At 39.9% G+C, this 136075-nt stretch overlaps 4 protein-coding genes and 1 pseudogene across 4 annotated transcripts; 3 read left to right on the plus strand and 2 right to left on the minus strand.

Moving 5' to 3' along the window:
• The first annotated feature begins 360 nt into the window (after positions 1 to 360).
• On the plus strand, positions 361 to 10649 carry LOC117392896 (synaptotagmin-14-like; annotated as a pseudogene).
• Positions 10650 to 20891: 10242 nt separating this feature from the next.
• extl3 (exostosin-like glycosyltransferase 3) lies at positions 20892 to 67874 on the minus strand. The gene is made up of 7 exons (XM_033991052.2): positions 67797 to 67874; positions 31799 to 33985; positions 30648 to 30990; positions 29360 to 29487; positions 24637 to 24781; positions 23736 to 23864; positions 20892 to 21427 (listed from the first exon to the last, which is right to left on the minus strand). Exons 2-7 carry the CDS (start codon positions 33589 to 33591, stop codon positions 21218 to 21220), a joined length of 2748 nt encoding a protein of 915 aa, XP_033846943.1. The 5' UTR covers positions 33592 to 33985; positions 67797 to 67874; the 3' UTR covers positions 20892 to 21217.
• On the plus strand, positions 67681 to 81523 carry riox1 (ribosomal oxygenase 1). Its single transcript, XM_033990741.2, has 16 exons — positions 67681 to 68050; positions 69662 to 69783; positions 69930 to 70079; positions 71883 to 72019; positions 73728 to 73827; positions 74115 to 74228; positions 75563 to 75669; positions 76395 to 76502; positions 76727 to 76761; positions 77462 to 77640; positions 78284 to 78388; positions 78601 to 78742; positions 79584 to 79704; positions 81080 to 81179; positions 81257 to 81343; positions 81423 to 81523. The coding sequence occupies exons 2-16, from the start codon at positions 69697 to 69699 to the stop codon at positions 81480 to 81482; spliced, it is 1632 nt and encodes a 543-aa protein (XP_033846632.1). The 5' UTR covers positions 67681 to 68050; positions 69662 to 69696; the 3' UTR covers positions 81483 to 81523.
• A 370-nt stretch (positions 81524 to 81893) lies between these two features.
• Positions 81894 to 83485, minus strand: LOC117392631 (NADH dehydrogenase [ubiquinone] 1 beta subcomplex subunit 1-like). The gene is made up of 3 exons (XM_033990742.2): positions 83411 to 83485; positions 82594 to 82738; positions 81894 to 82029 (listed from the first exon to the last, which is right to left on the minus strand). The coding sequence occupies exons 2-3, from the start codon at positions 82731 to 82733 to the stop codon at positions 81993 to 81995; spliced, it is 177 nt and encodes a 58-aa protein (XP_033846633.1). The 5' UTR covers positions 82734 to 82738; positions 83411 to 83485; the 3' UTR covers positions 81894 to 81992.
• A 212-nt stretch (positions 83486 to 83697) lies between these two features.
• cpsf2 (cleavage and polyadenylation specific factor 2) lies at positions 83698 to 103097 on the plus strand. Its single transcript, XM_033990740.2, has 15 exons — positions 83698 to 83840; positions 84558 to 84723; positions 84793 to 84952; positions 85355 to 85460; positions 85541 to 85670; positions 87773 to 87888; positions 88405 to 88592; positions 89146 to 89436; positions 91186 to 91286; positions 94266 to 94469; positions 95850 to 96005; positions 96765 to 96987; positions 97702 to 98025; positions 99570 to 99704; positions 102752 to 103097. Exons 2-15 carry the CDS (start codon positions 84575 to 84577, stop codon positions 102842 to 102844), a joined length of 2376 nt encoding a protein of 791 aa, XP_033846631.1. The 5' UTR covers positions 83698 to 83840; positions 84558 to 84574; the 3' UTR covers positions 102845 to 103097.
• Positions 103098 to 136075: the final 32978 nt, after the last annotated feature.

A 136075-nucleotide genomic window follows, 5' to 3' on the forward strand; every position in this document is an offset into this window, starting at 1 on the left:
TAATGTGAAGCTCTTTCTGCTTTCTGATTGGATAATCATCTTGACAAACAAAACTCCAAATTATAACAAATACTTTGGCCATAATGCCCAATGTGTTTTTGCAATTATGAATAAATCAACATAGGAAGTAAAAACAAATTTGATCTAAACATGGTTACTTCATATCTGGGGACACAGGTCATGTTTATGGAATTTGAAATTAAAATGCTACAGTTTATCTTTATTTTTCAACAAGAACACTAACTTCTACCCATTAACCACCTCATCTACACACAGTTTACCACATGCCAGAGTTGTGATGACAGAATCTAACTTACATCCCTGAGAAAGAGTTCGAGAGAGAGAGAAAGAGGGAGAGCCATGGCCTTCTTCAAGACCTTCCAAAACAACCTCCCAACCGTCAACATCTCCTCCATCTTGGACTCTGTCAGCAGCCGTGTGGACGACCTAGCTAACAGTGTTAGCGACGCCACCTACGCCGTCAGCGACCAACTAACCGAGGGCGTGACCACCATCGTGAAAAAGGTTCAGGATGTCGAAGAGGGAGATGCCAACGGGGGCAGCACAGGGCAGGAGGGCTGTGCTGAAGGGAAACCTCGAAGCAAAAGCATCTGGCAAATCACTGGGAATACCGAACCAGAGAGCCAAGCCAGCGAGGGCGCGGAAAATACCTACGCCCCAAGTCAACTAGAATGGGAGTGGAGGGACGGATGTTGGAGGGTGAAACTGACGGAAGCTGAGTTAGCCGAGGAAGAGAGGAAGAAAAAAGAGAAGCAAGAGATGGAGGAGAAGAGGGAGCAGAAAAGGAAGGAACGCCAAGCAAAACGTATGGAAGCGCAAAAGCAAAAGATACAAGAAGAGGAGGAAAAGAGGGAGGGAGAGGCGGAGGAGACGGAGAGCGTGCAACAAGATGATAAAGTGTCTGAAAGTCAACCACAAGAGAGCGAGAAGGAAGAAGAGGAGGAGTGCATGGAGGAGAGCGAGAGGAAGATGTCCAAAGGAGAGGAGGATGAGGCAAAGGATGAAGAGGATGAAGAGGAGGTAGAGGTGTCCAAAACAAAGAAAAAGAAGAAAAAGGCAGATAAGAAGAAGAAGGGAGAAAAAGAGGGAAAGAAAGAGAAGGATAAAGAGGCGGAGCGAGAGAAGAGCAAGAAGAGAAAGAAAAGTAAAAAGAAGAAAAGCAAAGGTTAGAGGAGTGTGGGGTGTCATCTCCAAACGTCTGTTCTTCTCACTGATCTGAGGCTGTCCTCTGGGTCACTCTGTAGTGCCGTGTGCAGATTTGTGAATGGTGGTGTGCAGAGTGGTGGAGTGGTTAGCTCTGGGGAAGAAAATGATGAGTTTGAGACTGCAGTTCCCAACGTGTGGAATTATGATATCTTCAGTGTCTGCATTTAATTACTTTAATGGACTTACTGAATTGGCAGAAAATTTGGGTCAAAACCAACAAGTTTGAAATGTCTATGATGTAGCAAATAATCTATTATTATTATTACTATTATTACAGTTATTATATACATTTTTAGTCTGCTAGTCTCCACTGAGATGTTCTTGTTTTGCCTTTTAATATTCTGTGGTTTGGCTTTAGATTACGGATTAGAAACAGAAAAAGGTATTTCACCTCTGGCTGGGGTTGCTTATTTGCCCACCAACCAAAGGGTAGTGGGTTCAAATCTCACCTGTGCATACAATTGTGTCCCTTGGTAAGACACTCCACCGCATTGCCCATTCCAGTCTTCAGTCAGTAGACCATGGTTGGCCTTTTCTTCTTCTGTTCTATCCTCTGTGTGGTGCTGTGTTCAGGTTTTGACTATAAATGTTGTTGTGTTTCATTGAGTTGTACTTGTGCGTCCCATCCAGAAGGGGCAGTGTCGGACAGCGAGGGGGAGGAGGGGGAAGAAAGGACTCCAGAGCCCATGGCCCAGCAGAGGGCATCAGCCTGGGGGAGCAAACAAGACCAGGAGGGCTACAGCAGCGAGGCCTCCAGCGAGCGCGGTGAGACACTGTTACTGTCAAGATTCAGACTGTATTATAATAATAGTAATTTGGTAGTATGTTGGCCGACCTAAAAGAGCAAAGGATCATGTTTTTTTAGTTTCTTTCATTTTATTATGTTCTCTCAGAAGCTAACATTATAAAAAGTCATGAAAGTCCATGCAACTATTTTGAGATAAACATACAATAAAAAACATGCTTTTCCTTAGGGCAGTGGTTCTTAACCTTGTTGGAGGTACTGAACCCCACCGGTTTCATATGCACATTCACCGAACCCTTGTTTATTGAAAAAAATAAATAAATAAATAAATAAATAAATAAATAAAATATATATATATATATATATATATATATATATATATATATATATATATATATATATATATATATATATATTTAAAATTCAAGACATATGTATGTTTTACTGGTGCACAAAATGAACCGTGCATTAACATCACTGTGTTCAAAGAATAAAACCAATAAAATGCATGAACTCACAACAAATGACATACATACCTTTTTACAAAGACATGACCTTTTTTAATACTACCACACTGAAATTATTTAGATTTTGAACCTTATGTATTTCAATAATTAACTTATTGTATTTATGCTATTTATTATTTTTAACATTTTAACACACACCCATCACCTAATTTCCATCACGCTACAGGGTCGGCAACCTTTAACACGCAAAGACCCATTTGGACCCAGTTTCCACGGAAAATAAAACACTGGGAGCCGCAAATACTTTTTGACATCTAAAATGAAGATAACATAGTATATAATTATAACAATAATGCAACGGAATAATGTAGGTTTTATTTTCACGGACAAGCCTTCTACACGTGGCAGATAAATATGGCAAAAATAAGTTAAGTGCATAAAAAATACAACTCACCAAACCGCTGCATCAGAGGGAGCCCTGCACTTGTGTCTTTGGGATGAGGTGGACCCATCGAGGAGTGATGAGAGACAATGACACCTGCAGTGTGATTATGTCTAGTCTGCTCCACAGTTTCTTTCAAAAAACTCTAAAGGCTTATCTTTTAATCCCAGGTACTTAGTCTCCATGTGCCAAAGCAGTTTTGAAGGTTTCAGTGCCTCATTTGCTTTTTCCACATATTACGCAGAGCGGACTCTGCACGTGAGAATCACTTGTGGCGACAAACCCATATTTAAGTAGGGCTCCTGGTGTTGTCTCTTAAATTTATCTTCCTTTTTCTTGGAGGTCGTAGTCTCCTCTTCTGGTTCCTCAGTTGGCCTTTTCTCCTTTGTTAAAAATCTCTCCAAAGACTTTTGTTTTGGCTCATTTTCACTCGCTTGTGGCTCTACTTTTGGGCGACATGTCTGATGTGTTATACGTGATACGTCATCACGGAGACAAGAGCAGATCTATCACAGATATAATAAACTTGTTACTACATCAAATAGATTTCTGTGGCGATTTCCTATCAGGATTTTCATTATACATCTACGGGCAAGCTTTTTAGCGCGTCATGAGGGACGGGCGAAAGTTACGTCCTCCTGATCCTCCTGCTCCTGCGCACAGCGTCTGAAAATCAGGGCTGTGTCTTTACGCAGGACTGTGAGTTGGGTCTGTGATGTGTGAGCAGTGTTCAAACGGCTCATTTAAGTTGGGCAGGTACTTCGATAGACACATCAAAGGGTGCATTTGTTGAATTGGGCCAACGTCTGGAGACGCTCGCAGTCCGCTAATCATATGAGTCAGGTGTATGTCTTGACCTCCGCCGAACCCCTGAGACTGACTCACCGAACCCCTAGGGTTCGATCGAACCCAGGTTAAGAACCACTGCCTTATGGCTAGGTGATAAAAAGCTAATCATGAGTTAGAATTAAAGCTATTTTTGGAGTGATTTGTGCATGTTTGAGTATTTTTGTTTTACCCTCCTGTATTCAAGACATCTTTGCTCTGATTTACCCGTTTTCACCACCACCAATTAGTTGTTTAGATTGAAGGCAGATTGACGGCAGTGCGTGTGACAGGCGTAACTAGCATCTCGTGTCTGCGGTAACCCAACACTGTCCATCTCACCTGTCTGTCTGCTCGTGTTTCTGTCCCATCTCGAGAGCAGCCACCATCCAGAGAATCCACAAGGACGCCTCCCTGAACGAGCTGCAGCCTCCGCCCTATCCCGAGCAAAGAAAGACGTCCTGCACCTCCTCGCGCTCCAACAGGGGGCGCAGCAGAGCCTCACACGCCCAGCACGGCTCCAGTCAGGCCAGCGAGGAAGAAGAGGAGGAGGAGCCAGACACGGAGAGCTACCTCAACAAGGGCTGTGATGAGGACATACCCAGTGACAGCACCGCCGTCCTGGGGCAAGAGGTGAGAGAGAAGGTGTCACAAACAGTTTGCATGTTCTGCCTGTGTTTAGATGGATTTTTGTTGCTTATGTTGAGCCCCACCAACCCAAAACATTTTAGAGTTGGCAGTTCCCCATTGCTCCTAAAATGTTGCGCTATATAAATATTCAAATACACTTTACAAATAACTATATGCCAAATGGTATGAGAACTAATGTCAAAACCTTCCAGTGGCTTAAACTAGAATTTGGAACATAGTAATTCACAACTGATTCACATTATATTATACTGTCTGTAAGTGCAGGTATTATGGTCATCATCAGTAACAGTTTTTGAATGGATAGATATAATAACAAAAAACATCTTGTGTTGCAGTTTTTTTTTTATGCAAGTATTTTATATGGTCATAAACACATAAGCAAATAGTAACTGTGGAAGTAATCGCCCTGATGAATCTAGATGTAGAGAACCTAATGCATGGATATATTGTTTCTATTTCAAACAACACTAATACCAATAAAATTTATTTATATTAATATTAATGAATGAACTATACAAATTCTACTAACATTTCAGAATTAATTTTTATAATTTGGAAAAGGCTTGATACTGGATACTAATTTTGATACCCCATTTATTAAAAAAAACAAAACACTATTTTTTTTTACAATACATAGAACACAATTTTCAACACAAAATAATAGTTCTTTATAGGATTTCAGTTCAGTTCAAGTTTATTTATATAGCACATTTTTAAAAAACTTCAGCTGACCAATTGCTTCGCATAAAAAGTCAACAACAAAAAAGCAAACAAACAAGTACATAAATAATACAATACATAAGCAAAGAACAATAAAACACCAAGATATCCTGTCTAGCTAGTGTTAAATGCCAGGGAGAAGAGGTGGGTTTTCAGTCTAGTCTTAAACTGTGTTAAAGACTGCGAGGATCTGACAAGTAGAGGGCGCTGTTCCATAGTCTGGGTGCTACCACAGAAAAGGCTCTCACCAAGGATATTACCATGGCCTTAAACAAGTTCACATAGATCAAGACCATTCAGAAACTATTCAGTATATCACATTTTGTCCAGTTAATGTGATTTTTTTCTGGACTGAAACATGTTCAAAGGAATATTTAGTTTTGAAACTAGTTGTAGTAGTGATGAGTGTCAGAGTATCGATACTTTTGACAACCCTCCCAGAGTCAGTAAACAGTAAAGGATGTGACTAAATAATATCATAAAACTTTGTTGTAATGGTAAACAACCACAGTGGCCTAGTTTTGTTAATAAGTGAGCTGTGTGCATTTGAGCTCGAGCTGACAGAAGTTTACTGTAAAAACACAGCTAAAGTTACAGGGTCTGTTTCAGTGTCATGTCAGGTATAAGTAATGGTGCTGCTAGAGTGACGGCTGATGAGGGAACAGGAGAGAGACAATACGCTTTTAAAGATGTATTTTAACTAGGAGAGGTAAACAAACTAACAAACAATCGTCATTTGGGTTGTATTATTTTGCATGGGGCTGCAGCTTGACAGTAAATAAATTCCATCAGGACTACAGAGCTGTTTTAAAGCCTCCAGATCCTCCGATCGATGCAGTGTTGGCTTGTTGGTCACATGAACATTTACACAACTCAAAACTACTTTAAATCATTTTAGCGGCAACATTTTTCTCAAATTGAAATGTATGGGATTCCTGCTTAACCAGAAGTGCCACCACAAAGAAAATGCAGTTTAGCAGTTTAGTAGCATTTAGGTTTCAAAAGTGGGTGGGGCAGAATGGCCTACGTTTTGGTCTTCAGACACTTGTAATAAATTTTCTAACCACGTCCTGTTTAGGAGATGTAAAGATATTTTCAGCCACTGTAATATTGAGATCATAGCATCGCAAAACTTCATATTGGTCCTCACCTTAATCAATGGGCACATTTACATGGTCAGCAAAAATCAGATGACGTAACGTAATGTAAAGAAACATAATCAAAAACATGTGCCATTTAATTAGGGCTGCAACAATTAATTAGAATAATTATTACTTACATACATTTCAGACTGTAAGCCACTACTTTTTCCCAGGCTTTGAACCCTACAGTCTATACAGTGTGGCTAATTTATAGATTTTTACTGGCTAACAGCCACCAGGGGGCACTCTCTAGCAGTAAACACAAAAGTGTGACAAATGGGCAAGATTATTCACTGAAGAATGCACTAGTTTAGATTTTGAACTATCATTTTGCGCATGATGCACACATCCTCATCATGGAAAACACATGAAGAAATGCAGATGATGCAGCTTTTAAGTTAGAGGCAATGGATCTGGCATCAAAGAAGGAAATAGAGCCGCTGCACGTAAGTTTGGCATTAAGGAACCGATGGTGCGATGTTGGAGGCGGCAGTGGGAAGAACTTAGTCAATGTAAAAAGATGACAAAAGCTTTCAGAGGAAATAAAAGCAGCTGGCCCCTGTTTGTACTGTTTTATTTTCTAAACATGCAGGTATGTTCATCCCGTGTTGATGGCGTGTTGGTGCCATACTGCCACTTTTCAGACACAGTTAAAAAAGGCAGTAAAAAAACCTCTTAAAAAAAACCTCTGTGTTCTGTCTTTCTGTGTAAATATCTCACGCTACAACATATTTGTAACATGTGGTTTATATACGTACAAAATAAATTTTCTTTGCAAATGTATCTGGTGCGACTTATATTCAGGTGCGATCAATAGTGCCAAGTTTACGGTAGTCAACTATTAAAATAATTCTAATCATATATTTAGAATCCTAATTGTTATCTGGACTATTCAGATTGCTCACATCAGATGGAACAGTATCAGGTGTTCTGGTGTTATCAGTAACCTGATAACACCAGTAATCAGATTAATGATCTGATTCTGCTGCACTTGTTGCCCCAGGATGGCTCTGTGCCCCCCCTGCCCGCTGCCTACGAGCCAGAGCCCATGGCCAAATACGGCACTCTGGACGTGGCCTTTGAGTACGACTCCGGCGAGCAGTGGCTGGCCGTTACTGTCACCGCGGCAACTGACATCCCTGCCCTCAAACAGACTGGCAACATCGCCTGGCAGGTAATGTGATGGTTATGTACTGTCATCTTTTTATTTACAGTATCGATGGTTCTCAGATTCAAGAATGTGATGATATCAGACTCCCAGATGGGGGCAAGAGGCAAATTTCCTCATTGACGACATTTGCCAGGAAATATCCAAAAGGAAAATTCACAAATATTTAACCTGATCATTTCTGCTAGTGACTGGAACATAGATCTAACTGTATTACAACATAAATTGACCAGATTTTGGTATACATTTTCTTTGCACTACTTGTAAATGTTTTTTTTTTGGTGAGATTTAAGGTCCTAAGGATTGAATTAATAACTTCTATGACTCAATACAGATGCAAACTTAGCACTAAAGTGTTTCATTTTGCTGTTTATTTATTGCAGCTCATATTTTTTTAACAATATTGTAGCTTTTGAATTGTTTTTGTGGTTTGTATTTGCTCTTGGGTTATCATGTCAGTCATCGTCTATATTTACTTCAGCAATATGTCAAACTTGAAAATATGCTATTGTGATGGGCCTAACTGTAAAAATGCCATCCTTCTGGCAGGTTCATCTGGTCCTGCTGCCCACCAAAAAGCAGCGCGCCAAGACTGGGGTACAGAAAGGTCCTTGCCCGGTCTTCACCGAGACGTTTAAATTCTCGCGGGTGGAGCAGGATGCGCTAGGGGACTACGCCGTCAGGTTCAGGCTCTACAGCATCAGGAGGATGAAGAAGGAGAAGGTCCTGGGCGAGAAGGTCTTCCATCTGACCAAACTCAACCTGCAGGGCAAGATGGCTCTGCCTGTCACTCTGGAGCCAGGATCTGAGGCTACGGTCAGTTTGGTGTTATTATATAAAAGCGACATTTAATAGCTGTTAATCATGTTTTCCTTTCTCATTTACCCACTCAAAGCTGTATATTATAAAATTGGCAGGTACAAAATGCCATTGAGATATTATTGACGCCATTTCACACATGCACCAGTCCCAGAACATTGCTGGGTGTGCTCTGTTCACACATAACCTGCATTTAGCTCTCAGCAGTCTCTCACACAAATGCACTGCTGCATCATTTCAACTGAATGAGAATGGAAATTAATGCTAAGAAAGATAAAACATTTGTCGTTCCCCTCTTTGTACCCCCACTGTATCCTACCTCCTCTGCCCCCCCCCCCCCCCCCGTGTCCTCCCTCTCCTCTGCCCCCCCTCTGTGTCCTCCCTCTCCTCTGTCCCCCCTCAGGGCTGTGGCTCAGTGGTGAGTGTGTCCCGCAGCGGTGGAGCTCTGTCGTACCGCTCCACAGAGGACACGTGCCTCCCTGAGATCCTCCTGGGCCTCCTCTATAACTCCACCACAGGACGGCTCTCTGCGGAGGTCATCCAGGGCAGCCATTTCAAGACCTCCGCCACAGACAAGCCCATCGGTCAGGACTCAACTGTAGATAAACTTACTTTGTGTGTGATGTGGGTGGTACAGGTTGGGTCAGTTATTGTTCAGAATGGTATGGACTCTTTAAATGCTCTGCCATCTGAATGTTCACAAACTCAATCCTGATGCACTTAAATATTTTTAAAGGTGCACCGTGTAATGTTTTTTTAAATCCCGATAATGATGTCACTCCAGGATCACTAGTAGTGGTCAGTATACACCAAAGTCCTCTATTATGTTGCATGAGGGTTAATGCACATCACTTAGAGAGGCTTCAACAGGCCTATAAAGCAGTTACAAGTGACATTATTATCATGTCACTGATCAACAAATCGAGCCTACTTATTGAAAGAATTCCTATAAAAGCATCAAACCTCGTTTATCTGTAAGCCTGTGAGTACAGTGTGCATGTGTGTGTGGGTGCGTGCTCATCTCAGTTCATTCAGAATCTTAAGAGTCTTTTTACAAACGTTTAAAGAGTCTATACCTACTGAAAGCATTTGCAGTTCTATCAGTTACTAATCCAGCCCGTTACCACTCCGTAATCTCACCTTCTGTGTCTGGCCCTGTTTTGACGAGCAATTGTTTTTATGACATGTTCAAACTCTCCAAAAACAATTGCCAGTGACAGTTTGATTTTCAGATTCGTTTTTATATTATGATATTATTTGTTTTTAGTGAGTTGTCGCCTCTAAACCTCTTCCTTCTTCTTCTCCTGTGTGTGTGTGCTGTGTGCTGTGTTGCAGACGGTCTGTTTTGTTGTGTCAAACATTTTGTGGGTGGACAGCTGTATATCATGAGAGGTAAGGCCTTAAGGTTATGGTTATGGAATGATCATAATTATCATACCCTGGGACAGATAACATCAACTTTAATACTCTTATAAATCATGTTGACTAAGGTTACCTATGTTGCCAGTGATTCCAAATCACACAACAGGCACATGTTATTCATACAGTTATATGGTTGGTAGAGACAAAGCATTATTCCTATATATATGTTAGCTACTATAGTTTAGACCTCTACGAACATGTTCCAAAATACATGGGATTCATATATTAATTTAGCTGTTTGTATCAGTTTTCCAGCCTTCTCTCAAATACTGATTTATCAATATTGCAATATGTAGATGTCAAAAGGGTTGCATTTTGATATAATTTGTTCATCTTTATCTGAAATATATAAAACTTTATAGTTAATAGATTTACAAAAGTAACAAAGTTATTAAAAACTCACAATTTTTAATTTAATTTATTTAATATTTTAACTTTCAAACACTGCTTTTTGGAACTCGGCTTCTCAAGAGGTGTAACTCACAATTGGCAAAACCACTTTTTTCCCAAACCAAGATGTAAACACCTGTGCACTGTCCTGTGTTATACCTACAAATCTGTCACTCACAATTAAAAATAATTTCAAGTGGATATTTTCTTGTAGTTAACCCAAACATCTCAAGATTTCTTCTTTATACAACGCTGCAGTTCTGATTCTAACCACTTGATGTCACTGTCCCCTGTCGTCTCCCTCACAGACACATATGTGAAGCTGGTCATGCTGGACTCTAAAGGCAAAGAGATGTCCAAGTGTAAGACCGGAGTGTGCCGAGGCCAGCCCAACCCCACCTACAAGGAGAGCTTCGTCTTCCAGGTGGCCCTGTTTCAGCTGTCCGAGGTCTCCCTGGTGCTGTCTGTGTTCTGCCGGAGGAGCACCCTAAGGCCCCGCGAGAGGCTGGGATGGGTGTCACTGGGACTCAACAGCACCAGCGACGAACAGCTCAGCCACTGGACCGAGATGAGGGAGGCCGAGGGGCAGCAGGTGTGTCACTGGCATACGCTCACAGACACATAGGGAGGAGGGAGAGAAGATGCCATCTGGTGGACGTGAGGAGAGAGGACACCACAATTTGTGAAATGACACTGATTTTACAAGTGACATATGAAGGTCATTGGACAAATATAAAGAATGAGGCATGTTCACCAACAGATACATAGGAAGGAGGGAGACAGAGTGAGAGAGGACGCCATCTGGTGGAGACGTGAGGGGAGATTACTACAAGAAGTTATCAATATTTGAAAAGAGGCACTTTGCTAGTGAAATATGAAGGTAATTGGATTTATTTTATTGTCACTGGGTCACAGATACATAGGGAGTATTGGAGAGAGAGTCGGCACCATCTGGTGAAGAAGTGGGGGAGAGAATACTATAAGGCATCAATTTGTGAAGAGACATTGGTTTTTACTAAAACAGAACGATAACTGGATGAGGAAGAATGAGGAATGTTTGAATTAGGGCTGGGCGATACGGACAAAAAATAAAACCACAATTTTTTTCTTTTACTGGATGATTATTCATGAAATTATAAACTGCCTTTGATTTTTTGCAAGTCAATAGTTCAACTCCACAATAACCCTTCTTTGCAAATAACAAAGTCTGGAGTAAACGTATGTCATAATAATCCTCGATTTCAAGATTTTTCAAAAACTCAGTTATTAAAAACACAAATTTATCGAATGAATTTGATGAATTATCCAGCCCTAGTTGAATGTGTGTGATGATCCAGTGATGATGATGATGAGGTTAAAGAATACAACAGTATTTGTAAAACTGTAGGTATTAACTGTCACAAACTAGAGATAAGGAAAAGCAATAGCGCTATGAACAATAATGGACTTTACAACTGGAAATGGAAGCAAATGTATTAAAAACCAAACTGACAGTAATGTTGAATGCACAAAATGGTTTAAGGACATAAGCTAATACATGCAAAGTAGGACAATCCTCCAGCTAGGCACTCCTGACTGAAACTATCCCTCAAGATCTGGAGTCCTTGGGCGCTACTTTGTGGTCACCCCAGCTGCATTGAAGGGTGGGTCAAATGCAGAGGACAAATGCACCCTACCTTAACTCTATCTACGTTGAAGATAGACCTACGCAACTGCATTATAAGCAAATTAATTGTCAAATACTGTTTTTGTTGCATGAATGGAGCTCCCTTTAACATGTGAACCTGCCACTGACAATGACGCAACAATGTACAAGAACTTTTCATTTCGAATTTGGATGCTTCATTTTTTACCGTGATGTAGCAGATTTTTAAGCCCTTCCTGTTCTTGCCTCAACTATTCATTCAAAACTGTTTGGACTGGTCTTGCTGAAGGGTTGCATGGAAAATATCGCAGCTAACCACTCTGCCAGTAGCATTGTATAAGAACAGTGACCATTCCAAAGACCTGGAGTAACACTGCGCTCTCTAGTGGTCAAGATGAGACATGGAGAAACTGAAGGGAAAAAAATCCAAATGGACACATCATTTTAATTTGGATATTTCGTTTTATTTTGGGGGGGAAATTTTACATATTAACATAATATAAAAATAGATGTAGCTGTATTTCCAAACCATTGCCTACTGAGCTAAAAACGCATGGACTCAAAAAGTTTACAAATTTTTTCAACTGTGGATCAAAATTTCGATCAATTTTTCCAGAATTTTCCGCAGCTTCCAACCACCAGCACTCCGGACTCGTGTCTCGATGTCATTTTTCCATTGACAAAGACGATACACTGAGCAGACTGTTAAGAAGAAGCCCACTGCGACATGCTGCAATGCTATCTATGCTTGTACACTGTGTTTACATGCACATGACTAACAATGCAATATCTGTGTTTTAATATGGGACCAATCCGCTGTGAGCAAAATGTTCTACACATCAAATATAGAATTATACGTTTGGCAGCCTGGCTTATTTTGTTGTGTTTGGATTCGTTCATTTTAGAATTTACGAATGTTTAACTGGTTGGTGGTAGATTAAGTTTATAAGAAACGTGTTACATGAAATAGATGAGAATAATTCCTCACTATTGTTATTTTAAATGCTCTTAGGTCTACTACTATGGCTTTATCATCAAATATTTAAAAAAAAAAAGCTCATTATAAAGGTGATTTGAATGTTTCTAATTAATATTTAAAGAAGGGGTGTTAAACAAAATGTACACGCTGGAGCTTTCTACCAAGTTATAATGTTCCCTCACCAAAAACATGTCTGAAGAGGTTTTAGATGTCATCCATACGTGTTTGAGTAATCTAGCGATCTCTCCTGAGTCTAATCGCACCCTCCTTATGGTTAGCAGTATGACATATCAAACCTCAGCCCACAAGCCTACGTCACCCACACAGCCATTTTCCATAAATATACAAGAGCAGGATATAAAAATACACTACAACTTCACAAACCTGATGCGATGTGCAGTAGTTTCATTAGCGAGATGCACGCTGCTGGTGTGATAGCGCTCTGAAGGAGGAGTGATCTGGTGCAGAGAGCAAGGGGAGTTGTTTTCAGCGATCTAAATATGTGTTAACAATTAATACCTCATAGAAATGTAACACCTCCTCTTTAAAACCGTAAAATACAGGGCCACAGTGTCTCAGTGATTAGAGCAGTGGCCCCCTAACCCAATGTCAGAGGATCTAGATCGATTCCTTCTCTCCCCGGTGTCTGTGTACATTTGTGTATGAATGTGTGAGTGTTTCCTTGAGGTAAAGTGCTTTGAGTGCCTTGAAAGTGGAAATGTGCTATATAAAAATGCGATCATTTATCATGACCATTTACAGTTTACCATCAGCAGCCTCGCATCTGTCGGTCTGTCTACTGAGTGTGGAGGGAATGAATAATGCAAAAAATTGTAAAGCACTTTGGGTGTCTTGAAAGGCACTATATAAACCCAATGTGTTATTATTAAACATTGTGTTATAGTTTAGTACCAGGATTTTGCCTCACACAGTTTGTATTATGTGCCTGGCGCCCTCTGCTGGCAACAGTGAGGTTTGACGCATTATATCACTATCATTTTTTCATCATTTGGTCCACAAACACTAGCACCATTTGATTGACTCCAGTGAAGATGTATAGACAAACATTTTCAGGAAACATCATGCACCATTCTTACCTTTCACAGGTTTAAAAGAGCAGATTTGTGGTCCTCCTGAGACAGCTGAGCCCGGTGAATTCATGTAGAAACACGGAGCTTCTGCTGAGGCTCCTATAAAACTCACACTGCCTCAGGAGCTGTGCACACTGTAGCCAGGGTTAAAGGAGAGAGCTTACACCTAAAGACTCACAATCAGAGGTGGAAAGTCACTTATTACAAATTGATACTTTGCAGCTGATCATCAACGTTCCCTGGGGGTGTGATGCTAACTGTAGGCTCTGCTCTGTCTGAACCTTTGTTACTCAAGTTAGACTTTAATCTGACCTTATTTTAACACAGTCTGTCTGAAGAACTGACTTAGCTGGAACTACAACGGGTGAACTGATTTGACCTGTCAAAAATCATTCCAGTGATGGTGTAGATTTTGAACTTTTTGAGCATTTTTTAAACCTGTATCTGTACTTGTAATTGAGTATAACATGTAATAGTAATTAGTTACATTTTAAATCATAGAGGTTACTGAGTACTGTTCAAGTTTCAAGTGTCTCCACTCCTTTCTACATCGACAAACACATAACTGCTCTGCATCACCTGCTCTGATTGGCCAGAGCTTAGATAATATGCAGACTACTGTTTAAAATGTAGTAACCAATAGTGGAATGTAATGAAGTACTAATAGTAAAGTACCGCACTTAAGTAGAGTGTTTAGTCATTTGCACTTCACTTAATTAGATTTTACATTGGATACTTGTTACTTTCAGTTCACTACATTTGAGAGCAGGCATCTGTACTTTCTACTCCACTACATACAGGACTGAAAAGTAAAAAGTACTTTTCATATGATTTGATATCTTCATATGAGTTATTTTTGCCATGTTCATGGTAACATCCAAGCTTCGGCTTTGAGCAAAACAAAAATAAATACACAAAATTCATGAGAAACATTAAGAAACTGATGACTTTTACTGTGACCAAAATATGTCAAATTTTTGAATCAGCATCACTAAATTTAAAACATTTACAAATTAACAATATTTGTGTGAAATACTTTTACTTTTTTGCTCTTAAAGAAATTGTTTACATTTGTTTTTACCTCTGTGGCTGTACTTAATTGTACTTAAGTAATAAAATTGAGTACTTCTTCCATCATTGGTTGCAACTAGTACACTGAGTAGACAGCAGTACTTGTACTTGTACACACTTTCAGGACTCTTTCCATAGTGGCAACAATCTATTCTGACGTTAATGTGATGAGACATATTATCTGTCAGTGTAGTTAGAAATTGGAAAATAAGATCAATTTCCATACCACACTAACTAAAGTATTTTCATCTCAAACTTAAAGCGGCGAACCCCTACTACTGCCCTGTTTAATATTATAATATCCTATAAAGCATTTGTTATAACCACATGTTTTACAGTTAAGGATCAGCCGACTCTACACATTCTAGTCTCTGTGTCTCTGATGTCAGAACAGCTGGAACTACTGACAAGAATCCAAGTTTGGTTAAATTGGCCATGTTTTGCAAAATCAGCTTTTAATCACCTTATAATTGTGTCCCAACATGGTCATTTTACTCAAAGTTGTACTATGATTGATTTCTGTATGTTTGAGTAATAAAAGCCAAAGTTAAATCAACTGCACAAACATCTTCACTCCTACAACTTTTGTCCAGTTGACAGATTTAACTTTGGCTTTTACTATGGATCAGACCTGGGCGCCTGAGGGATTACACAGACATGTTTTAGTAATCTTTATTCTCCTGAATTTGTTTGCGTTCACCTACCCCGTATCTCCACCATTTTCAGGAGACATCCAGCACCATTCTTACCTTTCGTTGGTTTAAAAGAGCAGATTTGTGGTCCTCTTCTTATTTGCAGTTATTTTTAAACGTCAGACTCCATATTATAGGTGTTACATGTGCAGGCAGGGTGTGCTGGGACCCCTATTTCAACCCGGGAAATGTATAATCTGGACTGGCCCACTTTCCACTTACAGATAGATGTTCTCTGTATTTCTGTATTAAAGCAGACTTATTCTACAAAATCGACTTTTCAGAGCGTCTTAACCATGTTATACTCGAAGTTGCATTTGGAGTGATTTGTGCATGTTTGAGTAATCTTTAATTATTTTCATAACACCATTTTGTCAATCAACTCCTGTTTTCACCGCTGCTGGCACACACCCACTGCTCTGTACTTACTTCGTTCTCCAATTTGATTTTCTTAATTGGTGATACAAATTGGATTTGGCAGTATCATGTAGTCATTTTGGTACAAGTGAAAGAAAATCTGCTACACGGCTCTTATTGTGATGACATTTATGGCGACGTCAGCTCCCATTGGACATCGTGTCAAGTCAGCGAACTTGTTTCTTTTATTAAGTCGTTTTAGATGAACATTGTGATTTAAAATGTCCAAATTATGTCATAACAATCTATGTGTGTCATGGATTATAACTACAGAGCAAACACAAGCACAATAGATCTTCTTTAACTTACAACTTCTATTTATTTCATTATTTTTTTCTGCAAATGCTCATAACTCTCCAGACGAAAAGAAAAACTATGGCTGTGTTGTTTGCAAAGGATCAAAGTGGAACAAAACTCCTGTTGAAAGCAAGGGATCAGTTTGGTTCCCTCCAGAAAATTATAAACAGAACTTATATTATCTGGTATATTTTAGAGGCTGAATACAGGACATCATTGTTTTAACCCCTGATCTACAACGTCAATGCTAAATAGCCTGTAATTTGTAATCCAAGCAAAAGATGCAGCTGGGCCTGGTGTTTACCACATGACCCCTCCCTCCTTCACAGTTTCACTCACTGTGGACTCCAGTAAAAAGTAAAAGCCAGTCTTACCTTTAGCACACGCCCAGAGAGAACGCTCCTGTTTGTCCTGTAGCTTTAGCCGTTTTACTTTAGCTCTTGTGATGCATAAACTTCTACACTGCCAACCACAAAACACAGCACTTTAATTCACAACTGTCTGGTTTTACTTCATCGTTTGGACGTTTAGATGCTGCTGTTGTTATGCTGTCCTCACTTGTACTCGCTTCGTTTTGCAGCACAAATACCTCTTTGTTCCAGTCCATCTGACACATGTGCCCAGAACTCATAAAACATTGCATACATTATGTAGAAAATGCTTTTATTAGATCATGGTTAGCTTGTGGTTTCCTCTTTGGCCTGACTCTGCGTGTGATTCTACTGTCTACTGTAAACAAGAAGTCAGAGGAGCTGAGTTAGATCAGTATTACAGCTCAGAATTAACCAAATTTTAGGTCGTGATGTATGAGTTTTAGTTAAATACTTTGAGCATATGTCAGTATTGGGGTTGTCAAAACTCGAAAATCAGATACTAATCAATACTAAAGCTAGTATTGAAACATTTGAGCAGGTATTGATACTAAAAAGTCACATTCACTGGACAGAAATGAACCTTTTCTGAATATCTTTAGGATGATCAGACTTGTACATAACCATGGAGCACTATGGGACCTACCTAGACCACTGAGGGATTACACATATATAAGACTGCATGAGAATATACAAGAAAGTACGTACTACAATTTCATGTTCAAAATAACATTCTACATTAGTCCGTACTCTATCAACTGATCAAACTGACAGTAAAATGTGTCTGATATGTGTGATACTGAACATAAACAAGGCAAACATTTGTAGTTGAACAACTGTAACATTTATTTCCATTCTTTTGGCCTTCACTCTGTCGTTGTCAGTGTGTGTATGGTACATAGCACTGCGGATGGTGGACCAGACCCATGTTTTACAATACTGGACATTTTACACAGTTTTTGAGCTGTGGAAAACCAGCTGTGCCACTGAGGAGGAGCAGTGACCTATGACCTGTGACGCCCCAGGGAGGACGTTATTAGGACTGCGGATTTATGGAGGAGACAAATTACAGCAAAATATTGTTATAGAGTAGTGCTTCTGTTACTGTGGTAGTTTAGTTAGTTAGTAAGTCTGTGGTTTGGGTAATTTAGAGATCATTTTATCCACTTTTTTGTCCTTCAGAACTACAGTGGAAATGATATAGTCCACTTTTAGACCCGTTTTAGTACTAGATTAGACCTGGAATAGTCCTTTTATAGACTTGATTTAGTTCTGGTCGTATTTGGAAAACCACATCTTTTATTTGGTGGTACTCGGTGTGGAAAGTTTGAGAGCGATTGGGGAACATTAGATTATTCACATTTCATATACTCTGAAATAGAAACTAAAAAGCTTGACAAAAATACTCAGCTTAGGTGTTACTTATTATTTTGTAACATAAGTTTGGTAACAATTTGGCACAAAATAAATGTTCTATGCGGCATTTGTTTTCAAAATTCAGTTTGAACTGTTAGCTCCGCCCACTTAGTCCCATCTCTCAGTCAAATGTCGCACCATGACAGAGAAACAACAGTTCGTCTGTGCAGTACAACATTAACCGCCCACAATTTGGCTCCAAAAGTACTTTTCTCATTCATATTTCCCCTTGATTTCCAGAGAAAAAAGTTAAGTTTCAAAGATTGCTAATAACAAGATCTATAATTTTATTTAAAGTGAACTAAACACTAAAATTATGTTAACATTTTTTGCAGCTTAACTCTGTACATGGTGTTTGAATTGCGTTGTCTGCTGTTCCTAGTCCAGTTTTGTCATTTTTTTGTGCTTAAATTCTTGATATTTGAATGTTTGGAAGTCTATAAGGAAAGTTATTGGGAAATGTAGTCCCGGAAACGACAGCGGGCTTTGATGTTTGCGGACAGATGCTTCCATATGGTTCTCTTGCCTAATTGATCAAAATGATATGTCGGACACAGGGAACTTTAAGTTTTATGTTACTTATAGGCTGACAATGTACGATTTTACACTTGTCAAATCAATTATGCCTCATTAATTTGAAGTGTAATCAACTGTAAGATAAAATGTATTTGGTGACATTTCCCTGTCAGTGGTACAGCTGGTTTCCAAGGCTCTGCGCTGATGTGCGATCATAAACTACCCTTCTGTTATTGCATGATTTTATATAAAAAACCCTTTTAATAATATTTTCAATAAATATACAGGGACTGCAACATCGCTCTAAATAAAAATTACACCTAGAACCTCATTCAAAACCAGCCTTTTAGAATCTTTTAAAGGGACTTAAAGCTTCATCAAAACACAAACGATCTGACCAAATGAAAGGAAGGAATAGTGAATTTACATCTCGGTGGACAAATTGATTTCGGGTCAAGTACCGTGCAGCTCCCTCTAAGACATCGTACCATTTGGAGAGGAAAACATTCATGAAGTTTGTAAAAGAACTAAAAAAAACTAAACAAAATGGCATCTACGCAAAGCAGCTTTCCTATGTGAGGTGCTTACAGTAAAAGACATGATCCATCTCATCATATTGTGCTTTTCAGTTCTGAATTCCTCTTATAATCATGATTGCAAATGTGTAACATCAATGGTCCATTTTCAAAACTGTTCTTGTTTATGCAGTGAACAATCTGTTCATTTGGCAGCTCATGATTTGAGAACATTTAGAGATATTTCACCAGTTCTACAGCTCAGGGGTCTCAACGTTAACATATTACTGGATATTAATTCATATTTAAAATCTAAATATAATTCTGATGATTTTAGTGCAGCTTCATTTCTTTCTCTTCATTTAAAAAAAAATTTATTTATTTATTTTTTCACTAGTTCAAATGTGTTTACTTAAATAACATAATTTCACCCTAAACATTTTGTGCAGCGCAGCAAAGAAAATGTATTGAAGTATATTGCTACAGTTTGGCGTTTTTACTTCAAATTTTTTACATGTCATCGAGACTACATTTTGGACCGCAAACTTAAAGAATTGGTCCGCAAATTGCCCGTGTGCCACGCATTTGAGACCCCTGAAACTGCAGTGACAAGATGGCCGCCAGTTGTGTGTCAGTTATGAGGCATTGTGGTGATGTAGTGAATTCCTTTCATACGAGCACATTTTAACAGGTGAAGGTTCGCTGTAGGCTTGTCTACTTGTAGGACTGTGCGTAGTAGGATCTCCCAGTAGGCACACCAAAAGTACACATTTACACAGCGTCATAATTAATAATAATAATAATAATAATAATAAAAATAAAAATAAAAAAACAAGATTGTTCAATAAAATTCTTCACGTCAGTGCTTTTCCTGTACACGATTTTGAGTTTGTAAAATGTCTGCGCAGAAGTTAACCCTTTAAACAGGCTTCGGTGCTGGTGGGAGCCTGATGTCAGTCCATGTTATTTCAGCTCCATTATCCAAACAGGAGTTCATTCCAGGTAATGTTTCTGTACACGCTTGTTTGCTTCTTTTCGTCTTCAGGTGCAAATGTGATTTCTGTAGTGGTTCTGAAGAGGTTGCGTTCTTGTATTTATAACATTCTGAATTGGGACATTTAAATGGAGGGCAGGTGAACTTCTATGGGAGAACTTAGGTCAAAATTCAGATATTTTAAACCGTTTTACGCTTAATTTATTACTGTGTATATTTACGGAAAAACAGCCACGAGTTTTAAAGGCCCTGTACCAGATTTGTTCCCATGTTTTTGAGCAAAATGTGTCTCGCCCTTGTACAGATATGTGGTATAAGCAGCTCTGGAGGTCAAAATAAGTCTGCTGTGTACTGTCTGCATCTAAATATAAAGCGTTTTACTATCCATGAATCAGGAAATGAGTGTTAGCATGCTAGTTTTTGTTGGCTATACCGTCACGGCAAAAGTCCGCTCTGGAAAGTTGCGATAAGGGCTTATAAACTCATCATGGTGAATAATTAGGGTGGTCTGAATGCATAAGGTAAGTGAGGGATAACGTTGGGCCACACAAAGCTTTTTAAAATGAACTAGTTCTGTTTTTGACGCTTTTAAGAGAGTAAAAATCAGGTACAGTGTCTTTCTGCAGATATAATTGCTGATATAACTGCTTTGCCAGAAATGTCCAGCAGTATGGCATTACATTTATCCATCTATGCCACCAGGCTAAGTTACAATTCAGATCTGTGAAGAGGGAAGCCTGTTCACAGTAAGAATGCATTTATGTTTGCCAATAAGAAACCTATAATTGAAAAGTTTAATGCTACACTGTGAATACACTCCAGGCAAAGCAAGAACATCACCATGGATACAAGCAGGTGGCGTGGCATGGCATACCGCCCGACAAAAAAGTAGCGCACCTTTAATAAAATTTGCAAGTTAAACATAAGTGGATTTTATGTGGATATTTCTTTAAAACTATGCATTTCTTATAATACTGCTACACTACTATATTTGTCCCTGCCTTCCATTTAACACGTCAGCATCTTTCTAGTGTCAGAACGCAACCCAATTTAACATGATTTGGACCAGTAAAACTCCATCTGATGAGCAAAATGTCAACGCACTCCTTTCCCACTTACGAGCAAGTTCAGATTGACGCTAGCTAGCCTCTCAGTTTCACTTTTGGCTCAGCTTTTGGCAAGTCTTTCCCGGGTGCTAGATGAACTTGAAGCACTTGGTCTTGTCGTGCGGTAGGCGCGTCTTGAACAGTACAGAGTCCACCCTGAACTGCGTGTAGAGGAGGGGCATGTAGCCGTACACTTTGACGAAGAAGTTGATGCACTTGTGTCTCTCGTGGAAGTGCGAGTCGTCGTGGGACAGGGCCTGGGGGCAGCCGGGGCAACGGAATGTCCAGCGGGAGGTCACCTGAAAAAAGAAGAGAGGATAGAGTCAATGCTTCAATATATTTAATTTGCGCTAGATAAAAAAAAAAAAAAAAAGATTTACACAAGTTTAAAGGTGCACTAAATGACTTTTTCCCAGTGTGTAGGGTCCGCTATCTAAAATAATCCACAGTACGGTATTAAATGTATCTGCAGTTATGTAATTACAGGTGGTTTTATTGGTTAAAGGTTATACATTTTGGAAAATTGACTCTTGTGAGCTTTAAGTCATACTATAATGCTAAACTTACTTCAGTAGAAATTGATAATTCCAGGACTGAAATCATCCAAACGATTCTAGTGAAGGTGTATGGAGTTTAAAAACACAGTGAAACACTTCCTGTATTACCACATGACATCACAAGGTGGAACCATGTGTTTTCTGTTTGAGAAAATAAATCATGCAGGGTTTGTGTGTTAAACATATGTGACTGAAACAAAACTCCAGGTATGTTTTTGATGAGGAAACAACATTATAACAGATCAGAAAACAGCCTAATATGGGCCCTTTAAAATGACCTTGAAGAACATGCATTCTTACTAGGATTGGGCTCACCTCTCCACAGATCTGGTCTGTATCTTGGCCTGTTAGTGCTTGTCTCTTTGGAGATAGAATGCCATAATGTGGAGGCAAAGCAAGCAGTTGGCAGACCTCCACCAGAAAAGTTGCACATAAATATTGCGCCTTTAAGAAATCTGTATGACATTGAACATCTCTCCATCTCTTTCCGGCAATAGTTTAAGACCATACTGTGAAATATTTCAGGCAAAAAGAATAAGTCTTTACCTTATTAAATACTGAGATAAGATTTATGAAAAAAAGATTGTTTTCAAACCCGACTTCATCACTTTCTCTGGAACTTAAAGTGCGAAAAACACCCACACTCACAATGTGTCAGAATCTTCAGCAGGCACATTTTAATAACCTCCTCACAGCTGGTAACGCTACACCAAATTCACTTAGATCTAGTCATTACAAACTGAATCGAATTAGCCTAATGGACAGATATGCTACGCTATGTTCATGTACGCTCCTGATGGAAGTATTGTCCACAAACTAAACTCAACACAGTCAAAGATGCATTCTTCAGTCACATTTAAAAAACACATATTATGCTTTCTTCTGGCGTTTCACATTGTCTAACTTAAAATAATATCTACATTTGAAAAACACATTCTATAAATTGCACATTAGTTTCCAGTGAGTGTAGTTTTTAGTTTTTAGGCTTTGGAGCTCCCACTGTTGTCAGCAATGGGAATAAACATTTAGAAAGTAAAAGAATCAGCACATATTCCCTGTGAAAGCTATGCTAATAGACACAATTTAACCGTAGAACAAGAGAGCAATGATTTATGGATATTAAAACTGCGCAGAATAAGTCCAAAGGCAACAATCTGGGCAAAATTTGAATAGAGCGTTTTTTGAGTGTTCAAAGAAGACAACTTTGGGTTAATGTGTTAGTGAAACAAGCGTGAATGTGACAAAGCATAATGTGTCCTTTAAAAACACACATCTGTCCTAGATTCATAAATCAAAAAGCATAACATCCCAGAGTAATTGCCACGCTGCGTTAGGTCTGTCCTTACCTCACCTCCACAACAGACCTATTAAATCAAAAATAACTGGAGCCGGACGTTTGACATTTTTGTCTCGGTCGTGATTGGAATCATTTTGTAGGTCTGTAAAAATGCACTCCGCCAATGAGTGCACTTTCACTGAAATACAGGGGACAAAAGTCGGCCATTTTGTAGTGGGTAAGCTGCAATACTACTGCTACTACTACTACTACTACTACTACTATTCCTACAATTCCAACTATTGCTGATACTACTACTCCTATTTCTACCGCTGATAAACCCTCAAGACAATACAAGAAAACAATAGATAGGCCCACTATTACCCACATTTCCACAATTTCCATTTATTCAAAGGTACAGTATGCAGGTTTAAGAGTGCACTCTCAATTTTTTAAAAGAAGGAAGTACACAATCACAACAGAACCTGAGCTGCCAGAGCCTTAACCGGCAGACAGAGACACATACAAGTTTGTCTCATTCTCAGTTTATGGACAGGCCTCATGTGGAAGCTCAGAACCTCCAGAATTCACTCACTATCATTTAAAATTAACTTGTTCTTTTTTTAAATGTTTTACAGTAAAAATGAACAACACTTTTAATGTATAGCTTGACATTGATATAGTGGCCTATGCTTTGATGGGCTGAAATAGAAATGTGTCCTTCTGGAGAGTACACTGGGTGCTCTTGGGTGTGGTGGGTGCTCTGTCACTGACCTTGATGGGCGGTTTTCGGGTGATGTGCGACACCAGGAAGTTCATAGCGATGTCCTCACAGTTGATGTACTCGTCCACCATGTCCCTGATGGCCTGGGGCATCACGTACGAGTACAGGTAGGCATAGTACTAAAGAGGACAAGAGGACAAGGCTCTTTAGAATACAGCCATTACCACAGGAAGGAAGAATAGACTAATTTTATTCAATGGTGATTAGGATTAGGGTTATTGTTACTACACCATCAAATACAATCATTTTGAATTAGACTCTGCTTTTTATTTCAACTTAGATAATTATTGGAATGATATACCACTCTGACTTATTTAAAGGTGCACAAAGTAACATTTCTGGTGGGGGTATATGCCAGCTGTTTTTCTATTTGGAGATGCCATTGCTTTGCCAGGAATGATCCACAGTGTGGCATTAAACAGACCAAGCAAAACCACATTTTAAATCCAAAGTGCAGTCATGAGTCTGCACAAAACCTGCAAAATTAAATTTGAATTTAATAGAATTTTGAATATCTATTGCTAACGTGTATGAAGCTATTGCTAGAAAATAAGCATTCATACTTATTCATCTTGACAGAGAAGACACTGAACTTTGTGCCAGTGTTTATAATTACTGGACCTATCCACATGAAACAGAGATTAACCATAAACCAGGTCGACAAATCTGTATTCTGACAGCAAATTTCACCATAGAAATCTGACCTGTCTCCAGTTCAGTTTAAACTATAGAGATTATACAATGCTGTGACGTCACATGCCTGGAACCTTTTGGATTTGTGGACAGAATCATCAAAAAGGTACTTTTTGACATGGTAGATGTCAAAGTGTCACAGAAGTGTTTCACAGAATATGCCATAAGGCAGGTGTACTGAGGGTGTGTGTTGTTTACCTTGTGGAAAAAGGCGGCTCCGGTCAGCACCATGGACAGCTCACAGGAGTAGTTGGAGTTGTAGAGCCAGGACTGGTGGTTGACGTCCCAGGCGTGGTAGCGTCCTGGGAAGCCCACGATTCGGTCCCTGGCCTCCCTCCACACTCTGGAACACACAAGGGTTAATAACATTAGCTCAAAGCTCCTCTAGGCACATTACCACTCTCACAGCACACAGAATAGGCTGAAGCCATATTGAAGAGGGTCTATTCAGGGTTATAAATCCTATTACTGTTTATTCCATTAGAGACAAAACCACAAAACAAAGCTAAACAAAACAACAGATAGAAAGCCATGAGCTGCATTAATTTTTAGACCAGTACTGCCATTATAATTAGACTAGTGATTAAAGGTGCAATGTGTTCACCTGGCTCACACCAGGCTCATGTGCTGCGCTCTGAGTTTCATTATCAGTCTGGAAAGACTTTCACTGAAAGTGATCAGGACCCATCAGGATGCCCAGAAATCAAACTGTTTTGTTAAATCAAGTAAAGCGAAAAGCATCTTTCCCATCGGATGCACAAAGTTATTTCTTTTGCATGTTTTTATAAACAAAATATTATTTGAGCTAAAATAGGTTAAGTATGTTTGACAGTGTCGCTGCCATGTTTGTTTTGGTTTGGAACCTGTGGTTTGCTACCTGCTCATCTCAGGGAGATGTTCAATTACAGAGGTTTTTAATATTCAGATCATTTGAAAATGGGTATTCTTATAGTAACAGAACAAGTGTAGATATACACATTGTAAATATCTTCAAAACATAAGAATGAGTTGTGTTGGCATTAAATCCATGCTAGTGCGGTCACAGTATACGTATCTCTCTTCTTTACAGTGCATAGTGTTAGAGACTTCCATCTGTTTAAAGAAGACTCAGTCTGTCAAGTGTCTTTTCCCTCTGGGCTAATTAACATCACAATCTGTCACACTTAGACGACATATAGTCTGCAGATCCTTACTGTGACACTGTGGTATGGTTTCTGTACATGGTTCCACGCTCTACGGTTTGATAAAGTTGGACCCAATTTGACTCTTCTAGCGCTGCACAATGTGATATTCAATAATCAAGTAATAGTATGATAGGAATCACAGTATTTATAATACAATATAATAGGAGTGTGTTTACTTAAATTTGCGTATACCGGTAACTTTATTTACTTGTCAAACGGTGTTACAAAATGAAACTTTGAATTATCTGCATTATTTCTTTTCATGTGATAGTTGTGGTTATTACCATACACAATTTTGATACTTAGGAATAAACACAAAATCTGAATACTGATTTCAATACAGTGATAGTAAGAAAAAAAGTATTTTTAATAATAGAATGTAATTATAGTCCTTTTGGTAAACCAATAACCAGCACTGCATTATTGCCATATACAGTGCTGTCTTTTTTAAACCTACAGAAAAAGACCGAAAAACAAAAAAAACATCAAATATCAGGATGAGTTCACACGAGTCCACATCACAGGGGTTGGGCTGCACACTGCTACATTCCTGACACATTCTGGGAGAAATCATGACAACTGCCCTGTGCACAACATGAGGTTAAATGTGTGGAGACGTGTGAGCTAGTCTGGACATGCTGCACTGGTACAACAGCACACAGGGGAGGGCATCCAAACTACTGCAGTTAGCTTACTTGACACCTCAAGTCAAGCAAATGAATACAAGATGTCACGTTCAGAGTGGTCAGAGATGGGTTTAAAATGTTACGAATGTGTATGCAAACTGTAATATAAATATGTATATATGTAAGTTTTATAAAACATGATAATTTGTTGTTTTCGATGAATATAGCATTTTCAAATCAATAAAAGGTAACATGGTGATTTAAATATGTTATGTGTTGGCAGTTAATACCCCTTAGAAATAAAATACCACCTCTTTAAGTTCCCATATGGTTCTATACTGGTGTTGATAAAGTTCAAGATTACTCTAAAACTGTTCAAGAAAGGTCCAATTGTGTCTTGTTTATGGGATTTTTTCATTATCAGTGCTTGTTAACGTCAGTATCTATTTTCGATACTGGTTTTAGTATCAAATAGTATCTGATTTTTTATACTTTTGACAACCCTAATCATAATTAAAACAGACTTACGACTGTCAGGCTTGTCATTTAGGCCTTAAAAAATTTTCATATTAACCCGCTCTACAAGATCCTGGTGTTTATGTTTGGCTACTGTGTCACTATACAAAGATATGAACATTAATAAGAGACAAATCAGCTGCCTTCTTTCCCTGAGGTCACACCCACTAGTGTTAGCAACAGGTTTGATTGACAGCATTGCCAAGTGCCCACCAACCCTGTGGGCAGGAAGGGGTGTTACCTTCCACAGCTTTGCTCCAGATTGGCTCTATGATACTCACTGTCGGAATTCCAAATATAGAGCCAGGCTCCAAATTCGCTCCGTAAGCGCTCACTAAGCTTCATTTTACTGCATGTTATGGGTGACGTCACACTCACTTAGTCCACTTCTTTACGTGAGTGTGACTGGCAGGATTGGTTGTAAACCTCTCCATTAAAAAGACCCAAGATCATAACTGACCAATACAGATGACTGAATCTCAAAATTTGATTAAAGAAGACATTGTGCCTGTGTCTGCTATACAGAAACCTACAACACCAGTGGATCATCATGTTACAACTTGCACATTTAAAATCACAATATTGATCTAAAACAACTTAATGAAACAAATCATCAGTGTGCTGACGTCCACTTTGAAAAACGGCGGTGCCCAATGGGAGCTGACGTCGCTATAAACATCATCACAACAAAGAGCCGTGGAGCTGTGGGCACCTCCGATGGGTAGCTGCACATCACACATGCCAAGCAGTGTGATCTGATTTCATTTGTACTAAAATGACTATGTGATGCTGCTGAATCCTATGCGTATCGCCGATTAATAAAATTAGACAATGAAGTTAGTACAGAGCAGTGTGTATGTACAGTTGGTGGTGAAATGGGAAAGCTGATCAGCAAAATGGTGTCTTGGAAATAAGACATTAAAGATGGCTCAAACATGCACGAATCCCTCCAAATACAACTATAACTTAGTAAAAAAAATTAAAAATATATAATGTTTGAAATGATCACAAATGATATCATTAGGTCATAAAATATTATTGGTCATAAAATATCTTCCGCTGTCACATTTAGTTCTTCTTGCCATAGGGCAGCTTTAGTGACAGAAGCAGTTTAACAGACTGAGTGAGGAGTGGATGAATCACTGCTACTGTCACAGTGCTCTGAAAAATGTGTCAGCTTCGTACAGCACAATTCTAACCTGAGACATAATTGTCATGAGCTGCGTCATCTCTCAAAAGGTGTCTACTCGGGGAACATGGATAGACTACTCATTTCACTAAAACACAGTTAAAGTCATTATATTTAACATTTGACTAAATGTTGCCCCATATTTTTTGCATTTTTAAATTTTAATGAAATGAAAAGGACTCATGTTAAGCTATTTTCTGATCTATGTTATACTGTTTGTTGTTTTTTCATCAAAAAATACCTGGAGTTTTGTTTTGTTTCATTCACACATGTTTAACACACAAGCCCAGCATATATTCATGACATCACAAGGTGGAACTCAGCATTTTGAGCTTTGGAGATGTAGACAGACTAATATGTTACTCAAATATGTGTGAATGAAAACATAAATCCAGGTATGTTTTTGACGAAGTCAAGTAGGACCTTTAACAAATTTACTTAATTGTTGAACATGGGCAGCAGATTTGACATAAATAGAAATGATTGACAGCAAAGGAGCAAAATATATCTAAAATACACAATAACTATGATGAAAAAACAGGTTTATTTCGTTAAATGATGGTTTAATCAGTCAGAAAATTACTTCCGTAAATTATCTCGCTATGCAAGTCCTGTTTGTCTCCATACAGACGTTTTACTATGCGTGGAATGTTCCGCGCTGTGTCATTAAACTATATGCATACAGCCAAGCAGGTGACGCCAGCCCAAGTTATGAGTCAGATCAGTAGAGAAGCAAGCCTGCTCACAGTAAGAATGCATGTTTTTCAAGGTATTAGCAATATATAGCAATAAAAACACTTATAGCTGAATGCAAGATGGACAAGTTTAATGCAAAACTGAAAAACAGTCTAGGTAAGACGGACAAGAAAGTGACAGGGATGTTATTTCCTCATCACCCCTCAGACCTGGAGTTATGTTTTGCTTCATTTAAACTTGTTTAACACACAAACCTTGCATATTTAGGCTTTGCTCTTCTCTCAAACATAAAACACTCATTGTGATGTCATGGGGTAATACAGGAAGTGCTCTACTGTTGTGTTTTTAAACTCCATCTTCACTAGAATCATTTGGATGATTTCAGCCCTGGAATTGCCAATCTCTACTGAACTAAAGTAAAAGGTGGCTGTAACTATCACTACATGACATGACAAGTGCACAAGCTTTGCAGATGTTTACAGACTAATAATAAAGGATTATTGAAACATGTGAATGAAACAAAACTCAAGATATGTTTTTGAGGAGGTAACAACATTATAACATGGCTTAAAGCTCACAAGAATCAATTCTGTGGAATATAGAACTTTCAAAAAATATTTACAAATTGTTAAGTTCAGACAATTTACTGACTATGGACATTCTCTGTATAAAATCTAATAAATCCACTTAATTTTGTGGGAGAGACTGACCTGAATCCAAACATGATCTCGTCATGCCGGAGGTGAGCGTCATCGTCTATGGACAGGATAGCCTCAGTCTCCACGGCGTCCCAGGGCAGGAAGCGGTTGTTCAAGCTGTTCTTCTCCGTGTGGACCACCTGAGGACCACAGAAAGAACTCAAATCAGCAAGAGGAGTTTACAAAGTGCAGCTAGAGATGATTCATAAGGACTAGCGCACAGACTAATGAGAAGTATGACAACCGATACTGTAATAACTGCCAATAACATGATCGTTTTGGTCAAGTTTTAATGTATTAGGCCAATAATGACCAGATCTTAAACCAGGTCTATTATAGGTCTAATCTAATCTAGGACTATAACCAACATATGTAGTAGATTTGTATAGTGGAGGAGGACAATAGCTATTGTGGTAGGGATGCCAGTTGACTAATCCAAGTACTTTGTTAGATTACCACACCTGTCGCTGTTTGTTTAAGATGCAAATGAGTGTTAGCACAGTCGTTGTTTCTGAAGGATAAAGAACAGGTTTCTGTCGGCCGTCTCCTGGGCAGCTCTGGCTACACAGTTATATAATATTTATTAGAGACGGGCCGGTAAAAAATGATATTGTTCATATTAATTTATGGGAAAATAAATCAGGTTTACAGTGGTGGATTTAGAATAACTGCTATAAAAATCTCATGCGTCAATAGGAAAAACTGGCTCTGCCACTCCATCTGTTAGAGTGACATCTTGCCAGTTCTAAAGTCTGAAAGCCACTATAGGCCACATAGTAAACTAAACAGTATGTGACTCTACAAACACATTACTAATTACATCTGACAAATGCTGATATTTCAAATGAATGGAAGATGGGAAGAAGCACAGTCCTGACTGAATGTACTTTAACCAGAGGTGGGTAGTTTCAATAATAGTGATTTGAACATGAGTGTTTCTCGCAGTTCTCCTTCAGACATGAATTAGTTTCTAATTATTGTGTCTATCCTTTGAAAATACCACATTTTATGCATTATTTAATGTTTTGTCCTTCAAATTACATTACCTGTCGATAAGTAAAGTCTCATTTATAATTTTAAGTTACTGTTAAAGTTACTCTTACTTATGTGGTACTTTTCCCAAATACTTTTTCACTCTTACTTAATTCCATGGGGCACCACTTCGTACTTCTACTTGAGTACATTTTATATTACTATATATTAATATAGTAATTTCATTTTATGTTACTCTTACTTCAGTACAGTTTTTGGCTACTCTACCCCGCTACCCACTGATTTTAACTGTATGTTTTTCTCTCACCACTATGGGCAGGCCAATGTCAGGCCACAGGAGGTCTTCTGAGGGGGGCTTGGGAGAGTTCCACACCACCACCACTTTGTTGAGATAGGGCAGTCCATTGAGCCTCTCCAGAGAGTTCATGAGAACCTCCTCCCTCTCATAGGTCAGCATCACCACAGTGAACTGTTCTCGGGGCATGTTCCCACCCAGAGCTGCCTGAAACTCCTTCCCCGACCCTCCCGTCCCACCTCCGATAGGCCTGAACCCGGTGCCCGAGCCCAGGAACTTGGCTTCAGAGGGCAGGACGGGGTCTAGAGGGGTGTGGGGGAACAAGTGGAAGGGTCCTGGGGCACGGTTCCACGTCCTGTAGAAAAATTTGAAAAGTTATTAAATCTGATTGACTGTAAGAATTTGAGTAATGTATGTGTAATGTAAAAAACTAATTTGATCACACATGTATGTAATTTATGTAAATGTCTGTATAAATTGTGTGATACCTTGGTTTCTATATAACCTAAATTATCTCTTGATCTTGATCTTAATCTTGATCAATAACTAGGGGCGGGAATCAAGAAAAAAAACAAAAGTAATTCATTGCAGATCTGGAAAAAAGCAATTAAAAACAATCCAATTAATTGCAGTTAATCACTATTAATCACATACATACTTAATTATTGTGCTCCAAGTTGTCAATTTAGACATATTACACACTGTAAAGCATTGAATAAGAGGTGAACAAAACATAACCATGTATTTAATGACAAATTTGTTTATAATGGCCTAGTATTTTGTTTATTCAGCTTGATGAAGACCTGTGAATGATACAATACAATACAGAAGGTTTAATAAGGCTTACACATATGGTGCTGAAATAAACTCTAGTCCATTTAGCAATTAGTTCTGTTTAGTCTGTTCCTTCTGTCCAATGTGTCCATAGAATTGGGAAGATTGACACAATGAGTTAACACACTGATTTTTCCAGTCCTATTAGACCATATAAACTAAAAATAAACAAATTTACAAACAAGACATGGATGTCCACGTCCCAGGAGTTTTGATATTGAAAATGAACTAGCCTGGAACTAACTTGCCTGGTCTCAACAATGGTAATCCAATAAAGTTTCATCTCAGCAATAATCATGACACAAAAATCTAACATTTGACATTCTCACCTGTATATGTCTGATGCTGTGTAGGTGAAGTTTCGGAGGAACCGTGGCGATGCGTAAGGGGGCTCGGTCTCCACTGGCCCCAAATCTAGATCTGCGTTGTCGGCTAGGTTAGCATCTGTCCCGGCTATTTTACCAGCCTTGTGCGGGATCTCTTGCACGGGTTCCTCTTTGATTGGAGCTGCCGGTATTTGTATGCTAGTTCTGATGCTAGCTAGAATTGTGTTTAGAACATTTTCAGACGTTGAAAAATAAGCTTCCCATAAGAATCTTCCTTGCCGTCGCATTGCTAGCAGGTCATTGTCTGATAAGCTACGCAACAGAAAATGTAACTCGGTGACTCTGGGTTTGGGGACAATAATTGTTGCTTCACTCCAACGGATTAAATGGTGGTAAGGAAGTCTTAAATGATCCCCCAAAATTACCGGGATTGCGCCGACTTCTAGCGCTTCGAATAGCCTCATGCCACATCCAGCTGAAGCTACCACTTGTCCATCTCCTGGAGCAATGACCAAAGCAAAGGTCGAAACTTTAAGGACTTCCAAGCGGTCTTCCCTGGTCCCGCAAAGAGACCACTCAGTAGGTAAGCTTGGTTGAGGACTCTTGCAGGTAAACTCCACCAAAACCTGATCCAAGTGGCTATCTTGAACCGCTTTTAAGGTGCCGATGATGCGGTCGTCATAGTCCGCAGGTGGGTCCCCTTCGATCTCCTCTTCAAACGACTGTGGAGGTGCTTCCTGCAAACTGGTCCTTAGCGACTCCACCCGCTCCCCCTGGAAAGTGAACAAGTACTTCCTCTTGACAGGAACCTGCGCAGGGATTTCTAAAAAGTTTGGTTCTGAAAGGGCATGGACTAGCGGCGAAACAACAAGGTCAAAACCCTCGCGGTACTGCTGCTCCAAGAAGGTAGACTGTGCCACCGCTGCCCTTCCTGTGCTCACATTGTACAAGAAATTCTGTATTGTGGATGTCCTGGAGAAGTGCACCAAGACGTGGTTGTGTCCGTCGTTCCTCCAGTACGGAAGGGCTTTGAGCTGCTTCTCCAGATCAGAAGAAGGAGGTATCTTGGAGGATTCCTGGAGCTCACCTACAAGTACCAAGTAAAGACAGGCAATGCTGGGGTTGTCAGTTATGTAGATGTTGCTTTTTGCTGCTGCCAAAACAGCCTGTTTCACTAGCGGATCAATAAGCTCTCCCCACGGGTAAGACGCAGGGTCGTAGACATATACAGGAAAGCCGGAGGTGATGGGGCAGCGGGCGTAGTCGAAGCAGGAGTGCAGGCGACAAGAGCGGGACGATTTGGGCGGAGGCATTCCTGGATCCTCCTTATCTGGGAATAATCTAACCGGTAGAGACAATTTAGGCTGATTTTGCGCCATCAGTTCTTTGTATGAATGCTCCGTCTGGCTGATGACGTTTTTAAGCTGGAGAAGGTCCTGTTTCGCGCTGTCGATGCTCCTCTTGCAAGCTTCAATTCGCAAGTTCAACCGTGCAATCTCTCCATTCAGCTCCTGCCTCTTGGCCTCCAGTTGCAGCAGCTCCTCACTGACTGACTCGCGGATTCGGCATAGGTCTTGCACGTGCTTGGCCTCGCACAGCTCCCCTCCGGGTCGTGGGCCAAAGATGCGCTTGTCTGGTCCCCCGGCTTCGTCGATGGTGGTCAGGTAGTAGTGGGCGATGAGTGGGAAGAAGACCAGGATGAAGAAGAGCATGAAGCTGAGCCAGGTGAGACGGACGCGGCGCAGCACCCATGGCTGGCCCCCCGTGGAGCCGCCCCCTCCGCCAGTACGCAGCATGTTTCAGTCCGCTCCTCGCCCCGGCAGACTCGGGTGGGCGTCAGCAGCAGCCATGATACGACCTTGTCAGGAGCAGCGGACCGACGCTAATCTGAAGCAAAAAGCAGTGCTCTCCTGCTGCAGTGTCTCCGCTGAGCTCTTCAAAGGGTGAAAGGGCAAGTCTCACCTCACATTACTCTCCACGGGCTTGGACTGAATCAGCAATGAAGCCATTTCTGTGGAGACAAAATGTCTTTCAGGCCTATGTGGAGAGAGAGGGCTGCATGAGGGCAGCTGTGCCCCTTACAGGGTGAAGCAGGACAGGCATGTTGCTCAGTGACAAAAAGGGCGGTGTGGGGGTCTGTCCCAGCGGAGCATGGTTGGATCAGTGTTGGCTGCTCCTCACACCAGGGCCCTGTAAGAAAAAAAGGATAGGATTAGTCATGTAAGAACACACTCTGCATGAGTAATGAGACAAATATTTGATGTAGTCTGAGTTTCAGAGGCGATAAACAACTTTTTATTCCAATTCCACATGAAAAGAGACACCAACTACTCTGCTAACCACTCTGCTAACCCCGCTACAGCCATCTACTTTAATATAATATTTTAAAATAGTTCTACAACCTCACACATCATGTAGGTATGTATCTTGTTCAGATGGGACAAGATGCAATTTCTACAAGACGAGACACGAGATTAGGTTCATGGCAACGAGACAATTCCCAATATAAAAATTGTACGACTCATATTCCCGTTTAGGCCTCACAATTTTTATTTTATTTTATTAAATATTTCTGTTGCCATTCACAAGATCATTTCCCTCATGTGTGCACAACCTTGTGAATAGTTTGTCTTGCAAGATCTTGTGGTACCAAATTTTGTCCCATCCCTATCATCGTGTTATTGTTGTTAATAATAATGGTAGAAATGAGTGGATGGATTTTCTACCCCCAAAACTGTGCTACAATGTGCCTATTTGTGCAATTTTTTTTCATTTTCTCATTTTTCATGTTGCTTAGAGAGGTGAAATCCAGTCTTTACACCAGACACAGCTCCAGCAAATCTCCTTTTAGCGTCTACATCATCCAGCCGTCATCACGATCTCAGATTACCCACAGCATCACAGAGCAGCTCTATCAAACCAGGGACATCCAATCATCCGCATCAGACCAGCGCAGCACCGGGCTCGCATTTCACACTCAACTGACTCATGTTTGATTTCTCTTCAGTCTCAACAAATCACCTGGAGGTTGTTTACATTCTAAAAGCTTCAGGAAATTCATCCATCATTCATGTCTGACTTTGTAAAAAGTTAAGAAGATTCATGGCGAGCTTGTGAATTATAAAGAAAAAAGCAGGTACAAGAATAGTGCTATGGGATATCAGCATCGATAGTGAATAGTGAATTGGATATACAAACATCGATTCAACCGATATCCCGTTTGGAGATACAAATTGATGTTATAAGACTATTTGCTGATCGTAGTTGGCCTAGAAAGTCTCAGAATGTTTGAATTTTTGTTTATACCGTGTTGTTCTGTAGTTATTGAGGGATAAATAACAGCACACACATCACAACATCACACATTTGGATCATTTTTGTTGGATTTTATTTTTGTTTAAAGGAAATAAACACCATTTTCAGTCTCTGAGCTAGTATGGATTGACAAAGGGTATTGGCAGATACTTAAAGCTATATTATCGAAATCGGTATCAGAATTGAAAAAGCCGGATCGATGCATTCCTAATAAAGAATGAACTGTCAACAAAAACTAAAACAGTCCAATAATGATGGTATATACAAGTATTTTTTTGTCTTTGGTGTAAAAGATACTGTGCCCGATTTGTCTTAAAACATGAAAAACAGTAGTTCATTTTAAACAGTTTGCAATTGTCCAAAGTTATTCCTCACTTAAATTATGCATTCTGAGCATCCTAATTACTCACCATGATGAGTTTGTAAGCGCTTTTCACAACTTTCAGAGGTCAGAGCAGAGCATCACAACTCGCATGCTAACAGTTCACTTACTGATTATCAAACAATAAAACACTTTATAATTTACAGACAGATACAAACAGTACACAGCAGACGTATTTTTGCTCAAATACGTGCAAGATATGAACATCTAAGTGCTGTAAGTGATTTTTTTCCAAGTGACCCCGACAGGGACAAAAAAACAGCATAGCAATTTAAACAAGTCCCTAAGGTGTTATAAAATCGTAGCCGAATTCAACTGGCCATATCAAAACACATTACCCGCATAGCACCAAAGCCAGTTCCTCTAGTCTACACTGTCAGACTTTACAAATGCAGGTACAGTTTACCTTTTCGCTGACATACCTGCTCCTCTTGTTATATCTTAGATAGACTTTGATAAGCATACGCTCCCCCAGGCCTACTGCTGAATTTAAGAAGCATTTCATTACAGTAGAAACGCTGCACTGGAGACAGATAACATCTTGCAAAACAAACAGAAGAGTACAGCCATGTTTTATTCCATCTCCTCCATGGGACCAGCGTTTTAGATGCAGGGAGATTAGATTACGGCAGCTGGAGTCCACGGGGAGGAGGACATCTTGGAGTGGGAAGATAGGAGTAAAGGATAAGCTGTAGAAAGGAAGGCATAGCACCGTCAAGGAACAAAGATGACATTTATAATCTATTCATACTCCTCCATGAATTTGCAGTTGTTCAAGAGGAGAGCGCAAGAGCTGACTAATATGGTGAAAAATACTGGATATGATTAGTATTAAATAGGGGGTATTAAACTTTTATGGGGTATTAAGTGCACATGAAATATTTTTGATCACCATGTTGGCTTTTGTTGTTTTAAGATGTTACATTCACTGAAAACAACAAATTTGACATGTTTCATAAATTTCATGCTCTCTCCCTTCAGATCACATCACTCCACTAATGATACTATTTACACAATGTATCAGGTTTGTGAAGTTGTAGTATATTGTTTTGTATCATGGCTTTGCATATAGAAATTGCTGTGCAGCTGCATGGGTGACGTAGGCTTGTGGGCTGAGCTTTGGATATGAAGCTAACCGTAAGGAGGGTTCGAATAGGGCCCGGGAGAGATTGCTAGAGGGGGTGGGGGCTGCCTGGAATGTGCAGGTGTTTTTATTGCAATGAACTACTTTGGAAAAAATGCATTTTTACTGTGACTGGGCTCGTCATTCCACAATCCAAACCTAAACTAGTTCTAGTGTGATTATCTCAGTGCTTATTTTTGAAATACAGATCTTCCAGTTAGCCTTAATTTCAAATAAAATCTGAAGATGCTAAACCAGGACTAAACACAGGGATACATTTGGGATTAAATTAGTACTACTTTAAAGGGTCAGGACCTTATTTTTTCATGTAATAAATAAATAGTTTCCAAATGAGACCGCTTATGCTGCATCTAATCATAAAACATTTTTCTCTGTCCACAAACCAAGTATAGCGCTGATCCTCTGTTAGCATGCTAGTTGTTGTTACCATTACCATAAAGAGTGCTTATAAACTCATCACTGTGTATATTGGATGCTAGGAGTCTGTCAGCAAAGTGAGGAATAACTTTAGACAACTGCAAGCTGTTTAAAATCAACTAGTTCTGCTTTTCATATGTTTAGGACAGTAAAAATCAAATACAGCGACTTTGCCTGTCACAATTTGCCATTTTCAGAAAAAATATTGCAAATTCATTTTTTTGTATTTTTAAATCAGCACATTTTATGACACCCGGGAGCATTAACATTTGAGAGAAGACTGAAATATGAACCGATAAACTATTTCGAGAACCAGATGCATTTCAGAAATAGTTTGAAGCGGTCTAAACTTGCATGGCTACAGACAAGATATGTTGACAGACTTGTTGAGGACTTGACTTTACCCCGCTGCAGACTCCAACTTCAACATGCAATTTCCGTATAATTTCAATTCAAAATCAATAAGAACCTGCTAATGATATGACCTGGCATGACTATACAATATAACAGCCTACTTTACCTGCCTTGAGCTGCTGCCGTCTCCAGCTAATAGCCCTCTACGTACCCCCCATGAGGCTGACCGCATGACTTCCTCCTCGACCTGCCCGCCTTGATTACAGCGATCAGGCTAACATTATGTCTGCCCACTCTCCCGTCCACTGCAATTAAAAGTCTGGCCCGGTGCGGAGCTACCTGTTTCAACCTAAGACTGGAGGTGTCATGAGGAAAAAGGTGAAATTCCGGCCTCCTCCCCGCAGCGTTTATCTTGTCTGGGGTGCGGAATGATTGAAGACATTAGGAAATAAATGGCTGCCAGTTGCGGTGAGAAGTCAAATCGAGACAGGAATTTCCAGAAAGCAATTACTGAATACCTCGGTGACAATTTGTTACGGGTCATTAATTTATGTGGGAAAATAACAACTAATAACAAAGTGGATAGACTGGTTTTGACTTTTACATTGTAATAATGAAATTGTGAAGAGAGCTCGTTAAAAATATTGTTATGCGTTCGGTTTATTCAGGAGGTATTCACATATCTTTGACCACTTTCTTGTGAGTCAGTGCCGCTGAGTACATGCTTTTGCGATTGTTATTTTCAAGCACATTTTTCTGTATTTTGGCTAAAAGAATACAATTTATTTCCCTCTTTACTGTTGGCACACATCAAATTGGTCAAAAATAGGGATGCCTGGGATATTTGTTGTATAAAACTGGGACAAATATACAATGGTTTGGGATAAATATACAGTGAAATCCTTTTTTATGAAGATTCCACACATTTTCAGAAAGTCAGACAAAGTCATTTCATTTTGGCTATGGAAATTTACATAATTATGCAATGAGAAAATTATTCAAGAAACATGGTGTAGAAATCTTGTGGGATGCTAAAGTATTTAAGGGGAAAGGGGGTCTGTGGGTCTTTTAATATTTTACTGTACTAGACTTCAGACAGTCCTGATTTAGTCGAGGGTTTAACCTGGTTTAATTCCAGTTTAATCAATTTTTTTCATGATTTATTTATTTTTTTAACATAATTACCAAATCATAAGTGGAATTATTTTGATTATGTCGATTGCCCACTATACACAAAAAAAATACTACTAACAGACCTATAACAACATCTTGGATCTCAGCCTTCAAACGTTAACGCTTCTGAACATGTTTGAATTAGCTAGTCTAATCGCAAATTGCATAACTTGCCTGAAAATAAATAAATAAATATCACAATTAGACGATTTCCAAAACGGTGCAGCCCCATAGTTAAAGTAGTGAAGCAACCAAAAAAATAAAATCCCCAAACTGCTGATCTCCACTAGCGTCCATGCTAATAGCAGACAGATGTTACTCCCGCTCTTAGTCCTAATCTCCTCCCAAAATATGGTGCTCATAATCTGTGTGTAGGAAAAGGAAAGTCAAAATCTGTACGGGGATTTTAATCCACAGTGAGTCTTGTGTTCGTCATCAGGGAAATAGCGTGTTATGCTAACTCGACTTTGAGCAGTTAGCCACAGTAGTGTGCAGTTTTATTCTTGTTGGGGGAAAACCTTTTTGAAATCTAGTTTGGTAGTGAAACAGAAATAAACTCTACTACATAAGCAATTAAAAACAAATTGCTTCTCTGTATTTTTAAAGCGCACACATTCTTGATTAATTTAAAGGCCCCATTTTGGATTTTTCTCCCATGTATTTCAGCAAAATGTGTCTTGCCGCAATACAGATATATTATATAATCAGCTCCTGATCTGTGTGTCTTCTGCATCTTATTAGCCAACATTTTATTGTCCATTAATCAGGAAGTGCATATAAGCATGCCAGTAGTTGTTAGCATCGTCGTTACTGCCTCTGAAAATTGTGAAAAGTGCTTATGAACTCATCATGGTGAATAATTAGGTAGGTACATATAAGGTAAGTCCATAATGTAAGTGAACTAGTTTGGTTTTTCACGTTTTTAAGACTGTAAAAATCACCAAAGCGTCTATCCGTTAGCATCAAGACTATAACCATGCTAGGATTTTTTATTTAGCTTTTTTTATCAGGCCTACTCAAATTAAACAGGTTATACATAAATGATTTTAAATGATAAAAAAGGCAAAGGTGTCCAAAATGATTACATAAAAGATCAATTAAAAGGCACAATGTGTTTTATTTTGAATGGTGCTGGCTCTAAAACTCCCCCGTAGTTCTGGATGGACTGGCCCTGTACTCAGAGAATCAGTGGTAATGTCCTCATCACCTACGGCTGAGGGGAAAACAGCTAGTGCCAAAAAGGTTAGCATCCACGCTATTAGCACATTTTACAAGGCTTCATCTTAGAAAACCAAATAGAGGAGTTATGTAACACAGTAACAGTAGGTTCATATTAGAGTATAGTGACAAATGAATAAAGTTTAATGGTTGAAATCAAACCTCAATGTAAACAGACACGGACAGTTTGGCACAAAGGCTGCAATTAAAGAGACAGCACAGCCTCAAGTCCTCTGCAAATAATAATAAACTACATTTTATTGCTATTGATAACCGATTTGTAGCCTAGACCGCTACAAACTGGTTCTGATATACATGGGATTCTTGTATTAGTTTAGCAGTTCATAGTTCAGTCTTAGCTAGCATATAGCATATACTCATTCACAATCATCATTTTTGGCTATGCTAGTTCTATAAAGAAAAACAGCTAGGGATATTGATCAAGATTATTTGTTTAATCCATAATCATGATAATTCAGATCACAACATGTAGGAACTAGTAAAATCATTATCGCCGCAATTTTAAAAGCAAAATTATTATTTGTCTGTCTTGAAATGCGTGAAGCGTCTTTGAGTGTTGAGTATTAGTATTATTAAAACATATTTTTAAATGAATCCAATATATTCCATGAAGTACATCTAAATCTGAAGTGTTTATCTGGCTGTTTATGTCACATTAAGTTGATTTCCTCATTCAGAATGTTTAATTTGATAAAACTGTGCACAGAGGGATATTATTAGACAATGAATATAAGTGAATATGAGAAAATTGAGGATTTCATTTGATCATGGTCTCAATAATTGTGAATAGCTGTTAAATTGTGAGAATACTTATAATTCCCAATAATTGTAACTTGATATACTGACATGCTTACTTTACTTAAAAAAACATCTACAGCATCTCTCTCTCTTAAGCCAACGAAATCTGTTTAATTGTAACCTAAACAGCCTTATAAGTAACTACTCTCTGCTGTTACGAATCATGACATTTTCGGGGCGTCCGCTGAAGTGCTTTTAATCACGAGGTCCGCAGTGTTCACGGGGGGGGGCAGAGTGCTAAAGCGATGCCAACCTGATGACCCAGATAAAAAATAAACTCCAGTCCACATGGGAAACTCCAACCACACCATCAGCAGTTTACAATTCTATAACAGGTCAGCTCAGGCCTACAGCAGCTGGTGTGAAAGATGAGGTACTGCTTTAAGTTTTTTATTTATTCACTTTTTTGGTACAGAAGTGGAGTTCTAATCGTCTTTGTTGGGGAGTGGAGGAGATAAATCAACACAATTAATTTACTAATTTAAAAACATTTGGTCCCTAAACATGACAGAAGCCATAACACGGCCATGTTGGGATTAGCTAATAGCAAAACGTAGCTGAACTTGGAAGAATCTGTTGTTTGTTTTGGCTCATTTGGCAGACATGAATCCCACAGGTTTGGACAAAAAGGTCTGGATGGGACAGAGCCAAACGAGCCCAGGACAGCAGCAGGTGTGAAGAGAGGAAGAGGGGAAAAGAGGAGAGGAGAGGGAGGAGAGGAGGGGTAGGCATTCTGGACCCAGCCGTGTCAATGTTTGAACAGCCTGTGCATACTGGCAGTGGCTCCCAGGGCCAGGAGCGCTGTTGACAGAGGAACCATGTACTGCAATGATTCACAAAGTGCTCACACCAAATACCTGCTAGGAAAATATTTGAGATCTAGAGTATTACAAATGAGCAAAGTCAAACTAGGTAGAAACTGGGACTAACCTGAGGACATCTGGAACCAAAACTGCAACTGAATGCTGGCAAAATCACAAACGCTGCTTCTTTTAGTTATTGGCAAACAACAAAATATTCAAACTTATCATTTAAAAATACTAACTAGTTCAGACCTCTACAGACATGTTATATATGGGAGTCTTGGATTATATCAGTTGTCAGTCTCCTCTCAAATGTTAACGCTTCTGGACATGTTTCAAATGTGCACTTTGAACATAATCAAATATTAAAACCTAAATCACCAATCATAATGTAATGTCTGTCAGAAAAATCAGTCATATACTTTGCCAAAGTCATTTAGCTCCATCTTGAAAACTAAAACTGAAAATTAATCTACTACAGTAACAAATCGTACGAGTCTCCCAGCTCTGAAGCTCGTAGACGTTTCTGGAGGAGGGCAGAATTTGTTATAGCCTTCTTAAGACATTCTGCCACTCTGTTCTCAAAAACTTTAAGTGTTCTTGAGTAAACGAAGCCGTACAATGGTCCTGGAGCTTTCCTAATGTATGCTGACAGCAGTTCTTCTCATATGTTTATTACTATTTATTTGGTTGGTATTCAAGATGCTATCGAATCATCAGGCCTTTGGCAGATTTTTGCAGGTGGGTTCTGTTTAGTGCAGAAGTCGTCATTTCCCAAAAGGCTTTGTTTGCACCTGTTACGCCTCAAGCTTCTGCATGGATGTCGCCTATTGGTTTGAAGCTTGTGCCTTGTGTGACACATTACTGACTGGAATCAGCTGACTGTTGTCATGACAAATGGTGCAAACTAGGGCAGCACAATATGGCCTAAAAATTATAATTCATTAATTCATTATTATAATTCATTTCTTTTTTTGCAAGGCAACCTGTACTCCTGTGCCCACTTGTAAATTATCAAATACATACAAACACATATATAATTTTTTTTTAAAGCACACACTGCTCCCACAGTGTAGACTACACTATTTACACAATATAGAGTCAATAATCAATCACTGAAGCAACTGCAGAGACTTTGATTCCGATGCCAAAGACGATGTAAAAAAAAAGACACTGAGAGTAGAAGAGCATATGGTTATGTTGCATAATAAAAACAAAGACCATACGTTCGCTCTGCTCCATAGTTAAGGCTTAAGAGAGCTTTGTCAGCCAGACAGACTACAGTGCTCACTTTAGTCAAAGTTCAGCTTTCACTCCACTAACCCAGCATCTGTCATTATTAGTGTTTTTAGCATCTGCAGAGCCAAGCGTTTAAGATGCTCCAGGCGTTAGCTGTAGCATTTAGCTGCATTCTTTCATCGGAAATGAAAACAGGCTGCAGTGCACATGCAAATATGATAAAAGATTCATATGACCTACCACTCTTACACCGGTATCTCCAGAACAGATATGATATGGTCCATGCAAGCCAATACTACAAGTATGCATCCCTTACAACCCTAAGATAAGAATTTGGCGACAAAAGTTTAATAATCTTATTTACAGACTACAAAAAACAGGAGAAGGGGAGTGTGCAGAGAGAGTGCAGCAGTAGACCACATTATTAACACCAGAACAGAACTGTGGTGAGGTGTGACTTCCAGTGTTACCCACTGTGACAGATGAGACAGCATTTCAGGACAGAGCAGGACCAGAGCTGGACTTGGGTTTTAATAAGGCCCTCGGCACCTCTGCTTCACAGGCACATTATGAAAGATTGATGTTTTAAAAGAATATGTTAGAAAAATTAGAATGCAGCTTTTGATGCAGAGCAATTTAAAATGTCTAAAGTAATTCCACATAATTTTGAAAAATAGTCATAGCCTGTTTCTAAGGGTGCAAAATTCTCTGCAAATTTTGAATGACCAATTTTGTTATTTTTACTGTCTGTAGGGCTCAGTTCATCTTGAAGGCCATTTTCCCAGTCTGATATCAGCATGTTGTCATTGTGTCCATAGGCAAGGCACTATGAGTTTTGCTGTAACACTGTTTATCTGGTTATTTTGCTGGTCCATTTTTCCAGTTGTTGCCAGAGCTAACCAGTTCCTGTCACCAGATCATATTAGTATCACTGGAGAGAGGAACAGGTATGAACACAGACAAAAGCGAGTATCAAACCAGCTCCACCACCTTCTGATCTGAGGGTTAATGCCTTACCAATAGCTCTACTATTATTATATAAAACGAAGAAGGGATACACTGAAACAGCTTTTTACTACTATACGTTCAGGAACTTTAAATAGCATTTATATCTTTAAAACACAACTCATTACAAAAGCTACCTACAGAAATGTTCATATAAAAACTAAAACTGGGATTATAAATGTGATTCTTGTATTAGTCTGGCAGTTCGTCTAGACGCGTTGACAATATGAACTTTGAACAGAATCCTATAATTACACATCAAGTCTCAATGCTCATCAGAAAAAGCTTAAAAATGCCCAAAAAAGCTCAAAATTGGCAGAGCTGATCGGCTTTCAGTTGCTCTGTCTTCTAAACAATATGGTATCGGCATCGTCTATGGAAAAACCCATATTGGTTGATCTCTTCCACAGATATTCCACTATGTTGGGGCCATATTTGTATAGTTACACTTAATACTTGAAGTTCCACAGAGCACATCCAGATCAATACAACATCACTATAGCACCATAAATAATTGTCCTGCACCTGTTGTACATTAGACACGGTGGTTACAGCATTGACTTATTTTCCTTCTCTGCTCGCTTCATATAGATTTACAAGCTTGTACTGTGCAGAGGGGATTTTTCACAGTCCAGACTCATTAATCTTTGTTTTGCATCTGCCATGGTGAGAAATATACAAGCGTGGTTTGCATGTTCTCCCTGTGTCTGGTTCATTGTCTTTTTGGTACTGCGATTTCTCCCATCAATCTAAAACTCCTCGACATGACCTTGGCTCATCTTTTGGAGGGTCAACAGAAGCTAACTGAGTCAAAAGTAGAAATGTTGTTTTACTATGGGGAATTATCTGTATGCTTACTTTTACCTCTATATTAGACTAAAAACCAATAGATAGAACTAAAAGAGGAAACTGATAAAATTCTAAACTTGCTTATCTCTATTCTGTTGCCTGAAAAGTTTCAAAGTACAGGAGCACAGGTGTATATGTTACATTTAGATCACCATGTTACTGTTTATTATTTTAAAAATGCTATATTTCGCCAAAGACAACATATAAACACGTTTAGCAAATTTCTGTTTAGTTTTTGACGCTCTGCTCTCTCCCTACTCCCCCTTCAGAGCGCTATCACAACACAATCAACGTGCATCCCGCTAATGAAACTACTGTACATCGCATCAGGTTTGTGAAGTTGTAGTATACAGTTCTGAATCATGCTTTCGTACATTTATAAAAATGGGTGACGTAGGCTTGTGGGCTGGAGCACTGGATAGGTTTGAATAGGGTTGGGAGAGATCACTAGATTACTCAAACATGCATGGATGAGCTCTAAAACCTCTTCAAGCATGTTTTTTCTTGAGAGAAAAACTTTATAACATGGTAGAAAAAGTAAATTTTTCTTAATACCCCCTCTTTAAAAAAGATGCACATTTACTCTCAACAGGCTCACCGCTCCACAGATCCGTCACTAGCTCGCCACCATGGACAAGTTTTATGTTGTAAATAAAAGTTACACGGGGCACCTTTGAGTTCAAATATTCTCTCCATAGTAAAATCTTTGAAACCTACGGCGAGTCCTCGGTGCCCTTGATACATGGGTTGAATAATGAAACCGAGGCTGATTGTGCTTGCAGTCCACGGTCGCCGCGGTGATTAAAAGTGATGAGATGAAGGAGGATGGAGGTGGGGCCTGTCCCCATGGAGACTGAGGGAGTGTGAGGAGGTGAGGAGAGGGGGAGCCAGGGGGGAACAGCTGTCGGAGCCCTGGCTCACAAGTCTGTCTGTGGACGCCTCGATACATTCACTCAAGCAGACTGTCTATAAAGGGTCAGACCAGGGACAGTGGTGCGTTTAACATGGCCAGTAAAAATCTGATCACAACCAGATAAGCCAATAATCATGGATTGTGGAGATGTATTTGGAAGAAAAATAAAATGAACTTTAAAGTCCTATCAATATTTAACATTTTCTCTTTCACTTTTGTGACGTGAATAGGGTTCATCTTATTAATGTTGATAACTTAAGATAAAATTTGAAACTGGAATTCTGAAGTGAACTTATTTTACAAAATAAGTAAATATGTACGCTAATCTATAAAAAAAACTGGAGCTGGCCTTACAACTAGGAGTGTGAATTCCTTGGGTCATTTAACTCTAAATAGGATTGATTATTGTTAAAGCAGAACAGTGGCTAACAATAACAGAACGTTCAGGGTTTGACGCCCAGTTGTGGAGTTTGTATGTTCTCCCTGTGTCTGGGTGGGTTTATCTTAAGCACTCTGGCTTCCCTCATCAACCCAAAACATGCACCATAGGTCAAATCTTCCAGCTAAGGTAGTCCTGACCAAGATTAGCTCAAGATCTGGAGATGGGTATCTGAGCACAGCAATGCAACCCCCACTGCTTCTGACAGGTTGCCCCAGAGGCACTGAAGGATGGGTCAAATACAGAGGACAAGTTTCCCTATGGGAACAGTAAAGTGCACCCTAACCTTAAAGAGTTGGTTTTACTTCTATTAACTGCTAACGCATAACATATTTAGATCACCATGTTACCTCTTATTGTTTTGCCAAAAACAACACTAACATGTTTTATAAGTTTCACTTTACTTTTACCCCCTGTGCTAAATCACTCCCCTTTCAGAGCACTATTGCAACACAATCAGGGTGCATCCCGCTAATGAAATTACTGCACATCACGTCAGGTTTATCAAGTTGTTGTGTACAGTATTGTATCATGTTTTTGTATATTTATGGAGACTTGTCGTGTGAGAGCATGAGTGACGTAGACCTGTGGGCTGATCATTGGACAGAATCTTACAGCGATCCGTGAGGAGGGTTCAAATAAGGCCTGGGAGAGATGGATGACATCTAAACCCTCTTCAGGCGTGTTTTTTATGAGGGAACACTGTTAGAACATAGTAGAGAGCTAAAAGAAAACCAAAACGATTTTGCATAATACCCCTTGTTTAACATTTTTGGTAATGCTAAATTCTTTCTTATCTTCACTCTCTAAAAGTTATGAGGGAAGGATGAATCAGATTTCACAGGAATTAGATTAGCTTTTTCCCAATCCCTCAACACCTCCCGGTTCCTTGGAAAATGAAAAAATGTAACACTTTATGAGGAGCTCTAAAAATAAAAGGTGTTTGACTGAAAAAGAAGGATTGGGTTTCCAGCTGGGATGTGTTCTGTATTTCCAAATTTTCCATTAATTAACAGCATCATTATGGCTATATCGGCGTTTTCTGGCACCACTCAGCAACCACAGAAACAGAGTGATAATCCAATTGCATCAGCCCCATTCTGTACACCGGGATCTCCAAACTCCAATAAGGCTATGCTTAGACACATTTTCCACTGCCATTAAAAGTTTGAAAAAGTTTGCACAGAAAGTTTCAGTTTCAGTCAAACCACCCATCTGCAGGGCTGCTAGTGTCTTTATTACACTATACTGCTGACAAAATAACAATGAGGCCATCAGGACCATCTGGAGAACCAACGACCAACGCCTTCTAAGAGGAAGAGTGTCAAGACTGCCAATTCCATCAACAGTTTTAAAGAAGTATGACACTTAAAGGGCCCAGTAACCCGTTTTCTCCCATGCATTTGAGCAGCAATGTGTGTTGCCCCAGTACAGATTTAGATGTATACAAGTCTGCTGGCTGATGTCTGCAACTGATTACAAAGCGTTTTATGGTCTGATGATCAGGAAGTGAGCTTATAAAATCAATCATGCTTATAAACTCATCCGGGTGAATCATTAGTATGCTTGGAATTCAAAAGATAAGTGAATAATATAGTGTCATTTTTCAGACCGGTATTGCAATATTCGATTTGCGATATGTTTAAAAAGTACTATTCTGTTACACATTGGAGTGTTAAGATTAGAGAGAAGACTGAAAGGGCTGATGGACCGCCTCACCATTTCAGAGACAGGTTAAAGAAATTATTCAAATTTACCTTGTTAAGCCTCCCATTAATACTCTGGGTCAACTAAATTTATCGAACACTTGAGCAAAATCTGACTCTAAAGCTAGAAACTAAAGAGTGCTAGTGTTGTCACGATGCAAAGATTTTAAACATGATTTTGATACTAAAGAATAGACCCGATACCATTTTAAAAGCTATTTTTTAAACAATATTGTAATTTTCAACACAAAATAATAGTATTTGTTTATTATATCATGAGGTCTACACACTAGTTCTAATAAAACTCAACATGAAACTGTAAAAAGTATCTAGTTTCGATAATGGTTGTAGTATCGATTAGTACCTGATTTTTGATACTTCTGACAACCCTAAAGAGCACATGCATATTTTGCCTTGCTTTCTTTTAACAGATTTTGCAAAACAACAAACCACAGTAAAAAAAAAAATTATAATGTTCTGATGAATTTAACAGAATCTACATGGGACTCCATAATGTATCTCACTTTGTCTCACTTGTGGTCAGTCTGTCCCTGTATTGCTTTATAGCTTTGCTGAGAGTTATATTGTGTTGTCATTCTGATGTTTCTTTAACAATAGCACAAAACAAAGCCATGGCTAGCTTGTTTGACATAAGGGATGTGCCGCTTTAATGTGGTTTTGCAGCTGGAGTGGTCAGGGGAGGAGTGGGGAATGCTTTACTCACATCGCTACTTGCTAAAGACATCCCAAGAACTCCCAAACTGTTTATTTCTGCCAAAAATATCTTAACAATTATAGTTTAAAACATGTCAAATCCAGGCCCGCAGTTGTATGTCCAAAGCTGTACTACTTTTTTTTCAAATCTGTTTTCTGTTCAGTCGCACTGTTGTTGTGCATGTGGATCAACTCCCAAGCGGTCACGTTATTATAGTCATTAAATCAGGCAGTGTCAGTATGAAGTGAAGTATGCGACTGGGAAAAGTTTGAACTTTGTGTTTGAGGGAACATCTCTGTCCTCACTACAGATCCACTGATATGGGCTTTTTCCAATGTCATAAGCTCATTTACAGTCTATACAGTGCACTGAAAAATAGTAAAAAAAAAAAAAGTAAAATAGTATTATAGTGCATATTAATGAACATCTATAACAAAGTAAATATGTTAGCTATATCAAAGATGCCCCTTCTTCCTATAAGAAACTACATCATATTCACGTAGCAGACACTTTTTGACCTCAAGAGCTGCTTTGACAATATATTTGTACTGGGGCAAGACAAACTTTGCTCAAATACATGGATAGATGTACAAGTAAATGGAAGTATATACACAAGTCAATGAGGTGGAAAATCAGATACTAAACCTTGTGTCGATACTCATTTGAGCAAATATCAATACTAAAAAGTCACAATCAGAGGGCAAACTGGACAACTGTGGGATTACACAGATATAAGGCCACATGGTAAATCTTTTTGTATTGAAAATGACATTCTATTCTCTAAAGAACGTTTTTTTATCATCGTGGTATCGGACTCAATATTAAGCATCGAGTCTAGTCCTTAGTATCGGAAAAAAAGTTTGTAATGTTTCCATTGTGACTATGCTAATGACTATAAGCATATTATTGAAAAAAATCGGAAATAGTTTGTTCTTTTTGATACTCAAAGATGAAGATCACAACAAGGCAAAATTAGTGGACTAGCTGTTCAGAATCATTGCATTTGATTTGCTTCACTGGCGTCAGAATCAACTTTTCACTTAGTATTCCAGTTCTATGGTATGCCAACGTGACTCATTAGTCTCGACTCGGCTGTATGTGTCTGTACTCTGTTTACGCCGTCTTTAATGAGTGATGCACTAAATACATGACACTTCTCTGTTCTGCTCAGAGCCATCTTGTCAGGGACTCTGCCTGTGAAGCTGCGGTGGCCCAGAGGGTAAAACATGAAGACGGGAGCCAATTAGCTAGCAGTGGAAAGCTTTGTGCTGGATCTACGCGCAGTCAGTGTACATGCATGTTAGGAAAACTAAATAACTGGCCTAGTCCAATTAAAAAGTTATCAAAATGCAGGTAAGCCCGAGAAGCACGATCGATAACAAATTATGATGTGCAATATGTTGATGAAGGAAATATAGATGATAAACGATAATATTAAAACTAATTAATGCCAGTGATACAATAACCCTAAAGCAGGATTACCCCCAAAAAACTATTAAATGTAAAAAAAGTTTATACAGAAAGAAACACTTACTTAGTTTGCATCTATAATGAGTCATAATTAAGTTCATAATTCAACCTTTTACAGCTTAAATCTTATCCTATAGCCGAAAAAATAACCAAAAGTTTCCCAATAATGCCAAGAAAATGTACAAATGATAAATATTCATCCCCAAAAATATAGTTCCAGTTTTAATTTATCGAACGAGAAGACGATATAGTAATTACCGTGACGGGCCTAACGATCAATGTGTTGTAGTTCAATTCTTCCAGATCCCAATAACACATCTGGAGAACCCGAAACCCCGCAGTCCGGTTACACACAGGCTCAAACTCGGAGAGGTGTTCAACTGCGCGGGGTAAGAAACAGCCATGGAAATATTAGACGTGTGTTTGGACGTGGTGAACTCGCTTGTTTATATCAACAGCGATGCCAAACAACGGCCCCTCCACCGTGAACTAGCACATATTGTTTCATTTTTTTTTGTTTGTTAAAGTGAAACTGAAGCCTACTGTGGCTTCATCATGTTTATTTGTACGGTGGAGCGTATACCACTTGTGTAAGGCAGTTCCTAGCTGTAAAAGCTGTCTGTAAAACAAATGATCGGTGCAAATGAGATATGATATGTATGGGAGCCATTTTTATTTTATTTTAATTACAGCTGCAAAGTTTTAATTATAGCACATATTTGGTTGTTTGAAGTGCTATAGACTGGGACAAGAATGGTTCAAATGTGGTTGTTTAGCGCACTCTGAGATCCTTGTGCCTGTAAACATAGTCGCTAGTACTAATTGCTAATAAAAACGACTACATACATGATTTTCAGACATGTTACAAACTGTTACGAGTTATTTGCACTTCGCTACACAAATAAGCAAATTGAGGCTCTGGCAGGTTTTGATTTCACTTCAATGTAGTGGTCCAAAGCACTGAAACAAGTCCTAGCTAGTCCGCGATGGAGGGATTAAAGTTTGTCATTGCCTCTGATCTAAAATGAGTGAGTAAAGGTCCAAACACACATCTAATATTTTTGTAGCCGTTTCCTACTCCATGCAGTTGAACGCCTCTTCCAGTCTGTAGCTAATGTAAATCCGACTGCGCTGTTCTCCAGATGTATTATTGGAATTGCTGATATTCACGACGCCTCGGTCAAAGTTCCCAGGTTTACATGCACTTTGAGTTATCTGGCTTTTTTCCGGTGAGTGTCTTTCAGGTCGACTTCCATTTCGCTCCTCCTCTGGCAAAAACAAGGACAAAACTAGAATAGTCTGGGTGACATTTTGTGCGATTGCAGCGTTGTAAAAGCCTGTTTGTGAAGGACGCACCAGTAGAGCTCTGCCAACTGGAGTGTTAGCACCTCGGGTAATTATGGCTGTATGTGCTGAAGTCTGAACAAACAGTTTAGAGGAAATTAGACATCTATTTGACAATCAAAATGTGTCAGCGAAGAAGGAAGTTACGACAAAAACAAAGTGGTGTTAAAAGATAGAGATACAGGGAATGTGTGAGGGACGGGGGAATTCAAAAGACTTTCAAATGTGACCCAGAAGCGTTTCGTTCAATCCCGGCACTCGACATTAATTATTATCGTCATGTCCTTCGGCAAGATACTTCATCCATCTGTTATTATCATCTCTTGAAATGCCCAATGAAGCCTGCTGCTGTCATTTTAAAGTTTGTTAGTAAAAACTTCATGGTTGCTCTGCTTTGCGGCGTGCTTACCTAACCACCAAAGAGGAAGAGAACATCAGTACATAAATTCAATGCATTTTGTCATATGGGTCCTAATCTGGAACGGAAATCAATCAAATGTTGAATGTCAACTGAAACATTATGATTAATACTGCTTTTAAATACTGAATTAAAGGCACAGGTGTAGCTTTTCTGGTTGGAGGTCCACCACCTGCTTCTGTTTATGGAGATGCATTAAATATATCTTGCATTTATTCAATTACAGGCGTTTTAACTTGAAAAACAAGAAATTCCTGTCAACAAACATACCTAAGTGTAATGCCCTATTGTGGAATATTCCGCGCAAAACAATGACCTCCATGGAGACACGCAAGAAGAGGAAGCTCCATCAGAAAAGTGATGTGGTGAACTTTTAAGGAAGCACTAGGATCATTTTATTTTCTCATTTGGGGAATAAATAGGAAAGATTTTTTGTACCAATGAGAAATATTGACTTTTTGATGATTAATATCAGTATTTGCATGAAGTATAGTTTTGTATTCTGTGTTGTTTTCCACTGAAGTAAAAACACGTAGCGCAACTTGGGACCATTTTTCACTTTGGCAGATTTCTGTCTCGTCTCCTCCAGGTTGTGCTAGAACTGTCTGTACTTCTAAAATAGGTGTCCTGCACTTGGGCCAGGCAATATTACAAATGGCTTTCAATATAAATTCCCTTAACATAAACAATACAGACTTTTACTCCTTTATGTTTTTATTAGTCAATTCCTCCAAAGTCTCTCTCTGGCAGTAAAAGCATGTGGTTTGGAGCAGAAGGATGACTGTAGACTAGACTAAACTCGATTTCGATACTAAAGAATAGACCACATTGATAATAAAAAACACACTTTATTTAGACAGTAGAATGTGATTTTCAGCATTAAATCATAGTACTTTATTTTATATTTCCATGTGGCCTTATATCTGTGTAATCCCTCAGTGTCCATTGTGGTCCACGGGCGTATCAGACATTTTCTTTTGACGACCCTCCTGTAGACGTCTCCATTAAAAACAAACACACTGATCGTTGGCCATTACAAATAACCAACTCCTACTAAATCTTTATTAAAATTTGATAAAATACGCAGCCCTGTCCCGCACAACTATTTGAAAGACATGTTCAACCGTATTCTTGTATAATGAACAGTGTCGTGCCCCTGCCCTTTGACACTGGAGCTGTAAGAACGTCATACAAAGAATGTCGGACCCTTTTTTTGGTTTTCGGCCCCATTCATTTACACCAATCTAATTACAGGCTCCACGTGGCTCTCGTTTAAGCTCAAGCGTCTGTGGAAGTGCTCACATGAGAGTCTAAGGCTACACGCTGAGGAGATACTCCAACAGAACTGGTTTGCAAATGCAGATGAAAAGTTAGGGTAAAAACAAAAAAAAATGTAATAAAAGAGAAACATTATATTTACATTATAGCCAGTTGGATCAAAATTAGAGTGATAAATATGTATTTGCAAGCAATTTCCAATAGTCAACTTGAGTTTAATGTTTGATGCACTATGACTACGCCTGTGATAAAAAATTTTTGAAGTATATATTGTTTCAGAAAATATCACGACAAATGAGAATACTGAGGACCACTGATATAGGAACTAGACATCGACCGATATGGGTTTTTTCATGGCCGATACCAATTTTAGAATCCAGCCCAAACGATGGCCGAGGAGCTCTGCTGATATTTTTGGGCCAATTTGTAAGGAAGATTATTTATTTAACTTTACTGCAAACTCTACCACAGGCTTTTTTTTTTTTTTACTAGAGAGCTGTAGTCACATTTTCTGCCATTATGAATTTGCACTGAAGTGTTAAAATAAGCTTTGTGTATACTCTGCTGGAGATTTAAGGACATTGGCCAGTGCTCTAAAAAGTGCAAATCGGTCTGATATATGAGTCTATCTCTAATAGTAACACAACAATAAACTCTTTTCCAAAAAAAACTATACCCATAAAACACAAGCTGCAATTACCTTAATAAATAGTACAAAGACGCAAAGTGTACAATGTGTAAGAGCACACTGGCATTTACAATTAAAAAAAATATGGCCCATTACAGCTAAAATATTAGGATACCTTAAAAAAGAAAAGGTGCTGCTAGTTAGAGATAGGACGATATACGATAATATCGTTAATCGCGATAAAAAAGGTCCGCAATTAATTGTTAGTGGCATTTTTTAATAATCGCGATCATAGCGCACGATTATCATCACCTTTACGGCACCACACTGCCTCATGTTTCCAGTTCCAATACAACATTTAGATGTTAGTTTGTGGTGTTTGCCCACTCTGACATAGCAATGACACTTGTAGCTTCTGTGCTTATCTCTGTCTGAACTATATTCTGTCAGATATCAACAATAAACAAAGTCTGATCCGTAATTCTCCACAAGAACGTACTAGTGCGCGCCTCACCCGTGCACACAGATGAGATGCTAATGTCTGCACATCTTATATTTTTACCTACAATAATGCAAACTGCAGAATAAAACAACACCTTTTAAACAATAGACAAATTAAGTCTAATTCACACAGCTAAACAACAAATGTGCCAGAGCGCATGGTCCGAATGCCCACTATGTGCACAGAAGCAAAGCTAACGATTATATACGGTATATTTTACCTACAATTAAGTCAATAGCAGAATAAACCAAGCTTACCGATCGAGAACAGCATCCAATCCATCAAAAAATAAGGTCCTTTACTCCTGAGTCCACTGTGGGATCTTTACTCTTTGCCATGAACCACTCCAGGTCAGAGATGCCTCTAGTTTAACTTGTACAAACATCCACAGTGTCCTCGGTCGCGTCCTCCCTTTGGTTTGTCTGTTTCGTCATGTTTAAAACGCAAAACAACAGTGTGTAAAATGCGCCATTATGCACACATTTCTGCATCCACTTGTTTCCCAGTTCACCAAAGTGCCTTAATTAAAAAAATTAAGTGTTCGTCGATGGGCACTTGCGTCACTTCCGTCGCAACAAGGACCGATCCATTTCGACAGCATGGCATTGAGGAGTACACATTTTCTTCCGGGTACGTCTGTTTACGGAAAACCATGGCATGTGATACATCATCCTGTCCCGCTGCTCATTGGCTGTAAGGGGAAAACGTCACTAAATGTGTGTGATGTAATTGGTTGATTCTACAAGGGGAAGAGTGGGGCGTAAACTTTCAGTCATCTGTAGCACTGATTCGTTGTCTGCGGGCTCAGTAACCCACAACCCCCACCTTATTGGCCAACACTGGTGTCAATCACAAGCTGACACGTGTGTTTAGCACTGGGGAACAAAGTTGGCGCTGTCAGACGTTTATTATGCCTGAAATCGACAAAAGAAAGCAAAGAAGTGACGGAGCAGATTTCATATTTGGAGTACTTTCCTGCAGCAGATTGGACATGGAGGATCTTATTTTGTGGACATAATTTCTTGACTGGATTATATTCTCTGGACCTTTACGGAACAAATGAGACCAACTTTGTGTGAACAGAACAGAACCAGAGCGCTCAATGGTAAGTGAAGTCCAGATACACACTTTGCGACTTTTCTGTAAAAACGTCTTTCCTGTCAGCGCTGTGGTGATTGCAGGTGAAAATGGTTTGCATATCCAGAAAGACGAGCGACGCAGCTTTCATTTGATGTGTTTGTGTGGGTGACGCAGAAGTGTATGTACATTGCTGTAAATTTGTAATGTAGGCCCGGGCCGTCGGAACGTTAACAGGTTAATAATTATCGCGATAATATCGTTAATCGCGATTATTTTGGCCACGATAATTGTGAGTGTAAAATTTAATATTGATCCCATCCCTACTGCTAGTGCAAAAAACATGTGCATTTTACTGCCTACACATCACTGTTCATTCTGTTATTTATTGAGTAATTATCATGGCAGACCAGTCTCCAGTTTTGTCCTGAATACTTAAGCATTTCCCTTCACTTTATACAGAGTCCGCATCAGTTAGTGTCATGCTGAAAATACCCACAGTGCAATCTGTCATTTCAAAATGCTTCACTCCCTACTGCTGTCTGCAGAGGGCGTCTGACAACTAATTAAAATGTGCAAATCAACACACCCTTTCCATGTACACTACCCGTCAAACATTTAGTCACACTTTTTCATGTAATGCTTTTCTTTAAAGTGGATGTATTGAGCATTTTACCATGTTATAATGTTGTTTCCTCATTAAAAAACATGCATGAAGAAGTTTTAGATGTCGTCCATGCTCCTGCACGACAATTCGCCATAAAAATATGCTGCCTGGCACACTCTAATATTTGGGATCTTGCATTGATGATGGTAGAGTCTGACCGCTGCACAAAGCCTTCTCCAGCACATCCAAAGATTCTCAATGGGGTTAAGGTCTTAAGCCTTTTCCATTTGCTTTGATCACTGTTTGGCATTTGGCATTGAGAGAAGGTCATAATTTTTCTGCAACATAATTCCATACATGTTACTTCATAGATTTGATGTCCTCCGTATGTATCATGCAATAAACATAAAAAACAAAGACACTTTTGATCAATTTCTATACTCTATAATCTGAAATATCAATGCAAGTGTCCCAAAAGTGTGAAGGACTAAAGCACACTGAAGCATAAACCATCTTCATCGCCTCATAAAGAACTTGGCACGAGGTTCAAACTGGCATAACATTTGTGGCTACGCTGTGGTTAGCGTGACAGACACGGGTAGAAAATCTCTCTCTTTGTAATATTCTCATACCTGAAGCCAAATAGTTATTGTCTGCAGAAATTAAAACACTTAACTGCACTGCCTTGTCAAAAAACATTTCAATAGGTGATTATTAGTTGCTGACGCTGCAGTTTGTCCAGTTGAGTTTCTTTTAAGTAGAATGTAGAACATGTCAAAAATCAGATACTATTCGACACTAAAACTAGTATTGAAACTAGATACTCATTTGAGCTGGTATCAATACTAAAAAGTTACATTCACAGGACAGAAATGAACTTTTCCTGAATAGTTTTAGAATGATCTTGAGCTATATCAGAACAAGTATAAGACACAGACTAGTATACACCCATGGACGTATACTATGGTACACTATGGAACCTACGAGGACGACATACACAGATATAAGGCCACGTGAGAATATAGAAGAAAGTACTACCATTTAATGTTGAAAATGACATTCTAGGTATCGAGTCTATTTCTTAGAATCAAAATAGTTTGAAATGTTTGCATCGTGACACTAGTAGAATGGAATCAAGACTTCTTAATAACTCATATAATTAATGAAATAGACGTCACACTGGGCGGTTTACGTCTGTAACAAATTGTCAGTGATGTAAATTCTTTTGATACTTTAAGCTACCATAGGCAACCTAGATCAACAACAGAACATTAATCAAATCTGACTTACAAATATTGCCCCAATCCATGACTTATACAAATTAGTTGATTAAAAAACTCTTCAGATTAAAGATGCACTATGTAAATTTTCTGGGGGGGGGGAGTCCCACCACCTGCTTGTCTTACTGGTTTAGCTGTAATTTTCCATGCTAGTTAAGTCAGCTCTGTGGGGAGCAGGATGCTTCAAAAGTATTGAAAATCAGAGGCTAATCGATACTAAAAATAGTATCAAAACTAGGTATTAATTTTAGCAGGTATCCATACTAAAAAAGACTTGATTGATTCTATTCCTTAGTATCAAAATTGAGTTTGAAATTTTAATATTGTGACAGCAGTAGTGCAGAGGCAAGCCCACTCTCAGTAAATACGTGTAGGTCTTTTTTCAAGCAGTCTGTAATGGAATTATTGTGAGATAGAGACTTTTACTGAAACCTGTGGAATATTCCAAGGCAAAGCAGTAACATCTCCATGGTAACAACAGTACAAGAGGTCACTTCTGATAACGTAACTATTGACTGTAGAGAAACATTTCTTTCAACAAATATTTCATCATGACCCCAACTAATCAAAGTAATTTACAGGAATGAACAGACTGAGGTCAGAGTGGTCAAAGTAGCACCATGACCGCAGCGGCTGTGTGCACAATGTTATTGAGCTGCTGTTTGATCAATGGTGAAATGGAGCTAAATCCTGTTTAAAATAGAGAAACAGCTTCAGCCTTAACAGCTCCAATGAAAAGATGAACACTTATATAAAGATGAGAGCGCCAGGCTGCAGAAACACTTACACGGATTTATTCTATACACAAATAAATTCAAGCTTTACAACTGCATTATGCTTACGTGAGAAATAGAAACCTGTGGAATTGGATTTTATCTACAAAATAACTCAACTTGCAATAAAAATGACAATTAGCATCTAAACTTGCGTTGCGTTTGACCTGTAACTGGGATTGAACCAGCAATTTGGTGTCACTTGTTACTTTGGAATGAGTAATTTTAATGTATTTATGTTAAATTTATTTATTATTTATTTATTATTATTTGGGGAATTAGAGGAATGTATAGCTTTAAAACAGCGCATTGCCTGAAACACTTAATGCTAAACCTGATTTCATTTAGATTTGAACATATTTCACTGATGTGTCACCACCACCACGGCAAATTAGCAAATATCCTACCATCAAAAGTCCAGAAAAGTCTATAAAATGTTTGCTTTGATAACTGAAGCTAATTGCAAGTAGAATTCTTAACCATTTCACACCAGTTTTGCAGTAATCACACTTGGACACGGTTCAGTAAAAGGACTATATCATGAGCATTGATATTAACGGTGAAATAAAAATAGCTTGACCGGCTGCGTGTCAGAATGATGCAAGTCCATAGGGTCTTGTCCTTGTTTCCAAAATAAGCCAAAATTTCTACATTTGTTGATGGAGGTGGCTTAAAATACTTCGGGTGATTCCAAGTTCACACGTGAATTTGGGATTTTCAATGGGGAAAATTATGAACAAATGCTAAGTGCACAAGAAGGTACCATTGCTGAGTTGGTAGCTAACACGACCACGTCCAAAATTCGATTCCAGGGCTGAATTTCAATTAATCGGAGTACCTCTGACTACACTCATTTGTAATATTTTCGACTACTATAAGTCATCATTAAATACTGGCCTATTTCAGTGTGGAGTTTTAATCTGGATGCTCTGTTTTCTTCTATCACTCGAGAACTAGATCAGACATTTCAAACACAGGAATGAATGAGTCTTGAGTAGTGTTGTCACAATGCTAAAATTTCAAACTCAAAAACATTCGATACTAAGGAATAGACTCAATATTCAATACTGATTCTGATAACACAGACAAACATACAGCAGAATGTGATTTTTTTTAACATAAAATCAGCTCAAGATCATTCTAAAGATATTCAGAAAAGGTTAATCTGTCCAGTGAATGTGACTTTTTAATATCTGATATAGTTGACAGCTCTAGTCTAAACAAAAGTCAAGTAATTCGATAGGAAACAGGAAGGGCATTTGCATGTCATGTCATGTCATAAACAGAAGTCATCGAGTAATGGAAGTTCCCAAATGCTCTAGAGACGCTTCATCAGTTCATTTTATTATACGTCTATTTAGGTCTTTCATGATAATCGATAAACTACACTGACTTATTGTTCAATATATAAAAGATGGAATAATAATATTTGAATATTTATCGTGTGTACATTTACTTTGTACTACAGTGACATTTTGTTTTTTTAGATCTGAGCTGATGATTGAATTATGAACTGAAATTAACAACAACTCAACTTTTGCTTTTTGCTATTTATTTTTTGGAACTCAACAATATTTAACAATTTTGTACATTTAGAACACTTTTTGTGAATAACTCTGCTTCATGGTTTCAATATTATCGTTTATCATCTATATTTACTTATATCGCACTTCAAAATGTGTTATCGTGACGCGCCTATGTATTAGCATGCTAACGTGTGCATGTGGGTGATAGCTGCTACGCTAGCAGGAAGCACCTGTCAAGTTATGAGGGGGATATCTCACAAAGGGCCTGACCTGATTTTGGAGACATTTACAAGCCGTGCACTGGAATAACAAATGTTTAACAGAGAAGAGAAACATTTAGTCAAAAGTTAAGGTATATTATCCAACTTAAGTAGTTTTAAAAATGGTTTAACTTTACTAATAGGTTGTGAATTAATTAAAATTATTGATACATTTTTCATTGAAAGCTATATTTATTATTATATATTATTATATTTATTACATTTTGGGCATTGTTTCAACACCAAAATGTCAAAATATGGTTGTCCAAAAATCTGAATACAGGACAAAACTGGACCTGTCCTGAATAGATTTATTAAGGTGATATTAACATGATATTAGACCACATCATATTAACGAAAATGTTTAGTTTGAGTTGAAAATTCCAGTCTATTGTCTAAAAAGCTTTTGTATTTATCACTGTGGTATTGAAATCGCTATTGAGTCTCGAGCCTTTTTCTCAGTGTCAAATTCAAGGACTAAAGTCACACAAAAATAATAAATGTACAAAATGTCCTCTACTCTTACTCTAAATAGTGTTGATATAATACGAAAACTTCAAACGTGATTTTGATACTAAGGAATAGACTTGATACCGACTCAGATACCACAATGATAATTAAACACTCTTTAGAATGTAATTTTCAACATTAAATCACAGTACTTTCTTTTATATTCCCATGTGGCTTTGTGTCTGTGTAATCCCTCAGTCGTTCAGTAGGTTCATAGTGGTCCATTTTAGAAAGCTGATTTTGAGCGTTCTGAATCTATTCCAAAAATACAAAAAATAAATCAACCAAAACACAAGTCTTCCATTACCTTATTCTTATCTCTTTGTTGCAGTTTATCCCTGGAGTCGTCTTCCTCACTATCCTGCACTCACACTACACCTGCCAAGAGCTGGGGGCCCCGAGACGCCACAGACCTGCCCTTCAGACACTGATGGATTGTGGGAAAAGAGCCAGACTGATTAGACCCCGGCACAGACGAGTTAATGCACTAAACTACACAATTAATGGGATCCCACCTGGACGATGTCAGCACTTCCGCCCAATTGGTTGTGTCCGTTCACTTTGTCAACAAGTGAAAGGACAAGTGCAGCTTTGGGGCCATTGATCTGTCTCTCCACTACAACAGAAGAGTCTATCTAACATGTCCACACCCCATTGTCACGGGGACTTGTATCGATTTTATAGAGACTAGAGGACAAAATGAGTGACAGGAAGACATTCGCGCCAACACCATCCCAACTGACCGTCTAAGCATGTGTTGGTAGTTTATTCCACTGCAAAGATGAAACTTATCGCAATAATATAACAATCAACAAGCTAGTTCACATCTACTAAGCTAGTTAGTAGATGTAGGTGAAATCCTCCAACTAAAGCCTGTCACACACTACAGAATTTAGGAGCAGATTTGCTTCTCCTTGACTTTGGATCCTCCTATGTGATTTTTAAGCCGCTGTACTCCTCATGAGCTGAGCTGCTCTGTCATATCACATCTATAAAACTTCACCACCACTGCACCAGCCAATAAAACAGAGCGCAGGGGCAGACGGAGTGAAGGACACACAGGCGCCACATACAAATATGAGAAACAGGAAAAGGACCATGATTACTTTATTACTCACCGCAAAGCAACTAACTTCATCCATGTGCTTACATCTAATACTAGTATTTTCTCTGCAAATCCCTGGCACCCAGCCCGCAAAACATTTCTAATAATCCAGTTTCAAATAAAAAGTGAGAAAAGGGCGAGAGTAATTCTTAACATAAATCCACACTGAAGATCAGTGGGTGAAGCTGCTGCAGATTAGTGATCATAAAGACTTCCTGGGCGTCCATCGGCAGATTTCTGTCTGTGTAAAACATTTTCTGGGCTACATTTTAATAAAAACACACTTTTGACTTGAATATAATCTAAGTGCAATGCTCTGATGGTTTTGAACAGTTGAGAATCAAACGAGTCTCTCTCGACAGGAAACATCTGACGTGAGTGCGTTAGCTTTGCTCACAACTTTTAGCTTGTGGTGAGGGGTCTCTCCAATGTGGTCTTTGCACTTTGCACACACTAAATCACATCCGATTCTCCTCAGGTTGGTGGTCTGCACTTTTCATTTCACGTTTAAAGAATCGTTTAAGACTCAAAAATCCTGTAATGTGTGGCGGGTTTGAAGGCAGTCTGGACCAAGCCTAGCTCAAGGTCTGTCTGAAGATGGGTCCCAGGAGGGTGTCCCAGCAGCATTGAAGGTCAAAGGAGACAACCAACTTATTATGTTTTGAGAGGGGAGCCCACTCACAAGTTATTTTTTTCCGAAGTTTACTTAAAAGAAATAAAAACATATGCAACTGAATAAAAGCAAGATTAATACCATAAATAAAAGTAAATGCCATACAGTGGAAAATTCCAGCAAAGCAATAAAATGGTTTTGGAGACAAGTATGACGGACAGGAATAATGTTGAATGTAATCACGCTGAATATCCAAAACAAACAAAGAAATCTGACAAAGGCCGCGTGCACAGTGGCTGTTGGCTGACTGCCAGAGTGGGACCAGTCCGGCCCATGCGTCTGTCTCCTCCTGGATGTGCTTTTAGCAGCTGCACATTTTACTCATGCCATGTTTTCTACTGCTCTGGAGCCGCTCTGGAGCCGCTCTGGAGCCGCTCTGGAGCCGCTCTGGAGCCGCTCTGGAGCCGCTCTGGAGCCGCTCTGGAGCCGCTCTACTACCTGTCCAATAGAAGGACTTCACTCAGCAATTTATTGGGTATTGTTTGGTATTTATTTCTAAAAAGGTAGATAAAACTCATAAAAATATGATTCACACATTTAATCTGTCCTTATATAAATATATTGTTTCCTTGTACTTTTTTCTGCATAAACACTTGTTTGCATGAAATCCCGTGCAGTGTAGTCTTGTGAGTGCAGTTTGGGTCAGATAGAGAGATACATAACACTTTTGAGAGCTTTTGCCACGCCCCCTTTTTAGTCGACTAGGACAGAGAATGTCTTTAGTCGACTCCAGCCCTACATACAACTCGAGTTTGAGCTGTGGCTGAATCCATCGGTCAAATGAGGCACATGACAAACACCACTGTGATTCTGTGCAGGGGAAATCCACTCGCTTCACTCATTCAAAGACTTCTAAACAGACCGTGTGACCAAAGAAGTGACGAACACAAGTGCCCTCTGTCTGTGCTTTGTTTAGGATCACAGGCCAGTCCCAATAAAGGCTCTGTTTGATCAGTGTGTAAAATGTAACTGAGTCACTGAATACCCGCTCATACTGATACTGATACTAACAACGCTCATAGGCCTGATGAATACAGCAAGCATTTTTGTTAGCTAACATCACGCTTGGGCAGTTAGAGCAGATATCAGAGCAGTCGGCACCATACTATCAAAAGACTTTAACGTGTTGTTGTGGAATTTTTACAAGCAAAACATTACATGAACCAGAAAACCAGTTTAGACCCGTTAAAGCACAAGGTCAAAACACTTCTGGGGACATAGGATTAGCAGTTCATCTAACATGCCTCAGACAGTGGACAACAGGTCATGATGTACTGGATCTTCAGGTTAAATGGATAAGATAACTGAACTAAGAGTTAAGAGACCGGGACTGAGAGGTGAGAATACCAGCACCCAGTCTGTATGAGAAAGTACAAATTAGATTAAACACGAAGTAACGGACTTATAACAAACAAAGACAGTTATTAATCTAACTTTTGTGCGATTTTTGCTGCTTGCTCACTGACACAATGATTAATATGCACTGTTCTAATGAAATATAGACAAACAAAATAAAAAAGAAACAGAACAGAAAGCTGAAAATGACTTGATCAACTCATTAATACTAATAATTTGCGCAGTTATTCCATGTTTACATTTGTTTACTCGATTTGACACTAAGGAATAAACTGGTCTTTCCGGGTGGGTGGAGAGTCCCTGCCTCAAGTGGAGGAGTTCAAGTATCTCGGTGTCTTGTTCATGAGTGAGGGAGGGTTGGAGCGTGACTGCGTGACTGCGAACAGCTACACGTAGACCTGTCACGAGAAGTACTAGATCCACTTATTGTTCAATATGTGAAAGTTGGCACAGTATTTTTGGGGTCAGTATTTATCCTGTGTACATTTTTGTTGCAGCAGTGGGAATATTTGATTATTTTTATGTTATTTGAGCTGTAAAAGGTTGAAATAATAACTTGTATGACTCATTACAGATGCAAACTAAGTACTAAAGTGTTTCATTCTGCTGTTTATTTATTGCAGCTCATGATTTTTTTTTAACAATATTGTACATTTAGAATAGTTTTTTGTGGTTTAAATCTGCTCTTGTGTAATTGTGTCAGTGATGTAAATTAGTTTCAGTATTATTATCATCTATATTGACTTCAGTGACATAACGAACTTCAAAATATGTTACTGTGTCAGCCGAGCTACACGACGCATTGTTGGGATGACATTTACGACAAAGTCAGGTCCCATTGTGGAGAGCAGATTTCTAACATGGAAATCAGTGGATTTGCTCCTTTTATTAAGTCGTTTTTGATGAATATTGCGATTTAAAATGTGCTAATTATAACAATGATCCACGGCTGTCATCCATTATAACTATATAGCAAACACAAGTATAATAGATCGTCATTAAAAAGCTCTACTTTTGTGAGTGTCTTCCATAATGATATATCATTTTTCCAATACAAACTGAATGATTACCACCTGAGAAATTATTTTAGGAGAGAAAAAGTGTATATATAGAGTACCTTAAGTGGGCTTTGTTTGGACACGATTGACCAGGAGCTGCACATCGCAGGTGAGAGCAGTGAGTCAGTCTGTCTGGTGTCATAATCACTTATAACACCTGGTTCACAGCTCCAACATGCGCTCAGCTAGAGAGGTGGAGACAGAGAGGCAGGCACATAACAGATGTGTTGTCCAAGTCAAATCATTATATGGTATGGTATGCATTGCTAAAATGTAAAAATATAAATACTCATATAAAATGTCACTCTCAAAGCACATGAGGCATGGCGGTCAAATATAATTCAATATAGGATGGAATTGGAATGATGTGCAGCTATATTGAAATATTGCAATAAATGAAAATATTGAAACTATTTTACACCATTGATTAAGATATAAATAATGCAAGACATGAGCTGCAACAAATATATAGCAGAATGTACCAATAATTAGCCATAAAAGGGGCTTATTCACCCTTCCACAGTTCAAATTTTATTCATATTTCAACAAAAATACCCCAAATCCCACTTTTCAAAGAAAAAGTACTCATGACAAGTACTGAGGCCCAAAATATATTGTTCCAGTTCCAAATACTGAACAATAAGTCGATATAATAACTATCAAGACAGGCCTACATGTATGGCATATTATTTTGAATCATGAGGTGCCCTGTGACTCCAATTATGCCCCAAAAAAGCTTCAGAAAAATATGAGCATTTTTTGAAAAGTTTTGTGTTTTAAGGTTCTGTTTGGGTGCACATTTTAAAGAAGGTCTATTGACGTTTGAGAAATAACCGAAAATATGAATTGATACAATAATGATTATACTATATAAAAGTAGAATAAGTACTGCATGCATTTACAGATTTAGTTGGTAGAGACCGGACATTTAGCAGCTTGCGGAAGAAGTTACATTACAAAGAAATCCGCTCCATTCAATTTGCTAATTGCGAGTGTACTTTTGGCCTGTACTTGCAGTTCTAGTTCAGTAGCAGGATTTACAATATGATCATTTACAGCGGGGGGGAGGTGTTCCATAAACCTGCCCTGGGGAGTTAACCTCGTGTTCCTACAAACATGCTAAGCCTTATAGCATGGACTTGAATGCGGCGTGTATGGACAGTAGGCCTGCTGTACAATCAATAGGCCTCAAATTGCACATGTAGATATTATTACAGTAATGACAGTTTGCTTGGAGTAGTGTGGTCACGATGCAAATATTTCAAACTTGCTTTCAATACTAAGGAATAGACTCGATACTCAATACTGATTCCAATACCACAAAGACAATAATCCCTCAGTGTCCAGGTAGGTTCCATAGTGGTCCATGGGTGTACACCAGTCTATGTTTCTCAATCTAAACATATTCAGGAAAGGTTCATTTCTGTCTAGTGAATGTGACTTTCTTAGTATCGACACCCACTCAAATGAGTGTCTAGTTTCGATATTAGTTTTAGTATCGATTAGCATTTGATTTCTGACACTTTTGACAGCCCTATGACAAACACGTTGACACTACACAACTTCCTGTTACCTGCAACATTTTGAGGACCTCTTCCCATTCAAGAGATCATATTTTGTTTGTTGTTAAACTGTTAACTGCTATGACAACGACCCTGATATTTGATCTTGTAATACTGAGGAGGCGGGGGGGTGGCGGGGGGGTCCAGTACACACTTGTTAAAGTTATGTAATCCTAATAACCACAGGGCCCATAGGCTAGACCACTGATCCTAAACATGCTGCTAATGACAAACAGATGACACATTTAATGGCTGGCTGCACAACTAGTTACAAGAGAGGGGATTTTTGTGTTTATGGTTGTGTTTCGTTTTGTTTTATGTTTTAAGAGGGGGAAAAAAAGCTATTTTCAGCCTCTGCACTGGTATCGACATCAGGTAATGGCAGATTTTTAAAGCCATACTATCGAAATCTGTGTGTGACCTGAAAAAGCTAGTGCATCCTTGATCGTGACGTGTGTTTACATGCACTAACTGAATAATAGTTTGTCCTTTCTTGCATAGTCCTTGTCAAAACCTGCACAGATGTGAACAACCAGAGGGAAATCAGATTACTCCTTTCATAATTGTTTACATGACATTTCAATAATCTGATAACTCCAGAAATCAGACAATGATCAGATTTTTGGCGTGTATGTAAACATAGCCAGTGTTGGGCCTTTCTGTTTAGAGTTTGCATGTTCTCCCTGTGTGAGTGAGATACTCCTCTCTGATCCTCCAGTTAGGTACTCCTGAATCCAGACTGATATTGGCTCAAAATTTGGAAATGGGTTCCTGGCTGCGACACTGCTCCTGACAGTTCAGCATTGATTAATATTAAGTATGTTAAGTAAGTGAACCAATTTAAAAGCTGTAATATGTAACATAGAGATTTTATTGCTTTGCCTGGAATGTTCCATAGTTAAACTTAAATTTATCTGGCTTATTCAACTGCAGATGTTATTACTGCGAAGGAAACAGCTCACAAAACATTCATTCATAGTTTGAGTGGGGTCGTCTCTCTCCTGATCTGACCTTTAATTTCAACTGACGGGGTCCCCTGCTTGTCTCCATGGTGTTCAATTGGTTTAATGCTGTACTCTGGAACATTTGTGGCAAAGCAATGACAACTTCATGCAGACAAGCAGATAGAAAAGTTACATAGTTTAGTGCCATATTGTGGAAGGAACATTTTAGGCAAAGCATAGTTTAATGCCATACTGTGGAACATTTTAGGTAAAGCAATGACAACTTCATGCAGACAAGCAGATACAAAAGTTACACAGTGAATCTTTAACAAGTTCAGCATCCATTTGGTTGCATAAAAAATATGTCTTTTTACACGTATACTTAATAAAATACATAAAACACCATTATTATTAGTCTGTCTACATCTCCAAATCTCTAAATGCTCTGTTCCACCTTGTGATGTCATGAAGTGGTAGTTTTCAAGTTAACCACTCCTTTTACATTCGGTTTAGTTGAGATTGGCAGTTAAAGGGCTGAAATGATCCACATGATTCTAGTGAAGGTGTTAAGAGTTTAAAAACACAGTGGAGCACTTCCTGTTTTACCTCATGACATCACAAGGTGTAACAGAGTGTTTTCAGTTTGAGAAAAGAACAGCCTAAACATGCAGGGTTTGTGTGTTAAACATGTGTGAATGAAACAAGCACAACTCCAGGTCTGTTTGTGATGAGGAAACAACATTATAACACAGATCACAGTATAATATAACATGGCTCCTTCAAATGCATCACTCTTTGAACACTCTAGTGCTTATTTAGTCTTTTGCACTCTACAAACTCTGGTTTCTGTTGACGTGTGCTTCTTTGGATATTACAACCAGGCAGATCGAGACACAACTATTCTACAGACTGTGCACAAACCAACAAGCTGTGCGTAAAAATGCATGGAACAAACGCAACAACGCGCCTGTACCGAGGCTGGCAGCGCATAACGGGCGATTGTACACGGCATAAACAACGAAGGGCGCCGTACGTCTCATCTGGCCAATTAGCAGCGCGGCTAGCCAACCATGGTCACAACAAAACGCATTTCTACTCCGCTGGCGCACCGATCAGGGCTAGCGCTACATGCTACTCACCCGGGAGAAGAGCACCGGGGCTTAAATCCAAGTCCAGGGAGCGTGGTGGGTATGCCAGACCGAGGAAAGGTGCAGATTTTCGGGGTGGAGGAGGATAGTGCCCTGGTGAGCCTGAGGTGGTGCGCTGTTTGGAGCCAGTTACGCGCACGGCTCCATTAAAAACTGCATTGTTGGAGAGACGGCTGGACACGGACAAACAGCACCGACTGCACGCTGCAAGGCATTGTGGGAAACGGAGAGGAGGAGAGTGATGGGTGAGTGGGAAGTGGTGCAATGGCGCTATCTGGTGGTGAAAATGTGAAACCACGTTAAGAGGTTCTGATTTTTTATTTGAGCAGGGCTGAATAATCAATCAATTTACTGAGAAATTATGGGCAGATAAAATGGAAGATAATTGAAGCCCCAGCATGTAACTTTTTGCCAAAAAGTAGTCCAAAATAATATGTTTTTTCATTATGCATGTGCATGAAAAACATGTGTCCCCCTAAGTCTGAGCAGGCTTGCATCTTCACAAACCTGGGTCTCATTTGGCATGCTTGTTTCCATGGAAATGTTGTTCCTTTGGCTATAATGTTCTACATCATATATAACGTATCTATCCCCAAAGTGACGTACCAGGGTCTATTAGGTACTAATATAAAATGATCCCTTATTCAGTGTAGGTCACTCCTGAAATATGAAAACAACCAAAAGTGAAATAAAACTAGTTTTATGAAATAGAATAGATCAGTTTATTGTAATCATACATGGTAGAACTTATAGATAGAAATTATTGAGCTTATTTTTTAGCCTATATTTTTTTTAAGACAAGCTGTTATTTTTTTCCTTGAAGAGCAAGACACTGGTTTAAGGCTTACTAATTAATTGACATAATAATCAAATAATGTGCAATAGCTTTAACTGCTCTAAATTGATTTACCAACTACAGTAGCCACAGCAGTCCTAGGCCAGACTGCAAGAAGAGAGGTACAGTTTTACAGCACTATCGACCCTTTTAACCTCCACCATCTAATCCTACTCTTGATGATAACATCACTGGCTGCGCGGTCAGATCCACTTACCTACAGGTTGGTAGTGTTATTCCAGCTCTCACAGAGGATTACTGTTGTTGTGTCCTTGGGCAAAACACTTAACCCTCCTTGCCCCCAGTGTCTGCATACACTGGTGTGTGAATGTGTGTGTGAATGGGTGGTTCTTTGATAGAAGGTGCTTTGGGTGCCTTGAAGGTAGAAAAGAGCTATATAAAAAAAAAAGTGACCACTGACCACTGAACCAGTACTGGCAGCATTAACCAGTATTGCTGCGGTTTCAGATGACATAACAACATTCTATTGACCAATACAATTTAATACAGAGGAGGAGAGTTTTTTTGTAACACAATGAGCTCTTGGGTGTAATCAGTAATAGAAATCATAAAGTTCAACATCTGTGATTTATCTTTTGGATATTTCATTGCATAAACAATACAATGGCTGAAGTTCAAGATTTCACAGTATTACAACAAAAATGCACATTTAAATAATATTAACTTTAGCTGTCTCCATCTGTATTGAATATTATTTGCCTATAGGATGTTGTGATGTCATCTGAAACCCAGCAGTAGACACAAGTTAATACAATGGTTCATATGCATAATAAACAGTTAAGTGAATAACTTTCCATATGCTGCCAGAATATTTTTTCCATTATTTACAACTACAGACTTTGACAAATCTTTTTTTTCTTCTTCTTCTTTTTTTAATGTCATCATTGTTATTACTATACATACTTTTAACTGTGTAAAAACAAATTGTGCAGCAGTAGTTGAACCATGCCAACATTATCCACTTGGAGACGCTATTGTCTCAACTGCATTTTTGTCGCAGCTTGATGACGTCAACAACAACAGCGCCCGAGCAAAATGGAAAGAAAACACATGTCTGCTTTTCTTCTGTATAAAACTCTGGCTGCAGACCAGCCTCCTCCTGCTAAAAAGCCTTCTCTGCAGGTAACTGTCCACCAACACAACCATCTTATTTTTAATCTGTGAAATTTAATACTGAATCAAACTTTGATCTGAAATCATGCATTACCTGCAGCAGGCTGAAGGCGTGATGATGCTAATAGATTTGATGTTTGCATGTGATTCTGAAGGTGTCTGCAAAGAAGAAAAAGAAAAAGTCAAATGGGATTGTACATAATAATAATAATACCAGTCAAGTGAAGCAGCCCGTCAGTGCAAAGAAGAGGAAAATACAAAATACAGCTGCAAAGTCTCCAGCCAAACCTGAGCACTCTTCAGAGGTGAGAAGAGCTTTACACAGATTTACTCAAATGTTTTTGCTTGTGAATTTTTTGGTAAAATTTTGTTATTAAAATTGGGATCCACCACAACATTTTGTACACTTTCGAGAAGTTGATTAGAATAAAACCTGTTTCTATCACAGGATTATTTCCTACTACACTGTCTGGCCCCAAAAAAGGTCACACACTCTAATATTTCGTTGGACCGCCTTTAGCTTTGTTTACAGCACACATTCACTGTGGCATTGTTTCGATAAGCTTCTGCAATGTCACAAGATTTATTTCCATCCATTAATTTTTCACCAAGATCTTGCATTGATGATGATAGAGTCTTTCACAATTAGAGCCCGATGAATCCTGGCATTGTCATCTTGGAATATGCCCGTGTTATCAGGGAAGAAAAATCCATTGATGGAATAACCTGGTGATTCAGTATATTCAGGTGTCAGCTGACCTCATTCCTTTAGCACAGACTGTTGCTGAACCTAGACCGGACCACCTGCAGGACCTATTTGCTTAGTTAAATCTAGTTGGCGACTTTTTTTTTTTTTTTTTTGGCCAGTCAGTGTATAATACTTATATATTTTAGTTCTTCCATCTTGTAATTAAAAAAAGTTTGAAGTTGCTTGAAAATTATTCACATTTTATCATGTTTAATTATTCTCTGAAAATTTGTGACGATTTTAGGATATTTATTTAAGACAGTTTAAAGTGGAAATTGTTGTTTTCTGCTTCTGTATGGGATGCAGCTCTTAAAACTAAAATTCAGTAATTTGCAATTATAGCTCCAATCAAATACAAACATTAGGGCATTTGTTCTGTCCCTGAAAACACCTGTCTAATCTTCAGTGGCTTTTGAAACATGAATCACAAAACATCACTAATAAAAGATTAGTAATGTTTCTACACTTTTAACAGCACATAGATATCTTTCAAGATTAATTGCAACAGTGGGGCAGCAGGGGCTCTGGGCAAGATCCTTAACCCACCTTGCTTTGTAATGAAGGTAGCGTATGAATGATGGTGGTGGTTGGAGGGGCCGATGGTGCAGATTGGCAGCTACGCTTTCATCAGTCTGCTCCAGGGCAGCTGCAACCTGAATAGTGGCTTTCTATCACTGAATGAAGAGTGAATCAATAATGCACTGTAAAGTGCTTTTGGCATCTTTAAAAGTTGCTACAATGTGGTTGTAAACTTATAATAAGGGTTTAAACTGATATTTCTGCATATTTTTGGGTAACTTTACAGTTGTTTAACATTTTTGGATACTTAAACAGTAACTAAGACATGTTTTAACACATTTCTGTTTGATTTACATGATATTTTCTTACCATGATCAGGAAACACCAAAAAATATAAAGATGTACATTTTTGTCAATACTGACCACTAGGATTATCAAAAGTATCAGATACTAATTGATACTAAAACTAGTATTGAAACTAGATACTCATTTGAGCAGGTATCAATGCTACAAAAATCTTTTTCACAGGACAGACCACATAGACGAGTATAATTAATGTTGAAAATCGCTTTCTATTGTCTAAACGAAGTGTTTTTCATTATCATGGTATCAGAATTGGTATTGTGTATCTAAGTCTTTCTTTGTATTGAAATCAAGTTTGAAATTTTAGTATCATGACAACACTACTGGCCACACCCATTTATAAATAATTTTCATTTCAGTTATGACCTAAATTGTTACAATACTTCTAATTGTTTTCCCATACTTGCTCAGCCCTAGTTTGGTTTTGTTTGCCTCCTGTAAAGTCAGTGGAACGTCACTGATGCCCTCTTCTCTGCAGGAGGATCAGTTTGTGGGGGGTGAGAAGTGCTTGGACACTTTGTTGAAGGAGTTATCGGGAGTGAACAACAGCAGAGAGAGAGCCAGCAGGTTGTTCCAATGGCTCATCAACCCCATCCCCGCCAAAGCCTTCTTCAGGTACTTCACTTTTCGCTTTCACACGGCTTTAAAACTTCTAGTACTAGTGTAACTTTTGAGAAATACAATCACACAGAGATTTCAGCACCTGTCAAAGTACTTCAGAAATTCTTGGTTTAACTTTTTGAACTATGTGATGTGGAATACAGCAGTGTTTTGTTGCAGTGTATGAAGGTGGTATTTAAAGCAGACCTGTTGTGCAAAATTCACTTTTCAGAGCTTTTAACCATGTTATCGATGTTTCCCCTTCTCATTTACTCACTCGAAGTTGTATTTGGAGTGATTTGTGCATGTTTAATCACTTATTTTCAAGATGCCATATTGCCGATAAATCCCCGTTTTTACTTCCACACGTCCACTGCTCTGTACTTACTTCATTGTCAACTTTATTTTCTTTATCGATGATATACGTAGGATTCAGCTGCGTTGCGTAGTCATTCTGGTACAAATGGAAAAATAATCTTCTACTCGCTAGTGTGATCTGCCGCTATCCATAGGAGCGGCCGACACCTCCACGGCTCTTCGTTGTCAGGACATTTGCAGCGATGGCACCACAGTTTACGCTGAAGTTAGTCGACTTGTTTCTTTTATTAAGTCGTTTTAGATGAATGTTGCGATTGAAAATATGCAAATTAGGACATAATGATCCATGGGTGTCATATATTACAACTATATAGCACAATAGGTCTGCTTTAAATGTAGGCCCTACATCTTTTTGTTTCACCTGGAAACAAAACAGCGCACTATCATGCAAACCTTCTCTTTAGTGCTTTTATTGTCAGTCATTTCCAAAAATGTATTCTAAAATAATGTGTATATGTCATCGTGAAATAACTCAAAATATTAGTACTGGTAATTCCTCTCTGCTGGAGCAACAAAACAATGTGATTTGGACTAAGGAGCCAATCTTTAGTACTGTAACGATCTGATATTTTATTTTCCTCAGAGTTGACACTTTTTGCTGTTCTTGTAACTGTTTTTGTGTTGTTCTTAATGTAACTGCTTTTGTATGTGACACTTGGTTGCTATGTCGACAAGTTGATGTGAAGGTTTTATTCATCAGTTACTGGTCTGTTTTGGAGACTGGCTCTAGTGTATTGAGACTGCTGTTGTTTTGCTCTTGTTTTAGCATGAGTTATGGCCTACAGTAGCCTTTGTGTTCAGAAAATAAACAACTAGAAGAGTTTTATTTCATTCATAAATGATTTCCCAAACTATTGCATTAAACATTAAACCCCAATATTTCATTTGACATAATTGATTTGTGCTAAACTTTGGTCCCTGTGACTGCAGTGAGTAGCCTTTCTTGCATTTTCTATACAATTTTCAATACAAGAAAGTGGGGAAACTAAAAATTTTCTTCCAAACAAATTGATTTGAACTTCAAATTAATTATTAATTATTATTATTGTTTTTATTTTTTTTCCCAGCCCTACATTAAACTGGTCTAGCTTGCAAACTGTATTTCAATTATATCTTGTATTTAATGCTAAAAATATACCTTGAAAAGCATGAACAGTAGTCACCTTGCCACAGATCTGACCTGTAACTTGATCTGGTAGCGTCAGTTATCTTGTTATCTTTGTGAAGGGAATGCCTTACTGCGGAACACTCTAGGCAAAACAATAACATGTCATAGAGAAAAGCCTCCTCCATAGATATTATATAATGCATTTCATATACAAATTGACCTATTTTCTTCTTCCAGAGAAACGTGGGAAAAGAAGCCCATCATCGTCCAGCGTAAAAACCCTAACTACTACAAGGGCATGTTCTCCACTGCAGAGTTCGACCGCATACTGAGACAAGTACGTAAACACTCCCACACTCATAGAGGCGCTGATTTTACCTGATTTTTACTGTCTTAAAATGTGAAAAAAAAAAAAAAAATAGTTCACTTTAAACAGTTTGCAGTGGTCCATAGTTATTCCTCACTTACCTTATGTGTTCAGAGCATCCTCATAATTCACCACGATGAGTTTATAAGCACTTTTTTACAACTTTGAGAAGCCAGAGCGGAGTTTTGTCGCCACTAGCTAACAACAACTACCATAAAATGACTGCAGTTTTGAAAAGTATTGTATTGTAACTTTAGGAGGACGTTCAGTACGGAGTAAACCTGGATGTGACCAGCTACACGGAGGGTAAAAGGGAGACCCATAACCCTGCTGGGAGAGCCCTGCCGTACACTGTGTGGGACTTCTACGAGGTAAGACTGGAAAATGATTCTACTGTAGCGAGTGTATTTTTAATTTACTGTTTTGTGTTTTCCTCTGGGGTTAATTAAAGCTTCCGGACTATCTTTAGAAAACATATTCATAATGTTATATAAGTTGTTTTGGAGGAGGACTGTCAGGGGGAGTGCAGTGGTTTGGTGTTCTGGTTTCTTCATGTGTTGGTCCTGGTTTAGTTTGAGTTCTAGACCCATGTTGGTTTAGATCTGGGTGAGACCATGTTTAGACTTGGCTTAGTCATAATTTACCTGGTAGGGCTGCAGGATTCATCTCAGTTGAATCAAAATTTGAATGGACACAATCAGCAAATCGCAAAGGCTGTAATTTTTGAAGTACCACTACTTCCTCCACAAATGAACAAAATCTCCTGTCTTATTCTGCATAAAAACAGCTCACCCAGCAGTTTAGATCTGTACAAACATGTCAAAAGTGTGATTCTTTTATTAGTTTGATAAATCACAAATCTAATCGCAATGGATATTTTTCTCTAAATTGTTTAGTTCTATTATCTGTACTAGGTTAAACAACCACTGTGAATAATAAGATGTAACCATTTAAATAAAAACACTAAAAAGTAATTTAAAAAGTTGCACATAAGCAAAGACTGCAGTTAACCCATCTGAACAAAATTAAAGTCACTCTACGCGACTATTCTGGTGGAAGGACCATCTCATACTTATCTCCATGGAGATCTTATTACTTTGCCTGGAATGTCCCACAGTATGGCATTAAACTTATCTATCTTCATTGGGACGAGCTTCATGGAGAGGCAAACCTGCATTGTGTTCAAGGTATTGTTGAAGAATAAAAACATCTGCAATAGCATAAATGTAGGAAAAGCTGGAAAAGTTACAAAGTGTGCCTTTAAGTAGGCTTGTCAAAAGTATTACAAATCTGATACTATTTGATACTAAAACTAGTATCGAAAGTAGATACTAGTGAGCAGGGATCGATATTTAAAAAGTCACTTTCACAGAACAGAAATGAACCTTTCCTGATTATCTTTAGAATGATCTTGAGCTTTAGCAGAACAAGTATAAGACACATAGACTAGTATACACCCATGGACCACTATGAACCTACTGGACACTGAGGGAGTACACAGATAAAAGGCCACATGGAAAGTGTGTTTTATTATCATCATGGTGTCAGAAACTGTACTGAGTATCGAGTCTATTCATCATTATCAAAATCGAGTTTAAAATTTTAGTTTTGTCATAACACTGCCTTTTTAAGACCATTTTATCAGCATTCATTCCACCTCTTGGAGCGTGTTGTAATTATGTCCTGTTGTTCCTCCCTCCTTCAGAGTGGCTGCTCTCTGCGCATGCTCAACCCTCAGGCCTTCTCCTCCTCTGTCTGGAGCGTTCTGTCCTTCCTACAGGAGCACTTTGGCAGCATGGCCGGAGCCAACGTGTAAGCACTTTTATTTACTATATAGAACATGTACTAGGACTGTGCAATTAAAGATCGATTTCTTTTTTTACTTTAAAATGAACTAGTTCTGTTTTTCACATTTTTAACGGTTTGCAGTGGGCTTAAGTTATTCCTCACTTACTTTATGTATATAAGCACTTTTCACAATAGAGTGGAGTTTCACTGACTTCTTTTGCCCTCAAGATGGATATATTGTATGCATAGATATCTGGGGAAAAAATCGGGTTCAGAGCCTTTAATTGAATTTACTATCATGATTTAATATTGCATAATTTTATACAATTACAATTTTTTTAAATGATGACACAACTTCAGAATGATGTGTACGTTTGATCTGTCACTCAAAATAAGGGGCAAAGCCAAGTACATATACATACATTACTCTGTACTTTCTCTAGAGTATCATTTTGACACTAGGCCTATTCCTGCGCGTCAGCTTCCAGTTACCGGAATATGTGATATTTTGAGGATTTTTTCACCATTTAAACGATATATTATTTTGTTTTGAATTTCTAATTACTATGGCAACAGTCCTATTTTTATCATTCTGAAACCCATGTGTAGAAATAATCTTGATTTCAATTATGAGCCAAATAATGGTCATCATGATATGTGCCATACCATCTCCCATTCTATGAACTGAACTATTTCCCCTTCTGGTTTAGAACTGTCTGTTTTAAAGCGTGTCCTTATCTCGTGTCCAGATACCTGACCCCTCCGGGCACTCAGGGATTCGCTCCACATTACGATGACATTGAGGCTTTCATCGTTCAGCTGGAGGGGAAGAAGCACTGGCGTGTCTACAGTCCAAGGTAACACAAAAAATAGTATAAACCTGCTCCTGCTTTTTTAAATGGTTGAATGTGATTTACACTGTTGGATTCTGTCGTGTCCTTGGGGATGACCTGCTTCATGAGCTGATGATTAACAAACCATTCAGATGTATTATGTTTATTTAGACACTGAGTTTGATTTTGAGATTAGTTGAGCACTGTTAAAAATGTGAATTTGAAATTTTTTTTCCATTCCATTGCAGGTCAGAGGAAGAAGTGTTACCTGTGGTTTCAAGTCGTAAGTAGTTCCTGAATGGACAAGATTCACATGTACTTCTGCCACTTCTATCATAGTCCAAGTTTCTCTTATGTCTTGCTCAGACTGCACCCGCACCCGGTACAGCTGCGACTCCAGTGTCGGACTGGTTTTGCACTTTGAGACCACATGTGCACATGATAACTATTCACTTATGAAGGGAAAAGACTGTGGTTGGCTCTGGCAAAACTAGACTCTCAACACAGAGAACCTATAGTGCTGTGGCACCTCCACTGGCACCACCAGACTGCACGACTTGCGGTCTGAAATCCTCCCAATACTTTTAATTAATCGAATACTCACAGCCACCTGACCAGAGCTGCAGTCATGCAGTCTGAGCCCAGGAGCCAGCTTATGCAAACCAACATTTCAGAACTTTTTACCATGTTGTAATTTTTTTCCTTCTTCCCATTAACACACTAGAAGTTGTATTTAGTGTGATTTATGCTTTTTTTAAGACACCCAATTCTTCTTTCAGGAAGTCACTTGGCTTGTTTTAGATTAATATTGCGATTAAAAAGCTCCAAAATATAACACAATGATCCACGGATGTGTTTTTGTAGATGGTCCATGTACTTCTGAATACACATCATTTTAATGCTATTCTTTGACTTTACTTCATCATTAAAATGTGCAGTTTGATTGATTTTTCCCTAATCTGTTTCTCATGTGTCCACTTTAGCGAATTTTGCTCAGAGTGAGATTGGAGAGCCCATCCTGGAGGTGGTTCTGGAGGCTGGGGACCTGCTGTACTTCCCTCGGGGCTTCATCCACCAGGGGGACTGTCTGCCTGACGCCCACTCCATGCACATCACCATCTCCTCCCACCAGAAGAACAGCTGGGGAGACCTGCTACTCAAGGTAGTCACGCCTTTTGCACCGCACTGATGGACTTTATATTGATGTGATCACATGCACACCAAAAATCTGATCATAAGCTAATTTCTGTAGTTATGAGATTATTGAAATGTCATGTAACAGTTGCCCTGTCATGATAACACATTTTGAAGTATGGTATATTGCTAAAGAAAATACAGAGGATAAATGATAATAGTGAGACAATAAGCAGGATTAACCCCAAAAAGCTTTTCTATCTGTACAGTGTTGTTCATGAGCATGAGCTGCAATAAACAAATTAAGCACTTAATGAGACCTGTGCGTCCTCGGTGCATCAGATTTGTCTTTTTGAGCAGACTCATGAGGAATAACAGAAATAGAAGAGACTAAAGACAAGGCTAAAAATATGCCTGAATGTTACACAATCAGCAGCAAATAATTGTTTATCCCAGTTATACATTTAGCTGTGTTACTAAAATGAAAAGGTCATTTGCGACTTAAGTATAACTTAACATACATTTGTGGGACTTGCTATGGATTTAAAAATCGTAATGTTGGTATTGAAAAATATCAGTCACTGGCCACAGCTGCAAGAAATCATAGCATGAATATAGAGCCATTATCACTTGTCAGTTCATGTAATATGTGAGAATCGTGTGTTTTTCAGATGGTGCCGGCTGCTCTGGAGATCGCCATGGAGGAGGATGTGGAGTACAGACAGGGCTTACCTCTCGACTATCTCACATACATGGGAGTGCAGAATTCTGACAAAGTAACTATTTGCATGTCTAGTCTTTTTGCTAAAACAGGGGTACTTGATATTGTTGTTTTAAAATTCAAAGTTTAAAAATACCTTCATGCCCCATCTTTGATTTTAGTGATATACTTCCAAATATCCAAATGGAAAATCTCCAAAACTTAACTTATTGGCCCTGTACATACATTTCTAGAACATGAAAACTGACCTCTCCTGCCCCTGTCCAGGACGACCCACGCAGAGGTAAATTCCTCTCCCGCGTCGAAGGGTTAATACAGAAGTTGGTCCAGTACGCGCCTGTAGATGCCGCTGTGGATCTGAAAGCCAGAGACTTCATGCACGACTGCCTGCCTCCCATGCTCACACCAGGTAGAAACTATTGTATTTAATTAAAAAAAAGAAGCTTTACTATAGTTACAAGTTTAAAATGTCAATGCTTCTCAAACTTTCCACACTGGGCATGACCTAAGAAAATGTTTGGCCTTCCCTACCACCAGATCTAAGGTCTAAACACAAGTATTCTAAGTTTAAAATAGGGCTGAACCAGGTCTAGAGCGGGTCTAAAACGGGTCCGGAGCGGGGCCGGAGCGGGGCCGGAGCGGGGCCGGAGCGGGGCCGGAGCGGGGCCGGAGCGGGGCCGGAGCGGGGCCGGAGCGGTTCTAAAACAGGGCTAAAACTAGGTCTGAAACGGGTGTATTTTAGGTCCAAACTAGGTCTAAACTTGGTCTAAACTAGGTCTGAACTGGGGCTAAAACGGGGCTATTCTAGGTCTAAACTAAGCCTAAATGAGTTCTAAAATGTGACTACACTATTGCTGTATGTGCTCTTTATTCCTGGATTAGTCCTAGTTCTTGTTTCTCAAAGATTGATGATTATATAAACTGATATTCAAATGGAAATATGAAATCTTGAAACTGTTATAAATAAATAATTGGAATTACTCTGCCAAAATATTTCATCACTGTGATTGTTGTTGTGGTTGTTGGACTTTTTTTGAAAAATATGCTAATTTACTAATAGTCAGTACCCCAGGGTAACTCTGGCTACAATAATAACTTACAATCACCAAGTGTGGAGTGAATCAATAATGCAGTGTAAAGTACTGGATGTTTTTAAAGATGCTATATAAATCCAGTGCATTATTATAAACACATAGTGCAAAATTATGTTTAATATGTAATATGTAAATGTTGTATCTTTCGTTGAACAGATGAATTAGCCAGCACTGTCCAAGGAGCTCCAGCTAGGTGGCATCGCGGGCAGACCAAGGACGTGGGCTCACCAATCACTGCCCAGACCAAAATCCGGCTGGTCCGCGCTGGTTGTGCTAGGTACAAACCAACCGCCGTTTTATATTTCCATTTCTCCTCACGTCCACCACATAACACCAGCCATAATAGACACCCACAAGCCTTTAGCCTGCTAGCGCTACAACCATTAGCCCAGAACATTAGCCAAGGTCAAATAACATCCATGAAAATGATTGATTATATTTATACCATTATCATGAGCTGTGTCTCATAACATTTTATTACAGTTTCTATCTCTAAATGCCCTTGGTGTGGAACTATTTATTTTTCCAATTGTTTAGCTAGCATCTTTACACTTGTATTAGCCTGTCCTTGTGCTGTGCGAGTAAGATCCATCTGTGCGTGTTAACATTGCTTTCAATTCATATCCTTAGATGGAGGTAATTAAGAACATGTTGTGCATATAAATGAGGTGAAGCATAACCGATGTAGAGATTTAGTTTAATATGATTGTGGAATGATAATAACCAGAGGCAGGTGTCTAAACTTGTAGGTTACAACAGGGCGGCAAGATTAGATTAGTTATGGTCTTATACATTGTTGCAGCGACTCTGGGGGAAAGAAAAAAAAAAGATTTTAATGTCCTTTGCTTACAACAAAATATCCAGTTTTAATCTGTCTAAAAACACCTAACCAAGTCTACAAACATGCTCTGAACTGCTTTGGATTCTTGTATTAGTTTATCAGCTTAGATTCAGTGTTCTCTCATGTTACGCACCTGGATGTATATAAAATGTGCATTTAATTAATGGAACTGTATGTATGTGCTCTTAAGATTTGAAAAAAAAATGCTACAATCACAACTGAACCTGGGTTGCCAGAACCTTACCCTGAGATAGAGACCCATAGAAGTTTGTCTTATTCTCAGTTTATGGACAGGCCTCACATGTAGAAGCTTAAATCAACTGGATTGCAGCACTGAAACTGGCAAGACAAATGAGAGACTCATGTGAGGCTCATTCTGCTTTTAATAGATAATCTTGAGAGCCAAACACCAAATAAATCAGCACTAGAATTGTGATCAGTAAAAGTTATATTTGACTGGAACACGTTTACCTCATCTGGGGACTCAGATAGGTCAAGTTTATGAAATTTAAAATTCAACTCTTGCATACAGTCCTTTTTAAGGTATACTGTGTAACTTTTCTGGTGAGGGGTTCCTCTATGGGTGTCCTGCTTGTCTCCATGGAGATCTTACAGTATTGCCTGGAATGTTCCACAGTATGGAATTAAAACGTGTTAAGTCTTGCATTTAGTGAATCACAGTTGTTTTTATTACTAAGGATATACTCTGAAAATAATCCATTCTTACTGTTGGCAGCTTGTCTTTATGGAGATGGAGAAGTTTAATAGAAACTTTTTGTTCTGATACATTTTCACCTAAAATGTGTCTCAGGTTATGCAGTGATGGAGATGTCGTGAGTCTGTATTATACTACAAATAACTCCAGAGTTTATCACAAAGAAGAAATCAAAAGTTTGGAAGTACAAGTCGAGGTTTGTAACATTATCAAATCCTAAAAATATGAACAACTTAAACTGATATTAACGCTTTTTAACCTTTTTAATCTCAGAATACAGATGCTATAGAATTTCTCATCCATTCATATCCCAAATTTGTGACTGTTGGAAGTGTCCCGTGCGACTCTGCAGATGACCGGGTATGGTTCAAATTGTACTAGTGTTGGGATAAAAAAAAATAAGAAAATATATAATGGAATCTAATTTTTCTCTCTACAGATCACATTGGTTGAGTCACTTTTTGAGAGAGGGATCATCCAGACCGAACAACCTCTGTAGACAACATCTTTCTAAGCAAATAAACATGTAAACTATTCATATGCATTACCCTCTTTTTTACCTTGCACTGTGTCTATCAATATAATATGGAAATGTGGGTTTTTTAACATTTCAAATTAAAAAAAAAGAAGGTAACATTTTACTTTACATTTTACACATTTTTAACAATCTTATAATCTTTAGTAGGAAGAGTAACATTCTTCTTCACATTACATCTATTAAGTCTTTAAGGAAGCATGCACAATCACCACATCAAATTCAGGACTAGGCCAGGACCCAACCAAACCTACATTAGGACTCAAATTGGTTAGAAGGCACCTTAAAACTATCAGATCAATGTAACTGAATGAATGTAACTCAACCAACTTTTGGGACATATTTTGAAATAAATATTTTCAGACACGTTAGAGATTTTATTGTGAAAGATCATGTTTTATTAGCAGATACAATTAAACATTTGTCAATTTTTTACAACACATAAATATTCAGATTTCTTTAGGGCTGGGTGGGCTATTTCCATGTCACCTCCTCTCCAGGCTTCAGTTCCCTGCAAAGACAAAGATAAGTTTTATGCAAGGCCGTTTAATTCTACTCAGCTTGTCTGACGGCCAATGTTTAGGTAACTTCTTTCATAATCCCACATCATATTCACACAACCATTTTAAAAGGAACAGCATGTAGCCTGTGCTCTGTTTTAAAAAATATTACTTATCTGAGGCTCATGTATATAATTATGAAGTTTTCTATTGTCTGAGAGTCAGGAAGCATGCCGTTAGTAACACAAATGAGAGACTTGTGTAAAGCTTGAGAACCAATTAAGAATAAACAAGCATTATAAAAGTAAATATTTAATTTTAACATGTCTACCTTATATCTGGCGACATGGGTATGCCAACTTTATGACATTTAAAACCAAAATCTTACACACAGTTTCTTTAAGAGTCAGTGTCAATGAAATGTCTTGCTAGACTAACAGAAAAAGTATCAAAACATTAAGCAACAAACTGAGCAACTGCTATTCCTACAATTTTTTCAGTGCAAATTGTGTACAACTTATTATCCTCATCTAAACTCCAGAAGCCCATTACTACAGTCTTTAATGCTTGCTTACCTTCCGAAGAGCAGACTTTTGTTTCTGAAGGCTGTGAGTTTCTCATCCTGTTTTCTGTCCAGGTACATGCCAATCACAAAACCCAGGGGCACCAGGATCTGCATCCAGTTATTTTTAACGAGTGCTGCAAGGTTTGTCATCTTTCCTAAAAAGTCAAAATAAAGATACTTTATAATCACTGTGTGGTTTGGATAACATTGCATCCTACCCAGAGGGGGGTAGAGCAGCCAAAAATTGTACGAAAGAGTAACGTTACTTCAATATAATATTACTCAAGTAGAAGTACAAAGTAGTCGTCCAAGAAATTGCTCTATAAGGAAGGAGGAGCCTAATATTTTACTCAAGTAAGAGTACTGTTACTTCAATAAAAATATTACTCAAGTAGGAGTAAAAGTGTGCTGCTAAAAAAGTTATCTGAAAAGTACAATTTATTTAAAAAGTTGCTCAAGTAAATGTAACTTAGTTAAAATGTAACTGAGTACTTCATATCTCTGATCCTACCAGCTAATACCATGGATCCATAGCTAAATCAACACAATACAATGAAGGTAAATGCAACAATTGTGGGTCTTTCTATGCCATGATTTGGCTCAATAATTCATAGCTTTTACAGGTTTTACATCCAATTTCAGCGATTTCTACAATGCTATCAAACTACATAGACTTGTGATGCTAATCAGGCTAGCTTGTCAGTTAGCATCAGTCACATCTTTTTAGTTAAACAAATAGTCAGGTTCCCTGGGTCAGAAGTTAATCATTACGAGCGATGCATAGTAACAAATGACTATCTCTGAATTGATAAAACTTTGAAAAATACCTTATTTTTATCCAATGTTTACGCAAAAGCCGTGGCCTCCAGCTCCTCGTTTGCTAGGCAGAGGACACTGGACTGTACCACGACTTTGCGGGGTATTTGCGACATACTACTTTTAAAATATCATCTAATTCCACAAATATACCCAAATCTTAACATTTAAAATATTTTTCAATGTAATTTATTAGTTTTAAAACTAATACGTTTGAATATTAATTATTAGTCGTTTTTCTTAGAATGTATTTGGTTTCAATTCCCCCCGGTATAGTTGGTACGTCCCACTACCCTTTCACACTTGCAGCGGTAATCATGTCGGCTAGTCAAGTGTGCCTAGAATAGCGGTAAAAATGATGAAATTCCAGTTTATTCTTTTATTTACTTAATTCTAACCATTATCACCAAGTGGCACTTTTAATTTGACTTATTCTGAATGGTATGTGACACACTCATTTGAACAGGATGAAGTTAAAACAAAGAAATGCTACTTGTTGGCTAACATGCTAATCTTATTTTGCAGGAGAATTGTTGAATTTTTTCTTGTGCAAATTAAGTGTTACCTTTATGTTGAATAGATTAATTTGTGCTATAGTATTTAGGTATTTGACACTATCACTATAAAGTTATTATTTGCACTTGATGAATGAATGGGTTGAATGGTAAAACAAAACTGTGGATTATTTACTTTCTTCACTTACGTGCTAAATATTGTTTTGTAAACTGTATATCATGAAACAAAAGCTGATTCGGAATTTGGAGTAACAATTAGTTTGGCCATTGGAAATACGCTGTTCGTCAACATTGAATAAGGCTTAACTACAACAAACTTACCACATTTACTTTTTAAAGGTGCTTCTTGTAACTGCTCACTGTAAGTAAGACTGCATGTTTGCCAATGTGTCCAACTGTCACTGAATATATTCAAGTGAGACAAATTTAATGCCATATTATGGAGCATTTCAGGCAAAGCAATAACATCTCCATGGAGATTAGTAGGTGATGAATTCCCATCCGAAAAGTTACATACTGCACCTTTAAATATGAATTGAGTATTTTGACTATTTTTATTAGTTCCAATAGAGCAAGTATTTTATTCACTCAAGTGCATCACACTACATTTCTAAGATTTCTTTTCTTTCTGTGTTGTTTGCAGTGTGAAAGCAGAAGGCCATGACGTCTATTATAAAGCTGACGGCGGTCTCGGGGGTCCAGGAGGAGTCTGCCCTATGCTACCTCCTACAGGTGGACGAGTTCCGTTTCCTTCTGGACTGTGGCTGGGATGAGAACTTCTCCATGGACATCATTGATGCCATGAAACGGTACATGATTTATGCAATATTTACTCTAGCCCATGAATCACACTAATTCTAATGGTGTTTTGTGTCCAGATATGTTCACCAAGTGGATGCTGTGCTCCTCTCACACCCAGACCCCATTCACTTAGGTGCCCTACCCTATGCTGTGGGCAAACTGGGTTTAAACTGTACAATCTACGCCACCATTCCTGTTTACAAGATGGGACAGATGTTCATGTATGATTTATATCAGGTAAGCTGGCTCCATGTCATAAATACACGTGAGAAGAGAAACTTGAATTTTATCATTGCTAACTATATACTACAGGAGCAAAAGTAAAGTTTTTGTTTATTTTATTTACACATCTAGCCTTTTCATTTATAAATGCAGATTACATTTCACCCTAATGTTAAACCAATGGAGATTTTAAGATGCTAAATACTAAACCTGGTGTTCATTCAAAAGTGTTCTGACACTACAGATTATTCCACTGCTCTTTTGTTCACTTTTTATATTATTTTGACTAATGCATCTCTAGGTATGTTTGGCACATGCTGTCAGCAACACATTTTCCGGATGTTCAATCCTGAGCTCTATATTTTATCCAAACCATATTCACATTTAATATATTTACTGATATTTTTCTCCTCTTAGTCTCGAAACAACTGTGAGGACTTTACATTATTCACCCTGGACGACGTGGACAGTGCCTTTGATAAAATCCAGCAGTTGAAATACTCTCAGATTGTTAACCTCAAAGGTGAGAGGCAACACGACACAACTGTTTGTTTACCACGTCTCTGTTAGTGCGGTACTAAACCCTTCCTTTTGTTTCACCAGGTAAAGGACACGGCCTGTCCATAACTCCTCTCCCTGCTGGTCACATGATCGGAGGCACTATATGGAAAATAGTGAAGGATGGAGAGGAGGAGATTGTTTACGCTGTGGATTTCAACCATAAGAGAGAAATGTGAGTAAAACGTCATATATTTAATACACTGGATGGGCGATAAGACTATAAAATAAATTACTTTTTCCCCATATATTGATCAATCCCAACTTTCCGTTTAATTTAACTTTGTCTGACTACAAACTTTCAATATTAATTTCCTGACCATAATTAATACAGACTTTTAATCATAGCCATATAACACAACTCAAAAACATTGTCTAATCTCATCATCCAAAGTTTGAACTCTGCTCCAAACCACATGCTCTTACTGACAAAGGACTGGCTATAGACTAAAAGTTAAAAAGACTAAAGCTGATGAATGTCTGAATTTCTTTCCCAGTTAAAATTAAATTAATTGCACTTCCCTGTTTGGTATATACATTGGTTGGCACATTATATTGTTGATAAGCATGGGACAAGACCTTGCATCTCTTGAGAAGCTGTAGTTCTAACTAAAGCTAAAATGTAGAGCTTAGAGCTTGGTTTGCAGTCGAGTGTGAAGGGGCTGGGATGAGAATCAGCTCCTCCAAATCCGAGGCCATGTTTCTCAACCGGAAAAAGGAGGTTTGCCCTCTCCGGGTGGGTGGTGAGTCTCTGCCCCAAGTGGAGGAGTTCAAGTTCAAGTCTCGGGAAGGATGGAGTGTGAGATTGACAGGCAGTTCGGTGCAGCATTTGCAGTGATGTGGTCGCTGTATCGGACCGTTGTGGTAAAGAAGGAGCTGAGCCGGAAGGTGAAGCTCTCGATTTACCGGTCAATCTACGTTCCTACCCTCACCTATGGTCATGAGCTCTGGGTAATGACCGAAAGGACAAGGTCATGGATACAAGCGGCCGAAATGGGTTTCCTCCGCAGAGTGGCTGAGCGCACCCTTAGGAGCTCAGTCACACGGGAGGAGCTCGGAGTAGAGCCGCTGCTCCTACACGTTGAGAGGCGCCAGCTGAGGTGGCTCGATGCCTCCTGGACGCCTCCCTAGGGAGGTGTACTGGGCATGTCCCACCGGGAGGAGGCCCCGGGGAAGACCCAGGACACGCTAGAGGGACTATGTCTCTCGGCTGGCCTGGGAACGCCTTGGGATCCCACCGGAGGAGCTGGAGGACGTGTCTGGGGTGAGGGAAGTTTGGGAGTCCCTGCTTAGACTGCTGCCCCCGTGACCCGGCTCTGGATAAGCGGAAGAAAATGGATGGATGGATGTAGAGCTTATGCACTAGAGATCGACCAGTATGGATTTTTTTCCATGACTGATGCTGATACCGATCCAGAGAAACCAGAGAGGTCAATGGCCGACAAGCTCTGCCGATATTTTTGGGCCAATTTTTATTATTTTCCCCAAATGATAACATTTAAATTTACTACAAACTCACCCACAGCCCTTTTTACTTCAAAAAAGGGCAAATATTGGCACGATATATCGACCAACCAATATATCTGTCTCTACTTTGCACTGACATCATTCTGTTTGAAAAATGCCCCTGAACATTTTGACTGAGTGGCAGAGCTATGAGCAGCTTAAAAGACAAAATGTGCTTCTTTGTTTTTTTTCTGGCTTCATTTTTGTCCATGGAGCTAATTTTTTCACCCGACAACAATTAATCTCCTCAACACACAGACGCAGAAACGCCTGATTTATGGAGAGAGAGGTTCAGTTCAAATGTGTCTGATCCAAAGTCTGTATCAGTGATGGATGTGCCTGTAGTCTGTAGTGTCTCTGGGGTTTCACTGTTAACTGTTGAGCTGTTTTTCTTGTTTTAAATGCAGGTACAAACTAAATATGTAACAGAGCTGTAGACTTTTATATTTGTTACTTTCACATTTTATATGTTTTGAGCTTTTACTGAAGAAAATGGCACTACTCACCATTGACTCTCATACACCTTTTGCTCCTCACTAGTAAAGTTCCAAAGGCTGTGATGTCCTCTGTATAACCTCTATTAAATGTATAAAGTAAATAAAAGATTAGCTTAGATCTAAATTGTGAACTTAACAGCACAATGTATGTATTATAACCTATTTAAAAATCTTGTCTCATTCTCATGGACCCAATCTCATGTCTCGTCTTATGGAAAACACGCCTCCTTCCATCTTTACTTGTTGACATTAATTCTTGTATTTTTGTTTGTAGCCACCTGAATGGTTGCACCCTGGAAAGCATCAGTCGTCCTTCTTTACTCATCACAGACTCCTTCAATGCCACATATGTACAGCCTCGACGAAAACAGAGGGACGAGCAGCTCTTAAGTAAGTTATTTTAATATTGGACTAGGATGCTTATGGGCTCAGCAGATTACAATATTTGAAAGCTTTTATTTAAAAATAATGTAATTCGATACGATTTTAAATCAATTGGAGTTAACAGGTTATAAAAATGTGACCCAGCTTAATGTTTAATATTTTTTTGGTTGAACGTTGGCTTGAAAAATGCTTTACTAGAAGGACCTGATTTATTTGTCTGAACAACATAAAAAAAAAATAGTAAATTTTAAACAGTTTGCAGTGGTCCAAAGTTGTCCGTCACTTACCTTATGCATTTTGAGAATCCTAATTGTTCACCACAATGAGCTTTATAAGCACTTTTCACAACTTTGAGAGGCCAGAGCGGTGTCTTACTAGGTAATGCTAACAACAACTAGCAAGCTATCTGATTATTGGACATTAAAATGCTTTATAATTAGAAGCAAGACAAATTTTGTTCAAATATATGGAAAAAAATCTGATACAAGGCCTTTAACAATAAATATGTTTTTTTCCTCTTAGCTAATGTGATGGAGACCCTTCGCGGGGATGGTAATGTCTTGCTAGCTGTGGACACTGCAGGCAGGGTGCTGGAGCTGGCTCAGCTGCTGGACCAGATCTGGAGGACAAAGGACGCGGGGCTAGGAGTGTATCCTCTGGCTCTGCTCAACAACGTCAGCTACAATGTGGTGGAGTTCTCCAAGTCACAGGTGACATAAGTGCTCTGGACGTCTGTCTTCAGACCTATGCAGTCAGCTACACTACACTTGCCCTATAATTCATATTTGATTTATGTATTGGCTAAAATATTCAAATCTAAAAATTGCAAGTGAGTAGTTGTGTTAGTGGTAGTTCTACTGGCCAAAACTAGGAATGTCACAATTCCAAATGTTAGTCTGATATTAGACTTTTTGAAAAATTCAAATATTACAAGGGTAAGGCAAAGGCATCAGAGGCTAAGGAGCTGTGTGGTAACTAACATCCATAACATGGTTGTTTTAAGTTCAAAAAGCAAATGCAAGATCCAATTAGTTTTAAACTTTTAATATAATTTATTTCAGAAAATCTACGGGACAAATGAATGAGAAATTTACTTCTGGAACCAGGGGGTATCCAAAATGTGAAGTTAACTGTTTGCTTGTGAAAGTCTATCATTTGTTCCAACTTGAGTCCCAACCCGTCCCCCCGCGTCCCAACCCATCTCCCCGCGTCCCAACCCGTCTCCCCGCGTTCCCACGTCCTAACTTGTCTCACTGTGTCCAGGTGGAGTGGATGAGCGACAAACTGATGCGCTGCTTCGAGGACAAGAGGAACAACCCTTTCCAGTTCCGTCACCTGACCCTGTGCCACAGTCTGTCGGACCTGGCCCGCGTGCCCAGCCCCAAGGTGGTCCTGTGCAGCCAGCCCGACCTGGAGTCCGGCTTCTCCCGCGAGCTCTTCATCCAGTGGTGCCAAAACCCCCGCAACTCCATCATCCTGACCTACCGCACCACGCCCGGCACGCTGGCACGCTACCTCATAGACCACCCCGAGGAGAAGATGCTCGACCTGGAGGTAAGTGTTAGACCTGCTGGAAGTTTGGAAATCAGGAACAATATTATGACCACTGACACGGTTATATTTTGTATCATTTAATTCATGGGATTCAGCTTCCTGTTATATGCAACATTTTGGGGACTTTTTGAAAAGATATAATACATTTTGTTCTGTGCTAATCACTATGGCACTATGATTTTTCATCTTTCTGAAACCCATGGATAGACTTTTTGACACAAAGTTAAAATGAACAATTTCAGATATTGAAATTATTATATTGAATCACACTGTTGTAATTAAGGCAAGAAACTGCAACAGCAAACTGACTATGGAGGTGATAAGTCAGTGAATCCAATGACTCATTTAAAAATGGATAGATCACACACTGAAGAAATAATGATAAATAAGTCTTTGTGATAATTTTTTTTAAATGGCAGAAACATTTGTTGTGGAATTTCAACAAGGAAAACAACTAAAGAATAAAATGAACCGAGAAATTGTCTTGAATCAAAGAGTCTGATCTATTAAAGCTGTTGTGCCACAATTGTAAAGAGCTGCCTGTCCCTGACCGAGCGTCGTCTCACCCTAAACTCTGTCAGTGTCAGTACATACAGCATATTTATACCACACAGATAAGAATTAAATGAACCAGAAAAACAGTTTAGACCCATTAAAGCACAATGTCAAAACACTTCTTGGGACACAGGATTAGCAGTTAATCTAACATGCCTCAGACAGTGGACAACAGGGCACAATGTACTGGATCTTCAGCTCAAATAGATAAGATATAATTGAACTAAGAGTTAAGAAACCGGGACTGACAGGTGAGAATACCAGTACCAAGCCTATATGACAAAGTACTAATTAGATTAACCACTGTAAGCAAATATTTCCATAACAGTTTTCAATCAGAATATTCTTCAATTGGATTATTCTTACCTTAAAACTGCCATTCATAATTAGATTGTCTGAGCCAACCCTGTTCTGTTCTCATAAAAAAACGTATAGATGGTAGCTTTAAAGCCACAGTATGTAACTTTTAGCTAAAAACAGACTAAAATAAGAGCTTTTTTCCGTTTTGGTTGTGTTTATTGCACATAAAAAAAACTTGCATCCATGCTGTAAGCAGGCTTTCATCTCCACAAACCTGACTCCTACTTCACTAGGAAGAGGGCTGTCTACTGCTTTCTTTCCATGGAAATGTTATTCCTTTGGCTATAATATTCCACAGTATCTCCATGGAGAATGTTCAGAAGTATATATTTAAGTTTCTACTTCCATGGAATCATACAGGTGATGAGCCACCTCCAGAGGATTACATACTGTACTTTTAAAGATGCACTTTAGAACTTTTCTGGTGGAGGTACACCACCTACCTGTATCCACAGAGATGTTTTTGTTTTGCATGGAATGTTGCACTATATGGCATTATCTATCTCTATATCTCCATGGAGACAAGTAGCTGGCACCAAGAGGACAATTTACAGAGCAGAGTTGCCTCTGCACAAATCTGACCTGTTTTTTTTTTTTTTTGAGAAATAAAAAAAATGAATTAATGCAAGATAGGTAGGTTTAATATTCTCAGCAAAGCAATAATATCTCCATGGAGACAAGCAGATGGCATAGTCTGCACCAAAAAATTACGGTAGATATTACTCCTTTAATATGTTAGAATTTTAAACTGCAAAACAAACTATATATAGAGGAATTTGGATATTATGTCCCTTGGGTTTGTTTTGTAACTTCAGTTTTTCTTCTGTCCCTCAGGTGAAGAAACGCGTGAAACTCGAAGGAAGAGAATTGGACGAATACCTCGAAAAAGAGAAGATAAAAAAAGAAGCAGAGAGAAAACTAGAGCAAGAGAAAGAGTAAGTCACCACATTTTGCAGGTTTATATTACACAAATATTTAATCTGTTATAATGTTGTTTCCTCATCACAAACAGACCTGGAGTTTTGTTTCATTCACATGTTTAACACACAGACCCTGCAGATTTAGACTGTATTCTTCTTTCAAACAGAAAACACTCTAGCTTGTGATGTCATGTGGTAATACAGGAAGTGCTCCACTGTGTTTTTAAACTCCATACACCTTCACAAAAATAATTTTAATAATCTGCCCTGGAATTGCCAAACTTTAGAATTTGCCAAGCTTTAGTCTTTAGCCTTTGGTTCTCAGTGCATCAGCAGATACTGTAGACTTTCTGTGGCAAGTCTCAATCAAACAGAAGGTAAAGCTAAAATATTAAAACTTAATGTTTTTCTAGTGTTGTCAAAATGATCGAAAATCAGATATTAACTGATACTAAAACTAGTATTGAAACTAGATGCTTATTGGAGCAGGTATTGATACTAAAAAAGTCACATTCACAGGACAGAAATGAATTGTTCCCGAATCGCTTTGGAATGATCTTGAACTGCATCAGAACAAGTATAAGACACATAGACTAGTATACACTCATGGACCACTGTGGAACCTACTGGACGACTGAGGGATTACACAGATATAAGACCACAATTTTAGTATTGTGACAGAAAGAGAAAATCAGTTCAATTGAGGCTAAAACAGCAGTCAACTTTAAAACTGCTACTTGATGACATCACAAAGTGGAACAGAGAATTTTGAGGTTTGGAGATATAGACAGACTAATAATGCAAGAATACTCAAAAGTATGAATGAAACAAAACACAACTCCAGGTATGTTTTTGAGGAGATAACAACATTATAACATGAGTCAGTTTTGTGTTTTATAGGACATTTAAAGCTACCTAAAATATCCCTTACTTTTGTGCTTTTGTCCTTTGGTGTTGAAGAAATGCAGACTCATGTTTGTTGAAAGCCGAACCAGCACATTGCATTTTAGAGGTGTCATCAGTTTTTGTTGTACCGTGAAAGTAGATGCAAACAGTGGCCCAGATAGTGAACTGCAGCTCAGGGCCATTCTAACACGGAGAGAGAAAAGCTGCGTCACAATCCAGCTGCGAGGCTAAACTTATAACAGCAAAGGTAGTGTGTGTTCCCGCTGTGTAATGGCTGAGGTGGGCAAAAATGTGTACTGGAATATTCATACTATAAAATATTTTTCAAGTATATTCGAGTAATCGAGTAACTGCTAAAAAAAAAACTAACTTTGTGTTGTCATGATACTAAAATTTCAAACTCGATTTCCATACTAAGGAATAGACTTGATACTCAATATTGATTTCGATACCACATCATAATAAAAACTCTTTCATCAGACAATAAGATTTGGTTTAAATAATATTAAAAATAATAGTATTGGTACTTTCTTTTTATATTCCCATGTGGCCTTACGTCTGTGTAATCGCTCAGTCGTCCAGGCAGGTTCCACACTGATCCATGTAGGCCTGTCACGATGATCAATATATCGACCTATTGTTCAGTAAATGAAAGCTGCAATTATATATTTTGGGGCTCAGCATTTATCATGGATGTTTTTGTAGCAATAGTGGGGAGGTTTCTGATATTTTTTATATACAGTCAGATTTGAGCTGTAGAGAGAAAATGAAACTGTATCTCATCTTCAGTGGAGTCCACAGGAGTACACAGTTAAAACATAAAACATTTACACTTCATAAAATTATTAGTAAAATTAACATTTGAATATTTACTGAACCTCTGGTCCACGAGACTTCAGTTCAAATGAGTATGAGACTTGAGTATGATAACAATACTTTAAAAGTACAATATGTAACTTTCTGGATGTGGCATCTCCATGATTCCATGGAAATAGAAACACTCTTCTCAAGTTTTATGCCATACTGGAATATTGCTGCTAAAGGGGCAAAATTTCCATGGAAACAAGCAGGAGAAGGCCCTGCTCCAGACCAAATAAGAGTCAGGTTTATGGAGATGCAAATCTGTTCAAAGTAAGAGTGCATGTTTTTCAGTGCAGTAAACACAACCAAAATGAAAGAAAAACACACCTATATTTGGCTAAAACATTACCTACTGTGGCTTTAATGTACAAATACAGGTATTCAAGTAAATACAAAAATTGTAAACTTTAAGATTGAAACAAGCCAAAATCATGACTACTAAGAGATCTGGTTTCAAACTAGACTGAACAGTTTAAGTTAAAAATATAAAAACTTTTAGGCTCTGTAAAAATGAATGAAAGTGCTTTAATCAATTTTTACCTCTACTTCAACAATATCCACCTCAGCTCCCCACACAGCGGGAACACACACTACCGTCACTTGGGTGAAAGTTTAGCTCTGCAGCTGTATTGTGACGCAGTACTATTTCCCTTTTAGTATGACACCTATAAATTGCATTACATTAAAGGGCCCATATTATGCTGATCTATGATTTTCTGATCTATGTTATAATGTTGTTTCCTCATCAAAAACAGACCTGGAGTTGTGTTTTGTTTCATTCACACATGTTCAACACAGAAACCCTGCGTATTTAGGCTGAGTTCTTCTCTCAAACTGAAAACACTCTGTTCCACCTTGTGATGTCATGTGGTAATGCACTCCATACACCTTCATTTGGAATGGTAAAAGGACTAAAGGTAAAAGGAGCTGTTAACCTGAGAACTATGATGTCACAAGGTGGAACAGAGCATTTGGAGCTTTGGAGATGCACAAACATGTGTGAAGGTAACAAAACACAACTCCAGGTCTGTTTGTGATGAGGTAGCAACATTCTAACATGATGTAAAGATCCCAAGAGTCCATTTTGTGTAATACAGGACTTTTAACATCAACTGATATTATGACAACTATAATTATGCCTTATGCTAAGGAGTGCAATTTGCTAAAAAAAAAAAAAAAAAAAAACATTATCTAACAAGCAACATAACCGTTTTGTTGTGTTCTCAGAGTGGACATGGACTCCAGCGATGAGAGCGACATGGACGACGACCTGGAGCAGCCGACCGCCGTGAAGAGCAAACACCACGACCTGATGATGAAGAACGAAGGTCGGACCAAAGGGAGCTTCTTCAAACAGGCCAAGAAGTCCTACCCCATGTTCCCCACGCACGAGGAGAGGATCAAGTGGGACGAGTATGGAGAGATCATCAGGTACTAACAACTAGTGCTGTCACCGTACTTTCACACTATAAAAAATAAAATGATAATAAAAAATCTCTTTCTTGAGACAATAGAATTTGATTTTCAACATTATATCACAGTACTTTCTTTCTTAAATCAGAACAATTTGGGAAAAAATATCCAGGCACGATTTTCTGACAAGCATTCTGTTTAGGTTTACAAGTTTTGTTTTAATAATAGGAATTAACAAAAAGACTGGAATACCTGCTTTACGTACACTTCGGAACATGTTTGTGCAGGTCTAAACTACAGAGTTAGATGTTTTTATGCAGAATAAGACAAGAGATTTTGCTGTTTGTGGACGAAATTATGATACCGGTACTTTAAGAATTGCAGCCTTTACGATTTGCTTATTGCCTCCATTTAAGTTATGTTTTCAATTGTGATTAATCCCCTAAGCCCTAAGTCCTACTAAGTGTCCTCTACATAATCACACGGTACATAGGAACATAGTATAACATAGAAGTCCTACTACACTATGTCCTACAAAATCCTCAGGTACCAGGTAACAAAGGAACATTTTGGATATACTGTAGAGTTTTGGTGTAGGGAAACGCACAGAATTTCTTCTGGTTGTTTATTTTCTGAACACGTGGGATACTGTAGGCCCTAACCCACGTTAAAACAAAAGCCAAACAACAGTAGTTTCAACTCAGTAAAGCCAGTCTAAAAAAAAAAAGCAGTAACTGACAATTGAACTTTCACATCAACTTATCGGCATAGCAACAAAGCAACATTAACAACAACACAAACTGTTACAAGAGCAACAAACAGTGTCAAGTCTGAGTTAACACAAAATATCAGATCTTTATAATATTTAAAGAAAATTGTTTTTATTGCATTTCACTTTCACGGTCTACTTCCATCTCCCTGTGTTTTATTCAGAAAATAACTTTTCAAACTGCAAAGTGAAACAACACTGGACCGCCTAAACACAGCCAGTCAGAACGCTGCATGCAGCGCTTAGTTCTGGGTCGACAAGAAATAAAAATACAAGACTATTGTTGTTCTTAAAGTATACTCTTGGGGGGACAACACAAAATGTGCTAATTTACAAAAAAAAAAAGTCAGACACCCCAGTTTTAACCTGTTAACAGCTAACTTGAGTTCTAAGTACATTTTCTTCATCACTCGTGATGGTGATTGTTTACAGTTTGTATATTTAGTGCTAATCCTTATGGGAAAAAGGGTATATAGAAAAATGAGAATTTCTGGACACACCCTATCTAACAAAAAATATGTAAAAAAAAAAAAAAGGATTTCCAAGAAGGTAAAGACACAGCAGAGACTGGTTTAGTTTGATATAAAATGGACATTGAGGTAACTCCCCCTGGCTGTGTCCTGTTGCAGACTAGAGGATTTCCTTGTTCCAGAGCTTCAGGCTAATGAAGAGGAGAAGATCAAACTGGAGTCAGCTCTAACAAACGGAGCCAAGGAGCCCATGGACCAAGACCTGTCTGTGGTGCCCACCAAATGTGTGTCGAGCATCGAAAACCTGGAGATCAGGTCAGTGCTGCAAAGTCTGTACCAGGGCTGCACCATGAGGGAAAGTATGATGTGGAGGTTCAGTACAGCGATATCGCTGTTTTTGCAAAAATTTCCTATACTGTACAGTAATATATATATATATAAAACATTTTAAGTTACTTTAATAAAAAAAAAAACCTAACTGTACGTCACATGTAGAACTTTGGTGTTATTACCTGACATTCAGTTTGTTACTATAGTGATTATTGTGTTAGTCAATATTAAATTTTCAAGTAACACTGTGGCTTTATTTATTTTATTTTTTTAATATTTCTGAAAAGGACCATAAATTTGTGGAAAAGAACATCTGGCTGTGACTGTTTTCTTACGCCTCCCTCAGACTGCAGTGTGGGAGTGGTTTTGTTGTGGTGTGACAGTCGCACTCAGAGCGGTGCTGTGCTGCTGTCACCTTTGAAGCTGCACACACAAGACCACATATTCGCATGATAACTATTTATTAAGGGAAAAGGCTCCGGCCGGCTCCGGTGTAAGGCCAGAACTGACTCCCAACAGTATGAATCTGGAGCACCGCTGCACCTCTGCCTGCACTGCCAGACTGCATGGTGTGCAGTCTGCAGGAATTTCATAAAAAGTAATGAGAGAGCTCAATCAATGCACCCGAGCTGCACCGCGTGTAGTCTGAGGCCGGCATAACTGACATACAACATTATTCAGGCTCACATATGATATTAAAGCATACCTCATTAAAAACCACTCATCTCTCTCCTCCCCCTTCAGGGCCAGAGTGTCGTACATCGACTATGAGGGCCGCTCTGACGGAGACTCAATAAAGAAGATCATAAACCAGATGAAGCCTCGTCAGCTGGTGATCGTGCACGGCGCGCCTGAGGCCAGTCTGGACCTGGCTCAGTCCTGTAGGGCCTTCAGCAAGGACCTTAAAGTCTACACACCCAAGCTGCAGGAGACTATAGACGCCACCAGTGAGACGCACATCTACCAGGTCACGTAGACACGCTTTGTTTTCAAGGGAATTTGTGTAGTTAAAAAATATCAAGTCAAGTGTGTATTTAATGTTTTTCATGCGTCCATTCATCCATGTTTAAAGGGCCTGTACCTGATTTCAAACCATGAGCCAGGAACACCTTTTAGTAAGCCCCGCCCACTTAAAATCTTTCTGCCACTGTGATATAGCCCCATTACAGAGAAGTGTCTGGGACAGCGTCAGGAATTTGGTTTCCCATCATTCTTAGTGAAAAGGTCACCATGTGCAGCATCTTGTGTATTAGTTGTTGCCCGATTATATTGTACAGTCTCCATTTTTTTTCTTGTTTAGCGGCTTTTACCAGACAATGCATGATGTGAAGAGCATTTATCTTGACAAGAATAAATTAAAACCAGGTAGAGGCCCTTTAGTGGAGCAAGCATGTAGTGCTTCTGTAAAGCCATTGCACGGTTTAGTTTAGATTCTGTTTTAGTTTGCTTTAGTTTTTAGATTAGTTTAGTTCATTTTTGGTTTGGTTTGGTTTTATTTTGGAACTTTACTTGCTACTTTGCTACAAGTTTACTTTTTTATATGCATTTTTGTATTTATTTTTTGCAACTGCACCTCTAAATCCCCATTGCAAACCTTCTTTACTCCCTATGCTGTAAAATTTACACATATTCCCTAATCCCATTGCATGTACTTATATCTATCACTTTCACCCCACTGTAGGTGCGGCTCAAGGACTCCCTGGTGAGCTCTCTTTACTTCTGCCGGGCCCGGGACACGGAGCTGGCCTGGATCGACGGCGTGCTGGACATGCGCGTGGTCAAGGTGGACACGGGGGTGCTGGCCGAGGAGGGGACGGGGGAGGAGCAGTCCGAGGATCCGGAGCTAGCCATGGACACGACAATCTCCGACCCCGACGTGGATCTGAGCGCCACAGCAGCTGCAGCCCAACGCGCCCTGAAGATGAACCTGTTCGGAGAAGAGGAGAAGGAGTTTTCTGAGGAAAGTGACGTCATCCCCACACTAGAGCCGCTGCCCCCGCATGAGGTGAGCAGGAGAGAGGGTTTTAAATTTTTCTTTTAGTTTTATTTGTTCATTTCGAATTAAGTCTATGTTCATGCTTTATTAAGGCTATTAAAAGTGTAGTTATTCTTAAAAAAATAATTGATTATAATGTAGGATTTAGAGTCACTCTTTATTTAGACAATAGAATGTAATTTTCAACATTAAATGGTAGTACTTTTATATTCCCACGTGTCCTGTATCTGTGTAACCCCTCAGTTGTCCAGGTAGGTTCCACAGTGGTCCATGGAAGTATACTAGTCTATTTATCTTATACTTGTTCTGATACAGCTCAAGATCATTCTAAAGATATTCAGAAAAGGTTAATTTCTATCTTCTGAATGTGACTTTTTTAGTATCAATGCCTGTGTTTCGATTCTAGTTTTAGTATCAAATAGTATCTGATTTTCTATACTTTTGACCACTCATTTCTTTATTTACCTATTTGCTTATTCTACTGATATGGACAGATGCATCAATCATCTTAATGCAGTATCTCTATCCCAGTGTTAATCCATGAGTTTCAGAATGATGAGAAATTAGGACTGTTTACGTAGTTGCTATTAACAATTCAAAATAAAAAAAAATTCTTCTGAATGGTCAAACGTTCCTCAGAATATTAATATGAAGAGCAGTGACTATGGTAATGTCCAAAAGACCATACAGTACAGAATAAAATATTTATGGAGACGGCTGGAGTGTCCCACCACAAAAAATGTAAGCAAATATTGAAACTATTATTAAAGATTATACTTTGGAAATTTGTATGGAGCATCATTTTGTTTATTATATTTCAATTTAGTATTTTTGAAAGAGAACTAGAGTCATACCAGTAGGATATAATGCTAATACATATGTAAAGTATAATGGGTGTATATTTTATCCAATTTTATGTTGCAGTTCCTTTGTTATATATGCAGTTGGTAAATGGTAAATTGGTCACATTTTTATATAGTGCTTTTCCACTTTCAAGGCACTAAAAGCACTTTACATCAAGGAACCACTCACCCATTCACACACACATTCATACACCGGTGTACACAGACACTGGGGGCGAGGCTCAAGGACACAATGACAGTATTCATCTTTGGGAGGTGGACTCACAAAACCTTCAGATCAGTGGACAAACACTATATCGACTGAGCTACTAAACTGTACTCGCAAAAACAATATTCACAAATTTCACTGAACGCATGTCTAAATTCTAAAATATCAGGCACAAAAAGTAATAATACTAAAGGTTATGGATTTACATAAACAGGATATCATCATGACTTTGCTCTTCAGGCCAGCTAGCTAAACAACTGATAACTCTTTCTCACATGCAACATTTAAAAAGTCCCTTCACTGACTACACCATTTATATATAACTCCTCTTGCTGTGAGGCACTACCACTGATCACTCTGTCACTGAAGTAAAAATATTCTGTTCTCAAATAAGTAGGCCACGCTGCAGTGTCTTGTCTCTCCACCTCTCTCTCATACACGTAACAGTACAGGTCTTTTTATAAGTATTGTGTTTTTGACAGATCCCGGGACACCAGTCTGTTTTCATCAACGAGCCGCGCCTCTCCGACTTCAAACAGGTGCTCCTGAAAGAAGGCATCCAGGCAGAGTTCGTGGGAGGGGTCCTGGTGTGCAACAACATGGTGGCGGTCCGCAGGGTGAGTGTGCTAACCGCTAACTACCACAACAGTGCTCTACAAGGCCTGTTGTGCTTGTTTTTTACGGTCTAAAATACATAAAAAAGTTCATTTTAGATGGTTTGCAGCAGTTAAATTATTCCTCACATTCCTTATGCACACCTAGCATCCTAATTATTCATAGCGATGAGTTTATAAGAGGCGTTTCACGACTCTGAGACCAGTGCAGAGTATTGCCATGATGGTAAAGCTAACAACAACTAACATGCTAAAGTGCACTTCCTCCTTATCAGACTATACAACGCTTTCTAGTTAGATGCACACAGCGAACTTACTAACCTCAAGGGCTGCTCAACTTTCAGAGGCAATGCTAATAACACTAGCATAACAATAGAGCACCAGCTGTAATTTCTAGTCCAGATAGTTTAAAAATGGTTTGATTTGATGCGGACAGGACACAGTTGTCTCATTCTGACCGCAAAACCTGCTTGTACAATGTATCTGTACTGAGGCAAGGCACATTTTACGCTATTACATGAAAAAATGTGCAGCCCTTTTAAATGGGAACTTTGGGTAATGTTCGTTTTAGGAGTTTTAGACAGCAAAATATGTGGTAGCTTTTTTTTTTTTGTAATGACTAGTTGTAGTTGGATGGGATGATCATTGACTAGGTAAGTGGATCTCCAGCTTTATTTCTTTCAAACCCACTTCATACTTGTCGAGCCCTCCCACTGTAAAATGTGTCCCACACATATGTGTTACATAAGCCAATTTATTCACAACAAGAGTGGATTTTAGAAAGAAACTCAATTTTCAATCATATCTTTACAATTACAAGTTCAGGAACCAGTGGACTAGGCTACAGCTCTCACAGTTTAATATAGAGTGCATCACATGTTGTTGCACGAGGGATCGCGTCCTAATACAGTTTGACTACCCACTAATGTTTTGTAGGTGTCTTCGGGCACTTTCACACTTGTTCTGGTTTGAGCCTAGTTTAGTCCTGATGCAGACTGTACTAGTTCTGTTTTTTATTGATGGATGAAATTTCTGTTTTGTTAATAGAATTGTGTTCAAAGTTCACATTTTTAAAACGACCAAGAAGAAGAAGAATCATTTCAGATCACAACAAAATATTCTGTGTTATTCTGTATAAAAACTGCCCTGTAGTTGTTTGTGAGGGAAATTATAGTACTTCAAAAGTTGCAGTCTTTGCGATTTGCTAATTTGCAATTCAAGTTTGATTCTATTTCAGTTTAATGTATCTGTCCTAAATCCTTGTTTAGTTTTGGTTTAATCCAGGTTTAGTTCCCAATTTCTCCATCTCCTGAGAATTATTTAAATCTTACATAGAAGAAATTACACTTATGTACAACCTATTTTGGTACGAATTCTGAAATGTAAAAATTGTCTAGTAAACAAAAACCCAGATGTACCACAGGGATAACCACAGTGCGTGTAAGATATGAGCCCTAGTGGCTTTTTCAGCATCTCATTTCAGAGGAAGTGCAACTCCACTTATTAAATATGAAGTTTCCCCAATGTGCCAACAAACAAACTGCACAAATGAGCAAACCTTAAAATAGCGCCAACCCAGAAAGTGAATCAAGGGAGAGGAGCCGCTGGCAGCCTGAGCAAGTGCAAACACAAAGAAAATGTTTTGATTGTCTAAAAGTCTGTAAACACAACATCTTTATTTAAACAGCCCTGTGTGTTAGCTGAGGTGGTTGCCATGTTGGACAAAATATCAGGAAGGGTAGAGTTCAACTGCATATTTTCCTCCTAATTTTCTGAAAACAATTTTCACTTTTGGAATATTTACTTGTAGTGTTGTCACAATACTTTTCAAACTTGATTTTGATACTAAGAAATAGTATCAAAGTTTAATAAAATATTTAGACAACGGAATTAATTTTCAAGATTAAATCATTGTACTTTCTTTTACATTACCATGGGAATCCCTCAGTCATTCAGGTATGTTCCATAGTGATCGTTGGCTCTATATTTGACTCTTACATTTCTAGTTCTGATATAGCTCATGATAATTCAAAATCTGTTCAGAAAATATTCATTTCTGTCTTGTGAATGTCACTTTATTGGCATCGATATCTGCTCAAATGAGTATCTAGTTTTGATACGAGTTTTATAGTGGAAGCCAAGTAGAAGCCACCAGTAATCTGACCAGAACTGAAGAAGTGGCTTGGATGAGCAATGAAATATCTTCACTCCTACAACTTTTTGTCCAGTTGACAGATTTAACTTTGGCTTCTACTATGGATCAGACCTGGACGACTGAGGGTTTACTTGTCCACATACCCAGTTTTTACCTGTGTATTTGAGCAAAGTTTGTCTTGCCCCATTACAGATGTATTGTATAAGGAGCTCTTGAGGTCAAAATATGTACGTGCACTGCGTGATATCTGCAGCTAATTATAAACAATTTTATTATCCAATAAGTACATGTTAGCAATAGCATATTAGTTACTGTTAACTTTACCGTCAGGTCAAAAGTCTGCACTGACCTCTGAGGGTTGTGAAAAGTGCTTATAAAATGCATAAGGCCAGTGAGGAATAACTTTGGGCCACTGCAAAATGTTTAAAATTAGCTACTTCTGTTTTTTGCGTTTTTAAGACTGTAAAAATCGCCCTTTGTCTCCATGGATGCTTTTACCTTGAATTTTGCACAGTATAGCAATAAACTTGTCTTTCTCCATTGAGATTGCAAGCCTGCTCACAGCAAGAATGCATGTTTTTAAAGTTAATTTTCTGTAAAAAAAAAAAAAATAATAATAATAATTTGAATAAATACAAAATATATTTGTTTAATACTAATACTGTGGAACATCCCTGGCAAAGCAATAACATTACTATGAAGATGAGCAGGTGGCAGAACCACTGCTATAAATTTGCCCCTCAGAGATTTGACGCTGGACTTTGTGTCTGTAAGAAAAACTGATAGGGTGATTAGGTCATATTTACCTGAAATATGACCTAAAATTACTTAGTACTTTTCCTGTTGTTATTCAAATTCTAAGGGTCATATTTATCATATTTTTTTGTTTTCTCAGACGGAGGCCGGACGTATCGGGCTGGAGGGCTGCCTATGTGATGACTACTATAAGATCCGGGAGCTCCTGTACCAGCAGTACGCTGTGGTATAGACCAGGGCTAACCAAGGACTGAACTGTACAGGCCCCAAACCCACCCCCTGGGGACCCACTCTCCCGCGGCCCCACAAACCTTGTAAATTTCCCTTTTATATGTCAGTACACAGTTTTATTCTGAGTTCAGAGTAAACTGGTTGTGTGCGATTCCGCAATTGGTTTACTGTAAGATTCCATAAGTTTCTGGTCTTCATGTTGTAAAGTGACAAAAGCTTCACCTGTTGTCATTAAATCATTTTCGTTTTCCAACATTATGGCTTTATTCTTTTTTACTCTAACAAACCATATTAAAATGATATTATTTTTTGCTGCTATATTGATACTGTGGTTGGTCTTTGAATAATCCTTCTTTGCATACAGAAAATGCCTTGCATGCTACAAAATTACAGTGTTGCTATTTACATAATGCCATGAAATAAGTTATTCAAATGGAATACTTTGGGAGCTATTTAAAAAGGCAGCCAAGCTGCAGCTTTTATTTTTAGTTGTAGTCTCTCTGGACAGTGACTGCAGTTTTATACAAGTTCCTTTATCATCACTTGGAGTTGATTGCTGGTGGTATACTGTGAGCTCATCATTTTGAAGAAAATGTATCTAAATTTAGTTTCAATTTATATATTCTCTAAGGCTTTAATTCCCTTTTAAACATTTTCCCTTTTGGTCATGCACTCTGGTCATGCTAACTAAAAATGGTTCTATTTGGAGAACACACTTTACAAACTGCACCTCTGTTTCCAATCAAGTATTTTGGTGCTGGAGCTCCCTCTGCTGTTAGCAACAGGAATGTAGAATGTGAAAATAACAAAAGAAGTGCTAACAGAGCCATGTGCTCGTTGAGAACACAATTTGACCACAGAATGTGTTTGGTGATGTCTTATGGCAGGGGTGTCCAAATTATGACCCGGGGGCCAAATGCGGCCCTCAGATAAATTTTTATTGACCTTCATTCAGTTGAACTGGCCCAGTTGATCATATTCAGTACTTTTTACTGCAAATTTGAGTAATCCTACCAATATAACCTAAATCACATCACATTGCATTGTCATACGGACCTAATATTAATATTTCAAGCCTTATTTAAAGTATGTTAAATGTACCCTGCGTGTGAATTATTATCCACTGTATCGACCACTGGGCTGTGACCCTCTGTGTCGAATATTTTTCAAGCTATGGCTCTCGGTGAAAAAAGTTTGGGCAACCCTGTCTTATGGGCTTTAAAACTGCACAGGAAAAGTCAACATTTTTATCCATGACACAACAATCCTGCTCAGAGAAGATGACTTTGGATGAATGCAGCAGAAATACAACTCCAGGTATGTTTTTGATTAGAGGACTACAGTATAACATTGGGGCAACAGTGACTCTGGTCAAATCAGTGGTCCCCCAACCTTCGGGGACCACTTGTTCTGTAAATGTAATGAAACTACCATCAATATATAGCATTTTACCACCTTTACCACTTTACATCAAGGAACCACTCACCCATTCACACACACATACATACACCAGTGTACAGACACTGGAAGTGAGGTGGGTTCAGTGTCTTGCCCAATGACACAATGCATTCATCGGTGGGAGATGGAACCACCACCAATCTGTGGGTCAGTGGATCTGACCGTTCAACCAGTGGTGTTTCGGTCGAGAACAGGATTGGAACTGCCAACCTTCAGATCAGTGGACAAACACTCTAACACCCTAAGTACACGTTAAATAAGATTAGTTGAGAAATCTACCTAAAGTAATGTCAGTATTTATAGTTACATACTTGTACCTGATGAAAGTCAGTATTAGCATGTCAGCTGTTTATTGCAGTGACAGCAGATGGAGACAGACCTCCACGGCCCCTGGCTCTAAATGCCTGGATCTGTACTGCGGGTCCAGTGATCACAATGTGCCTGCAGTGATACTGGATAATACACACTACTGCTGCTCAGGCGGATTACCTCTGTGTTTTAGGTCTATGGGAAAAATCTATTAGTTTGAAAAATGAAATTCTTGGGTGGTTATTTTCTTATCTTTTACAGACACACAGAAGCGTCCTGTCAAGTCGGCTGTGACCTGTTGGGGGCAGAAATAGGGCTGTCGGTGTAGAAAAATGTTTGACTCACTGAAGAGGAAAAACTAGGAGATTTGTAGTTCAGCTGTACAAATACTTTTCTACAGCTGATAAGATAATGTGAAATATCAAGGAACTCTTCATGTGTTTTTGGCCAACAGAGAGGAACTAAACACTGAATCAACTTTTCTTCGCTACTAAACTGTGTACATGATGTTTTAATAGCAGTGAAAAATGGCTGTGTCCTGGCTCCAGTGGCCGCTTCGAGTTCAAGTAGCTGGTGACATCACGCAGGACTCCCAGGATTAAAGCCGGGTGTTTCTGATTACAAACACCGTGTTGCCGGGGGGGTTAAAATGTTAGACCAATCACACTGAACCTTTTCCGCCAGACCCCGCCCCTCCTCTCAGAGCCAGATCTTACTATATGCAGATTAAACAAGTTGAGAACCCCATAACCGTGAAGGGCCCCGCCTCCCGAGTCCTGAGATAGTCTTGTAGTTACAATAAAACGGGGTCCTGCTTTGGTTAAATTAGCGCATTAGATCTATGCCACATTCCTGACCCCCGACCCCTCGCTCAAAGACACATCTCAGCGACAACATGATATAATTTTACCAAACGTTTTTTTGTTGTCTTTCCTTTCGCTACCGTGAAGAATTCAGACACTTTGGACTACAGCGGGTTACTTACTGTTGTTAATAAGAGAAGCTTTGACTTTGCTGCTTGAGTGAACGACCTCTGAACGATCCAGCTCCGCCTCCTCACTCCTCACTCCTCACTCTCCTCTTTGGTCCTCCAGGTACAGCCCAGTGTAGCAGCTCTATTTGAAATGTGGTTGTGGGAGTTTGGGAGTTCTCAAGTTAAAACATCTGGTGCAACCCTTTGGTGTTTGACTGATTAACAAAAGTTTAGGTTAGCACAGTAGCACGACAAAGGCTATTTTCCTTAATTAGCTTAACAACAAGTATCCAATATTCAAGTGATTTAAAAGTGAGTCTTGTTGTCTGTGCTAATACTAATGTCCTACTCAAGTTTCATAGGACGTTTCGAAGGAAGATGGGAAAGAATAAGGATTTTGTACGTTACTGTTAGAAATATCACATATAAACTGTACCAGAATGCAGGAAGTAGTTTGTAACGTGTGAATGCGGCTGTTTTGCTGTTGAAAGTTGCAGTGTGAAACCAGTTGTAAATTAGCAGGATAAAAATACATCTTTTTACTCACACACACACACACACACACACACACACACATTCATATACATACATTACTGCTCTATAGGATTCAGTATTCAGACATTAAACATGCACTATGGAACTTTTCTGGTGAAGGATCCGCCAACTGCTTTACTCCATGGAGATGTTATTGCTTTGCCTACAATCTTCCACAGTATGGCATTAACCTTGTGTATCTCCATAGAGACAAGAAGGTAACACCGGGCCAAGCTACAGCTACATCTGTGGAGAGGCGAGCCCAGTCACATTAAGGATGCTGGTGTTTCAGTGTTTCATTGTTTCAATTGCAAGAGGTTTTTTTTAATTTAATTTAATTTTTTTTATTTTGAAATTTTAATGCAATACAGTGGAATTTTTCATGCATATCAATAACATCTCCATAGAAACAAGCAGGTGGCAGACTCTTCACTATGAACAGAAAGACATCATTATTCTATAGAGTAATATAATTTTATTTATTTATTTTATTTATTTTTTTATCCCAGTTGCCCATCCTGTCGCAAGCATCCCCAAACATGCTCTTATATCCAACAGTACATGCATTTGACCTGGTAACCCCCTGGTAACAAGGCAAGGTAACATTTAACCCGCTCACTATTTGTGCGTTTGTTTGTTTGTTTGTGATGTGCTTATCTTTCAGTGGCACGCGGTCGTTTGCCAGTGGAGTGTTACAAATCTAATATTCAGTGATGGTTGGAGGGAGTGCGGGGCGCAGATGGAGGTATGGGTGGTGGGAGTGCAGGGCGCAGATGGAGGTAAAGGTACTCCGGTCTCTCTGCAGAGGTGGATCCTGGTTGCGGTTCATTACGGCTGCAATGCGGTGTGAATCCTCTGGGGCACATCCAGAGCATGGACAGCTGTGAGTGGTGATACACGCTCAGAAAACATCCAAACACAAGCCTTTCTACTGGAATTCAGTCACACTTCACCGGACGCATGATACGACTGCGGGCAGGGCAACCTTTATGCATGGGTTTACCTGGGCTGTAGCCGGGGGCCTACAGAGCGAGGGGCCTGTCACTGAGCAGCTGAGCATCTCTGCACGCTCTTTTCTCACCCCCGTAGCTACGTATATAAGTGGAACTAAACACCTAAACTCCGCCCACAACCACATTTCAAATAGAGCTGCTAAACTGGGCAGTACCTGGAGGATGAAAGAACAGTGTGATTGGTCTAACAGGTATCCACACGTCAAACTCCGCCCCTGCAGCCAGGTGTTTGTGATCAGAAACACCTGGCTGTAATCAGGGCAGTTCTGTGTGATGTCATGTAGTACTTGAAATTGTAGTGGCCACTGGAGGCAGCACACGCTCACACACACAAAGCTGCAAATTTACCCAGTTTGCACTAAAGTTGCCAAAAAAGGAACTAAGAACCATGGATAGTGCTATTAAAACACCATACACACAGTTTAGAAGTGTGGTGTGTTCGGTTCCACTTTAAAGTATTAGTTTTTTTGTTATTTGAGTTACTTCAAGTCTCCAGAGTGAATATCATAAGGCTGTAAATGGAACAAAAGACACAGAGACACATGGAAAAGTCCTCCACAAAAGTAATCGACTCAGGTTCAGCTGTGATTGTAGTAACTTAACTAAACTTATTATTATTATGAACTTTATTAAAACATTAAGAGTGCAGGGTACATACAGTTCCTTTAGTACACAGCGATCATAGCTGGTGTACACAGGAGCCTATATAGAGGATGTGCTTCCATATGCTTGAAGGGGCTAACATCTGTCTGCCGTGCCTCCAGTTTTGTACAGTTGCGTAACATACATTTTGCACTTTAGAAACATTAAAATTTAAATGCTCCGCTTTAATCCGCACCGCGCACACACACCAAACCTGTATATGACTTTCCCCATATGTGAACTTCAGTAACCTGTAACCGAGCAACAAAAGGCTAGAGGAGGGGTTGGGGGTTAAATTCCACATTACCCGTGCCAGTGTCTGCGCAGTCCTCTCTCTCTGCGTTTCATTTTGATAATTGAGAGTCCGATCCAGAACTGCCCATCAGCTAATCCTCTTACGCGCTGATAATGCAGAGTCTGTGACAGAAGCTGCCGTTTTAATGTAACGAGGAGCTAAGCCTGCACTGTGCACATGGAGGAGCCCACCCGGGACCACCACACAGACACACTGCCCCCTAGAGGCTGGGCAGAGAGGGGAAGGAGCAGTCATGAGTATTATCTGTAATGTGACTGCTGAAATACTGGAGAGACATGAATACTTAATGAAGGCTTTGAAGTATTTATTCAAAGCTTAAAGAGGCTGTGGGCTACTCAGTGTTTTTAATTAATATGGGTGACAGTGGCTCCGTTGGTAGAGCATCAGGTCCACTGTTTCGGGAGGTTGGTGGTTCAAATCCCGCTCTCGACGTGAACATCATTGGTAGAGCGGGTCAGACCAACAATTCCAGCTCCCACAGATGACTGCTGTCGTTGTGTCCTTGGGCAAGACACTCAGTCCACCTTGCCCCCAGTGTCAGCGATTGAAGATGAAAAAGCATTATATAAAAGTGTGTCCATTTACAGTATATTGAAATGTGTTTTGACCAGTAGAATGTCACATATCTGGTAAACGCAGCTCTTCAGCTCAAAGTGGAACCACTGTGTGCTGTCTGCATCTAAGTATAAGGGTTTTTCTTGTCCAAAAACCATGAAAGAATGCTGTTGCGCTGTTAGCATGCTAGTTTAAGTTAGTATCACCATGGCGACAAAAGTCCGAAAGTTGTTAAATGCATTAAATCACATGTGTCAAACTCAAGGCCCGGGGGTCAAATGTGGCCCGCCATGTAATTTTATGTGGCCCGCGAGAAGATAAATTAAAAGGCATGACTGTCATTTTAAAATAAGTCTATACTGCTTTAATGTTTGCACTGACAATAAACTAATGAGATTTTCCCAGCAAGTGGAACTGAGAAAAATTTGCAAATAATCATCAAAAAATGTTCATGAAGAGGAAAATTGTCATCATGGAAGGAAGTTGGAAAGAAGAAAGGTGAAGGTGAATACAAGTTTGTACTTTGAAAAGAAAAAACTGTGTGTTTTTTGTGTTATGAGGTGGGGTTGGTACAATCTACATCGACATTTTGACAGCAATTATGGAGCTAAGTATGCAAAAGTCAGTCTGCAAGAAAAACAACAAATTGTTAATTAAAAGGCTGTAAAAGGCCGTTTTTGAAGCAGAGCTGAAGGTCTGTGAGGAGGTGTGTCCCGACCAGATCCACACTTTAAAAATGTCAGTTTATCACAGAAACCGTGATTTAACAAGTTAAAAAGTAATTACATTTATTTTACATGACATTCGGTTACATTTAGTGACATTTACTCTGCTGCACAGTCACATCTGGCCCTTGATGCCGTCCATTTTGCTGATGTGGCCCTTGGTGAAAATGAGTTGGACGCCCCTGCATTAAATGGTCATGGTCACATTTTTATATAGTGCTTTCCACTGCTTTCCAAGGCACTCACCAGTGCACACAGACACTGAGGGTGAGGTGCGTTAAGTGTCTTGCCCAAGGACACAACAACAGCGTTCATCTGTGGGAGCTGGAATCGCACCAACCACATCAGAGGAAAAACACTCCACCCACTGAGCTACTTTCACCCATAATAAATGTGCTTATAAATTCATCACAGTGAATAATTAAGATATAATAATTGGAGCTGCTTCACACGGTTTAAAATGAACTCTTTTTTTTTTTTTTTTTTTTATGTTTTTAAGGCTTTTTAAGGTTTTTAAAGGAAAGATTAACATGTTCACAATAATAACTGCTGGTTCTAATGTTGATCAGCTGTTGAAAACATGGAGGAGCTTCATGTATGAGAAGACATACTGGGAAGCAATAGTGGAAGAAGTGCTCCATTTTGTTACCCAAGTAAAAGTACAGATACTAGTGCAAAAAAGTTAAAGCATCACATGAAAAAAATGAGTTAAGTAAAAGTATTAAAACACCTATTTACAAATGTATTTAAAGAGTAAAAAGTATTTTGCACTGATTTTAAGGTTTTTTGAGGTCTTATAAAGATTCAAATATAGCGATTTTGTTAAAGATTTGTGTTGAATTTTGCGCAACAGAAACAACAGAATGTTTTTTTTTTCTAGCTGTATATTTTTGTTACTCAGATTATGAATGTGTTAAAAATAAACCTCTCAGGCAATGAAGAAAAATACTTTTAAGTCCAGTTCAAAAATGTAGTATCCACTTTAAAACTCAAGTAAAGTCCAGATATCTCAAATTTGTACTTAAATATTGTACTTTACTACTTTTACTTTGTTACATTTCATCACTGCTGGGAAGTATCAGACTGAGGGTAAGGTACGCTGCATTTGACCCATCCCTCAATCCTTCAAAGCCACTGGAGCAATCTGTCAGGAGCAGTGGATCCATCTCCAGGTGTTGAGGTGGTCTTGGTCAGGACGACCTCAGCTGGACGATTTGACCCACTGTGCACTTTGCCTGTTTTGGGTTGATGGGTGAAAGTGGAGAGCCCCAAACATGCAAACTTCACACAGAATGACTTGGAATTCAAACCTGGAGTCGCTCAAAAACAGCTCTGAACTTGTTTTTTGTTTTACTTGTTACATACATGCTATATTTTTAGTCTATACACATCATATAGGACCTGTAATCTCACACTAGAAAACATGACAGACGACATAATGCATTTTCATACTCTGCAATGGTGTGTGTGCGGATGGGTGAATGAATATAATCCCTCCAGCCTCCCCCTTTCTCCTCATAAGCAGACCACTTAATGCCAATGACATTAGGAGAGAGTGAGAGGGAGAGAAGGAGAGAGGGGGAGAGAGAGAGAGGAGAGAGAGAATAGAGAGAGAAGGGAGAGGGAGAAAAAGAGAGAAAGGGAGAGACCGAGAGAGAGAGAGAGAGAGCAATAGAGAAAGAGAGAGGAAGAGAGAGGACCAAATTCTACGAAATCCACCTCTTTTCCAGTGGCGCGTGGCATAAGGCTCACAAATCCCTGCCCCTCGGCCCACATTCGGGGCTAAAAATGGCTGCTCCTTGTCACTTTTTAAATGGTCATCACGTTGAGCTGTTGTTTTTAATCTTAATCACTGAATGTGGAGGTAGGATCATGTGTGTGAGGTAGGATCATGTGTGTGAGGTAGGATCACTGAGCACGTGCAGGCAGTATCAAATCTGCACATCTGTAACCGGCAGTATGATAACACAGATCAATTATTAAACCTCAGGATTGTGTCACACACACTGTAGAGATGGACATGGCCACTAGCTGCTGTGTTTCAAATAGGAAGTGGTTCCATCCAAGTCTGGCTCCAATTGACTTAATTGAAAATGGTGGTTCCTCTCTGACCTTTAAATGTTCATATTATCCAGATCTACTTGATCCTGGTGTTTCTATTTCACTATTTTGTTTGTAAATTACCCCTACAAACCAGTGTTAAGGGCTTTGCTCCTAATTGGCATCATTAAGTTGCAAATGAACAGTATGTGTGACATCACACTCCCTCGGCTCACTCAGACTGTAGTGTAAGAGGTTTCGTTTTGGTGTGACACACACTGAGAGCGGTGCTTTGTTGTGCTGTTGTGTGATTGCTATGGAAGCTGCACACAAACCACATGTTCACCACACAATGCTTCATTTATTAAGAGAAAAGGCCTTATGGAAGGTTGTGGTTAAAACAGTGCTCTGAGGACAGCCTGAACTTCTCTTGTTACTTTTAAAGATCTGGGATTCTTTTGGCCTCTGCACTGGAGCTGTCCCATGTGCAGATTCAGCCCGGGGTTAGTGCTCGTTCAAAAGTATTCTGACTCTATCGAGTGAAAACTGTATTTACCATCACTGACGAGCTTATGCATCCCAGTGGATGTTTGGCTCTGTTCATTAAAAAAAGAAAAGTCTTTTAGTTGTTCAACCTGGAGCTGTAGACAGTGAAAATATGTCTGAAATAAATAGCTGCTAGCTGCATATGCAAACAAAATTTAGAAAAGAGATAGATCGCTCTTTCCATCTAATTTGTCTATCTAGACTAATCTGTTTGTCTTCTGCCTGAGCCTCCACTCTTGCCCGTGGCTCCTAACTGCATTACACAGAGGGTTTTCCTGCTTAGTCACACTGGACCAGTGTTTTCTGAGGACAGTCCCTCACACACCAGAGTGTTTTTAGTCTCATTGTACAGACATGTGCAGGTACAGACATTACAAACACATCACACTAACAGAGGGGCAAATATAATGCTTTATTCAGAAACACTTTTGCATAACGGTTGTTCTAACATAACTTTTTTCAGTAAAGTTTTCAACATACACAATTAAGGTAATTTTCACACTGCCTCTACCCAACAGTCGCACTCTGGCCAATCCAAGGACTCTTCAAACAGAGGGTGTCAGAGCGACTCCACTCGTGCTCTGGTCTTGCTTTTTTGGCTGAGAATCAGGAAGTGCGCAGTCAGCTTCCTAGGGTTTTTTTGTGTTTTTTTTTACTGTCACAGCTAAACTCCGCTCTGGTCTCTGAGAGTTGTGGAACATGTTTACAAACTCATCATGGTGAATAATTAGGATGCTCTGAATGCATGAGGTGAGTGAGGAATAACTTTGGAGCACTTTCTGGTTCTGTTTTTCAGTTTTCCGACAGTAAAAATTAGGTGTGGTGCATTCAATGAGGCAAGTCGTTACTCGGGTCAGGGTATGAGTTTGACGTAGCCTAAAAAGGTTGTCAATGTTCCAGAATATGGCTTTAAATCAGCAGTTTGGGAGTGTGTGTTCTCTCTCTCTCAAGGTGCTGTTGAATGTGTCACTACTGATAAGACACTGCTGTGTGAAGAGCTGAGAGGAGGAGAGGAGAGAGGGAGAGAAGGAGGGAGGAGGTGTATATAGAGGGAGAGAATGGAGAGCGAGGGGGAAAAAGAGAGAGAGAGAGACAATAGATGAAGTTGGGGAGAGTGAGAGAGGGGGGAGTGAGTAGAGAGAGAGACAGAGAGAAAGGAGGGAGGAGGAAGGGGATTAAGAGGAAAGAGAGTGGGGAGAAGAGGGTAGAGAACAAGAGAGTGAAAGATAAGGAAAGAGAGGGAGAGAAAAGGAGGAGAGTGGAGAGAGTGGCAAGAGAGGTGAAAAAGAGGGAGAGAGAGGAGGGGGGTGATGGAGATGAAGGGAGATATATAAATATAGAGGGAGAGAAAGGAGAGTGAGGGGGGGAAAAAGAGAAAAGATAAAGATGGGAGTGGGAGCTTGAGAGGTGAAAGAGGGAGAAAGTGCGGGGAGAGTGAGACAGAAAGGAGAGGGGGCGGGAGTGATGGAGAGGGTGGGAAAGAGTAGAGAGATGAAAGAGGGTGAGAGAAAGACTGAAGGGGGGGAGAAAGAAGGATTGGAAAAAGGAAAAAAAGAGGAGAAAGAGAGGGAGGTGAGAGAAAAAGAGAAGGAAAGACAGAAAGAGAGAGGGAGAAAAAAAGAAGGGAGAAGAATGAGAGTGGAGAGAGTGGACAAGAGATGTGAGAAAGAGGGAGAGAATAGACAAGGATGGGGAGAGTGAGAGAGGAGAGCGACAGAAAGGAGATGGGGAAAGAAAGAAAGAGAAAGGTGTGAGGATGAAGGGGGTGGAGAGAGAAGGTGAGAGGGGAGAGCGTGGGCACAGAGGGAAGAAAGAGGACAAGAGAGGGAAACACAAAGAAAGAAAGTGGGGGAGAAAAAGGGAGAGAGAGAGGAGAGACTAGAAAAAAGACAGAGGAACATAAACATAGGAGAAAGAGGCAGGAGAGAGAAAGAGCGGGGGTAGAGACGGAATGAAAGAGTGACTGGAGTGACTGAAGAGAGAAGAGGAATAGATGGAGAGAGTGAGGGAGTATAAGAGGAGAGAGAGTATAGTATATTGTGCTGACAGGGCGCATGTCACACAGGGCAGATATGGGTGCCTGCAGGGTCCCGTGGGTGCTCTGTGTTCCTCTGAATAAAAGACCCGTCAGTGAGTGAACGGGACAGAGAATATTACATTATATCTGTGCACACACTGATGCCTTCTGTATGAGTAATGTCTCTGTATTTTGTTTAGAATTTTAGTTTTGACGAAATATTGAGGGATTCTGTTTATACCTGTTTATTTTATTAATGCTACTTCCTGTATTTTTGTATTTTTCTTTTCAACTTTTTTTTAAGTATCTGTACTTTTCTTCACTACATTTGAGAGCAGTATCTTTACTTTCTACTGCACTACGTTTTTAAATGGGACTGAAAAGTAAAAGTATGTTTTATTATAGTTTGGGACCTGATTGAGGGTTTATTTTTAACATGTTCATAGTTTGAGCAACAAAAATATACAAAGAAAAACAGCTGGAAAAAAACAAACAATTGATCCAGTTGTTTCTGTTGAACAAAATTTAGCACAAATCTTCTACATTTGAAGCTTTATAAGACCTCAAAATATGCACTTTAAATACACTTTTAAACGGGTACTTTAATACTTTTACTTCAGTAGATTTTTGATGTGATACTTTTACTTTTACTTGAATATTTTTATTACAAAATGTCATGCTTCTTCCACCTCTGCTGCAGACAGAGGACACATGTAAGTGTTTCTCAGGACAGGCCTCATGTGGAAACACAAATGACTCATGTGAGGCTCATTCTGTTTTCTGATTGGATAATTGTCTTGAACCAAAACACCAAATTATAAAAACAACTTTTCCAATAACTTGTCCATTGTTTTTGTGGTTACTGCTGTAATGCTGAATGAATCTGCATTACAGTAGTCATCAGTAAAAGCTGTATGTGTTCACCTTTAGTTAGTTTCTTTAACTGGACTTTAATGGAAAAATATTATACTTATTTATCACAGCACTGACCCAACAAACCAAGTCATCATTAAAAAAACAACTTTCTTTCTCACCTCTCTCGCTTACTCTCGTTCTCCTCTCTTTCTGCTCCCTCTCTTTCGCTCCCTCTTTCACTTTCTCTCCCCCTTCTGCGTCTCTCTGCCTCTCGCTTTCACACACTCTTTCTGTCTCACCACCTTCTCTCTCTCTGTCCTCTCTTTGCACTCTCTCTTTCTCCCTATCTGTGTGTTCCCCACTCTCCCTCCCTCTCTCTTTCTCTTCTTCTCTATTTCTTCCTTTCCTCTCTTTCTCTCTCACACCCTTTCTCTCTCTCACTCCTCTGTCACTCTGTTCTTTCTCTCTCTCCTTACTCTCTCTCTCTCTCTCTCCCTCTCACACACACACTCTCTCCCTCTCTGTCTGTATCCCACTCTCTCTCTCCCCTCCTTTCTCTACCTCTCTCTGTCTCTCCCCCTCCTCTCTTTCTCTCTTCTCTCTTTGCCCAATCCCTTCTCTCTGTCAGTTTCTCTCCCTTCTCTCTCTCCATCTCTTCTTTTTATCACTCCCCCCTCCTTTTTTTGCCCCCTCGAATTTCTCCTCTCTCTTCTGTCTCTCTTCACCTCCCTCTCCCCTTCCTCATTTTCTCTCTTTGCCCAATTCCCCCTTTCTGTCAGTTTCTCCCCCTCTCTCTCTCACTGTTTCTTTCTCTTTCTCTCTCCCACTCCTCTCTTCCTCTCTCCTCTCTCTCTTCCCCTTCCTCCCCCTCTCCTCTCTTTCCCTCTCCTCTCCCCTTCTCTCTCTTTTCCCTTCCTCCCCCTCTCCTCTCTCTCCGCCTCCTCTCCTCTCTCCCCCTTCCTCCCCTTCTCCTCTCTCCTCCCCTTCCTCCCCCTCTCCTCACTCCCCCTCTCCTCTCCTCTCCTTCCTCCCCCTCTCCTCTCTCCCCACTCCTCACTCCTCTCTTCCTCTCCTCTCTCCCCTCTCTCTCCTCCCCCTCCTCCCCCTCTCCTCTCTCTCCCTCTCCCCTCTCTCTCCTCCCTCTCTCCTCTCCTTCCTCCCCCTCTCCTCTCCTCTCTCCCCCTCTCCTCACTCCTCTCTTCCTCTCCCCTCTTTCCTCCCCTTCCTCCCCCTCTCCTCTCTCTTCCTCTCCTTCCTTCCCCCTCTCCTCACTCCTCTCCTTCCTCCCCCTCTCCTTCTCCTCTCTCTCTCCTCCCCTTCCACCCCCTCCCCCTCTCCCTCTCCTCTATCCCCTCTCTCTCCTCCCCTTCCTCCCCCTCTCCTCTCTTCCTCTCCTCTCTACCCTCTCTCCTCCCCTTCCGCCCCCTCTCCTCTCTCTTCCCCTTCCTCCCCCTCTCCTCTCTCTCCTCTCCTTCCTCCCCCTATCCTCTCTCCTCTCCTTCCTCCCCCTCTCCTCTCCTCTCTCCCCTCTCTCCTCCCCTTCCTCCCCCTCTCCTCTCTCCCCTCTCTCCTCCCCTTCCTCCCCCTCTCCTCTCTCTCCTCCCCTTCCTCCCCCTCTCCTCTCTCTTCCTCCCCTTCCCCTCTCCTCACTCCTCTCCTTCCTCCCCCTCGCCTTCTCCTCCCCTTCCACCCTCTCTCCTCTGCTTCCTCCCCCTCTCCTCTCTTCCTCTCCTCTCTACCCTCTCTCCTCCCCTTCCGCCCCCTCTCCTCTCTCTTCCCCTTCCTCCCCCTCTCCTCTCTCTCCCTCTCCCCTCTCTCTCCTCTCCTTCCTCCCCCTCTCCTCTCCTCTCCTCTCCTCTCCTCTCTCCCCTCTCTCCTCCCCTTCCTCCCCCTCTCCTCTCTCCTCTCTCTCCTCCCCTTCCTCCCCCTCTCCTCTCTCTTCCTCCCCTTCCCCTCTCCTCACTCCTCTCCTTCCTCCCCCTCGCCTTCTCCTCCCCTTCCACCCTCTCTCCTCTGCTTCCTCCCCCTCTCCTCTCTTCCTCTCCTCTCTACCCTCTCTCCCCTGTCCTCCCCTTCCTCCCCCTCTCCCTGTCTGACACACACAGTTCCATTAAAGCTCCATGTTGTAATGTGGCTGCATTGTGTTGCACTGTGTTGCGTTGTGTTGCGTTGTGTTGCACTGTGTTGCACTGTGTTGCGTTGTGTTGCATTGTGTTGCATTGTGTTGCACTGTGTTGCGTTGTGTTGCATTGTGTTGCTTTGTGTTGCATTGTGTTGCACTGTGTTGCATTGTGTTGCATTGTGTTTCACTGTGTTGCTTTGTGTTGCATTGTGTTGCACTGTGTTGCATTGTGTTGCTTTGTGTTGCACTGTGTTGCACTGTGTTGCATTGTGTTGCGTTGTGTTGCACTGTGTTGCATTGTGTTGCACTGTGTTGCATTGTGTTGCGTTGTGTTGCACTGTGTTGCACTGTGTTGCATTGTGTTACAATGTGTTGCGTTGTGTTGCTTTGTGTTGCACTGTGTTGCACTGTGTTGCGTTGTGTTGCGTTGTGTTGCACTGTGTTGCATTGTGTTGCGTTGTGTTGCACTGTGTTGCACTGTGCTGCATTGTGTTGCATTGTGTTGCACTGTGTTGCATTGTGTTGCTTTGTGTTGCACTGTGTTGCATTGTGTTGCATTGTGTTGCACTGTGTTGCATTGTGTTGCATTGTGTTGCACTGTGTTGCGTTGTGTTGCGTTGTGTTGCATTGTGTTGCATTGTGTTGCTTTGTGTTGCGTTGTGTTGCATTGTGTTGCTTTGTGTTGCGTTGTGTTGCATTGTGTTGCTTTGTGTTGCGTTGTGTTGCATTGTGTTGTTGGTTGCAGGGCTCTGTCTCTGGGCTGTGTGTGACAGTGTGAGCGTTGCATAAGAGGATCACTTCTATTATGGTGTAATGTAAACGCTGGTGCTATGTACAATGTATGGAACACAATGGGAGGGGCTTAAAGGCATCGTGGGGGCGGGGCAGCATTTGACTTATCATTATATAAAAAACGAGGCAGTGGTGGAAAGAGGACTGAAATCATGTCCTGAAGTAAAAGTGCCGTTACGGGGCTAAAAATGTACTCAATAACATACAAGTATACTGGTGAGAAATTTGCACTGTGGAATTTTTTTGATGGTGGGCCCAATCACTGATAGTCTCCATGGAGATGTTATTGCTTTGCCTGGAATGTTCCATAGTACGGTTAGTAGAGAAATTCCATTATCTTGGCCTACGTCATCAGAGGTATAATACTCCCTACAATGGAAATATAGCCAGACTGGACTGGACTAGACTGGAATGGACAATGCATGTCTCTGGGTGCTATGCCTTGAATAAACCTGTCCTTATGTATCTCCATGGGGACAAGCAGGTGCCAGTTAAAGGTCAGGTCTATGGAGAGGAGTAAGGATGTTTTACAGTATTCGTGAGCAATAAAAACATCTATAATTGAATAAAAGAGTGGAAAATCTCGTATCCACTGCATATTTTTTTCCTCTTAAAAGATCGTTGCATGTCCCACTGCACAATGTGAAGAGTTTAAATGTTACGACCGAAGTCTCCAGGCTCTGTGTGCTAAAGTTGTGTCATGATCCGCACCGTCTGTTCCACGTTTTACCTCCTGTCCTGCTCCTTCCCTCCCTCACCTGCCGGAGCTGGGCTGAGCTCCTGGCTCCTCCTGCGCGCACCTGCAGCTCATCAGCGCTATTACCTCCACCTGCTGCGGAGCATAAGAGGAGCTGAGACCAGACACTCTGCGCGAGATCATCGTCGTTCCTTCGTTCCTGCATTCCTGCGTTGCTTCATCCTGTACGTGGCCAGAGTTCTGCATGTCTACATCCCTGCTCCCTCGCTCGTCCCACCTCCTGGCTTCTGGCTCAGCTCCTGACCTCCTGCTCTGGCTCTGGTACAGATTACTCCTTGTCTTCACCTCCTTGTCTCGTCCTGGACTCTGGCTCACACCCCACTCCCAGTTCCTTGCTGGGTTAATGAACTCTTGTTAATTATTTCACAATCTGTAAAATAAACACTGTAAATCTGCCCCGAGTCTGCACTCTTTGGTCCGCTACACCCACCGTTACGACAAGTTGTTAAAATTTGTAAATGAAAAAGAAAAAGAGAGACGGTCCCGTTCGTGGCGGAGCTTTTCTGCTGTTACTGTTGATCACAAAGTTTGGATGTCAGATGGAGTGAAAGGAGGACTCACTTTGTACCAAGACTCCAAAATATCAGACAGGCTTGATATCAGTCGAAGCTCATCTTTGGTCATACAACGGTTCTACGTTTGATCTTGAAAATATATATCCTTCCCAACACGGCCTTCCGAGTCCGCGGAGAGAAACCCGCACTGCCCTGATGCTATCTCAGAAGGATGAATGGGCGCTACGCAGACCTGTGTGGCTAAAGTAAATGGGACAGTGCAAAGATAAGAGTTATAGAAGCACAGGATACTAAAGAATCATGGGATTGTTTGTGTAAAAAAGTACACTTCATAATAAGGTTTTGTCTCGTGGCTTTCAGATGACCTCAGGAGTTTCCTGTGGCGTTAAAGGAGTCATGCAAAGTCAGTGTTCTCATGAGTTTTTAAAAATAGTTTTCCATTATCATAAGCTTAAAGGGCACGTACCAGATTTTCTTTTTCCATGTATCTGAACAAAAACGTGACATATTATATAAGCATGCTAGTTAGTTGATTATTGTGACTGCAAAACTCCATTCTGGTCTCTGAAAGTTGAGAAAAGCACTTATAAACTCATCACTGTGAATAACTAGGATGCTCTGAATGCATAAGGTAAGTGAGGAATGACTCTGGACCACTGCAAACCCTTTAAAATGAACCGTTTTTCCACATTTATAAGACAGTAAAATATATATATATACAGCTGTCAGAGTGTCTCAGTGCTCCAAAAATTTCAGTTTTCACCTACCCCCTATCCTACGGAGCCCCTTGCCTGACCAGCCAGTCCCTTCTATATTCTTAAATCCAGAAAGGTTTGGAAAAGGACCACAGAGCGTGACAAACCTCCGTCCTAACTTGGCATGGTCCAGACACAGCTGCTAGTCTGTATCACGTGTCTTTCAGTTGTGGACGGCATCATCTCTCCAAAATTCTCGTATCATTCAGAACAAAATATATCACTTCTCAGATACATAAGAGTTTAGCGCTTCACTTGTCCTCTGCTCCTCCTCTGCCATGTTTGTTCAAATTGGTTAATCCTCCTGTCAGTCACACCCTCTGGAATCGGGGAGACGGGATACGGTTCCAGACCCACTTGTCTTTGTAAAGTTTCATCAAAGTGTGTGGTTTTGGCTGAACATGAAACAAAGCCCCTCGAGTCCCCTAAGAAATAATAAAACTAAGAGGTATTGTTTGAACAAGATACACTGTTTGCACAAGTTAATATGGTAATTATCTCACACTCTTTAGCAGACTCTATAGTGGGATTCGGACACACGACTCACTACTTTTAGTCAGTCAAACGTCGATAAAGTCAGTTAAATGTCGATAAAACTTGATTTCTGTCATAAATAATGATCATAATCGACTGGCACACAAATATTTATGGACTAATAATAATCATGCAAGTTTTTGTCAAGATGGATCGCACATAAACAGACTGAATCAATCATTTTTTTTGTCTGAGATGTGGAAATTATCGCTCTGTTAACAGCTTAGCAACTTTACACAGCAACGGTTTATTGAAGAGAGTTTTATTCATAATCAGGATAAACAGATAAACCAGCGCTTCTCTCTGCTTCATTCAGTCGTGTTGTGTCCAGTTAAAGACCTGTCTCTGTCTGCTGCTGTTTTTCCGACTCTCACAATGCATTGTGGTCTATATTGACCGGCCTAGTGACCACTAATGCCCACTACTTTTCAAGGTGCATTGTGGGAAATTTTGAGTGCTCTACTTTTTCACAAACTGGACATTTGGACTAACTAACTGGGGAACAGTGTGGACACTCGAACACAGCCTTATACTACATGAGTATGACAGTAGTTGTATTTCTTGAATGCTTCATAATTTCCACAGTTCTCCAAAAAGAATTGATTTTCCAGATACATACATGGCTCCAATCACATTCCACATGGTCTTTTGTGTAACTGTGAAGCGATAGAGCAGGATCCTGCACAATACACCATGAGACTCTGTGACATTTCTCTACTTTCTCCTTGTTCAATTACCGCTCAGGCCCACACCTCCTCCTCCTATGCCTTCTGTACAATCATGTTTCTGAAGTACTATTCACGCAGCATGTTCATTATGATGGTGAGTTTGACATCTCACTTCCTTTGAAAGAGAGATTTGGGTCTCAAACCAGCGACCTTCAGTACTCTCAAAGCTTTTTGATTGGAGTAAGTTTCTCTGCTCACACAATCAAGTTTAACTGTTGTTAGCTGTGAAGTACAAGGCATGCTGGGTAATAAAAATGGCAAGATTCAAGTGCATGTGTGAAGCAGGATTCAAACCCCAGTCCTCACAGCTCGAGTCCAGTGTCCTCCCAGCTGTGCCACCAGCGCAGACAGGACACCTCTGACATGATGCTGCATTCATATGATGGAAATATGTGACTACTGAGGGGAATGAACTACTTTACTTCAAATTAAACAAGTTTAAGACAAAATTCAACTGCATATTTTAATTAATGAATTAATAAGCCTTACAACTTTGCAAGAACTTCATAAGTAATGAGTTTATCCGCAGTTTGCAGAAACAACATCCCATCACATAAGTCTCTGTCACAACAACTACAGGGGTTTTGCACATTTTCCAATAAACCAGCAAAGATAATCATGTTATGCAAATGTATGTTATTGTCCCTGTTGCACTGAGTGATTCTGTATCTCCGAGTTTCCGAGATAACATGAATGCAGCAAGATTACCTACTGACAGGCAGAGTATGGTGACTCTGCTCATCCAAACAGTTAAACCAGTGTCAGCTGTGACTGAGGCTAACGTCTGTGTTAACGTTATTAAGGCAGCAAGTTTTTAGGTTAAAACTTTACAAAGCCCTTTACAAATGTTAGTTAGATATTTAAATGAATAGTTGTGTGAAAAGCACTAGCAGGAAAGATAAAAATCAGACAACCATGAAGAGTTATGAAGTGTAATGTTTGATCTAAGTACTGAGGAGATGAAACGTGCCAAAAAACAGTAAGAAAGGAGAAAATAGAAGAATAGACAATGACTGCGTGACGACATAATAATACAAAACAATAACTAGTTTAATGCTTTACTGTGGCCAAGTATAAACATCCCACTACCAGAAAAGTTACATAGTGGACCTTTAATTTCCCACATTTAAATGCCATTCCTGCATAAATTGAAGTTGCTGATATGAGCATAAACCGTGTTATTCTTGTGTGTTGCTATGTGTCCTGTTAGCAGTGCACACCTGACGGCTCATACAAATAAAGGCAGCGTGTCCACAGAATGCTCAAGTCGTGATGAATATTTTATTTTCCCTCCTCTTCCTCCTCCTCCTCCTCTGCCTCTGCTGCTGCTGCTGACAGAGGAGTAAAACCAGGCTCTCCGGAGAGGCTGGGGAGCCTGCTGTACTGTACGCGCTGTACCGCCTCTGGGCTCTGTGTGCACTGGAAGAATGCACATTTACGCTGTTTGCTGAACTCTAAATAAAATGTAAAGTAAATAAACCGGTTGTGGATCCACTTCCGGTTACATTTTTGCGTTAACTGCTTTATCCGACGATTATTAACAGTTGCCAGGCAAATCCAGAACGACATCTCTCTGTATTATTTATACAGACTGATGTTGTTCACCACGTCCTCCTTTACGTCTCAAGCCAGAACCAAACCGTGATCATCCAATCAGATTTGTTTATTTCAGTGACATATGTGAAAGGAGCTCTTTGGTCATCCATCATTTACAAACAAAATCCAACTTCTCTCGCTTCAGATTAACTGCAAAATCCACGGTATTTGTCAGTTTATTTTAGTTTTTCCTTGTATCATTTTTTATACGTGCGGACCATAGACTGTATATATAAATGGACAGAGCTAACCTGCGAGACCTTTACTCCAAATTCTGTCTTAACTACTGTGATCCTGCCCATCATGCTCATTTGAACTCTAGGAGATTCACCAGTGTGTATTCTGGATCTCAGGCAGCATTAATAGTTCACCACCCGCCTCGATATCATGTAATATAAATATAAATACTTCTATAATGCAGTTTGTTTTAATAATGAATCCATATCATTATTAAGTGGCATGATTAAAGGATACATATTAGGTAACATCTATTCTTATGAACCATGTATAACAGTGCATTTGAGGCTTATATGATCTTAAAATTTCTGTTTTCACCTACCCCCTATCACTGCCCATTGTTTTAATGTTGTTTCCTCATCTCAAACAGACCTGGAGTTGTGTTTTGTTTCATTCACACATGTTTAACACACAAACTCTGCATATTTAGGCCGAGTTCTTGGATGATTTCAGTCCTGGAATTGCCAATCGCTACTGAACAAAAGGTTAAAGGTAGATGTTATCTCAAAAACTATCACTTCATGACATCACAAGGTGAAACAGAGCATTTTGAGCTTTGGAGATGTGGACAGACTAATAATAAAGTGTTACTGAAACATGTGTGAATGAACAAGGAGGAGGTAACAGCATTATAACATGGCTTAAGGCTCACGAATCTATTTTGCATAATATAGGACCTTTATGAACATGGTTGAGATTACTCCTTATGGAACAGGGCATTCAGGGTTAGGCTGACCCTTGGTGACATTTTTATATAGCACTTTTCTACCTTCAAGGGTCAAAGCGCTTTACATCAAGAAACCACTCACCCATTCACACACACACATTCACACACCAGTGTACACAGATACTGGGGGTGAGGTGGGTTAAGGTTCTTGCCTAAAGACACAACGACAGGCAGTGGCAGTATTCATCTGTGGGAGCTGGGATCACACCGCCAACCCGTGGGGCAGTAGATGTGACCGCTCTACCTGCAGTGTTTTTGTGTTGAAAGCAGGATTTGAACCGCTGACCTTCTGATCAGTCGATAAGCACACAAACAACTGAAGCACTCCTGTTCCTCCGGCCTTCAGGAGAACAAAGCTGAGTGACATAAAAGAGCTACAGTATTTTCCTGTAAGTGAGAGGTGATTGACAGCTGTCGGGACCAATCACGTCAAAGACCCAGCGTACATGCTTAGATCAACACAAATGGAGCCTATACCAAGCTCAGGGCTATACACAGTAACATCAAATAACTGCTGTGTTTCAGATGCCATCACAACATTCTATAGGCCAAGAATGTTTAGTACAGGTGGGCAGCTAAAACTAATATTCTTAAAATTGTTGTTTGAATCCAAAAAGTGTCTATAGCATAGACTAAGTGGACTAAGTGAGTGTGACGTCTCCCACAGCGTTCAGCTCCAGTCAAATGAAGCTCATCGAGGCTAGTGGTTATAGGGAGAATCTGAAGCCAAGTTCCATATTTGGAATTCTAACCATGAGTATCATAGCAACCAAAATAATAATAATTATATATATATATATATATATATATATATATATATATATATATATATATATATATATATATATATATATATATATATATATATATATATATATATATATATATATATATATATATATATATATATATATATATATATATATATATATATACGCCTAAATGATAAAAGTTAGAATGATTTGTCTTTGTCACATTGTTCCTCATTATGAAGAGCCTCTTTAAATTCTTTCACAAGTCCACGACAAATAGATTGGCTTTTATGAATTTTTAAAATACAATTTGGAGGGGGCGCTATAGAGCCATCTTAAAAGATAAAGCCCTAATTTGCATTTCATTATGTCCTGCTCAGAAATGTGCACACGCACTTCATTGGGTCCATTCAAATCCAACAATGTTTGTGAAAGATAGAATTTCTTTAATTTTTTTTTTTTTTAAAACAACATTTTATTGAAAAATCAGCCTGAGCACACCCAACATTTTATTTAAAATGTAATCTGATAATCTTTTATTGCACATTGTGTCTTTTAGCCAAGAGGAGATCTCAGGTTTAAGGCCGACTTCCTGTAGGGTTTAGGGCGGATGCTAAGTTTCATTTGTCTACGATGACATGTTTCTGGTCCAGGCTCTAATTGATGCAGTGTAAATTCTTTTTGAGGTGGTGCTACTGAACTATCTTTCTTTTTTTCTTGCAGTCTTCACTGAAAGTTAGAGCTCACTGAATTCAAATTTTCGATACCATTTACTTGTTTATACATTATTGTTCACTGCTTGATTTTTTTGCCATTTTCCCCAAAATTTTACAAATCCAATAGAGCTCTCGTTGACTCGCCCTCCTCACACATTTGTGCTCGGCCCCTGACAAGAGTTCTACTCAGCTCTTGTTAAAAGCCAGTGGAAACAAATGACTTTTTCAACAAAGATTTAAACATATTTAAAGATCAGGCACTTCTAATATAGAGTCTGGGACCAGCTACAGCAAAATCTTGGTCCCCTCGAGTTTTTAGCCGGGACCTTGAAACATCTAAAATCATCTGGTCTGCTGATCTCGAGGTTCTACTGGGAACATGGACAAAGAGATGGGCCAACCCATGGAGACATTTAAAAAACATCCTCAGAATCTTAAAATCAATCCTGACACTGACAGCGAGCCAGTGCAGAGAGGCCAACACAGAAGAAATACACTCATATATGTGATACTTTTACTTGAGTAACTTCTTGCCTCTGTATCTATTAGTTAACAAAATGGAGTACTTCATCCACTTCTATTGCACTGGGGCACAATATATTTTGTCCTGGGAAACATGGGAAAAAATCAGGTAAAAGTTTTTCAAACTAAATCTAAAGTACAGTATGTTAAATGTTCACATGTATCTCGTGTCTCGTGCTGTTTATGTGTTCCTATTTGCTCGTCAGTTCTAGAAAGAAACTGAGCAATGCAAGAAAATGTGCAAAACATTTCTGCACGACGATAAACCCTGTTATAATCTAGTTTGTATAATTACTCGATTCACTGAAGCCTATTGTTAAACTGTCATGTTCTTTTATCAGCGTGTAGTCTGTGCAAAAACGTGACAAGCACTGCAATCAGAACAAAGCTCAACTAAAGCAAATATTTGATTTTTGATTCTGACACTTTTCATAATGTTCCCTCATCAAAACGTACCCGGATTTGTTTTTCGTTTCATGTTAGCAAGATGCGATAGTGTTTTATTAACACTGATTTATTCTGCAAAATCAACATTTCAGAGCTTTTAATAACGTTATAGTTGTCTCCTTCTCATTTACTCTCTCAAAGTAGTTTTAAGGAGTGATTCGTGCATGTTTGAGTGATCTTTAATCGTTTATTTTCAAGACGCCATATTGCCGATCAACCCCCATTTTCACTCACGCTGCTCTGTACTTACATCGTTCTTCAATTCTCTTAACGCTTTAGATCAATAATATGATTTACAATGTGCACATTCTAACATAATGATCCACGGCGGTCAGATTACAACTATATAGCAGACACAAGCACAATAGATCTTCTTTGCTGTGCTTATGTTTTTCTAATTCTGGTTTGGTTTGGTGGGATAGTACCTGTGCTAAATATTTATCATAGTTTTACATCACTTAAGTGGCAGTTTGTGGGTAAAAAATTGAGATGAAAAGTAAACAAAAACCATACATATACATAAGAAGCAGTGATGAGTTTTAAATAGAATATCTTTACTTATGTGATCAATGCCAGCGTTTCAATTTATGCACAAAACTGTCAAGATTTTTCTGCCAGATTAACGTCTAATCATATCTGTGTATTATGCAATTTAGACAGAGTTTGACCCTGGTTAGGAGCAAGGTTATGGAATTACCTCTACGTATGTCACATCTGCTGATCATGTACAACCAGGAAGTCAAATTATAAACATCGCTGCAGATCACACTAGCGAGCAGGGCCAAACTAAATATACTCTTGGTACCAATAAAGTAACTTTGAACCGTGAGCAGTGGATTTTATCTGTTCCAAAATGACAACACGGCCCTGCTGAATCCTACCTGTCTCACTGATTAAGGGAATAAAATTGGAAAATGAAGTAAGTACAGAGCAGCGTGTGCAGGGTGTAACTGAAGTACTCCAAAAACAACTTCGAGAGGGTAAATGAGAAGAAAACAACTGCGGTATAATATAGTTAAAAGATCTGAAAAGTCGATTTTGCAGAATAGGTCTAGATCTGCTTTAAGATGAATCATACCGTGAAGTAAAGAAACTTCATGTCTTTAAATATTCTATACACACACACGCACACAACTGCACACATAGTTACACTTATGTTCCCATGTTATCACCATTCTAGTATTTCTAAGCTAACGTAAAGTGCTTCCAAATATAGCGCGAATGAATGAAAGTCTCACACAGCCCTTTATAAACCTCCTTAGCCCTTAGCCGTTAGCGTGGTATAGAACGGTATAGATGCATGAAGCAGCCGTGTGGAAGTGACCTGCTCTGACTGAAGATGAGGAGAGGAGGAGGAGAAGGAGGAGGAGGAGGAGGAGGAGAGGAGGAGATGGGTGCTGATGGGTGCTGGTGGGTGACACTTTTTCCTGTTGACATTAGCGCGTGACCTGACATGGGTGACATTATCAGAGCCCTCTCGTACATCGCGCTGTAGCTGCTCCTCTGGCACGCAACATTTATAAAGATGGAAAGATGTGTTTTACTGTCCTGTTAGTGTTTTATGCTATTTACCTGGAATGTTCCATAATATCCATCTCCATGGAAACAAGCAGGTGAAGCCATCCGGTCGAGTTACAAGTGAGATCTGTGTAGAGGTATAAGACACTGTATTTGGCTGTTTTTCAAGGTATTTTGGGGCAATAACTTAATAAATAAATGCTAGTTTGATAAGTTTAACGCTATATGCTACTACGCTACTATGCTAACTGCTAACGCATAACATATTTAGATCACCACGTTACTTTTTATTGTTTTTAAAATGCTATGTTCGCCAAAAAGAATGTATTAACATGTTTTGTAAGTTTCACATTCGTTGTTTTTGCTCCCCATGCTAAGTCACTCCCCCTTCCGAGCGCTATCACAACGCAATCAGTGCACAGCATCCCGTTAAATTAAAATCGCGTCAGGTTTGTGAAGTTGTAGTGTATCGTTTTGTATCATGCTTTTGTACATTTATGGAAAGTTGTGCAGGAGCATGGGTGATGTAAGCTTGTGGGCGGGGCTTTGGACAGAATCTTACAGCTAACAGTGAGAAGGCTTCAAATAGGGCCTGAGAGAGATCGCTAAATTACTCAAATATGCATGGATGACATCTAAAACCTCATCAGGCATGTTTTTGATGAAAGAAAGCTCCAAAAGGTTGATTTCGCACAATATTCCCTCTTTAAGAACATTAGCACTGAGCGTATGAGTCACGCTAATTCCATTTACTCTATAATATTCTTACATTTTACTTATAGCCGTCGCAGTTAAACCCATTTCCCACTGATTATTGACCATCCAAATGAGGACCAGATGCCAAAGAACCCTGCCTACATTTGATCTGGGGAAGGTCCAGCAGAGTCCTGTAAGCTCCGTCTCTGGCTCCTCCACTGGTCCCCTGCCCTCCCGCTGCGTGCTAGGGGCCAGAGGAGCGCTAATCTCCGCGTGTTGGCACAGCGGTTCGTGTGTGTGGGTATAAGGAGCAGACTCAAAGATGGCCGACGCACTGGGCTGGCAGAGACTTCACAAAGCCCCCACTAAGAACACATGTTTGATTAACGGCCTTCGCAACATGTCTGGAACGCTCCGAGCCGGAATTAAAGCTCTTATGTCATGCAGTATTCGGTGTTTTAAAGCAACCTCTGGACACCTTAAAGGAACGGATTAAGAGTCGGCCCTCGTCAGTACGCACTCGGAGTTGTATGATGCTTGTTTGAGTAATCCTGTGTCGTCCTGCAGTGGAGGTTTGAGTGCTCAGAAGATGTTCGTTGTCCCTTGTTCTGAACTTACTTGGGATTCTTTGAAAAACTCAGACTCCACTGATATACGTAGCACTCAGTTGTATATATTTATGGCTCCTGTCTATATGGTGGAAGCAGAGGGACTCTCAGAGGAGTTTAAGCCAATCACAGCAGCCAGATATCTGTGGAATCCATCAAACGTCCAGGTCTGAAAGAAAATAACACGTGTCAACTGGACAAAACGTTGCAGGAGTGAAGATGTTTCGCTGCTCGTTCTTCAGTTCTGGTCAGATTACTGCTGGACACTGCCTTATATCTGTCTGAAGGGAGGAGCTAACCTATTGTCTTACAGTTTCTAACCTCGATATGTTTCTTTTCTCCTCTTCTTCTCGACTGCAGAGCTCCTTGTGCCTCAGGGCAGCTCTGGGTCACCTTTACTGCCAGAGCGGCCATCACACTCCCGCTCTGTCCCCACACAGCAGGCTGACAGGGCTGAAACATGTGTCAACCTTTTTTACCCACAGTCCTGCCTCTGCTGGGTCTGCCTCCCCTGCATCCACTCTGCTCCTCTTCCTCCTCTTCATCCCCTGCCAGGAGAGCAGCCATCACGCTCCAGCTCCATCCACACACCAGGCTGACAGGACCAAACACGTGACAACATTGATACTGCCTCTGCGTGCTCTGCTCCTCTTCATCCTAGTCTATCTGTTCCTCTCCTCTTCCTCTTAACCTGGGGGGTTGCAAAATGATTTCGGGGGGTCCTTAGACGACACAGGGGAACTTCAAAAATATATACAATAGTCTTAAACATTCCCTTTAAGTAGAAAATGTGAAAAATGTGAGTCTATGCCCTGAAAACATTAGAACATTAGACATGAGGCAAGTTTAGCATTTCTCTTCCTCCTCTGCTCTTCTTCTTCATTTGCTCTTCTTCTTCCTTCTTTCCTTCCTCTTGCCTCCCCTGCATCCACTCTGCTCCTCTACCTCCTCTACATCCTCTCTCTCCTCTACTTCTTTTCCCCTGCTCCTTTTCCTCCCTTTCCTCCTCTTCCCCCCTTTCCTCCTCTTCCCCTTTCTCCTCTGCTACTCTTCCTCCTTTTCCATCTCTGCACCTCTCCCTTCACAGCAACTCTTCCTCCTCTGTACCTCTACGTCCTGTTCATCCTCTATTCCTCCTCTCCCCTCTCTTCTCCTCTCCATCGTCTACCTCCTGTCCCACCTCCTCTACCTCTATCCTCTATGCCCTCGCCTTCTTCTGCTTTCTCGTATCTGCTCCTTTGCCTCCTCTGTTCCGCTTCTTTCTTTTCATCCTCCTCTTCCTCCTCCACTCCTCTACCTCCTCTGCGCCTCTCCCTGCACTGCTCCTCCTCCGTACCTCTCCCTCGTCTTTATCCCCTGTTCCTCTTCTTTCTCCTCCCCCTCTTCTCACTTCTCTACCTCCAGTGCGTTACATCCTCTGCCTCCTCTCCTCACCCTCCTCTCTTCCGCTTCTTCCTTTTTGTCCTCCTCTTCCTCCTCCGCTCTCTGCACTGCTCCTCTTCCTCCTCTGTACGTCTTCCCTCCTCTTCATCCCCTATTCCTCCTCTTCCCCTCTCTTCTCCACTCCATCATCTACCTCCTCTCCCACCTCTTCTCACTCCTCTACCTCCAGTGCATTATATCCTCTGCCTCCTCTCCTCTTCCTCCTATCTTTTGTCTTTCTCTTCCTCCTCTGCTCCTCTACTTCCTTTCCCTCTTCTACACCTCTCCCTTCAGAGCTACTCTTCCTCCTCTGTGTCTCTATCCCCTCCTTATCTACCTTCACTGCGTTACATCCTCTGCCAGCTCTCGTCCTCCTACTCTCTCTTCTCTACTTCCTCTTCTCTGCTCCTTTGCCCTCTCTGTCTCCTTTCTCTTCCGCTCCTTCCCCCTCCTCCTCCTCCTCCTCTTCCTCCTGTGCATGCTACAGTAAAGTGTACACAGTGTTGATGCACCAGAGGGCTTTCTGTGCATTAGACAGATACTCAGCCCAGTCTGTACAGAATATAAGGGATCATTTTGTAAAGTCTTTCTCTATAGAACATACCATAAGTGCCATTTTCGCCACTGGATACATTACGTCAGATACATTTTAACGATCTTACAACGTGAAAAACAGAACTAGCTCATTTTAAACGGTTTGCAGTCGTCCAAAGTTACTCCTCACTTACCGTACGCATTCGGAGCATCCTAATTATTCACAATGATGAGATTATTAGAAGTGCTTTTCACAACTCTCTGAGAGCAAAGCGGAGTTTTGAGATGACGGTAATGCTAACGACAACTAGCATGCTAACTGCGCACTTCCAGATACTCTGACAATAAAACGATTCATTGTTAGACGCAGACAGTGCACGGTGAACTTATTTTGACCTCAGGAGCTGCAATATATCTGCACTGAGGCTAGATACATTTTGCGCAAATATTTGGGGAAAAAAAATCTGGTGAAGACTCTTTTTCCTCCTCTCTTTTCTGCTTCTTCTTCTTCATCCTTCTCTTCCTCCTCTGCTCCTCTACCTCCTTTCCCTCCTTTGCTTATACAATATATCTGTACCGAGGAAAGACACATTTTGCGCAAATATTTGGGAAAAAAATCTGGAGCTGACCATTTCCTCCTCGTCTCTTCCTCTTCTTTGAATTTGTTTGTTTGTAATTGAATTTATTTATCTTCTCTGCGAGCACAAATGAACTACTGTATAACTAGGAATTATTTGAGCACCTTGGCAGAAAGTAGAGGAAGTATTCAACCCCAAAGTTTTTCAAAACGTTGTCCGATAACTACTAATAAAAACATTATAAATACTATTTTCCTATAATGTAAATCAAGACGTCAAACTACAGACCTCTTCTTTACATCCCCTGACATGGATTCATGAGCATAATGATGGTTAGTATATGCGCCTCACACCATGAAGGCTGCGGGTTCAATCCCCAGACTATATGGGGCCTGTGGAGTTCCCTCAGCTTCAGTTTGTGGGTCAGGGGCTTTATGTTGCCCAATGACACAACAACAGTATGTGTTTATCTGAGCTGGGATACAATAACTAAACTACCACTGTTGATTCATATATCTCCTTAAAAAAGCGCACTACAGTATAATGTTACACAGTATGACATTAAAATATATCTACTGCTATGGAGACAAGCAGGTGGAGAAGAGCAATTCATACATTTTACATAGTTTAAATTACAGATTAATACAAAAAAACAAACAATCTTGCTATGAGTGGGGTCGCCTCTCCACAGATCTTACCTGTAACTTGGCCGGACGGTGCCACTTGCTTTTCTCCACGAAGATAGACATGTTTTAAGTCATATTGCGGAATCATCCAGGCAAAACAATAACATATCCATATAGACAAGCAGAAAAGCTACACAGTGCGTCTTTATGTGATTTCAAAGCTTAAATCTGCGTTAAAAAAAGCAGATTTTCGTCAAAGTTTTAAACATAATCAGAAATGTACAAACAAACAAACTCACCGACCCCCTCCTCGCAATCACCATATTAAATTCTCGCTCCGCACGGCACTTTTGCATCATTTGTATCGAGCAATTCTTCTGAGCAGGGAAAAAAAATATGGTAATATCTGTCCCCCGTACAGCTGAGGGCGAGGAGGGGCCGATTTCATGGCTCCAGATTGGGTGTGAAGGGCCCAACCGGAGGCAGCGGTGCCCGGGACCACGCAGATCCCTCACCTCAATTATCCCCCCAGAATGAGAATGAGCAGCGGGTGACTTCAGGAGTGTGTATTAAACACAAGGGGAGATATTGGAATTACCTGGCGTTTGCACAGAGGGAGAGAGATAGGACTAGAGTTTAGATAAGTTCAACTTCTAATCTACAGTGAGAGAATGGTTGATTAAAAGAGGCTGTGTGTGTATAGTTTTACATCACATGCTCATAAAAACGTTCATTTACACTACTTGCGGTCCTCTCCAAAGATGTGCCGTTTTGTGTTTTTAAAGCGCACATCCATCCATCCATTTTCTTCCGCTTATCCGGGGCCGGGTCGCGGGGGCAGCAGTCTAAGCAGGGACTCCCAGACTTCCCTCACCCCGGACACGTCCTCCAGCTCCTCCGGTGGGACCCCAAGGCGTTCCCATGCCAGCCGAGAGACATAGTCCCTCCAGCGTGTCCTGGGTCTTCCCCGGGGCCTCCTCCCGGTGGGACATGCCCAGAACACCTCCCTAGGGAGGCGTCCAGGAGGCATCCTGAGCAGATGCCCGAGCCACCTCAACTGGTTCCTCTCAACGTGTAGGAGCAGCGGCTCTACTCCGAGCTCCTCCCGTGTGACCGAGCTCCTCACCCTATCCCTAAGGGTGCGCCCGGCCACTCTGCGGAGGAAGCCCATTTCAGCCGCTTGTATCCGCGATCTTGTCCTTTCGGTCATTACCCAGAGCTCATGACCATAGGTGAGGGTAGGAACGTAGATTGACCGGTAAATCGAGAGCTTCGCCTTCCGGCTCAGCTCCTTCTTTACCACAACGGACCGATACAGCGACCGCATCACTGCAGACGCTGCACCGATCCGCCTGTCAATCTCACGCTCCATCCTTCCCTCACTCGTGAACAAGACCCCGAGATACTTGAACTCCTCCACTTGGGGCAGAGACTCACCACCCACCCGGAGAGAGCAAACCACCTTTTTCTGGTCGAGAACCATGGCCTCGGATTTGGAGGAGCTGATTCTCATCCCAGCCGCTTCACACTCGGCTGCAAACCGCCCCAGTGCCTGCTGCAGGTCCTGGCTCGAAGAAGCCATCAGGACAACATCATCTGCAAACAGCAGAGATGAAATCCTGTGGTTCCCAAACCAGGCCCCCTCCGGCCCCTGACTGCGCCTAGAAATTCTGTCCATAAATATAATGAACAGAACCGGTGACAAAGGGCAGCCCTGGCGGAGTCCAACATGCACTGGGAACAGGTCTGACTTACTGCCGGCAATGCGAACACAGCTCCTGCTCCGGTCATACAGGGACCGGACAGCCCTTAGCAAAGAGCCCCGGACCCCATACTCCCAGAGCACCCCCCAAAGGACACCACGAGGGACACGGTCGAATGCCTTCTCCAGATCCACAAAACACATGTGGACTGGTTGGGCAAACTCCCATGAGCCCTCGAGGACCCGATGGAGAGTATAGAGCTGGTCCAGTGTTCCACGACCAGGACGAAAACCACACTGCTCCTCCTGAATCCGAGGTTCGACTATCGGTCGGATTCTCCTCTCCAGCACCCTGGAATAGACCTTACCGGGAAGGCTGAGGAGTGTGATTCCCCTGTAATTGGAACACACCCTCCGGTCCCCCTTTTTATACAGAGGGACCACCACCCCGGTCTGCCATTCCACAGGTACTGTCCCCGACCGCCACGCGATGTTGCAGAGACGTGTCAGCCAAGACAGTCCCACAACATCCAGAGACTTGAGGTACTCAGGATGGATCTCATCCACCCCCGGAGCCTTGCCACCGAGGAGCTTGCCAACCACCTCAGTGACTTCAGCCAGGGTGATGGACGAGTCCACCTCTGGGTCCCCAGTTTCTGCTTCCTCCTCGGAAGACGTGACAGTGGGATTGAGGAGATCCTCAAAGTATTCCTTCCACCGCCCGACAACATCCCCAGTCGAAGTCAGCAGCTCTCCACCCGCACTGTAAACAGTGTTGGTGAAGCACTGCTTCCCCCTCCTGAGGCGTCGGACGGTTTGCCAGAATCTCTTTGAGGCCGTCCGATAGTCCTCCTCCATGGCCTCCCCGAACTCCTCCCAACCCCGAGTTTTTGCCTCTGTGACTGCCCGAGCCGCGGCACGCTTGGCCTGCCGGTACTCATCAGCTGCCTCAGGAGTCCCACGAGCCAACAAGGCTCGATAGGACTCCTTCTTCAGCTTGACGGCATCCCTTACTTCCAGTGTCCACCACCGGGTTCGGGGATTGCCGCCGCGACAAGCACCACAGACCTTACGACCACAGCTACGAGCAGCCGCATCAACAATAGAGGTGGAGAACATGGCCCACTCGGAGTCCATGTCTCCAACCTCCCCCGGGATCAGGGAGAAGCTCTCCCGGAGGTGGGAGTTGAAGACCCCCCTGACAGAGGGCTCCGCCAGACGTTCCCAGCAGACCCTCACAATACGCTTGGGCCTGCCAGGTCTGTCCGGCTTCCTCCTCCGCCAGCGGATCCAACTCACCACCAGGTGGTGATCAGTTGACAGCTCAGCCCCTCTCTTCACCCGAGTGTCCAAGACACGCGGTCGGAGGTCAGATGACACGACAACAAAGTCGATCATCGACCTCCGACCTAGAGTGTCTTGGTGCCATGTGCACTGATGGACACCCTTGTGCTCGAACATGGTGTTTGTTATGGACAAGCTGTGACTAGCACAGAAGTCCAATAACAAAACACCGCTCGGGTTCAGATCGGGGAGGCCGTTCCTCCCAATCACGCCCCTCCAAGTGTCACTGTCGTTACCCACATGGGCGTTGAAGTCCCCCAGGAGAACACATATTACACTAATTTCTGATCTATGTTATAATGTTGTTTCCTCATCAAAAACACACCTAGAGTTGTGTTTTGTTTCGTTCTCACATGTTTAACGCACAAACCCTGCAGATTTAGGCTGAGTTCTTCTTTCAAACTGCAAAAAAAAAAAATCTGTTCCACCTTCTGATGTCATCAATTGGCAATACAGGAAGTGCTCCACTAATGACATCACAAGGTAGAACACGGCATTTTGAGCTTTGGAGATGTAGACAGTGTAATAATCCACAAACAAAACACAACTCCAGGTGTGTTTTTGAGGAGGTAACAATGTTCTAACGCAGCTTAAAGATCACATGACTCATTTTTTGTGTAACAGACGATCTTTAAGGAGACAGTGCAGTGTATGGTTGGTCTATTTTAATATAATATTCTAATAAAAACAGAATTTCCACTAGTTGTTCCATCCTACTTCAGAAAGTGCAGTTTTGTGCTTTTAAAGTCTATACACCTTTAATTTTCAGATGTAGTGGAACAAGTATTTGTGTTTTTTATAGCATTATCTACTGTTCCTAAATGTTATCAGCTTAGTCCAAAGTAGGTAAATTTGCAGCTTTCTGATCACACACACCTAAATCTAAACGTGTGTGTTGCCTTCAGTGGCCTCTAAAATTTCAAGTACTATGTGACATCATGCAGGACTTCCTCGATTATTGCCAGGTGTTTCTGATTACAAACACCTGGCTGCAGGGGCGGAGTTTGAAGTGTAGACACCT

Source organism: Periophthalmus magnuspinnatus, chromosome 24, assembly GCF_009829125.3.
Source record: "Periophthalmus magnuspinnatus isolate fPerMag1 chromosome 24, fPerMag1.2.pri, whole genome shotgun sequence".
In the NCBI taxonomy this organism is placed as follows: domain Eukaryota; kingdom Metazoa; phylum Chordata; class Actinopteri; order Gobiiformes; family Gobiidae; genus Periophthalmus; species Periophthalmus magnuspinnatus.

Bases quoted from the DNA above. Each gene is read 5' to 3' on its own strand.
- cpsf2 (XM_033990740.2), top strand. From the start codon at position 84,575: ATGACGTCTATTATAAAGCTGACGGCGGTCTCGGGGGTCCAGGAGGAG. The intron at 85,671-87,772 runs GTGAGTAAAACG...TTTTGTTTGTAG, and splicing joins TTCAACCATAAGAGAGAAAT to CCACCTGAATGGTTGCACCC. The intron at 89,437-91,185 runs GTAAGTGTTAGA...TCTGTCCCTCAG, and splicing joins AGAAGATGCTCGACCTGGAG to GTGAAGAAACGCGTGAAACT.
- riox1 (XM_033990741.2), top strand. From the start codon at position 69,697: ATGGAAAGAAAACACATGTCTGCTTTTCTTCTGTATAAAACTCTGGCT. The intron at 70,080-71,882 runs GTGAGAAGAGCT...TCTTCTCTGCAG, and splicing joins AACCTGAGCACTCTTCAGAG to GAGGATCAGTTTGTGGGGGG. The intron at 74,229-75,562 runs GTAAGACTGGAA...TCCCTCCTTCAG, and splicing joins CTGTGTGGGACTTCTACGAG to AGTGGCTGCTCTCTGCGCAT.
- extl3 (XM_033991052.2), bottom strand. From the start codon at position 33,591: ATGCTGCGTACTGGCGGAGGGGGCGGCTCCACGGGGGGCCAGCCATGG. The intron at 24,782-29,359 runs GTCAGTCTCTCC...TGTGTGTTCCAG, and splicing joins GAGATCATGTTTGGATTCAG to AGTGTGGAGGGAGGCCAGGG. The intron at 23,865-24,636 runs GTAAACAACACA...TGTCCTCTTTAG, and splicing joins GAGCCGCCTTTTTCCACAAG to TACTATGCCTACCTGTACTC.
- LOC117392631 (XM_033990742.2), bottom strand. From the start codon at position 82,733: ATGACAAACCTTGCAGCACTCGTTAAAAATAACTGGATGCAGATCCTG. The intron at 82,030-82,593 runs GTAAGCAAGCAT...TTGTCTTTGCAG, and splicing joins AAAAGTCTGCTCTTCGGAAG to GGAACTGAAGCCTGGAGAGG.